At 40.2% G+C, this 144179-nt stretch overlaps 1 protein-coding gene and 1 pseudogene across 4 annotated transcripts; both read left to right on the top strand.

The window, feature by feature from the left end:
- Nucleotides 1-26192: 26192 nt before the first annotated feature.
- LOC307095289 (transcription factor E2F6-like) lies at nt 26193-26993 on the top strand (annotated as a pseudogene). The gene is made up of 2 exons: nt 26193-26254; nt 26340-26993. The product of its transcript is annotated as a transcription factor E2F6-like (transcript).
- A 6043-nt stretch (nt 26994-33036) lies between these two features.
- On the top strand, nt 33037-102869 carry VSIG4 (V-set and immunoglobulin domain containing 4). 3 transcript variants are annotated; one of them, XM_079764773.1, is made up of 8 exons: nt 33037-33204; nt 38972-39241; nt 39943-40224; nt 94272-94334; nt 94874-94951; nt 97364-97468; nt 100803-100824; nt 101141-102869. In XM_079764773.1, exons 1-8 carry the CDS (start codon nt 33150-33152, stop codon nt 101376-101378), a joined length of 1113 nt encoding a protein of 370 aa, XP_079620899.1. In that variant the 5' UTR covers nt 33037-33149; the 3' UTR covers nt 101379-102869. The 3 variants fall into 3 exon arrangements, with proteins under 3 accessions (XP_079620899.1, XP_079620898.1, XP_079620900.1); XM_079764772.1 differs by having other exon boundaries at nt 38885-39241; XM_079764774.1 differs by lacking the exon at nt 100803-100824 and having other exon boundaries at nt 38885-39241; nt 101141-101330.
- Nucleotides 102870-144179: the final 41310 nt, after the last annotated feature.

Genomic DNA, 144179 nt, shown 5'->3' with positions numbered 1-144179 from the left:
TCCCCTGCCAGCTTGATTGATGCCTAACTGCTCCCCTGCCAACCTGTTTGCCCCTAACTTCCCTCCCCTACAGGCCTGGTCACCCCTAACTGCCCTCCCCTGCAGGCCTGGTCACCCCTAACTGCCCTCCCCTGCAGGCCTGGTCCCCCCCAACTGCTCTCCCATGCAGGCCTGGGTCCCCCCCAACTGTCCTTCCCTGCAGTCCCGGTCGCCCCCAACTTCCCTTCTCTGCTGGCCTGGTCACCCCTAACTGCCTTCCCCTGCAGACTTGATCACCCCCAACTGCCCTCCCTTGCAGGCTTGGTCCCTCCCAACTGCCCTCCCCTGCTGGCCATCTTGTGGTGGCCATCTTGTGTCCACATGGGGGCAGTCATCTCTGACCACATGGGGGCAGCCATCTTGTGTGTTGGAGTGATGGTCAATTTGCATATTACTCTTTTATTTAATAGGATAGAGGCCTGGTGAATGGGTGGGGGCTGGCTGATTTGCCCTGAAGGGTGTCCTAGATCAGGGTGGGGGTTCCCTTGGGGCATGGGGCAGCCTGGGCGAGGGTCCTGTGGTGGTTTTCAGGCTGGCCACGCCCCCCCAGCGACCCAAGCGGAGGCCCTGGTCTGGGATTTATTTATCTTCTATAATTGAAACTTTGTAGCCTTGAGTGGAGTCCTAGGCTGGCCAGGGTGTGCAGAAAGCTTGGCTTCCTCCATTACCTGGGAAACCCAAGCCTCCTGCTTGCTCCTTGGCCGCAGCCATCTTGGTTGGGTTAATTTGCATACTCGTTCCTGATTGGCTGGTTGGCGTGGCTTGTTGTTGTGGCGGAGGTATGGTCAATTTGCATATTACTCTTTTATTAGATAGGATGATGAAGTAAGCATCCTTGTTTGTATTTCATTGTACACTTGTCTAAATGCTTCTGTAGAAAGAATGATATTCTAAAACTTTAATAGCATAGAAAATCTGTTTATCTTTATAGATATTGTGAAATTCCCTTCTAAAATATTGGCACTGGTCTTATACTCTGGCCATCCTCATGAGAGAGTGACTCTCCTGCACTAACAATGGACAGTATCCATTGTTTTCATCTTTCTTCTATTATAAGCAAGGATTTGCTTATTCCCATGTATTTACTAATCAAATATATTATTTCTTGTACAGGTTATCACGTATTTATTGCTCATTTTTATTGATTATTTTAAATTATTTTATTTATTTGTAGATGCTATAATATACAATGAATATTTTATGGCATTTTTAATGCATTAATTTTTTTCTGAATATTAAAATAACCAAACCAGTTTTATATGAAATGTTAAAGGGTATTCTTTAAGAATATGAAAAAATATGAACAATATAATATCAATAAATACATGCCTATCAATAAGTGAATCTAAAACAAAATAAATGAACAAGCAGAACAGAAACAGACTCATAGATACAGAGAATATTTTTGTAATTACCAGATGGGAGGGTGTTGGGGGACTGGGTGAAAAAGGTGAAGGGATTAAGAAGTACAAATTGGTATTAATAGAATAGTCATGAGGATGTAAAGCACAGCATAGGGACTATAGTCAATAATCTATATAGATATAAAAGCCTAAGCAACCGGCTGACCAGCCAACTGGCTGGTAACTATGATGCACATAACCACCAGGGGGCAGATGCTCAATGCAGGAGCTTCTGAGCAACAGCAATTTTGAAGAGTGCTCTCTCGCATTCCGGGACCCCTTGGGGGATGTCGGACTGTTGGTTTTGGCCCAATCCCTGCAGGCCAGGCCAAAGGACCCCACCTGCCAGAAGGACCCTGCTCACTCTGCAGACACCCTTCAAGCTCTAGTGCTGCCCCAGGTGCAGCTAGCTGGGGAGGGACCGCGGGAGGTTGGCTCCAGGGCATTTCTGGCCCATCTCACCCAGTACCACCCCACCGGCCACCTTCTAATTAATTTACTTTCAATGTGCATGAATCCATGCATTGGGCCTCTAGTATAATAATATTTGCCAACTGTAATTGAAAATAAAAATTATTTAAAAATAAAAATTTACTCTTCAGAAAAGATAAAATAATGAATTTTAATCATAGAAAAACTGACGTGAAATTTATGAAAAATAATAAGTACAAAAGAGAAAATTTAAATTGTTTTGAACCAATTAAAAACAAGTATTAACATTTATGCTTATTTTTCACACATATAATTATAAAAAGAAAACATATGGTAGTTGAGATAAAGGGAAAATACAGAAAACTTAAAAGAAAAATATTAAACACAAGTCCATCATGTTTTTAATCTAATTGGGATTATGCATGTACAGTATATTTATTTATTTATTTATTTATTTATTTTTAATTTCTTTATTGATTAAGGTATCACATATTTGTCCTCGTCCCCCCATTCCCATCCCACACCCCTCCCCACACATGCCCTCACCCCCCTGTTGTCCTTTACCGCTGGTCAGGCTCATATGCCTGCACGCAAGTCCTTTGGTTGATTTCCACCTTTACCCCCACCCTTCCCTACCCTCCCCCTGAGGCCCGACAGTCTGATCCATGCCTCCTTGTCTCTGGGTATGTTCTTGTTCATCAGTCTATGTTGTTCATTATTTCCCCTAGATGAGTGAGATCATGTGCTATTAGAAATACACTTATAAGAACCGAAAATGAGACAAGCAATAATGGTTATGGTGACAGGCAAATGAATCAGTGTGTAGTGAGTTTCTTTCTGGGCCAACAGTTCTTTTGAGACCCAATTTCAATGTCCAACAGTTCCTTATGTGTACATGTCAGCACTGACATTTCAGTTCTGGATGGTGGACAAATGGTGGTAATGCAGGTCCGACTCTGTCCGGTTTGGTCCTGGGCAATCTGCAGTGATGCACAGCTGCTAACTGCTTTTATGGGAAGGCCACATCCGCGTCTTCCATCTCTGGACTGCTTCTCTTCTGTCTTCATGGCTGGAGTAGGTCTGTCGATTCCTCTCTTGCTGGAATCCACATGGTCTCGGAGTTGTTTTCTGAAAATATACAAACATATTCTCGACCAAAGGTTAATAAAGGAATATTTTCTATAAATGTGACTGGGGATCCTTTTTCAATTTTTGCCCAAATGATTTTCCTCTGGCTTGTTTTGTCACCTTGTGTGTTTTTCATGAGTGTCTTGCTTTTAGCCTTACAATTAATTTTCTAAAGTATTAATTTTCTAGATGTAATTTACTTACAGGATATTTTTCCTTACATGATATTCCTCTACTATCCCCTCCTTTTTTGATTTAAATTTTAGGAGGCTTTTGAAAATTTTATAATGTATTCTTGATGGCTTTTAAATTTTAATTTTTTGCACTATAATATTACTGTTTTAGGTTCATTATATGGTGCACACTTTTATCATGAGATGAAGTACCAATAAAAATTTTATTGACTCTTTAGGAACACCTTTTTGTCTGGTACAATTAATTTTTCTAGAATATTCACTTGTTTCAACTAGCCAATGTAAATTTGCCTGAAAACTTGACTACTATTTTACTGTCAAATTTATTACTCTAACAATAATCTTGTTTTACCCTGTAAATATTGGTGGAAGGGATTATTTGCCTTCTTGAGTAGGTCCTGAGCATTCCTGGTGGTAGGCTGGATTTAGATATCGTAAACCCCCTTCCCCACACCATGGGTGCAAGGCAACTCAAACAATTCTTGTTGGAGTGAGAGGGCATCTGCTGTCGGCCAAGTCTCTGTCGGTCACCTGGGTCCTGATCTGAGCTGGGCATGGGAAGCACAAAGCAGCCATGGGGGCAGGAGACCTCCTTCAGAAGGGGCTAGGATTCAGGCCCCTGCAATGCTGGGGGGGGCGGTGAGGGTCTGTGCCCCACCTCTGTTGATCCCCAAATTCTCTCCTGATGGCCCCTCTGCGACTGTGCCTGTCTTAGGTTGTTCCTTCCTTGAGGAATCTTACCCGTCTCTGGCTAACCAGCTATCCTCCGGGGCCAAGCAGGGTGACGTGAGGTTCAGTTTTGTCTCCTTGGTAGCCTATGCCCCCGTGGCCTCCATGCCCAGCACCTGCCTTGGGATACCCTCGCCTGCTGGCGGGGCCCCAGCACTGATCACATATCTTTGGAACCCGGGTTTCTTCTCCAGGGAGGGCTCAGTTCGCCCTACTGGGTGATAGACAGATCCATGGCACCAGTCATCACGAGACTTCAACCTCAACATGAACAGAGAGCTCATGTAACAGCTGTGAGCAATTGAATTGTGAGAAGAGGGTCTCTCTTGGCCTAAAGGGTAAGAGGGACCCATATAGAATGCTCAGGTGCCCTCCCAGGAGGCCCTCTACCCAATGAAAAGGTTTAAATCCTTACATGTCCTTTTTAAATTGCTGCCAGACATTCAAAGAATTAGTTTGTATGTTTGCTTGGGATAATTGTATATTATGCTGTAGTAATTCTAAAGTATCAAGGGATGTGTTAAGTTTGTCTCCAAGCACCAAACAGATGACTTTTTTTATTTTATTTATTTTTTATCCCCAAGAGTGCGAGGAACTATTATAAGTACTGGGGGTGATCCAAATCTGGGAATAATTTTTAATGACAGTGTAGGATAATATCATGTAAGGATATTCTTTGTTCTAGTCATGGGAATTCCCTTTCAGACTGGCTGTCCATTTCTTTTTATATAGACAAGGTCTTAGTTACATTTTCTGCACCTCCACTGGGGGCACGTAGTGATAGTAGTGACACCCTTTCTTTGGTATCCACACAAGCCAGAAACCTCTCTTTAATTGTACACACAAAGGGGCATTGTTTTGATTTCGTATCATACAAAAGGGAAGCTGGGTGGAGACACCTATGTATTTATACTTTCTTGCGCCACCCATGGACCTCCTAGATGTCCAGGGTGTTTGGTATTATTGGTAACTACATTAGTCAGAGGATCAGCCCACGTAATAGGTCTTACCCTTGAAGGGTCAGGAGCATAAGATCAAAATACTTACCCTCTTGTCCCTGGTAAAATTACCATACAACTGATGATTGCTAGCATCGCTAGAAAGGTGTTCTCAGGCATTCTTGGGTTTCTGGTTACCTCACAATTTCTTCCCTGCGGTTGGACGTTCTGATTGATGTTTCTCTGTTTCTGGATCTATTTTTCCCCCCATCAGTTTATGTTGTTCATTATATTCCACAAATGAGTGAGATCATGTGATATTTATCTTTCTCTGCCTGGCTTATTTCACTAAGCATAATGTTCTCCATCTCCATCCATATTGTTGCAAATGGTAACAGCTCCTTCTTTTTTACCGCAGCGTAGTATTCCATTGTGTAGATGTACCACAGTTTTTTAATCCACTCATCTGCTGATGGGCACTTAGGCTGTTTCCAAATCTTAGTTATGGTGAATTGTGCTGCTATGAACATACGGGTGCATATATCCTTTCTGATTGATGTTTCCAGTTTCTTGGGATATATTCCTAGAAGTGGGATCACTGGGTCAAATGGGAGTTCTATTTTTAGTTTTTTAAGGAAACTCCATACTGTTCTCCACAGTGGTAGCACCAGTCTGCATTCCCACCAGCAGTGCACGAGGGTTCCTTTTTCTCCACATCCTCTCCAGCACTTGTCATTTGTTGACTTGTTGATAATGGCCATTCTGACAGGTGTGAGATGGTACCGCATTGTTGTTTTGATTTGCATCTCTCTAATAATTAGTGATTTAGAGCAGGTTTTCATATGTCTCTTGGCCTTCCTTCTGTCTTCTTTCGAAAAGTGTCTATTTAGATCAGTTGCCCATTTTTTGATTGGGTTGTTTATCTTCTTTTTGTTAAGCTGCATGAGTTTCCTGTAAATGTTGGAGATTAAACCCTTATCGTTGATATCATTGGCAAATATGTTCTCCCATGTAGTGGGCTTTCTTGTTGTTTTATTGATGGTTTCCTTTGCTGTGCAAAAGCTTTTTATTTTGATGTAGTCCCATTTGTTTATTTTCTTTTTAGCTTCCATTGCCCTAGGAGCAGTATCAGCGAAGAAGTTCTTTTGGCATATGTCAGAGATTTTTCTGCCTGTAGATTCCTCTAGTATTTTTATGGTTTCCTGTCTTATGTTTAAGTCCTTGATCCATTTTGAGTTTATTTTTGTGTATGGTGTAAGATGGTGGTCTAGTTTCATTTTTTTGCATGTATCTGTCCAATTTTCCCAACACCATTTGTTGAAGAGACTGTCTTGACTCCATTGTATGTTCATGCCTCCTTTGTCAAATATTAATTGAGCATAGTGATTTGGATCGATTTCTGGGTTCTCTATTCTATTCCATTGATCTATGTGTCTGTTCTTGTGCCAATACCAGGTAGTTTTGAGAACAGTGGCTTTGTAATACAGCTTGAAATCTGGTATGGAGATCCCACCTACTTTGTTCTTCTTTCTCACGATTGCTGTGGCTATTCGGGGTCTTTTTTTATTCCAGATGAATTTTTGGAAAGTTCGTTCTAGGTCTGTGAAGTATGCCGTTGGTATTTTAATGGGAAGTGCATTGAAATTATAGATTGCTTTGGGTAAGATGGACATTTTGATTATGTTGATTCTACCAATCCATGAACATGGTATGTTCTTCCATCTGTTTATGTCTTCCTCTATCTCTTTTTTCAGTGTTGTGTAGTTTTCCGCATATAGGTCTTTTACCTCCTTAGTTAAGTTTATTCCTAGGTATCTTAATTTTTTTGGTGCAATGGTAAATGGGATTGCTTTTTTAGTCTCTCTTTCTGTAAGTTCATTATTGGTGTATAGAAATGCCATAGATTTCTTAGCATTTATTTTGTATCCTGCTACTCTGCCAAATTCATTTATTAAGTCTAGTAGTTTTTTGATGGAGTCTTTAGGGTTTTCTATGTACAGTATCATGTCATCTGCAAATAAGGACAGTTTTACTTCTTCTTTTCCAATTTGGATGCCTTTTATTTCTTCTTCTTGTCTGATTGCAATGGCTAGTATTTCCAACACTATGTTGAACAGGAGTGGTGAGAGTGGGCATCCCTGTCTTGTTCCTGTTCCTAGGGGAAATGGTTTTAGTTTTTGCCCATTGAGTATGATGTTGGCTGTGGGTTTGTCATATATGGCTTTTATTATGTTGAGGTATGATCCTTCTATTCCCAGCTTGCTGAGAGTTTTTATCAAGAAAGGGTGTTGGATTTTGTCAAATGCTTTTTCTGCATCAATTGATATGACTATATGGTTTTTATCTCTCAATTTGTTTATGTGATGTATCACGTTTACTGATTTGCGAATATTGTACCATCCTTGCATCCCAGGGATAAATCCTACTTGGTCGTGGTGTATGATCTTTCTGATGTATTGCTGGATTCGATTTGCTAGAATTTTGTTGAGGATTTTGGCATCTATGTTCATGAGGGATATTGGCCTGTAATTTTCCTTCATTGTGTTATCTTTGCCTGGTTTTGGTATTAGGGTGATGCTGGCTTCATAGAAGGAGCTTGGAAGTGTTCCTTCTTCTTGAATTTTCTGGAATAGTCTGAGGAGGATAGGTTTTAGCTCTTCCTTGAATGTTTTATAAAACTCCCATGTGAAGCCGTCTGGCCCCGGGCTTTTGTTTGCTGGAAGCTTTTTGATAACTTCTTCAATTTCTTCCATAGTTATCAACCTATTGAGATTTTTAGTCTCTTCCTGAGTAAGTTTTGGAAGGTTGTGTTTTTCTAAGAATGAGTCCACTTCCTCCAGGTTGTCTAGTTTGTTGGAGTAGAGTTGTTCATAGTATTTTTTGACAATCCTTTGTATTTCTGTGGGGTCTGTTGTTATTTCACCTCTTTCATTTCTGATTTTGTTTATTTGGGTCCTCTCTCTTTGTTTCTTGGTGAGCCTGGCTAGAGGTTCATCAATCTTGTTTATCCTTTCAAAGAACCAGCTCTTGGTTTTGTTGATCTTGTGTATTGTTTTTTTTGGTCTCTATGTCATTTATTTCTGCTCTGATCTTTATTATTTCCTTTCTTCTGCTCACTGTGGGCTTTTCTTGTTGCTCCCTTTCTAATTCTTTGAGTTGGTGAGATAGATGATCTATTACCATTTTTTCTTGTTTTTTGAGGTAGGCCTGTAGAGCTATACATTTGCCTCTCAGGACTGCTTTCATTGTGTCCCATAGGATTTGCAATGTTGTGTTTTTATTGTCATTAGTCTCCATGATGTTTTTAATTTCTTCTTTGATCTCATTGATAACCCAATCATTGTTTAGTAGCATGCTATTCAGTTTCCAAGTGTTTGAGTTTTTTGGAATGTTTTTATTGTAGTTTATTTCTAATATTATGCCATTGTGGTCTGAGAAAATGCTTGATATGATTTCAATCTTTTTTAATTTGGGGAGACTTTACTTGTTACCCAATACGTGGTCTATTTTTGAGAATGTCCCATGTGCACTTGAGAAGAACGTATATTCCATGGCTTTGGGGTGAAATACTCTGAAGATGTCAATTAGGTCCATCTGATCTAGTGTGTCATTTAGAATTGCTGTTTCTTTGCTGATTTTTTGTCCAGAGGATTTATCCATTGATGTCAGTGGTGTATTAAAGTCCCCTACTATGATTGTATTGATGTCGATCTCTCCCTTGATATCTTCCAGCAGATTTTTTATGTATTTGGGTGCTCCTGCGTTGGGTGCATATATACGTTTACCAGAGTTATATCTTCTTGCTGGATTGCTCCCTTTAGTATTATGTAGTGGCCTTCCTTATCTCTTATTAAAGCCTTTACTTTGAGGTCTATTTTATCTGATATAAGTATTGCAACCCCAGCTTTTTTCTCATTTCCATTTGCCTGAAAAATGTTTTTCCATCCCTTCACTCTCAGTCTGTGTGAGTCTTTTCCTCTAAGGTGGGTCTCTTGTAGACAGAAAATATATGGGTCATGTTTTCTTATCCATTCAGCTACCCTATGTCTTTTGATTGGTGCATTTAATCCTTTTACGTTTACTGTTATTATTGATAAGTATCTGTTTGTTGACATATTTTTCCTTAGTGTTTGTGTTTCTTCTTGCCTTTCTCTTTCTTCTTTTTACAGCAGCCCCTTTAGCATTTCTTGCATTGCTGGTTTGGTAGTGATGAACTCTCTTAGAACTTTTTTGTCTGTGAAGCTTCTGATTCCACCTTCAATTTTGAATGATAGCCTTGCTGCGTATAGTATTCTTTGATTCAGTCCCTTGTTTTGCATCACTTTGTATATTTCATTCCATTCCCTTCTGGCCTGGTGTGTTTCTTTTGAGAAATCAGTTGATATTCTGATAGGAGATCCCTTGTAGGTAACTTTCTGTTTCTCTCTGACAGTCTTTAAGATTCTTGCTTTGTCGTTGGTGTTCGTCAATTTAATTATGATGTGTCTTGGTGTCCGTCTTTTGGGGTTCAACTTGTTTGGGACTCTGTGTACTTCCTGGACTTGGATAGTTTTTTTCTTGCCAATATCAGGGAAGTTTTCTGTCATTATTTCTTCTAACAGGTTTTCTATTCCTTGCTTCTCTTCCTCTCCTTCTTTTATCCCTATTATTCGAAGGTTGTTTCGTTTTGCGTTGTCCCGAAGCTCCCTTAGGCTCTCCTCTTGCTTTTTAAGTCTTCTTTCCAGTTGCTGCTGTGTTTGTGTGTTTTTTCCAACCTTGTCTTCTAATTCGCTGATGCAGTCCTCAGCCTCTTCTACTCTACTCTTTAAGCCTTCCATTGTGTTCTTTATTTCAGCTATGTCGTTCTTCATCTCCTCTTGGTTTCTTTTCATGTTGGTGACATTTTCATTCAGCTCCTTATAGCTCTCATTGAGTTGTGTGTATTTCTCATCCATCCGTTTGAACATCCTTATAACGAATACTCTGAATTCTTTCTCTGTTAAGCTGCTAGCATCAAGTTCATTTAACTCCCTTTCTGGTGATTCTTCCTGTTCCTTCCTTTGAGAATTTCCTTTCTGTCTTCCCATGTTTTTCTGTAATGTTCTAATTGTAGTTCCAATTGCTTTGCTACCCAGGATCTTTTGGTGATGGTGCTACTGGTATAATCTCTCAGTTCTCCTGGGCTTGGCAATCTAGTGTAGCTCCCTACTTGAGCTACTTGGGTTCTCTTGATGTAGGCCTGGAAGCTTGAGAGGCACAACTATGGTGTCTAAAAGTCAGCAGCTATGGAGTGGGGTGTCCCAGTTTTTGCTGTCTTGCACCCTTAGTTGAAATCGCGCGTGTCCAGTGGGAACTCACAGTGGCACCCAGGAACCGTCTGTTGGGAGAGCTACCAGTGGCTCCCACTAGCACCCTGTGTGTAGATGGGCTCAGGGTGCCTGCCTGTTGTAAATTCCCTTCTGTGAAGGTGTGTTTGCAGGTGCACAGCTCTGACGCACTTTGGGGGACTCTGGCACTGAAGTTAAACAGCTAGGGTGTATGTGGGAAGTTATTCAAGAGAAAGGAGTTCAGAGTTTTTGCTGTGGGGTAGCACGTCCTTGGCTGTACAGAATCACTCCCAGCAGGGGCTCAAAGCAGCTCCCCAGAGAACACTATGGATATATGGGCTTGGGGCACCTTCCCTTGCTGTGGCTGTGAGTTTGCCAGCTCTGGAGTGTGCGCGAACTGGTGGCGCACCCGCCCGCGCACACCTCTGACGCAATTTGAGAGACTCTGGCACTGAAGTTAAACAGCTAGGGTGTATGTGGGAAGTTATTCAGGAGAAAGGAGTTCAGAGTTTTTGCTGTGGGGCAGCGCGTCCTTGGCTGTACAGAATCACTCCTAGCAGAGGCTCACAGCAGCTTCCCAGAGAACACTGTGGATATATGGGCTTGGGGTGCCTTCCCTTGCTGAGGCTGTGAGTTTGCCAGCTCTGGAGTGTGCGCGAACTGGTGGCGCACCCGCCCGCGCACACCTCTGACGCAATTTGAGAGACTCTGGCACTGAAGTTAAACAGCTAGGGTGTATGTGGGAAGTTATTCAGGAGAAAGGAGTTCAGAGTTTTTGATGTGGGGCAGCGCGTCCTTGGCTGTACAGAATCACTCCCAGCAGGGGCTCACAGCAGCTCCCCAGAGAACACTGTGGATATATGGGTCTGGGGTGCCTTCCCTTGCTGTGGCTGTGAGTTTGCCAGCTCTGGAGTGTGCGCGAACTGGTGGCGCACCCGCCGGCGCACACCTCTGACGCAATTTGAGAGACTCTGGCACTGAAGTTAAACAGCTAGGGTGTATGTGGGAAGGTATTCGGGAGAAAGGAGTTCAGATTTTCTGCTGTGGGGCAGCACGCCCTTGCCCGTACAGAATCACACCCAGCAGGGGCTCAGAGCAGCTTTCCAGAGAACCCTGTGGATATATGGGCTCAGGGTGCCTTCCCTTGCTGTGGCCGTGAGTTTGCCAGCCCTTGAGTGTGCGCGAACTGGTGGCACGCCCGTCGGCGCAAAGCTCTGAAGCCTCCTGGCACTGTAGTTGCACCGCAGGGGTGTCCCTGGGAAGTTATTTAGGAAGAGGCAGTTCAGAGATTCTACTGTATGGCCGTGCACCCTTGACTGTGCAGAATAACCCCCTCAGGGGCTCTCAGTGGTTCCCAAGCACTGCCTGGGTAGTGGAGTGCCCGGGTGCCTATGGGCTGGGGACCTGGCGAGTCCTGAGTTCCGGCGCTGGGGAAGGGAAGGTTTTACTTATTGCTTTCAGCGGCGCTCTTTTGGAGATGGAGGTCTCAGGGTTCGAGCTTCTGTAGCTGGGGTGGCAGGTCTTCTACCAGAGTGGCTGTAGTGACCAGGTTTGCTTCCGAGACCAGACTAGGTGGTGGTAAGGTTAGGATTCTAGTCTCTAGCAGTTCCGTTCTTAAAGCTGGCAGGGTCTCTGTGCCACTGGTGTCCTCCCTGGAGTGTTTGCAGCGGCTGCGGGGTTTTGCCAACCATGACTGCCTGGATTGGATGCCCCCTGGAAGAACTGCAGGGTCTAACTGTCCCTATTTCATTCACACACACACACCCACACAGGTCCACACACACCTCTGTCACTCCTTCACTCGATCACACGCTCACCCTCCCTACCTATCTGCCGGTCGCCATCTTTTTCTGCATGTACAGTTTTATATTCTTCTTTATTGCTTAACATTATATTGTAAACTTTTCCCAGGCCATTGAAGAAAAGGCCTGGGAAAACTGTAATGAACTTTTTAACAGCTTTATTGAGATGTAATTTGCATGCAGACCAAAAAAAATACACCTATTTAAAGTTTACCATACAAATATTTTAGTGAAACCATCACCACAATCAATTTTAGAATACTTTAATAACTCCAAAAGAAACCTTGTACCTATCAGCAGTCACTCCTCATTCCCCTTGTCTCCCCAGCCTATGCAACAGCTACTCTATTTCCTGATTCTATTAATTTACTTATTTTAAAATTAAACTTTAATGCTGGCTTATTTGTTTCTACCTACCAAGATTATTACAGACACCTTTTTTAAATCCTCCAGATGGTATGTGCTCAGAAAATGTAAACTTATGCTTAATACAGTAATCATTTTACTGGTATTACATGGTGTGCTGTTACATAGCTTACGTATACCATAGGTCAAATCCTATCCTGAGGCAAAACATCTGCTTATGTCTTGGGGTTGAAGTCTGGAATATGAGGCTATAAGTGCTGAAGAGAAAGCCATCCATCCACACACAAGTGGTCCCACTTCACCCTCAACTTTAGCTTGAAGTAACCCCCTAAATTGTACCAAATTATTCCTATATAAGACCTACCAAGTCTTTTCAAAGTCTATTTTAAATGCAGTCACCTCCTCTTCAATATCTTTCCTGACCCTTTGGGGATTTAATCCTTCATTCTTCAATTGTTTTATAGTACTTTAAACTCCTAGTTACATTGCCTTTCACATTCATTTTGTGGAAGGCAATATAACAAATACTACACACATACCAGGCCCTGACCTGGGTACAGAATTACAGAGATGGACCTCATAGTACAAGATGCAGTCTTGGATAGTAGTAGCCAGAACAGGGGCTCATAGATTCCATTCTCACCTCCATGTCAAACTATCTATGGAGCCTAAGGAAAGTTATCTACATTCCCTGAGCCTTACCCTTGTCATATGCAAAATGTGAGTAAAATTAGTGCCTTTCTCAGATCCTTGTTATAAGGGTTAAGTAAGGGAGACAGTTCCTATAAGTAACACTAACCTGACACAAGTCACTAATAAAACCTTTTGATGAAATGAATTGGAATTAAATTGAAGGTCCATTCAGGAGGTGGCATGGGGAGAGGTTGGCATCTCCAACCTGCAAGAGATCTTCTTAGGCATTGGGATATCAGTGTCTCTCCAAGTTAGTGGGGAGAGTGGGTGGGAGTAGGAAACTCATGAAATTTGGACAGTGTGTATATATCACACCCACCCACTCACAGTCACCACAACTGTCTAATTTCCTTTTCTTCAGTCACCTTGAGAACCAGAGCCCAATAAAGTTTTAGTAAAAAAGCTGATGGCATACTCTTGTTTCATTTTTTTGTTTGTTTCCCATTCTTTGTGCATGCGTACAACCAGTGGATAGTCTTGATTTTCAAGTGCATGCTTTGCTGTTAAAATAGACTGACCAATTATATTGGCTTTATATTTTAGAGAGAGTAATCATGGCTCAGTAAAGACAAAACAGCTCTAAAATGCCCAGGGGTTTCTTTCAAATACACTCCTTAGGGTGATTAAGCAGAATCTATAGAATTAGGGGATGTACTACATAAGTCGCAGTGTTATATATTTAAAATTAGTATGAGTTCTAGCCCTTCCTCTGAAATTGTGTAACCTTGAATAAATTCCATTTTCTTTCAAGGATTCAGTTTTTCACACCTTCACAATTGAGGCAAAGTGGGACCCATCATAACCTCAAAGGGTCCTCTAGACTTCAACTTTCTGTGATTATAAGTCTGGGTCTGGAATTGGTGGCAAAGGAGGGATTATGGTTTCCTATAGGATCACACACTTCTACATTCTTGACTCTGCTTTTTCACCACTCTTCTCTCCTCACTGGTATGACAACCTTCTATGGCTTGATTGTCAAATATCTCCCTCTTGCAATGATCTCTTTACTGTGCTCTGGTCCCTACCATATTTCTCCTAGGAAGCCATCTCAATGTGGAAGTCCCATCACTTCTATTCTTAATTGGCTGGTCCCAAAGTATTATGTGCTAAAAATACCCTCTTCTGCCTGGACGGTGTGGCTAAGTGGTTGAGCATGGACCGATGAACCAAGAGGTAACTGGTTTGATTCCTGGTCAGGTCACATGTCCAGGTTGCAGGCTTGATCCTCAGTAGCAGGAGGCAGCCGATTGATGCTTCTTTCTTTCTCATCATTGATGTTTCTATCTCTCTCCCTCTCCCTCTCCCTTCATCTCTCTGAAATCAATAAAAGCATATTTTTTTAAAATTGCCTCATCCATTCAGTGTTTCTTGAGTCTTATTTGTGGCCTTATTGTTGCCCAGGCCATCCAACTCTACCACTTGAACAGTATCTATGCTTTTCATTTAGCCATGTTTCACACTAACACATAGCCAAGTTCTACTCACTTTTCTTTCCCCAATCTCTGGTAATTACTTCTTCTACTATGATTTAACTGCCACGATCCTATATTTCTTCATTTGTTGCTCCTCTAGAGTTGACCATAGATAAGCCAGAAAAATTATTTTAAAACACAAATCAAATCATGCCATTCCTATGCTCAAATTCCTCTAATCATTATTTATCTCAGAGTAAAAGCTAAAAATCCTTTAAATAATTCTACATGATATATTCCTCCTCAACCATACCCTTTCCCATCACATCTTCTACCAACCATTCTCCCTCCTCAGGACTTTACCACTTACAGACTTTCATTCCTGGAATTATCTTTCCCCAGATATCTCCCAAGCTTGCTCCTTCACTTCATTCAAGTCTCTATTCAAATATCACTTCCCCAGAGAGTGTATGCCACCTTAGTATTAGTTTTATATCATTGCCATAACAGATTATCACAAATTTAGTGGCTTAAAACAACACAAGCTTATTATCTCACAATTCTAGAGTTCAGAAGTCTGCCACAGATCTTACTGAGCTAAAATCAAGATTTCAGCAGGGTTAAATTTCTTCCTGGGGGCTCTAGGGGATAATCCAATTTTTTGCCCTTCTCAACTCCTAGAGCCCTCCATCTTCAAAGCCAGCAATGTTCTTCCTCTCCATATTTTTTCCATAGTTAGCATTTTCTTCTTACTCTGACTCTTCTGCCTCCCTCTTCCACTTTTTAAGAATATTTGTTATTACAGTGACACCATCTAAATAATATACATTAATATCTATGTTAAGGCCAATTGATTAGCAACTTTAATCCCATCTGTGAATTTAATTATCCTTTGCCATGTAAACTAGCATATTCATAAGGAATTGGCATGTGAACATTTGGGGGAATCCAGTATTCTGCTGACTACACTTTCTGTCCTATAGCTCTGCTTTATTTTACTTCATGGTACTCATCACCACCTAACACATTATATGCTACTCACATTTTTCTAGTTAAACACTCATATAATCAAATCAATAAAATAGTTTTCTGATTCTTGTTAAAACACTTGCCCTTCTTCAAAGACAATCATTTCAAACCTTTCAACTTTTAGGGGTGAGGGGACTTCATTACATTAAATTATATGCTTATATTGTTAATCCTTCTACTTTCTATAGCAGATGAGAATCTATCTATCATTTGCTCCCACATCTCCATTCATCTCAACCCTGCACATGCACACCCATGAATATTTTCTGTCTTACCATTATCTCAATAAGTTCATAGATAATTTTGTTGGGGAGAACAAGATTCAGTGTTCTTATTGCTGGGACTTCGTGGATAAGTTTTATTATATATATATATATATATATACTTTTCCATGTGTATCTGTTTGGCATTTTGTTTAATAACTATCACTTTTCATTAGAAAGTAATCTACATGTCTGTTTAGCTCACTATTCTATCCTCAGTACCTGGAACAATATCAGAAACATTGAAGGTAAGTAATATGCATTTGTTCAGTACCTAGTATGTGCCTAGACTCATGCTGCACTCTTGTACCAGAACCTTGTGAAGTCAGACTTATCAAGGCCTTTAAGAATGAGCTAAGTTGGGAAAGGAACCAAGATGGTGACATAGGTAAATGAGGTACTCGCATCCTCCTACAACCACATCAAAATGACAACTAAAATACAGAAAAACCATCATTCAGAACTGCATAAAATCTGGCTAAATGGATGTCCTACAATTAGATAATTAAAGAAGAAACTACATTGAGACTGGTGGGAGGGGCAGAGATGCAGAATAAGCTGGTCCAACCACCACAAGTGGCATGTTTTTAGTTGGGAGGGATATCTTGGCTGAGAAGGCCTCCTATGAAGATCAAGGAGTCCAAGCACAACACCAGAACCACCATCCCAGTGTTCCAGGGCTTGGAAGTGAAGTTCCTGTAATTTTGGGCTGTAAAATCCATTGGGAATTGTGGCTGAGTCACATGGAAGCACCTGGAGACCCAGGCAGTCCCTCATAAAGGGCCCATGCACGGACTCCCTCTGAGCTCCAGTGCTGGGGCAGCAGCTTGAAGGGATCCTTGGACATATGGGGAGGAACTAAATTGTCTATCATCAGGACAAGAACTGGGGGGCAGCTTTCTTCCAGACAAAAATGCTCACAGAGGTCATTGTACTGCTTCTGAGACCTCCCACCCTACAGAGCTGACTGGCAGGTGCCTGATCTGAGTCTCCATCAACTTGGTCCACAATATTCACCCTGCCCTGTTGATTCCCTGAAATACTGCCCTCCCGCCCTAATTTGCAGCCCCACCCAAGCTGTTTGCAGTGTCTTTTCCATATGAATGGACTGTCCTGGTTCAGGCTTCAGACTTTCCTAAAATCTCTCAAACAAGTAGCAGCTGGACTCAGCATGCCCCATACCACTTGATATGTGACCCCAGGCCCAGCACTAGTTGCAGCTTGCCAAGGTTCACAGTTTGGACTCTCCCAGGCACCTCCAATCCAACACAAATAGCAGCCATCTGCAAATCAGCGCAGACAGTGGCTGATTGATTTTATACCTCTATTGAGGCTCCAGGGTCATTGCATCCAGTGGACAGCTTCAGACCATGCCAGATTACAATGATACCATATCCACAAATAACACACTCAAGGGGCAGACTCCAATGAAGCAGATCCTGATCCATAAGGGTGTCCCCTGAAAAGCAGCTCTTCCACTGGAGTCACAGCTGGTCCTTACAGCCAGTTAGCCTAGGGGATCATTTCCTCCTATTGATGCCAACAGAAATCAAGGTTCAACTACAACAAGATTGTGCACATAGCCCACACGGGAAGACCTAGAGTGCCTAGCTCAGGTGACTGGGGAGGCTAAGCCAGTGGGCCCTACAGAACACCTACTACACAAGGCCACTCTACCAATTCCAGGAGATATAGCAGCTTTACCTAATATATAGAAACAAACACAGGAAAGCAGCTCAAATGCAGACACAAAGAAACATGCCACAGTTGAAAGAACAGAAGAAAGCTCCAGAAAAAGAACTAAGTGAAATGGAAGCAAACCAACTACTAGATTCAGAGTTCAAAACAATGGTTATAAGTTCAGAATAATGGAAGCTCTCAAGGATCCTAATGAAGGCTTCAAGGGCTTAGGGAAAACATCGAAGACATGAAATAGGACCAGTCAGAAATTAAGTATACACTAACTGTAATAAAGAATAATTTACAGGGACTCAACTGTAGAGTAGAAGATGCCAAGAATCATATCAGTGATTTGGAATATGAAGAAGCAAAAAACTCCCAATCATAAGAGCAAAAAGAAAAAGGAATCCAAACATAAAAGGTATAAGGCCTCTAGGACAACTTCAGGTGTACCAACATTCGCTAATGGGCTTATGAAAACCTATTTGAAGAAATAATGACAGAAAACTTACTACCTGGTGAAATAAATATACTTACAAGTCCAGGAAGCACAGAGAGTACTAAACAAGAAGACCTCGAAGAGGCCCACACAAGACATATAATAATTAAAATGCCAAGGGTTAAAGACAAAGAGCCAATCTTAAAAGCAGCAAGATAAATGCAGTTAAGCTACCTACAAGGTTGCACCCATATGAATGTCAGCTGATTTCTGAACAGAAACTTTGCAGGCCAGAAGGGAGTGGCAAGAAATATTCTAAGTGATGAAAATCAAGAACCTACAACCATGATTATTCTACTCAGAAAAGCTATCACCTAGAATTGAAGGTCATATAAAGAGTTTCATAGACAAGAAAAAGCTAAAGGAGTTCACCACCATATCAGTATTACATGAAATGTTGAAGGGTTTTCTTTAAGAAGAAGAAAGAAAAAGAAAAAAATATGAACAATAAAATGGCAATAAATACATATCTATCAATAATTGAATTTAAAAATCAAAATAAATGGACAAGGAATCTAATAAACAAAACAAACTGATGAATAAAACAGAACCAGAGGCATAGAAACATGTAACAAACTGATGAATCTCAGTGGGAAGATGGGCGGGGTTGGTGGAAAGAGATTAACCAAAGAACTTTTATGCATATATGCATTACCCATGGACACAGAAAATAGGTTGGTGAATACCTGGGGCAGAGCAGGATCCAGGTGTAGGAGGACAGTGGGGTGGGGGGAGAATGGAGGAAGACATCTGTAATACTCTCAACAATAAATTTTTTAAAAAAAATTTAGCCAAGTCTATGGTTTTCAAATTGTTCAAGTCATAGACCCCTTTCAGGAAAATTACATTTTAGAATCCCGATAGGTCTAGGAGATAAATTCAGAGTTGTTCTGATTAATGTGAGTTTGGAGAGTTGAAACTAGTAGTATGTGGGTGAATATTTAAAAATAGAATAGTGTCGGGTAAGGAAAAAATGGCAGCCAAATAGGCAGATGTGTCATGCACCTTGTCCCTGGGGCCAGACTGGAAATACAACTAAATCAGAGAACATCCACCCAGAATTAACATATTAGACACAGCTCATGAGACAATTTATAACAAGGAAGGGCAAAGGACAGCTGGAGATCCGTAGGATCAGGAACGTAGGCTTGAGAGGGGTGGCTGGCCAGCAGGCCAAGAGGATGAGGAAGAAGCTGAGTTGCACCAAAGCCGCATCCCTTGGTAACAGGAGTAACACCCAATTGTGAAAAGGAAAAACCGCAGGGATACTGGCTGTCAGGGAATCTGGACCCAAGACCACAGCCCAAAAGGCTGCACTGCAAAAGACGGCCAGAGCAGCATAGTGCTGTGGGGAGAGAAACCAGCAGTTTCCTTGTTGCTTTGGTTTTGATTTTTCTTTGCTTTTGTTCACTAAACCCAGAGCACAGGACTTTTCAATTGCAAACACTCACCTGAGGCTTTGGTGCAGGGAGAAAATCAGAGACTTGAGGTGCCTGAGTAGAGGCTGGGGAGGGAAGAAGGGCAGGGAGACATGGCCAGGAGTCCTGCATTGGGACATTCTTAAGCTTCCAAACCTAAGTGGCCATTTCTCCCTAGAAGAGCTAGCCCTTTCTAGTAGGCTCAAGGCAGGTGATACAGCCTGCCACACCCTGAATTTTGAGCTTAACAGAGGAAACAAAGGCAGAGGCCAAGATTACAGTTCTGAATAGTCCCAAGGAGCCCTTAGGGACTGAATTGGAAGAGGGGCCAGTCCATGCCACTATTCTGGGAACCAGACTGATAAAAACTCCAGATTTCCAGTCAACCCCATTGGTCCCCATACAAGGATCTCTAACCAACCAAGGCCAGAGTAATATAATGGGCCACTCACAGAGGAGTAGCTCTGGGTAAGGAAAAAAAACACCCATCTTATTTCCTGAAGAAACAGCACCAACCTCGGTCAGAAACAGACGTTTGAGTAATTAAGACTGACAGCTGGCAGACAGGCAAAGAGGGCAGATTGGCCCCACCTGCATGCAGCCAAGGCCTGTGGAGACAGACAAAAGCAGAGGACCTGTGGATTGCTTGGAGCTTCAAGCAGGGTGCTAAAAGCCAAAAGACAGTGCCTGACAGTGGCCAGCACCAAAGTACCTAACAGGAAGCCTAGAATTAGCAGATAACAGAAGAGTGGGGTACTAAACCAGTTCCCATGGGGCATCAAACTCGGCTGAAGTGAACTACACTTCACTTTTTTATTTTTTATTGTTTATTATTTTAAATTTTTAATTATTTTTTATTTTTATTTTCTTATTTTTACTTTCTTGCACCCTTTTCTTCCTCACTTCTCTTTTATTCCTCCCATTTTCCTCCTTTCCCAGTTTTAGTTTTTCTCTTTCCTTTCTTTTCTCCCCTTTTCAAAAATGATTCTTCTTTATCTGCTTCTTTAATATGTTATTATTCTAGTCTCTGTTGGTTTATTCATATATCTAATTTCCTCTTCCCTGCTCCTACTCCATTTCCCCTTCTTTTTCTTCACTATTCGATAGTTTTCTTTCTTCTTTTTCTCTTTTCTTCTCCTAATTTTTAACTTGTTCCACTTCCTAAATTTAGGCCTATCTGCTCTCTCCTCTATTCTCCTTTTTTAAAATATGTTTTTTTATTTTTAAATTTTTTCTTCTTGTCTTCCCATTTCTTTTCTCCCTCCTCTATTCTAAAGCATGGTCCTTCCCTATTCATCCAAGTCCTTAACAAAAATTTCTCTATTTCAGCTCTGCATCTACAGATTCTGCCATGCCTTTTTTTCTGTGTGTTTGTTTTGTTTTGGTTTGGTTTTGTTTGGTTTTTTGTTTTTAAGGGTTTTTTTTTTTTTGGTGCATTTTGGTTTATTTGTTTGTTTTGTTGTGTTTTCTCCCCATATTCTTTCTTTCTTTTTCTTGCTATAATTCTTGCTGTTTTCTCTTTCCTAATTCTCTTTTCTCTGTTGGGCACTTTTATTGGGGTTATAGGTATCTTGTGTACATTTGTGTTCTATTCCTTCTGTGTCGTGTCTTGCCATGTTTTATTTTGTGCTGTTCAGTCAGCGCCTCCACAACAGTTGGCACAACATGGTAGGGAGTGATCCACATAATCAATCACCCTGAGAAGAGACTCCATCCACAAATGAGACAATAATATTCAAGATCCAACAACATCAGAACCCAAATATCTCAAGTAGGGTGCCTCCCTAGAACACCCAGGCCTGGATATGTGAGAGACTGCACCACAGGGTCCTATAAAACATCTACTACATAAGACCAATTAAAAAAATGAGTCACATAAAAGTTCAATCTAATACATAGAAACAATTACAAAAGAACAGCAAAAATGGGGAGACAAAGAAAAAAAAATGAAAGAAAAGGAGGAATCACCAGAAGAGGAACTAAATTAAATGGAGGAAAGCAATTTGTCATGGAAAGAATTCAGAGTAATGGATATAAGGATGCACAAATGTTTGGATGAGAATTTCACCAACATGTGAAAGAATCAAGAGGAAATGAGGAATGACATAGCTATAATAAAGAACACAGTTGTAATAAAGAATACTGTTGAAGGTTTCAACAGTATATTAGAAGGAACTGAAGATTGAATCAGTGAGTTAGAAGACAAGGTAGAAAAAAACATCCAAGTCGAGCAGCAACTGGAAAAAAATTAAAAAGCAGAAGGAGAGTTTAAGGGATATTTAGGACATGAAATGAAACAGCATTCGCATAATAGGGGTGCCAGAAGTAGAGGAAGCTGAGCAAGGAATAACATATCTTTTTGAAGGAATAATGACAGAAAACTTCCCTGACTTTGGGGAGAAAAAGTCACACAAGTCCAAGAAGCACAGAGAGTCCCAAACAAGATGAACCACAAAAGACCCACACCAAGACCATTCATAAATTGGAAAGTGTCAACGACAAAGTAAGAATCTTTTTTTATGTTCATTTTATTTTATTTTATTTTATTTTTAATTACTTTATTGATTAAGGTATCACATATTTGTCATCAACCCCCTCCCCCCGTTCCCTTCCTAATCCCCCCCACATGCAAGCCCCCCTCCCCCTGTTGTCCGTGATCACTGGTTAGGCTCATATGCAAGCACACAAGTCCCAAAGTAAGAATCTTAAAGGCTGCCACAGAGAGAGAGAAAGTTACCTTCAAAAGATCTCCCATTAGACTATCAACTGATTTCTCAACAGAAACACATAAGGCCAGATGGGAATGGAATGAAGTATAAAAAGTGATACAAAGCAAGGGACTGAATTAAATAATACCCTATCCACAAGGCTATCATTAAAAATAGAAGGTGAAATCAGGAGCTTTGCACACACACAAAAAAAGGCTAAGGGAGTTTATTACCACCAGGATAGCAATGCAAGAAATGCTAAAGGTACTGTTGTAAAAAGAAGAAATAGAAAGAGAAGAAGGAACACAAACATAAAGATTAAAAATGGCATCAAACAAGTACCTATCAATAATAACCTTAAACATAAATAGATTAAGTGCTCCAATCAAAAGACATAAGGTAGCTGAATGTATTAGAAAACCTGACCTATATATATGCTGTCTACAAGAGACACGTCTTAGAACAAAGGACTCACACAGACTGAAAGTGAAGGGATGGAACCAATTTTCAGGCAAATGGGAAATGGAAAAAAAAAGCTAGGGGTAGCAATACTTACATCTGACAAAATAGACCTCAAAGTGAAGGCCATAACAAGAGATAAAGAAAGCCACTTCATAATACTACAGGGATTGATACAACAAGAGGCTATAACTCTGATAAACATATATGGCCACAATCCAGGCATGTGCCTTTGACCAGGAATGGAAATGGTAACCTCCTGGTAATAAGGGATGATGCCCAACCAACTTAGCCACACTAGCCAGGGAAAATTCTATAATCTTTTATTATAAAATTTTATTGTACTAAAAAAAGAGAATAAGAAACAGAGTAACAACAACTTGAACAATGAGAGCACATCAGAAAAACATATCCACAAAAATATATAAAACCCTATTTCAAGATGAGCTTAAATTCATTAAGAAAATATGACTCCCGAAAGAACACGGAATTGTAAACATTGAGAAATGAGGTGCCAATAAAGGAAAGAATTAGAAATATTTTAAAAACTAGGAGGAACACAAAAGTAAACAAACAAGAAATCATGCCTTAAAGGAAATACAAGATAAAAAATGGAAAAGTTTAAAAATAAATGAAGAGATAAAAAGGAATTTGAGGAAATTAACATTAAACTAGGCAGAGTCTATTTCAATACAGGAGCATCTAAATATAGAAAAAACCTTCTGCAGAATATCAAGGGAGAGTTCAACAGCAATACATTCATAACAGGAGACTTTAATACCCAACTAAAATCACTGGATAAATATTCTAGACAAAAACTCAATATGGAAAGAGCAATCCTAAATGAGACTCTAGAACAGATGGAACTAATTGACATCTTCAGAACAGTACACCACAAAGCTGCAGAATATACATTCTTCTCAAGTGCACATGGATCATTTTCAAAGATAGACCACATGTTAGGATACAAGCTTAAGTCTCTACAAATTCAAGAAGATTGAAATCATATCAAGCATCTTCTCAGATCACAATCACATGAAATTAGAAATCAGCTATACTACAAAAGCTAAAAAATAATTAAATATATGGAGGCTAAATAGCATGCTATTAAGCAGTTAATGGGTTACCAAAGAGATCAAAGAAGATATAAAAAACATCCTGGAAACAAATGAAAATGAACACACAACAATCCAAAATGTTTGTTTTTGTGTGTCTATGTGCATGTCTATGTGTATTTGTTTGTCTCTGTACTCTTTTGTATGTCTCTATGTTGTGTTCTCTATCTCTGCATGCATATTTTGTGTTTTGTGTGTCAGTGTGTTAATACTAGTATTTTATGCCTATGGCCATTTTATGCACATATATATATATATCTATATGTATATTTATATGGGCCTATATGTACCTATGCATCTTTATATGTGGTGTTTCTGGGTTTGTTTGTATGAATGTTCTAGAACAGGACCTGTGTGGATTTTCTCTGTACTATTGCTTTTCTCTAGCTTAGTCAAGCACAAGGTACACATGCAAAAAGGAGGGTCTCAGCTAATATTTGCACACTAATGCATTGCTCCAATATGCCTTTTTTCTAGGAAGGTGGGTTATGGGGGTGTAAGTAGGCATAGAGTCCGTAACCTCTGAATACTACCAGACCTCAAAACATATGGTTCGTTTTCTCTGCTGTTCATCCACAATTAGTAAGCTTTTATTACATGCATACCGTCATCCCAGGAAGCATTGAGTTTGAAGATAAACAAAAGGTGAACTCTCTGGATTAGAGCAGCTATTCATCTTCCTTTCCTCTACTCTTCAGCCACCTCATCATTCTTGGTGTAGCTTATGTGTAGCCCTAAGGAGTGGAGGAGAAAGGTTCAGGCTTTGGAAACAAACCAACTTGAATCGGAAATCTCCCTTCTGATACTTATCAGCTGTATGACTGTGAACAGGTCCCTTGGTGTCTCTAGACCTCAATTTTCCTCAACCAAAATAAAGAGAAGAAGGATTCATGATGTCTTCTGTGCAAGGTAAGGACTAAGGATAATGTGTCCAGCCCAAAGCAGGAGTTCTATAAATGTTAGTTTTCATTTACTTCCTCTAGGACAAGCATGTCAAACTCGTGGCCTGTAACGAATATTCTTGTGGCCCAGCCAATATGACGGTATGTAAGAAACGTTTTAATACAAATTCGTAACTTAATTTTTATAATATTCTGTTATATATAATTATGAATAACAAACTACAACATTCACTGATGACTGATTACCACAATCATGTTGCATTCATTTCCCTTACCCACCTTACACACATGCGCACCATTTCTATCCACTAATACTAGCAGCGAATATTTTAGCAGCTGATTGCCACGCCATTACTCTTGTACTGACTTGTTTGGTGTGTGCAACAGGAAATATTTCGCTTTCAGAGAACAAGAAAAATAGGTTTATTTGCATTATGTTTATTAATTTGTGCAGTTATTCAGTGTCTGGTAAGTTAATTTTCAAGAAAATATTAATTGTTATTAAAATGTTCTATTATTTTATGTTAACGATTACTCATTTATTTTAGCCCTTTGTATTCAGCATGTATCTATCAAAATAAACCTACATTTCTATGAAAATTGAAGCTTTTGTTTTTTTTCAGCCCACATAAACTTAAACCTTGTTTATTTGGCCCATGTTAGCCTTTGAGTTTGACATGCTTGTTCTAGGAAGTCTTTTCACATCGCAATGTTTAAAGTTCAATAATCCTCCTTGTATAAGTATGTATATATGTGTGTGTGTCCATTGGTGTGCCTATATATGTACATCTTAACTCTATATATATTAAAATATCACTAAGCCAGGGATCATATTTAACATTTCTTCTCTCTCCCTTACAACATCCAGAGAAGGTTTGGAAATGCTTTGTAAGTGGTCATTAAAGATCTACAGGAAGCAAAATAGTGTGGTGCTTAACAGTATCATTTGTAGAAAACACATGAATATGGGTTTAGATCTTGTCTAAACATCTTCTATATAGGTAAGTGATTTCACCATTCTGATATTTACCAGCCTCATTGGGCCTCATTCTCACTTGCAAAATGGTTATTTATTCAATTAATTCATTTTACAAATTATTGAGTGCCTATTATATGTCAGACACTGTTTTAGGCATGGAGGATATAGCGATTAACATGAAATGCAAAGTTTTCTGCTTGCATGGGCTTACATTCTAGAGTCGAAGACAAACAACAAACAAGTAAACAAGTAAATATACTCTATATCAAGTAGTGGTGAATTCTACAAAGAAAAAGTAAATCAGTGTAAGGGAGTAAAGAGTGACAGAAAAGACACAACAGTAAATAAATAATAGCCACCTGATGGGTCATAAATATCAAATGAAATAATCTACACAAAGTGCTCAGAACGGTGCCTGGAAGACTAAAGGATTAAGGAATATTAAAGCACTGCACATGCAGGAAGATCATGGGAATGGTGTCTCCTGGAGGCTGTGTTATAACTCTCTGGGCTATGGTGCAATGGTGTGTTGGACCATTGCCCTGCCCAGCCAGGTGCACCTCTGAGCAGGCATTAGAGCCTAGTTATAGTTCATGTTTGGCTCCGGGAACCTGAGTGTTGGGGGTAGCATCTGACTCAACCAAGAGAAGGTGGGAGAGCTCATGGGTGTGAGGCCCAAGGGCTGCCAGTTGGGTAGCATGAGTCAGCAGCAGCCAGCTAGAAAACTGACCAGCCTGCTGATGGACCAGCAGAGGAGATGGTACACCACCAGTGCTGAGACTCCATCAGTGTGGAGTACCTACTGCCATAAAAAATAAGGATTAATTTTTATGTGTTTTTTAAAGGATTAATTTAGGAGATACTGTACAATATGTCACCATGAATAAAGCTCTAAAAGTGAAGAGACCTTGTTTTGATTTGTCACTGGTTTATTTAACTCCAAAATTTATGGATCTTGTCAGAAATGTTCCTGGGGGTATTTTTGATGTAAATAAGTTTGCAACAAAACTGGGAGTATGAAAATGAAGAGTGTATGAAATCACCAATGTCTTAAGTGGAATTGACCTGTTTTTTTTGTGTTTTTTTTTTTAAATCTAAGAATCATATTTGATGGGATGGATGGGGTCTGATCTCAGCGATTCTGGAGCAGTGCTCCAACAGAAAAAATACTGCTGGAGGAACTTTCCAACTTATCAGCAATGGAAGATGCTCTGGATAAGTTAATTAAATATTGTGCTCCACAGTTTTGTGTTAACAGATGATAAATAAAATAAAATAAAATACTAACATATATGACATATCAAGATATTCATAGCATTAAAGCCTTCCATGAACAGATTGTTATTGCAGATAAAGTTCCAGCAGAAATCAGACTGGACATTCCCATTGCCAGAGAACACTCTATCACAGTATGTATAGGGAGCACCAAGGGGTCCATCGCTGCCTATCTGTGTGAAGTAGATCCAGATTGCTCAAGTAATAAGTGTATGAAGGTGTAGGAACCTCTTCATCTAAAAAAAAAAAAAACACACCCAGAATACCCTGATAAAAAAGAAAATACTGGCTTTGGCTGGTTTTCATCAGTGCTTAGAGCCTCTGCACATACTGTAGGGTTGCAGGTTCTATTTCTGGTCAAGGGCACAAAAAAACTGGTTTGCAGGTTTAATCCCGTTCCTGATCAGAGTGCAAGTGGGAAGCAATCAATTAATGTGTCTCTCTCACATCAATGTCTCTCTCTCTCTCTCTCTCTCAAAAAATCAATGGAAAAAATATCCTTGGGTGAGGATTAGCATAAAGAAAAAAGAAAATCTTCCACAGCAAAGTGAAGAAGTGCTTGAAGTGAGCAACTGATAGGACTTGAGAATTTGTTTAATCAGTATTTTTGGATCTTGTCAGAAATCCTTATCAATGACCTATACACAAAATTTGATTCTCAGAGCAATAAATGACCCATGAATTTCCCTGATTCTCAATAGCAGCATTAAGGTCAGTAGTTTTTTGAGCAATTCACTAATTACATTCCTGGAGAGTTATGGTTTTCACATTAGAAAACAACTCTTTTTATAATTATTCACTGCTTTTTGTCAGTGAAATAGACATCATGCCTACTTAAATAACCTCATCACAAAGGGTATCATTAAAACAGATGGCCAATCAGTAGATGAATGGATAAAAAAGATGTGGGACATTTGCACAATGGAATACTAGGAGCTGAAAAAAAGAGGGATATCTTACCCTTTGGGACAGCATGGATGGACCTGGAGAATATCATGCTAAGTGAAATAAGCCAATCTGAGAAAGACAAATATCACATGATCTCCCTTATTTGTGGAATCTAATGAACATAATAAATTGACTAACAAAATAAGACCCGAAGCATGGAAGCATGGAACAGACTGACATACCTTGATGTGGAGATGGGGGAATGAGAATAGATAAACCAAAGAACTTGTGTACTTATATACATAGTCCATGGACATGGGCAATAGGGTGGTGAAGACCTGGGGGTGGGTGCTGGGAATAGTGGGTTCAAGGAGGGGGAATGGGAGATATCTGTAATACGGTCATATCCTATATAATAAAAGCCTAGGTGGCGTCGCATGATGTTGTCACAAGATGACCACCACAAGATGGCCGCTACAAGATGGCCACCACAAGATGGTCACCACAAGATAGCCAGCAGGGGAGAGCAGTTGGGGGTGAACAGGCCAGCAGGGGAGGGCAGTTGGGTGCCATCAGGCTGGCAGGGGAGGGCCTGAACTGGCAGTTGGACATCCCCCAAGGGGTTCCAGATTGGAGAGGGTGCAGGTCAGGCTGAGGGACAATCCCCACTCCCAAACAGTCTGGGAGGCCTCAGGGGATGTCTGACTGATGGCTTAGGCATGCTCCCTGTGGGCCTAAGCTGTCAGTTGGACATCCTTAGCACTGCCACGGGGGCGGGAGAGCCTTTCACCACCGCTGCTGCTGCGCTCACCAGCCGTGAGATTGGCTCAGGGCTTCTGGCATTGAGCACCTGCTCCCTGGTGGTCAGTGCACGTCATAGCAACCAGTCATTCCAACGTTGGGTCGATTTGCATATTACCCTTTTGTTATATAGGATATATATCAGGAACTAAAAAACCAACCAACCAACCAAACAAACAAACAAACAAACAAAACAACAGATGGTCAGAGCTGAAATGGACAGTTCTTCATAGTCTCTGCCCCTTCCTTTAATGATCACAAAATAAATTGCCTTATTACAAAGTTCATGTCTGTAATTAGCTATTGTACATGGGATGGGAGTACACACGAATCTAAATGTGATGTATTTGTATATATATGCATAACATTTAGATTACTTACAAAATATTTCTAAGGAAAATCTTCCCCATTGCATAATCCAAATAATGTATATATGAAAAGTAACAAATTCTCTAGTTTCTGTGATAACTATAACTTATTAGATTCCTCTAAATGAGGGTTAGAGGAGAATTATTTTCCAAACTTCTACATGTAGAAGTATCATAAATATGCTATACAATTAAAATTAATGGATTTAATTAAAGAATTTCAGTATGATTCTGAATGCTAGACCTGAATTTCAAACTACTTTCAGTTATTGTGTCTCAGAAGAAATGCCATCAAGTAGTGACTTAATTGATTGCAAGACAGGAATTTAATCATGGTAAAAAATAGAAACTATTTAAACCTTTTTTAAATTTCTTTATTGATTAAGGTATTACATATGTGTCCTCATCCCCCTATTTTAACCTTTTTGCCAGCAGATATTATAATATGTTTCTGTATGTAACCTTGCTCTTAAATCAAAGAAGTTTACTTATGATGAGTTAGTTGTACCCTGCCCCCTCTCCAGCTCTAGTCCCCAATTTCCAAGTACCTAACTAATCCTATATCACTAGGAAAGTCATTTACCACTCTGAGCCTTGGTTTAATCAATATTTTAGTATTAGACAGTGAGCTCCTTGAAGGAGTTTGTCTTAATCATTGTTGTGCTCAGTGTCTTTGCCCCATGCCTGGCACATAAAAAGTGTTCAATATATGTTTAAATAAATAATAAAAAAGTAGCTATCATTGCTATAGTTGTTATATGTATAGATTGATTTTTAAAAATCTGAAGAGATACAAACATCAAGTCTAATAGTGCTCATGTTAAAATTAGGGAAGCTGAGGTTCAGGGAGACTTAACTTGGCCAACGTCTCAGATGAAGTAAATGCAGAACCAGGTCTGTCTCTGTGCTTCCTGACTTCCCCTTCAGTGCTCTTCTTACTCAACAGGGAGCACACTGCAGGACTGGATGTCTTTGCCAGAAGAATGCTATATATGTTTCCCTGTATACTTATTTATCTTCTGATCTAAGAGGTTCTAAGAAGAGGCAAGAGGGTAGTTTTAAACATACAAATCCACCAGGCCAGTGGGAAACTGAGATCAATCTAATGGGGCATGGGCCTTCAGATCTTCATGATGTAGAGCAGGGATGTGGAACTTTTTTTATGCCAAGGGCCATTTAGGTATTTATAACATCATTCATAGGCCATACAAAATTATCAACTTAAAAATTAGCCTGCTATATTTGGTCAAACATTTAATTAATTCACCCGTAATGCCTTTGCAGGGCCAGACCAAATAATTTTCTGGGCCTTATATGGCCAATGGGCCAGATGTTCCTTATCCCTGATGTAGAGGGAAAAGTGTGTGTGTGTGTGTGTGTGTGTGTAGATATATGGTCGTAGTGGTGCAGGGTATTGGTTGGAAATTACAAAGTTCAGAGTTCCCTGAGTGAGGACTCAAGAAGAAAGAATGACTGGAAGATCCAGAGAGGTGGACTGAAAGATGTAACCAAAAAGCAAGGGACAACTAGGCAAGGGTGATTGAATCTGGGAATCAGAGTGGTTTGACAGAATTCCATGTGATAATGTCAAGGCTTAAAATTCTGGAGCCTCCTCTTAGCCCTTGCAGATCCCTCAATCATCCTACCTAATAATAGACAAATATGCAAATTGACCGTACCTTCGCCATGCCAAGCCACACCCACCAGCCAATCAGGACGAGTATGCAAATTACCCCAACAAAGATGGCGGCTAATTTGCATATCAAGACAGTGTAGAAAGAAGCCAAGAGCTGAAGAAGGGAGCAAAGCTGCAGAGAAGCAAGCAAGCCGAGGGGAGGGGAAGGGAGAAGCAGAGGCGGGGCGGGGGGTGAAGGAAGGAGAGTGGGGCGGGGTGGCGGAGAAGGCGGGCTGGGGGAGGAGAAGGGAGGAGCGGAGGCGGGGCCGGGGCAGAAGGGAAAAGCAGGCGGGATGGCGGAGAAGGTGGGCCGGGGGACAAGGGAGGAGAGCAGGCAGGGCGGGGTAGAGTGCAGCAGGAAACCCTATTGCAGGATTTTTCCTGCAACGGGAACGCTAGTGTGTATATAATCACCTCTTGGCAAGCATATGGAGGAGATAATGTTTCCTTGTGGAGTCTTACTCCACCATGTTGCAAAGCTCATCCATCCTCCAATCAAGATGTCTGTTATTCCTCTAATTAAAAAGAAAGGTAAGATTATATGTTACTTAGAAGTCAATATGAATTTGTTGAATGAATTTCTCCTTTGGAAATGTTTTATTTCCGAAGCTTAGTAGACTGTGGGCAGTGCCAAAACTAGATGTAGAGTGCTGGTGGACTTACAGTAACTCTGGAGCCTATAGAGAAGCAATTAAGCTTCCTGTGAGGCTTAATGTCATTCTCTTGCAGTCAGGGATCTGTATCAATGGAAAGTCATTGAAAAATTCAACCTAATAGACTTAATTTTTCCTTAAAAATAAATAAAAGATCCCTTATGAGCACTAATAGGAACCCTTCCCGCCAAAGAGATGGAGCTGTAAGAGAAAGTGGTTCATAAAGGTTATTGTGCTAAGTGAAATAATTTAGTCAGGGAAAGACAAATATGATTTCACTTATTTGTGGAATCTAAAGAACAAAATAATCAAACAAAATAGACTCACAGTTATAGAGAACAAACTGATGGTTTCCAGAAGAGAGGAAGGTTGAGGGATTGGGTGAAAAAAGGGATTTAAAAGCATAAATTGGAGTTACAAAATAGTCACAGAGATGAAAAGTACACCAGCGGGAATATGGTCAATAATCCTATCTAATAAAGAGGGAATATGCTAATTAATCCTCATGCCATCTCAAATATGGCAGCACCCACAGCCAATAAGGAGAGAATATGCTAATTGACTTCCCCGTCCTCAAAGATGGCGGCAGCCAATAAGAAGGGAATATGCTAATTGATTGCCCCACCCTCAAAGATGGTGGCACCCACAGCCACAAGATGGTGGCGCCCAGTCCCTTCAGCCCCACTGGGGCAGCAGAAGCTCAGCAAGGCCAGGCCCGCCCCAGGCAGGCCTGGCCGCTCCACACACCTGCCTCCGGAGTCCCCAGTCCCCTCAGCAACCCAGGGCTGGCCTGAGGCACAGGCAAGCCTCGATGGTGACTGCCCAACTGCCTAGGGCCACCCGAGGCTCAGGTAACCAGGGCCAGCCGAGGCTTGTGCTGCCAGCAGTGGCAGCAGCAGAGGTGTGATGGGGCATTGCCTTCCCCTGATCGCGGGTTGCCTCCCACCCTTGAAGGCTCCCGGACTGTGAGAGGGGGCAGACCGGGCTGAGGAACCCTCCTTCCAGTGCATGAATTTTCATGCACTGGGCCTCTACTAATGTAATAACTACATATGGTGTGAAGTGGGTACTGGGAATATCAGGGGAGCACTTTTAAAACATATGACTGTCTAACCATTATGCTGTACACCTGAAAATAATACAAAATAATATTGAATGTAAATTGTACACTGAGTGGCCAGATTATTATGATCTCTGAACATGTAATAATCTGGCCACTCAGTGTATATTCTATATAATAAAAGGCTAATATGCAAATTGTCCCCTTGACCAGGAGTTCGACCAGCATGCAGGCCGGTCAACTGCCCATGTCCCCTCCCCCTGGCCAAGCTGGCCGGACCCCACCCATGCACAAATTCATGCACTGGGCCTCTAATACACACACACACACACACACACACACACACACACACACACTGAGTGGCCAGATTATTATGCGTTCAGAGATCATAATAATCTGGCCACTCAGTGTATTAGGTATGGGGGGTATATTTCTCCATAATATTCTTATCTAGCTGAGCAAGCAGGAGTTAACAGCATGATGCTGAATATTACACCAGCCAGCAAAGTTGATCTCTTTTCCTTAGGCCCTCCAGAAAGGTAAATACCCCCATGCTAGAGGAAGCAGACTCATCCCAAAGGTCACCCCCAATATCTAAGTTTTGTGGAGGAAACCCAGAATAAACACATCATGTGAGCTTTAAGATCAGAGAGCCCTATTGGCTCCAGAGAAGTCAAGTCACTAACCTAGCAGGGAGAGAAATTGCTTCACTCACCATCAAACCTCCAACCCCAGGCAAGGAAGGGAGGGGAATGCTCATGTGACTTGTGCTGAAATAGGGAAGGAAGGGAAATGTGAGATGGGACTGGGAGTCAAGTGAGAGATATGAGGAAGGAAGGGAAGTGAGCAGGCACAGACACTGGCAGCCATCAGGAGTTCGAGCCTCTTTGACAGCAAGGAGGCAGGAAGAAAGGCCAGAAGTGGCTCTGGCTGTGATGGGGCTCTTGCTGGGCCTGTTGTTCCTGGGCCACCTAATGATGGTCACCTACGGTAAGGCAGAAAATTGTGGCCTGGATGCCACTACTGGTACGGGCAAAAGACTGGGGTATGGAGGGTGGGGTTGAATGCCTACTGAGGAAAGCCTATTTCTGCTGAGCAGGAGATTCTCAGCCAGTACTGCAGACTCTCTCAGCTTTGGTCAGAAGAGAGGGAGGTAGTTGAAGGCTGGTGAAGGATCCAGGAGGTAAGTTTTCATAGAAATGGAAAAGGATCCTCTCTTGGAAAGTATCCAAATACTTTTATGGTTCTTGTTTTTATCTCTGGGGCATTCAAAAGGTACCCAATGCTTCTTCCCAAATCCCTCCACCATCTGCTGTCTTTCAACTGAAATTCTACCATTATAACTTCAGGCTTTGATCCCTGTTAATACACATACCTCCCAAAGAAGGAATGTTGTTGAAGAGCTAGATAGGACCTTAAAAGTAACCTCGAATCATCCTTCACTGTTATCTGATTACATACTTCCAGTGACTGCTAGTTCACTGCTCTTCCAGGCCATCTAGTTTATTCAGAGGAATCTCCAACTGTTTGAAAGTTATTCCTGATATTGAACTAAATCCACTTTCCAGTTACTTCTCTCCAATGTCCTAGCACTGTTTCTTGGATACACACAGGTCATATCTGCTTCCTCTATACTGTGACAGACCTTAACATTTCTGAGAACAGACATCATGTTCCCTTGCCCCATCTCTTATTCAAGCTAAACAGCCCCACATCCTTCAACTTGTCTTCACATAACTTACTTTCTTACCACCTTCTTGGGTAACTCACTTCCATGTCAACATGGCCGAGATTGTCTGGGGTAATAGTGGGAAATTAATGTTGGACACATATTCCAAAAGAGGTCTGACCATAGCATAGTAACATTATTTCCTTGGGTCTTCTTCCATCTTTATATCCATGAGAATTGAGATAGTCTGTTAAGAAAATAAGACTGAGTAATAACTAAATGCAACCTATGGTAGGTCAAAGGGGTTCTTGCTGCACCCCTGCTTCTTTCATATTATTAGATATAGAGGTTGGATGGTATTAGCTTTGTGTCCTTTGTACGGTCAGAAAGAATCCAGCTTACCATAGCTGACTCAATTAAGGCTATCCTATCCTGGGTCTCTATGATCCATCAAATTCTAGAACTTCAAGCTAGAATTAAGTCACCTAAAAGGGTAAAGCATTGGTAGCAGAATTAATGCTCCTAAAAATAGTGTTCTTTCTAGAGCTACAGTATTTTAATTTTCTAACACCTTTTACAGTGCACTTCCCTACCTTTCTTCAAATGTGTTGGTTTGAGGTGGGACTTATAAAGGCAGGGCTGGGGCTCATAGAAACATTTTGTAAATGTTAAATTTAAATCATGTGTGGGCATGCATGTGAGAGCTCATATGTTTATTGTATCATCCCCAGACTCTGAGGTCCTCCAAACCTGAAAGCAGGGCTTTCGTTTGAGTGTAGGGTTTTACACTATAAGACCTGAGATTCAGGACATACTGAATGACCAATAATGCCTTCCTCTCCCTGGATCTTAGTGTATGTACCCAGCTCATTTGTACAGTGAGGGGATCATATTAGCTGGCTTCAAAGGGCCCTGCCAACTGGACAGCTCTTTAAGACTATTTGGCTTCACTTCTGAAAAGCCTCTAGGGGCCCAAATCAGCTATTAAGTTTAAGGCACATATTGAAATAAACATAATAAAAATAAATAATAATATTTGCATTTTATGGACATTATGAAATTTTATAAACATCCTCTCTAATAAAATGGTAATATGCAAATTAACCATCACTCCGCTACATAAGCCATGCCCACCAGCCAAGCCACACCCACCAGTCAATCTGGGCGAGTATGCAAATTAACCCCAATCCAAGATGGCTACAGCCACAGAGAGCAAGGTTTCCCAGGTAACAGAGTAAGCCAAGCTTTCCATAGCCGTTGCAGGCCTAAGCCTCCACTCAAGCTACAAAGTTTCAGTTATAGAAGGTAAACAAATTGAAACAAATGGCGGCAGAATGGAGCTTGAAAGAGCAGGCCAGGGTTGCCGGCGGCAACAGGGGAAGCAAAGCTTTCCGCACATCCTGGCCGGGCCCACCCGCTTAAGGCTACAAAGTTGCAATTGTAGAAGGTGAATTAACTGCCACAGAAATGGCTGCCGGAGCCCCAGGCTTGGCTCCGCTCCAGGATACAAAGTTTCAATTGTAGAAGGAAAATAAATTCCAGATACCAGGGCCTCCCCTTGGGTTGCCAGGGGGCGTGGCCAGCCTGCAAACCACCACAGGCCCCTTGCTCAGGCCGCCCCACACCCCAAGGGAACCCCCACCCTTATCTGTGACACCCTTCAGGGCAAACCAGCTGGCCCCCACCCGTGCACCAGGCCTCTATCCTATCTAATAAAAGAATAATATACAGATTGATCATCACTGCAACACACAATATAGCTGCCCCCATGTGGTCAAAGATCCTGCCCCCATGTGGACACAAGATGGCCACCACAAGATGGCCAGCAGGAGAGGGCAGTTGGGAGGCACCCGGCCTGCAAGGGAGGGCAGTTGTGAGGGACCAGGCCTGCAAGGGAGGGCAGTTGAGAGGGACCAGGCTTGCAAGGGAGGGCAGTTGGAGGTGATCAACCCTGCAGGATAGGGCAGTTAGGGGTGACCAGGCTGGCAGAGAAGGGAAGTTAGGGGCAAACAGGCTGGCAGGGGAGCAGTTAGGCATCAATCAGGCTGGAAGCGGAGTGGTTAGGCGGTGATCAGGCTGGCAGGCAGAAGCAGTTAGGGGCAATCAGGAAGGCAGGCAGGCAAGCAGTTGGGAGCCAGCAGTCCTGGATTGTGAGAGGGATGTCCGACTGCCCGTTTAGGCCCGATCCCACCAGGAGTCCCAGATTGGAGAGGGTACAGGCTGGGCTGAGGGACAACCCCCTGCCGTGCACGAATTTCGTGCACCAGGCTTCTAGTCTATTATATAAGTTAATACTCTATCTAGGAGGCAGCACAAAAGAGGAAGAGTGGCCAGACACAGGAATGTGGGGTCATGGGAAGATCTCACCCTCTGTGTAATGGTAGGAGGAAAAAGATTCAAAAAGGGATCTAGACCTAGTTCTGTAAAGGGGTCCACACCCAGAAAACTAGGTCTTTTCTTTATTTAGTACCATTACACAGGCCCCAGACTTTTTGTTCCTAAGTCCAAGTTCTGAACTAGAATGGGCCCCCATATTCTTCCCTCTTTCTAAAGTTAAACCCTTTTCCAACAAAGCCTTTTGAGTCAATGCTCATCCCTGGTATTTCTCTTGAAGGGAGCTAATATTTGAATAAAATTAAATTCTTTCCTGAGGGAAAAGAGCAAGGCTCTAAAGTTCTTGGAAAAGATTTTTAGAAAGTAGCCAACAGATGGGAGAATTCTTTTCCAGGCAGTCAGGGAATATTATCCAACCATAGGATAACATCCCTTTAAGCCATGCCAAGTAGGCTCAGATAAGGGGGTTGCTGGCTTTAGCCACAACTGAAGCCAGAAAACCCTTAATAAGTTTAATAAGTTAGTAAGAAGGTAAGAAGGCAGTAGCTTTTGAAAGCCTTTATTCTACGTCTAGAGGCCAAGATCTGTTCCTGCTATGTGTGTCTCTTTGGATAATGATATTTCTCTCTCTGAGCCTCAGCCTTGCCCATATGTACCATGAGGGAATGTGACTAAGTGGTTTCTAAAAGCCTGTAAATCTATGCAATTCTAGAAATCTCCAAAATACTATCTTGCCTGGTCCTCCAATGCTGCAGTCTTTTTGCTGCAAGGGTTCAGGAAACTGGAGAAGGGCTGCACATAAATGAATAGAGACTAGACAAGAAATATAAATTTGGAAGGCATTTTGGGGGAGCCAGATGGAAACTTAGCTCTATTGACTAAGATCCCCAAATCTCTGGACCCACAGCTTTTTATTTACTGGAAAACACATTGGCCCTTTAGGAAAGCAGATATAAAGGTAAGGTTTGATAAACAGGAAAAGATTATCAGGTTAGGGGAAATGCCTACAGCTGTTCAGCAGCAGGTAATAATATGCAGATTTTCAGCCCTGCTGAAGCCTCAAGGTCCATCAGCCTTCTGATGAACTTCTTGCATAATTATGACCTGATGGAATTTGCCTTCAGCACCCAAGACCTGTTGTACTAAGTACCTAACCATTTGGTGGTTTTCATGGCTCCATAATGTGTAGAGCATCCACTCAAGTGTTGATGCTTTCATGAAATAGATTTTCCCTAACCAATCTTCCAGGAAAGTGAGGAGTATTGCTTAACCCTACCAGACCGCTGTACCGATTTTTCGGTAATTTCCAAATCTGCCGCTATACCGCTGTACCTAATTTTCGGTACTTTGTGGTCTGGTAGGGTTAATTTGGCCAACATTTCACATTGACTTCCATGACAGCCTTGTTTTTGGAGGCAGTGGCTACTGTGTACTTTTTGGCTACCCTACAAACTAGGGATGGCCTATTACCTACCCATAATTTGGTGGGTTTCATCAGGCTGTGAAGGGTGACTTCCTTGCCTGCTCATGCCTTAACTTCTCTTTTAGGTCATTATTTAAAGCTTACTCTGATCCAATCTAATTGATCTATCCACCTTAGGGAAAACATAGTGAAGACTTCTATAGGATAAGAAGAATAAGACAAATATGAGAAGTTTCCCTTGAAGCATGGGACAGGACTGGCATTTATCCAACACCTACTGAATGCCAACCACTATGCTAGGTGATTTAACACCTATGAGCTAATTTTATCTTCACAGTAACCCTCTGTTTATTATCACCTCCATTTTATTGATAAAGCTCAGACAGGTTTAGCAATTTACCCATGGTCACACAGAGAAATATATGGTAGAGCAGACCTTGGATTTATATTGGTATTATTATTCTTACTCACCATGCAGCCTTTCACTCCCCTCCTGAATTTACTAGGTACTCCTACTCAATGTTTTTTAGTTTTTTTGAGTATTACAGGGATTGTTGGAATGTATAAGTCAATGCTATTGAGGTTACCTTCACTCTATAAATAAAAGAACAAGAGGAATAGTATAATGTTACTTTTCCTGTGATGCCCTGTGCTTACCATATACTTTCTCTTTATTCTACTACTGAACAAGTAGGAAGAAAAGGAGAAAAGAACACGAAAAAGAAGGAGGACAAAGAGGAGAAAGATGAAAGGATGGGTAGAAGAAAGGAGAGGGGAAGAAAAATAGTAAAATTGGAATAACGTGAGATTATTAGAAGTCTAGTTACTAACTCTGTCCCATAACCCTATTCTGAGATGGAAAAGTCATGTTTGACCCAATACTAAAAATGACTTCCAGGATTGGGAAATTGGGACTGGCTGTCCGTGTTCTTGACAGAACAGAGTGATCTATGTGAGAATTCCCAGCAAGTTTCCAAAGAGGATAACATGAGCCAGGCCTTGCAGTTCCCCCAAGGTTAGAAGGAAAACATACATACATGTAGACAAAGGCATTTTCCGCTGCTCCAGATGTCCTCAGAGCAGAATTATGCTCTGTTCCACAGGAGGGGAGTATGAGAATGATTTTAGGAAAAGGGGAGGGAAATTTGGGAGAGCTGGAGGAAGACTAGTGGAGAAGAGCCACCCTAGCTCCCATGTGGGTGTGCCATCTATGTCTGTATTCTTCCTCTGTTGCCCATCTTCAGGCCATCCCATCCTTGAAGCGCCTGAGAGTGTGACAGGGACTTGGAAAGGGGATGTGAATATTCCTTGCACCTTTGCTCCTCTGAAAGGCTACACCCAAGTCTTGGTAAAGTGGCTGGTACGACGTGACTCAGACCCAATCACCATCTTCCTACGTGACTCCTCTGGAGATCATATCCAGCAAGCAAAGTACCGGGGCCGCCTGCACATTAACCGTGAGGTTCTAGGAGATGTGTCCCTCCAACTGAAGACCCTGGAGATGGATGACCGGAGCCACTACACTTGTGAAGTCACTTGGCAGACTCCTAATGGCAACCAAGTGGTGAGAGATAAGATCATTGAGCTTCGCGTCCAGAAAGGTGAGTCACTGTGGGGGTAGAAAAGTACTGATTGGCAAAGACTCAATAAATGACTATAATCCTAGAAAACCTTGAGAAACCCAGAGACATTTGTGCTCATCAGAGTAAGTGCATAGGCAAAGTATCCTCAGGGACACTATCATGGCATAATTTTAAAAATCTTGGGAAGGGTCCTTGGCCTTCAAATCTCTACCCCTTGAGTGTCATAGAAATTCTTGCATCCACAGTTTTGTTGTCCTCTTTGGGCTCTGGGTCTTAAAACTCATAAAAATGAGGATATCTTATCAGGATATTGGATATTGAATTGATGCTGACATAGAAGCTCTGGGGACAGGGATGCAAGCGTCAGCTAAGATGAGTTTTGTTGACTTGACAATTATACAGATATCTCCTGTAATTCAAAAGTTAAATAATCCCCAAACTACTCGAGCTTAAAAAAGCTATATTATCTTTTTTACAGTCAGTTGATTTTTAACTCCAGGTAGTCCAAAACCCAGATAATACAAAACAGTACCTAATCTTCTAAAGGAAGGTATTTTTATTTACATTGTCCTCTTTGCTTTTTCTTCCAAAGTCAGGAGCCCCTTTTAGTTCCCTTTGTAGATATGTGCATATCCCTATACCCAGAAAATATGCTTCAGCTTTGTGTTCCCATATTCTTGTAACTTACTATAGCCTCTTCTCTTGTCTTCCCTTTGCAGTCCCTGTTTCCAAGCCCACAGTGACAACTGGCAATGGCTATGGCTTCACAGTGCTCCAGGGAATGAGGATTAGCCTTCAATGCCAGGCTCAGGGTTCTCCTCCCATCAGTTATGTTTGGTACAAGGAACAGACTAACAACTCAGAACCTATCAAAGTAGCAACCTTGAGTACCTTACTTTTCAAGCCTGCAGTGTTGGTTAATTCAGGATCCTATTTCTGTACTGCTAAGGGCCGGGTAGGCTCTGAGCAACGCAGCAACATTGTGAAGTTTGTGGTCAAAGGTGAGCAACCCTCTCTCCTGGTGAGCATATCCATGGACAACCTGATTCTAGATATACCTCAGTAGAATGTCTTTATTCCAGAGAAGAGAGATTGATGTGTGTGAGGGGGGAGGGGTATTGGGTTGTAAAATCACAAAGAAAGAAAAATTTTGGACTTGGGAAAATAGGGCAGGAGATAATACTTGTCCTGCTGTAGGTTAAGTAGATCAAGATGGTAAAGGGAAAAGTGACATTTGCTAGATATGTAGTTTCTTTCAATTTTCCTCCCTTTTTCCTAAAGCCAACTATAAGTTCTAGTTCAGGTGTCAATGAAGACTAACTCTGGTTAATCAAGGTTATTTCTTACAGCATTATCCTGGGAGTACTACAAACTGTGTACATAAAGACTATAGGGCCCTAGTTGGTTTGGCTTTTAGGGAATTTTCCTCAGAACCTCCTAAAAATCACTATCCTCTGAGGATATCTCTATATAAGGAATGTCATCAAACTGGATCTCACCAATTGTGTTAGCAGACTGATGTTAGTTTGAGACTCCTGCATTTGACTGAAAGGATTTGTTTTCCAAGTTGAGTTGTAATGACAATGTGCATGCTGTAGCTTTTGGTCTGTTAATTTTGGGGGATACAAGGTTTGTCTCACTCTGAGATTATTGTATGAATACTGGCCCAGTTCTCTGAGAGTTTACAATCTGGTCAAGCAGAGAGAGAGAGCAAGGAATGTCCAGAAAGTCCAAGAATGTGTACTTTAAAGAGAAACAAGTTGTAATTTTCACCTTTCTGTAAGTTAGTTCCTAGCCCATCTGGTCAGGAACTTGATCACAACCAATCAATCTGTATATTTATTACAGGCAATAAAGCAATGCTCATGATTTCCCCTACTTACAGATAAGGAAACTGAGGCTCAGAGAAATTACTCTGAACCTTCCACCTTTTCTGCTCGCTGAACCAAGCTTCTTTCACTTCAATTTTTTTTAGCTGCTTCCTTCTCTACTTAAACCTGGTCCCATGAATCTGGTCCCCTGTTTTATATCTGCCTAATATAGTTCTCAGCCCACGCATCCCTCTCCCTCAACCACCATGCTGTTTCTTAGTTCTGGGATAGCCCTACAGACCGTGTCTTTGCTCATGCTCTCGGACTGTTGAGCTCTACTCACAAAAAAATACAGATATGCATTAGCCCATGTTAGTTTTTTTTTCTTTTTTTTTGTTTTCTTTTAGCCCATGTTAGTTTTATGCTCTGTGACATCCACTTCTTGTACCCATGCTGTCTGCCAATAAATGTGCTCATTTTTGTCCTATTCTTAATATCAGTTATTCATCTCCTTATCTAAGAAGATCAAGGTGAATTCTATCAACCACCTTCTCTGCCTTAACTTTTCTCTACCCATTACCTCTTGGATTAAAGTAAGATGTGTCATTCTTCTCTCCACAGCAAACCCTCTACTTGAGGTCTTCACCACAGCTACTCCAACCCCCTGTTCCATCCATTATCCTCTACCAAAACCTAGTATGTGTGTATATATATGTCTAACATATGTATGTAAGCCCAGTATATATATGTAAATAACATATATGATTTTTACGTTCAATATTATTTTGTATTAATTAAAATAGCATAGTGGTTAAATAATCATATACTTTAAAAAGTGATCCCACAAATGTTTCAAGTGCCCATCTAGCACCATACATAGTTATTATAATATAACTAGTGGCCCAGTGCACAAAATCCGTGCACGGGCAGTGTGGTGGTCCCTCAGCCTGGCCTGCATCCTCTCCAATCTGGGACCCCTATGGGATCAGGCCTAAACCTGCAATTGGACAAACCCCTCGCAATGTGGGACTACTGGCTCCTAACCGCTCACCTGCCTGCCTGCTTCATCCCCCCTAACCACTCTGCCTGCTGGCCTGCTTGCCTCCAACTACACACCCCCCGCCAGCCTGATCACCCCCAACTGCCCTCCCCTCCTGGCCTGATCACCCATAACCGCTTTTGCCTCAGCCCCTCCACCATGGCTTTGTCCAGAAGGACATCTGGAAGGTCTCATGGTCTAATTAACATATTACCCTTTTATTAATATAGATAGGCTATGACATACTGCCATAACCATAACATATCTACCAGTATTACTCTATGACAATACATACTTCATCCAATAGGAAGGCATCTAATACATTACATTGTATATGTTGTAAGTAGTAGGAAATGCTGTATTTGTAGCAATAATATATACCCTGTGACTTACCTTCCTGATCTGGGAATGGTTCCCCAGTTCTTTTGACGTTTCCTGGCCCCTAATGTATTTTTTTGTCATTCAGTGTAACTTTATTTACTGTTTATTGCACATGATTTGAGGTCTTTAATTTCTAACCACCAAAGATTCAAAGGACTATTTTTTCCATGAAGTTTAACATTAACATTAGTGAATTCGTGTATTCATGTGTTTTTATTGTAAATATCTGAATTATTCACAATGTCATAGATCTTGAACTCATAAGCGTGGACCATGCACAGGCTGGCAGCAAGCCAGGAAGCCACTCTGCAAGCAAACAGATACTCTGCATAAGGAGAAAAGTCATAGCATAACATTTAATGTCCAACCTGAGTCACCTCAGAATGTTAAATACATTGACTTCTTAATTCTTATAGTATTGGGAACTCAACTGCTTGGTTGGTGGCAGGGTTGACCTGGTTTTTGGAGGATTATTCCTGAAACAATTAAGGAAAGGAGGGCTCAATCTTTCTTCTTGGTTGCTTGCTCCTCCCCAGCACCTTCATCTTTCTTCTCGTCCTCAGCTTCTTGGGCATCTTCTCCTTCACCTTCACCTCCTTCTTCCTGTTTGCATCCTCAAATTCTTCCTTGGCACCTTCTTCCTCTTCCTCTCCTTCCTCTTCCTCAGCCTTTTCCTTCTCCTTTTCCTCCTCCTCAGCTTCTCCTTCAGAAGGGGGTTCATCCTTAGCTTCCTCGGCTTTTGCAGCCTCAATGGTCTCCTCCACCTCGATCTGCTCCTCCTGGATGGGGCTGGTGTATTAAGAAGGGAAGGAGTGAGCAGACATCAAGTAGGAGCTATTCTGTAAACCACCGTAGGCAGATCACCAAAGACCTGGGAACTCTGGTAGTAGAGCTGGCTATGCTTCCCACGCTGGTAAAACTGAGCCAGGTCTCCTCACCTTCCAAGAGTTTCCTGTAAGCTGCAATGTCAATATCCAAAACTATCTTCACATTAAAGAGGTCCTGGTATTCTTTTATTTTATTTTTTTTTCAATTTTTTTATTAAGGTATTATATGTGTCCATATCTTACCATTGCCCTCCCCACACCCCACTCCCATATATGCCCCCACCCCCCAGAGTTTTGCATCCATTGGTTATGCTTATATGCATGCATGCAAGTCCTTTGATTGATCTCTTATCTCCCCCACCTCTCCCTAACCTTCCCCTTGTAATTTGACAGTCTGTTTGATGCTTTACTGTCTCTGTATCTATCTTTTTGTTCAAGTTTATAATGTTCTTTATTATCCATAAATGAGTGAGATCATGTGGTATTTTTCTTTCATTGACTGACTTATTTCACTTGTATTCTTTTAAATATCCTGCCATTTCACTCTTTGTGGTTCTCAACTCATTTTCTAATTTGTTGATTGTGTCCTGCATAGCACTAACGTCGGAGTTCTGCTTATCCTCCAGCTCTTGCAGCTGCTTTCCCAGCACTTTGTTCTTGCCCCAGCTTGTTTCAATCTCCAGGGTCTTGGCCTTGAGCAGTCGCTGGCCCGCACCACGTAGGTGCTCTTGGCAGCGCTCTCTGTCAGCATGGTGAAGTAGCTCTTGTAATTCTTTGGCATTCTGCATGTTCTTGGCAGCCAGCTTCTCATACTGGGTGCGGATGTCCTTGAGCATAGCGGAGAGGTCTGACTTGGAGAACACGTCCATCTCTACGGAGATCTGAGCATACTGGACATGCACCTTCTTCAGAAAGGCGATTTTGTCCATCAGGCTTTCGATGCACTTTTCCAGCTCAGTGCTGGCAAGAGCTGCCTCATCTGCACCTTTGCTCACCTCCATTAGCCAGCCCTCTACATCCTCATGGTTCAGCACCTCTTCCTGGTAGCTTGCCTGCAGGTTGTTCCCAGCCACTTCAGAGCCCCGGTGCCTCCTAACTGCCCACTTCCCTCTCCTCTCCAGGGACAGGGCGCGGTGGGGCAGGGCACAGGCATCGCATTTTCATTAAAATGTTCAACCCTGGCCTGCTCCACCGGTGTCCTCAGGTGGCCCAGGGGCAGACAGTGATCCCAGAGACCCTGGCCACCCTAGCCTACAGAGCCTGCAGGCAAAGTCAGGCACTGACCACACTACCTTCCCAGTCCTGATTGCACCCTGGATCCCACGGGTGACATCAGGTGCTATCCAGGCCGCCTGCCCGGTCCCGATGGCTGCCTGGACCCCACGGGCAGTGTCAGGCGCTGTCCATGCCACCTGCCCGGTCCTGATGGCTGCCTGGACCCCGCGGGCAGTGTCAGGCGCTGTCCATGCCACTTGCCCGGTCCCAATAGCTCCCTGGATCCCACAGACAGCATCAGGCGCTGCCTGCTAGAACTGCCCAGTACCGATCTCCCCCTGGACCCCGCGGGTAGCATCAGGTGCTGTCCATGCTGCCTGCCTGGTCCCGATAGCACCTTGGACCCCACGGGCATTGCCAGGTGCTGTCCATGCCACTTGCCAGGTCCTGATCTCCCCCTGGACACTGCGAGCAGCGTCAGGCGCTGCCTGCTGGAACTGCCCGGTCCCGATGGAAGCCTGGACTCCACCGGGCAATGTCAGGCGCTATCTACCAGGCCAGCCCAGTCCCGATGGCCACCTGGACCCTGCAGGTGACATCAGGCGCTGTCCATGCCACCTGCCCGGTCCCGATCGCCTCCTGGACCCTGCGGGTGATATAAGACGTTGCCTGCTGGGCCTGCCCAGTCCTGATTGCCGCCTGAACCCTGCGGGTGACATCAGGCGCTGTCCATGCCACCTGCCCAGTCCCGATTGCCCCCTGGACCCCACGGGGAGTGTCAGGCGCTGTCTATGCCACTTGCCAGGTCCCGATCGCCCCCTAGACCCCCTGAGCAGCATCAGGCGATGCCTGCTGGAACTGCCCAGTCCCGATCGCCACCTGGACTCCGCCGGATGACGTCAGGCACTATTTGCCAGGCCAACCCAGTCCCAATTGCCACCTGGACACCACGGGTGACGTCAGACGCTGTCCATGCCGCCTGCCCATCCCAATCGCCCCCTGGACCCCGCCGGCAGCGTCAGGTGCTGTCCATGCAGCTATGCTTGGTACCGATGGCTTCCCGGTCCAGCGGGTGACGTCAGGCACTGTCCGCTGGGCCTGCCCGGTCCCGATTACCGCCTGGACCCCACGGACAGCGTCAGGTGCTGCCTGCCGAGCCTGCCCGGTCACTATCATGGCCTGGACCTTGTGGGTGACATCAGGCACTGCCCACCAGGCCTGCCGGGTCCATGGTGGCCTGGACCATGCGGGCTAAGTCAGGCAGTGCCAGCTTGCCTCCCTTCTCCGAAGGTCCCACCTGCTTGCTTCTCCACAGCTTCGCTCCCTTCTGCAGCCCTTGGCTTCTTTCTACGCTGTCTTGATATGCAAATTAACCACCATCTTGGTTGGGTTAATTTGCATACTCGCCCTGATTGGCTGGTGGGTGTGGCTTGGGCGTAGCGAAGGTGAGGTCAATCTGCATATTACTATTTTATTAGGTAGGATTGATTATATTCCCCATTCTGTACTTCACATCCCCATGACTATTTTGTATCTACAATTAGTACTTCTTAATCTATTACTGAGCCCACCAAACTTCCCCCTCCTCTGACAACTATCAGTCTGTTCTCTGTACCTATAAGACTATTTCTATATTATTTGTTCATTTATTTAGTTATTTAAATTCCACATATAAGTGAAATCATATGGTATTTGTCTTTGTCTGACTGGTTTACATTGGCTATTTCAAATAATGCTGCAGTGAATATAGGGGTGCATGTATACTTTCAAATTAGTGTTTTGGGTTTCTTTGGCTATATAGCCAGAGATGGAATTTCTGGGTCATAAGCCAGTTCTATTTTTAATTTTTTGAGGAATCTCCATATTCTCCATAGCCGCTAAACAAATCTGCATTCCCACCAACAGTGCATGAGGGTTCCCATTTCTCCACATCCTCAACAACACTTGCTGGAAGCCAATTCCAGCATGTCAGCAGGGCTGAATCATCTGGAAATGGCTGAGGGCATTTCCCCAAATCTGAAAAGGATGCATAAATTATTGCTTGCTGCCAAACATCTGAGGGCATTTCAACCTACATGTTATTGCCTCCTACTGGCCAAACACCTGAACAGCTTTAGGCAGTTCCTCCAATCTGACAACGGATTCTGTATACCAAACCTTAACCTTTGATGTGTTTATCTACCTTGCCTTAGGACAATTTGTGTTAATAAAAAGCAAGGAGTCCGGAGAGACAGGAGAACTTGGTTTCTTTAGCCAAGCTCTTCTGGCCCCCCAAATGCCTTCCCAAATTATGTTTCATCTCTGGACTCTTGATTAATTTACACACAGTGCCTTCTCCAGATTCCTGAACCCCTTGCAGATGCCAAGAAAGACCACAGGCAAACACTTCTTGTTTGTTGATTTATGGATGATTGCCATTCTGACAGGAGAGAGGTGATATCTCATTGAATATTTTTAAATTTTATTTTTGTAAAAAGAGAGGATGAGAGAGAAACATTGATTTGTTGTCCCACTTATTTATGCATTCATTGGTGATTCTTGTATGTTTCCTGACCAGGTTCATAGGTTGATGACCTCTAGCTTCATAGGTTGATGCTCAACCACTGAGCAACACTGGCTGGTCAAGGGCCTTCATTTTAATTTGCATTCTCAGGTGATTATTGATGTCAAGCATCTTTTTATTTATCTACTCGCCATCTGTATATGTCTATTCAGATCCTTTGCCCATTTCTTAATTGGATTACTGTGGACTTTTTGGCATTGAGTTGTATATATTTTTAATAAATTTAGTTATTAACCAGTTATCAGATGCATCATGGTGCATATGTTCTCCTATTCAGTAGGTTGTCTTTTCCTTTTCCTTCTTTTGCTGTAAAACTTTTTACTTTGATATAGTCCCATTTGTTTATTTGTCCTTTGTTTCTTTGACCAAGGAGATATATAAGAAAAAAAAAATTGCTACTTATGTTTTTTTCTAGAAGTTTTATGGTTTCAAGTCTTACATTTTAACTAATACATTTTGAGTTTATTTTTGTATATGGTGTCAGATGGTGGATATGTTTTATTTTTTTTTTTTGCATTTATTTGTTCAATTTTCCCAACACCACTTATTGAATAGACTATTTACCCCCATTGTATGTTCTTGCTTCTTTTTTGTTGTTGTTGTTGTTTTTGTTTGTTTTTTTTCATTTTTATTAAGGTATTATATGTGTACATATCTTACCAATGCCACCCCCCACCCCACACCCATATATGCCCTCACCCCCAGAGTTTTGCGTCCATTGTTTATGCTTATATGCATGCATACAAGTCCTTCAGTTGATCTCTTATCTCCCCCACCTTTCCCTAAACTTCCCGCTGTAATTTGACAGTCTGTTTGATGCTTTACTGTCTCTGTATCTATCTTTTTGTTCATCAGTTTACAATGTTCTTTATTATCCAAAAATGAGTGAGATCATGTGGTATTTTTCTTTCATTGACTGACTTATTTCACTTAGCATAATGTTCTCCAGTTCCATCCAGGTTGCTGCAAATGGTAAGAATTCCTTCTTTTTTATGGCAGCATAGTATTCCATTGTGAAGATGTACCATAGTTTTCTGATCCAGTCATCTGCTGATGGGCACCTAGGCTGTTTCCAAATCTTAGCTATTGTAAATTGTGCTGCTATGAACATAGGGGTGCATATATCCTTTCTGATTGGTGTTTCCAGTTTCTTAGGATATATTCCTAGGAGTGGGATTACTGGGTCAAATGGGAGTTCCATTTTTAGTTTTTTGAGGAAACTCCATACTGTTCTCCACAGTGGCGGCACCAGTCTGCATTCCCACCAGCAGTGCACAAGGGTTCCTTTTTCTCTGCATCCTCACCAACACTTGTCATTTGTTGATTTGTTGATAATAGCCATTCTGATAGGTATGAGATGATATTGCATCGTCGTTTTGATTTGCATCTCTCAGATAATTAGTGACTTTGAGCATGTTTTCATATGTCTCTTGGCCTTCCTTCTGTCTTCTTTTGAAAAGATTCTATTTAGGTCCATTGCCCATTTCTTTATCGGATCATTTATCTTCTTTTTATTAAGTTCTATAAGTTGCCTGTAGATGTTGGAGATTAAACCTTTATCAGTGATAACATTTGCAAATATGTTCTCACATACAGTGGGGTTTCTTGTTGTTTTGTTGATGGTTTCTTTTGCTGTGCAAAAGCTTTTTATTTTTATGTAGTCCCATTTGTTTATTTTCTCTTTAGCTTTCATTGCCCTAGGGGCAGTGTCAGTGAAGAAGTTCTTTCGGCATATGTCTGAGATTTTGCTGCCTGTGGATTCCTCTAGTATTTTTATGGTTTCTTGTCTTATGTTTAAGTCCTGTATCCATTTTGAGTTTATTTTTGTGTATGGTGTAAATTGGTGATCTAGTTTCATTTTTTTCATGTGTCTGATCAATGTTCTTGCTTCTTTTGTCATATATTAATTGACCAGATAGGCATGGGTCAATTAATATGTACTTCAGGGCTCTCTGTTCTGTTTCATTGATGTATGTGTCTATTTTTCATACCAGCACTATGATGTTTTCTTGATGGACATAAAGGGAGAAATCAACAGTAATTGAATCACAGTAGGGAACTTTAACACAACATTGAAATCAATGGATATATCTTCCAGAGAGAAAAACAACAAGGAAATGGTGGCCTTAAATGATACAATAGAGCAGCTGAATTTCAATGTTATTTCAAGAGAATTTAATCTTAAAATAGCAGAAATACATTCTTTTCTAGTGCACATTGAACATTTTCTAGAATAGAGCACATGTAGTTTAGCTTGTAGTGTAGCTTGATATTAGGTATTGTGATACTTCCAACTTTGCCATCCTTTCTCAAGGTTGCTGTGGCCATTCAGGGAATATTGTAATTCCATGTAAATTTTTGGATTATTTGTGTTATTTCTGTGAAAAATGCCATTGGTGTTTTGATAGGAATTGTGTTGAATCTATGGGTTTCCTTGAATAGTATGGACATTTTAATTGTGCTGTATGTGGCTTCTTAAATTTTTTTCTTCAATGTTTTATAACTTTCCGAGTATGGGGTTTTTTTAAAGCCTTGTTTATATTTTTTTCTACGTCTTTTTTATGCAATTGTAAATGAGATTGTTTTTAGTTTCTCTTTCTTTTAATTCATTACTGGTTTACAAAAATGCAACTGATTTCTATATATTTATTTTGTACCTTGCTACTTTATGAATTTATTTATAAGTTCTAGTACTTTGTTGGTGAAATCTTTAGAATTCTTTATATCTATTATCATGTTATCTATAAATAATGGCAATTTAACTACTTTTTTCCAATTTAGATGGCTTTTATTTATTTTTCTTGTATGATAGCTATATGTAGAACTTCCAGTACTATGCTGAGTAAAATTGATGAAAGTGGACATCCTTGTCTTGTTCCTGATCTTAAGGGAAACACTTTTAGTTTTTCTCCATTGAGTATGGTGTTACCTGTGGGTTTGTCATAAATAGGCTTTATTATGTTGATGTATGATCCTTTATTCACACTTTGCTGGAGTTTTATCACAAATAGATGCTGTATTTTATCCAATGCTTTTCTTGCATCTATTGATATGACCATATAATTTTAATCCTTTATTTCTTTTATGTTGTGTTTCATGTTAATTGATTTGTGTATATTGAACCATTTTTGCAGACCAGGAATAATTCTCAATTGATCATGGCATATGATCTTTTTAATGTATTGTTGAATTTGGTTTGTGAATATTTTGTTGAAGATTTTTGAATCTATGTTCATCAAGAACATTGGCCTATAATTTTCTTTCTTTGTAGTGTCTTTATCTGGTTTTGGAAGCACAATAATACTGGCCTTGTAAAATAAGTTAGGAGGTACTTCTTCCTCTTAAAATTTTTGGAATACATTGAGAAAAATAGGTGTTAATTCTTTGAATCTTTGATAAAATTCACCTGGGAAACCATCTGGTCCATGACTTTTGTTTACTGATATATATTTTTTTCATTACTGCTTAAATTTTGTTTGTTGTAATTAGTCTGTTCAGGTTTTCTGTTTATTCTTGATTCAGTCTTGGAAGATTACATTTCTTCCAGGTTGTCCAATTTGTTTGCATATAATTGTTCATAGTATTTTCTTATAATTCTATGTACTTATGTAGTGTCATTCATTTCTTCTCTTTCATTTCCAGTTCTATTTATTTGGGTCCCCTCTGTTCTTTTTCTTGATGAGTTTCATTAAAGGTTTATCAATCTTGTTCATCTTTTCAAAGAACCACGTCTTGTTTTCTTTTCTTTAAAAAAAAATTTTTTTTAAATATATTTTCTTGATTTTTTACAGAAAGGAAGGGAGAGGGATAGAGAGCTAGAAACATCGAACAGCCCCCTCCTGCACAACCCCCACAGGGGATGTGCCCACAACCAAGGTACATGCCCTTGACCGGAATTGAACCTGGGACCCTTCAGTCTGCAGGCCGACACTCTATCCACTGAGCCAAACCTGTTTCAGTGAAACAGGTCTAGTTTTCATTGATCATTTGCACTGTTTTTTTGTTTTGTTTTTTTTTTAGACTCTATTTTATTTGTTTCTGCTATGGTCTTTATTATTTCCTTCCTTATAGTAACTGGACTTGGTTTGTTCTTTTTATAGTTCCTTTAGGTGTAAGGTTAGATTGTTTATTTGAAATATTTCTTGTTTCTTGAGGTGGCTTATGTTGCTGTGAATTTCCCTCTTAGAATTGCATTGCTGTATCCCATCGATTTTGAGTTTTCATCTTCATTTGTCTCAAAATATCTTTTTACTTTTTTATTGATCTCACTGTAATCCATTCATTGTTTAGTAACATGTTATTTAGCCTTCAGGGGTTAGAGTGTTTTTCAGTTTTTTTCTTTTAATTGATTTCAAGTTTCATACCATTGTGGCCAGAGAATATGCTTGATATGATTTCAATTTTCTTATATTTATTGAGACTTATTTTGTGTCCTAACATGTGCTCTATCCTAGAAAATGTTCAATGTGCACTAGAAAAGAATGTATATTCTGCTATTTTAAGATTAAATTGTCTTGAAATAGCATTTAAATTCAACTGCTCTACTGTATCAATTAAAGCCACCATTTCCTTGTTGTTTATCTCTCTGGAAGATATATCCATTGATTTCAATGTTGTGTTAAGTCCTCTACTGTGATTGAATTACTGTCGATTTCTCCCTTTATGTCCATCAAGTTTTGCTTTATACATTTAGATGTTCCTGTGCTGGGTGCATAAATTATAAAAGGGGTTATACCCCTTGTTGGATTGAATCTTTATTATTATGTAATCTTGTTCTGTGTCTCATATATAGCTTTTGTTTAAAGACTATTTTGTGTGACATAAATATGGCTATCCTGGCTTTTATTTTTGTTTTCATAAAATATATTTTGCATAACATATCTTTTCATCTCTTTGTTTTCAGTTTGGTATATATTTTGATCTGAAATGAGACTTTGTAGCTAGAATATTTGTGAGTCTTCTTTTCTTATCCATTTAGCTATCCATTGTCTTTTGACTGGAGCATTTATTCCATTTACTTTTAAAATGATTAAGATACATATGTATTTGCATTTTATCCACACTAATAAAAGAGAAATATGCAGCCGAAACCGGTTTGGCTCAGTGGATAGAGCATCGGCCTGCAGACTCAAGGGTCCCAGGTTTGATTCCGGTCAAGGGCATGTACCTTGGTTGCAGGCACATCCCCAGTAGGGGGTGTGCAAGAGGCAGGTGATCGATGTTTCTCTCTCATCGATGTTTCTAACTCTCTATCCCTCTCTCTTCCTCTCTGTAAAAAATCAATAAAATATATTTAAAAAAAAGAGAAATATGCAAATTGACTGTACCTCCATGACACAGATCAGCCAATTAGGAGTGAGTATGCAAATTAACCCAACAAAGATGGCAGGTTGATTTGCATACACAGGTGCAAAGCGGCCAGCAGGCAGGGATGCCTGCTATGAGGGGGAGAGCAGGGGGCAGAGGGAGCTACAGGAGCAGTGCTCCAGCCAGGAGTGAAGACTTGTGCAGGCTCCTGGGCAGTGGCTAGGAGCGAAGACTTGCAAAGGCTCCCAGGAGTCCAGGAGCGAAGCCAGGGGGAAGGAAGGCCTATTCTTGCATGAATCTTCATGCAACGGGCCTCCAGTTATTTATATTTATGTTCCTACTTTATTTCTTTTCCTTTCTTAACAAAGTCTCTCTAACATTTTTTATAATACTTTTTTTTCTTAGATGGGAAGTTCTTTATACCTCATTCAATTCTAAATGATAGCCCTACACAGTAATGCAATTTTAGTTGTAGTGCCTCACTTTTCATAAGTTTCAATATTTTTTGCCAGTCTGTTCTGGCATGAAAACTTTCTGTTGAGAAATTAGCTGACAGTCTTCCTGGAGCTTTCTTATAGGTAACTGGCTGTCTTTCTCTTGCTGCTTTTAAGATTCTCTCTTCGTTTTAAAATTTTGCTGTTTTAATTATGATGTGTTTTGGTGTGGGCCTCTTTGTGTTCAACTTGTTTAGGGATCTCTGCACTTCATGAACTTGTATGTCTTTTCTTCACCAGGTTAGGAAAGTTTTCAGTCATTATTTCTTCAAATAGGTTCTCAATATTTTGCTCTATCTGTTCTTCTTCAAGTACCTCTATAATTTAGATGTTGCTATGTTAGATGTTTTCCCAGAAGTCATTTAAACTATTTTATTTTGACATACTGATTGTTTTCTGCTACATTGCCTTCCAAATCAGTGATTCAATCCTCTGACTCATTTCACCTGCTCTTGATTTCTTTCAGTGTATTCTTCATTTAGAATATTATATTCTTCATTTCTGACTTGTTCTTTTATGGTTTCTATGTGTGTTTTTTTTAATGCTGTTGAAGTTATAAGTAAATACCACGTATTGGGTCACACACAAAGTCTCCCCAAATTCAAGAAAATTGAAACCATATCAAGCATCTTCCCAGACCACAATGGCATAATATTAGAAATAAATTACAATAAAAGCAATAAAAAATTCAAACATTTGGAAGCTGAATAGCATGCTATTAAACAATGATTGGGTTACCAAAAAGACCAAAGAAGAAATTAAAAACATCCTGGAAACAAATGACAATGAAAACACAACAATCCAAAATTTATGGGACACAGTGAAAGCAGTCCTGAGAGGAAAGTTTATAGCTCTACAGACCTACCTCAAAAACAAACAAACAAAAATGATAATAAATCATCTAACTCTACAACTTAAAAAATTAGAAACAGAGCAACAAGAAAATCCCAGAGTGAGCAGAAGGAAGGAAATAATAAAGATCAGAGCAGAAATAAATGACATAGAGACAAAAAAAAAAAAAAAACCCAAAACACACACACACACAACAATACAAAAGATCAATGAAACAAAAAAGAGATGGTTCTTTGAAAGGATAAACAATCTTTAGATTCTTTATAACCATTATTTTAAATTCTATCTGGTAGACTACTTGCCTCTATTTCATACAGGTGTTTTTGTTTGTTTGTTGTGGGTTTGTGTGTGTGTGTGTGTGTGTGTGTGTGTGTGTGTGTGTGTGTTTAGATTTCTCCTATTCTCTTGTTTGGGATATGTTTCTTTATCTCCTTATTTTGGATTCTTCTGTGTTTCTTTCTATACATTAGATATATCTATGTGTCCCAGTCTTAGTAAAGTGGCCTTAAGCAGTAGGTGTCCTGTGGGGATAAGTGGTACAGTTTTACTGATCACCTGAGCTGAGTGCTCCAGAAGTGTTTTTTTTGTGTGTGGGTTATGTATATCCTCCTGTTGTAGTTGTAGACAGTATTACGTCTCCCATTTTACCCCACTTTACTCCCCTCCACCAAGCCCCTAATATACCCAATCCCAGGTCTTCACCACCATATTTCCCTCATCCATGGGCTATCTGTATAAGTATATAAGTTATTTGGTTTATCTCTCCTTGTCCCTCCACCCCCACATAGAGGTATATCAGTCTGCTCCATGCCTTCATGCTTCAGGACTTATTATGTTGGTCAATTCATTTTGTTCATTAGACTCCACAAATTAGTGAGATTATGTGATATTCGTCTTTCTCAGACTGGCTTATTTCATTTAGCATAATATTCTCCAGGTTCTTCCATGCTGTCCCAAAGGGTAAGAGGTCCCTCATTTTTACAACTGAATACTATTCCATTCTATAAATGTGCCACAGATTTTTTTTTATCCATTCATCTACTGGTGGGCGCTTGGGCTATTTCCAAATTTTAACTATTGTAGATAACACTGTTATGAACATAGGGGTGCATGTATCCTTTCTGATTGGTGTTCCAGGATTCTTAGGATATATTCCAAGAAGTGGGAATGCAGGGTCAAAAGGAAGTTCCATTTTTAATTTTTGAGGAAATGCCATACTGTTTTCCATAGTGGCTACACCAATCTGCATTCACCAGCAGTGAACTAGTTTTCTCTTTTTCCCACATCCTCGCCAGCACTTGTTATTTATTGATTTATTGATGATAACCATTCTGAGCGGTGTGAGGGGATATCTCATTGTGATTTTACTATGCATATCTCTGATGTTAAGTGACTTTGATTATTTTTTCATATATCTCTAGGCCATTTGTATGTCCCCCTTGAAGATGTATCCATTCAATTCCTCTGTCCATTTTTTAATATGATTGCTTGTCTTCCTTTTGTGGAGTTGTATGAGTACTCTACATATTTTGGATATTAACCCCTTATCAGATGTATCATTGGAAAATATGTGAAATCTGCAACCAACATGGCTAGGGTTCAGGATCTGGAGAAGGGTCATGCACAAATGAAGACACTAGACAAGAAATATAAATTTAGAAATAATCGGGGGAGGGGAGTGCAGGTAGAGAACCCTTCTCTAGTGGAAAGGATTTACTGGGGCCCAGGCCCTGTTAGCTTTTATTCAATTTTAGAATACATATCTTGCCCTTAGTCAGGCAGGCAATCCGGTAGCAGACAGACTATCCTAAAGGTCAGTAAATATTCATAAAGATTTACTTTGAGACTATTAGGTCAGGAAATTGCTTGAGCCACCATTGTCTCAACAGAACAATCAGTGTATAGCTTTTAGCCCTTGCTAAAGCTCAAGGTCCATCAGCCTTCCAAGTTTCCTGTTTCACTTTCATGATAGTGTAGACAATAGATAGTATCCAGCATCTCCCCCTTTTCCTTTTCTTAATAAATCTTGAAAAGTGTATGCCGCCTGAAGGGTTTGAGTCCTTTTAAGACTCTTCATTCTGCATCTGCAGACTAGAAATAAACATATAAGAACAAGAATGAGACAGGCAATAGTGGTTATGTTAAGAGGCAAATGTAAGGAGATCTATTGGAAGGGATTAAATTCTTTCATGTCCTTTTTAAATTGCTGCCAGTCATCTATGGAATTAGTTTGTGAATTTGCCTGGGATAATTGTACACTATGCTGTTGTAATTCTAAAATATCAAGAGTTGTGTTACCTTTACCCAAGCACCAAGAATTGATTTTTTATTGATTCTCAAGGGTATAAGGTGCTATTATAGGAAAAGGGGGTAACACAAATCTGGGAAAAATTATAATGTCACTGCAAGGATATTCTCTGCTCTAGGCTGTGGATTTTATCACCCATCCACAAGACTTTAGACTTTATTGCTGATGACTTATCTCAAACTGGCTGTCAATTCTTTTTTGTATAGACAAGGTCTTAGTTACATTTTCCTTAACGTGTTGTATAAACTGAGAAGTATGAACAGTTTGTACCATGGATGAAGCAGCAATTCCCACAGAAGTGAGTAATATTACAAGGGCAAAGAGTCCTGCAATTAACATTCCAAGAAATCTTTTTTGTCTTTTTAAGATTTTTACCACATCATGTAACAGTTGGTAGATTTGATGAGATTCCCAAGGCTCAGTTAGGTTAGTAAGAACCCAAGCGAAAGCAGGGTGTTTTAAAATGAGGGAATCTTTTTGAAATGTAGAATTAATACAATGGGATAGTGTGCAGCCTGTGCATTACACCTCATACAGATGGCTTGTTGCATTAAGGCACTTCTGGATGGAGCCTGAGAGGAATAAAAAAGGATCAAATACACAAGCGGTGGCCAAGACTGTCTTATTGGGAGTTCCCCAGAAGGTATGAATGGAATCATTTGAGCTATAGTTAAAACTATACCATTTTATAGGTGCAAGTGCAGCAGCTAATTTCCATTGCCTATTTTATCATGTTGTAATTGAGATCCAACAAATTCTCCTCCATACCATGAGATGGAGTGATTAGCTTCAACATATAGGTAGGATGTGGTCCCCTTCCATTTTAGGGTGTGATTGTTACTATATGCAGACCTGCAGGGGCAAATGGGGAAGTATATTGGACTTATGTTCCTGACCCTCCATGGGTAAGAACTCTTACGTGGGTTGATCCACCGTCTAATGTAGTCACTAATAATAACAAGCACCTGTGGTCATCCAGGAGGACCACAGGCGGGACAAGGAAGTATATGGGCAAAGTATAATTACACGGGTGTCACCACCAGCTTCCCTTTGGTATGACACAGAATCCAACTACTGCTCCTTTGTGTTTAGAATTAAAGAGAGGTTTCTGGCTGGTATGGACACCAAATCAGGGGGAAGCAAAAGCCCAAATGCATCTACTATCACTACTTGCTCTGGGGAGAGATACAGAACATGTAACATTACTAAGACAAACCCCCCACTAAGCCATTATGTAAAAGTTTTATGAATGGCACCCCACTGAGGAAGAAATTAATTGACAAGACTGTTATAGTGACCACCCCACCAGCAGCAAACTTAATAACAGTTTTTCCTTTGTGGATTGGAGCCCCTGAAATTTGTGCACGGGGGGAGGGGGGGTCACCTCAGCCCATCCTGTGCCCTCTCCAATTGGGGACCCCTCAGGGGATGTCCGACTGTCAATTTAGGCCCAATCCTAGGAATCAGGCCTAAACCGGCAGTCGGACATCCCTCTCACAATCCAGGACCACTGGCTCCTAACTGCTCACCTGCCAGCCTGCCTGATCACCCCTAACTCCCCGCCCGCCCCCCTGCCAGCCTGATCACCACTAACCGTCTCTGTCTGCCAGCCTGGTAGCCCCCAACTGACCCCTGCCAGCTTGGTCGCCCCCAACTGCCCCCCCATGCACCCTGCTGTTCAGTCATTTGGTAGTCTCTCACTAACCCCCTTGCCAGCCTGGTCACCCCATGCAGCCTGCTGTTTAGTCATTTGGTCATCCCTCACTAACCCCGCTGCCGGCCTGTTCGCACCACACAGTCTGCTGTTCAGTCATTTGTTTGTTCCTCACTAACCCCTCTGCAGGCCTTGTTGCCCCATGCAGCCTACTGTTTGGTTGTCCATCTGGTTGTTTTGGTCATCACAGCCCCTGGCTTTTTATATATTAAGATTCTTGTAATTCTGAATTTTCCACTTTTTACAAAATTGGTGGGAATGACAGCTTGTGTAAGCAGGTCCATTATCTGTTTTAATAATTTTTGGAATTCCCATGAGAGCAAAAGCAGCTAGGCAATGATTAATGACCTGTTTTGCCATTTCCCCTGTAGATGCAGTAGCCCAGTGGTCAGCAAACTCATTAGTCAACAGAGCCAAATATCAACAGTACAACGATTGAAATTTCTTTTGAGAGCCAAATTTTTTAAACTTAAACTTCTTCTAACGCCACTTCTGAAAAATAGACTCACCCAGGCCGTGGTATTTTGTGGAAGAGCCACACTCAAGGGGCCAAAGAGCCACATGTGGCTCGCAAGCTGCAGTTTGCAGACCACGGCAGTAGCCCATAGGACCTTTGAAAAAGTGTCTACAGAGACATGCAATGCCCCAAGGCATCCAAAAGGAGTATAGTGTGTTACATCCATTTGCCAAATATGGTCCCTTATCAATCCTTGAGGGTTAATTCCTGTATTAGGCCCTTGAGGTAGATGTAACATGCAAGTGGGACATTCCTTGACAATCTGTTTTGCCTCCTGTCAAGTGATTGAGAATTGTTTAAACAACATTTTGGCAGGCTGATGTAAAAGCTGATGAGATTCTGTGGCATATTTTAATAAAGCAACCAATTGATCAGCAGGTGCATTTCCTTTTGTTGAAGGGCCAGTTAATATGCTATAAGCCCTAATATGAGTAATATAAAAAGGATATTGTCTTTGTTGTACAATCTGCTGAACTTGTTTAAATAGTATAAATAGACTTTGGTCACTGAGCCATTTTAAACAAGCAGGGCTGCATGAGCCAGAGAGTACCAATCATAAGGGGATAGGAATGCTTCAGAAATGTTAGTCATACTTTCTCCGGTAAAAGGAGCAGTAGGACCATTTTGTACTATGCTCTCATGCAAGGCGTTTATCATTTTAAAGTCAAATTTTTCATGCTGTCTTATTATTTTATTTTGGAAATGTGCATCAGCTACCTATATAATAGGAAAAGCAAGTCTCTCCTCCACCATCATGTCCTTTAATCCTTCTCGGATAGCTCTTTGCACAGGTGATTCTTATTGACGAATTAAGTGTCTCAGGATCAGGACATGGAGGTGGAGAGGGGCATGAAGGCCACTCCTCCAATTTTTTTTTCTGCTCCTCTTTAGGATCAGAGGGTGAAAGGTGAAGAGGTTTATCCTCTTTTGACTCTCTAAAAGGTTCTAGCAAATGCAATACCATGTTCCATAAGGAAAAACAATTTGGAGGCAAGTTTTTCCCCTGCTGATGAGTTTTTTTTCAAGTTCTGACTACTCTTTCCCAACATTCAACATCTAAAAAGTTTTTCCCCTTTACTCAACTTCTGCCCCATTATAGCCTGGCTAAAATAAAAGATGTTCCCACCCACTTATGGTTTCGTGACTTCCGAAGCTGGCATGGGCTTTGTACACAGCGAATTTCCCATTTTCAGTGATCTTCCCACCTTTCCAGTGAACTTCATTTTTCACTCCAGCAAATCTTCTTCTCCAGGTGTCCCTCGTTGGGGAACCAGATGTGAAAGCCACAACCAGCATGGCTAGCATTCAGGATCTGGAGAAGAGCCATGCACAAATGAAGACACTAGACAAGAAATATGAATTTAGAAATCACAATGGACCAGATGGAGAACCCTTCTCTAGTGGAAAGGCTTCACCCGGACCCAGGCCCTATTAGCTTTTATTCAGTTTTAGAATACACATCTTGCCCTTAGTCGGGCAGGCAATCCGGTAGCAGACAGACTATCTTAAAGGTCAGTAAATATTAGTAAAGGTTTACTTTGAGACTATTAGGTCAGGAAATTGCTGGAGCCACCATTGTCTCGACAGAACAATCGGTGCATAGCTTTTAGCCCTTGCTAAAACTCAAGATCCATCAGCTTTCCAAGTTCCCTGTTGCACCTTCATGATAGTGTAGACAATGGATAGCTTCCAGCAAAAATATGTTCTTCCATACAATGAGTTCCCTTTTCATTTTGCTGTGCAGAATCTTTTTAGTTTCTTGTACTCCCATTTGTTTATTTTTTCTTTTGTTTCTGTTGCCCTAGGAGATGTATTGGAAAAAATTCTGCTGCATGAGATGTCTGATATTTTACTGCCCATATTTTCTTTTAGGATTTTTATAATTACATGGCTTAAATTTGAGTCTTTTGTGCATCTTTAGTTTATTCTTGTGTATGGTATAAGTTGGTGGTCTAGTTTCTTCTTTCTCCATGTGTCTGTCCAGTTTTCCCAGCATCATCTGTTGAAGAGAGTGTCTTTACTCCATTGTATATTCTTGCCTCCTTTGTTAAATATTAATTGACTGTAATGGTTTGGGTCAATTTCTGGGGTTTCTGTTCTGTTTCATTGGTTTATATGCCTGTTCTTATGCCAGTACCAGGCTCTTTTGATTATAATGGTTTTGTAGTATAATTTGATGTCTGGTATTGTGATCCCTCCAACTTTATTCTTCTTTTTAAGGTTGCTGCAGCTATTCAGGGTTCCTTTTTGTCTCCATATACATTTTTGGAGTGTTCTAGGTCTGTGAAAAATTCCATTGTAATTTAATTGGGATTGCATTGAATCTATAGATTGCTTTTGGTAGTATGGACAACTTAATAATGTTAATTCTCCCAATCCATGAACACGGTATATTCTTCTACTTGTTTATATTTCCTTCTATGTCTTTTTTCAACTTTCTGTAGTTTTTCAAGTACAGGCTTTTTATCTCCTTATGTTTATCCCTAAGTATCTTAATCATTTTGTTCCAATGGTAAATAGGACTGTTCTTTTAGTTTCTCTTTCTTATAGCTCATTATTGGTGTATAAAAATGTCATCAATTTCTGGATGTTGATTTTGTATCTTGCTACCTTGCTGAATTCATTCATTAAGTCTAGTAGTTTCCTGGTAGAATGTTTAGGGTTTTCTATGTACAATATCATGTCATCTGTGAATAGTGGCAGTTTTACATCCTCCTTTCCAATTTGGATGCTTTTTATCTCTTCTTTTTGTCTGATTGTTGTGGATAGAACTTCCAGTACTATATTGAATAAGAGTGGTGAAAGCAAACGTCATTGTCTTCTTCCTGTTCTTAAGAGGAACGCTTTTATTTATTGCCCATTGAGTCTGATGTTGGCTGTAGGTTTGTCATATATGGCCTTTATTATGATGAGGTATGATTCCTCTATTCCCACTTTACTGAGAGTTTTTATTAAAAAAATAAAAGAAAGGGTGCTGGATTTTGTACAATGTTTTTTTCTTCATCTATTGATATGGTCATGTGATTTTTGTCTTTCATTTTGTTTATGTGATGTATCACATTTACTGATTTGTGAATATTATAGCAGGTTTGCATCCCCAGAATAAATCCCACTTGTTCATGATATATGATCTTTTTAATATATTGCTGGACCTGATTTACTAATATTTTGTTGAGGATTTTAGCATGTGTTCATCAGAGATATTGTACTGTAACTTTCTCTGTAGTGTCTATCTGGTTTTGGAATTAGGATAATGCTGGCTTCATAAAAATAGTTTAAAAGTGTACCTTGCTCTTAAAGTTTTTGGAATACTTTGAGGATGATAGGTATTAGCTCTTCTTTGAATGTTTGGTAAAATTCACCTGTAAATCCATCTGGTCCAGGACTTTTGTTTGCTGGGAGTTTTTAATTACTGCTTCAATTTCATCAGATGATATTGGACAATTCAGGCTTTCTGATTCTTCCTGATTGAGTTTTGGAATCACCTAGGTTGTCCAGTTTGTTGGCATGTAGTTTTTCATAGTATTATCTTACAATCCTTTGTATCTCTGTAGTGTACATTGTATTTTGCCTCTTTCATTTATGACTTTATTTATTGGGATACTCTGTTTCTTGATGGGTCTGGCTAGGGGTTCATCAATCTTTTTATCTTTTCAAAGAACCAACTCTTGGATTCATTGATCTTTTATACTGATATTTTAGTCTCTATGTCATTTATTTCCACTCTGATCTTTATTATTTCCTTCCTTCTACTTCCTCTGAGCTTTTATTGCTCTCCTCTTTATAATTCAACTAGAGGCCCAATGCACGAAGATTCCTGCAAGAATGGGCCTTCCTCCCCCTGGCAGCTGGCACCACCTTTGCTCTGGCCCGGAGCTGCCTTTCCACCTTCCCACACTGCCTAGAGGCCCAGAGAGGCTGGGGCGGTGTGGAACACCCCTGGTTGCTTGACACCTGTGTATGCAAATTAACCCGCCATCTTTGTTGGGTTAATTTGCATACTCACTCCTGATTGGCTGGTGGTCATCACGAAGGTACAGTCAATTTACATCTTTCTCTTTTATTAGTGTAGATTAATTGTAGGTTTAGATTGTTTATTAGTGCTGGTTCTTGTTTCTTGAGGTAGGCCTGCTTTCATGACTGCTTTCACCATGTCCTATAGGTTTTGAGTGGTTGTGTGTTCATTTTCATTTGTTTCCAGGAAGTTTTTAATTTCTTGCTTGATCTCATCGGTAACCCACTCATCTATAATAATAAAAGCGTAATATGCTAATTAGACCGGACAGCCGAATGACCTTCTGGAGGTCATTCCGGATGTCTTTCCAGACAAAGCCACCATGGTGGGGGCCAAGGTAGAGGTGATTAGGGCTGATCAGGCAGGCAGGCGAGCAGTTAGGGGTGATCAGGCAGGCGGGTGAGTGGTTAGGGGCAATCAGCCAGGCAGGCAGAGGTGGTTAGGGACGATCAGGCAGGCAGGGAGGCAGAGAGGTTAGGGGCGATCAGGCAGGCATTCAAGTAATTAGGAGTGATCAGGCAGGCAGGTAGAGGGGTTGGGGTGATCAGGCAGGTAGGCAGGTGAGCAGTTAGGAGCCAGCGGTACCAGATTTCAAGAGGGATGTCCGACTGGCAGTTTAGGTCCGATTGCAGGGGTCCCAGATTGTGAGAGGGTGCAAGCCAGGCTGAGGGACCTCCCTCCCCCTGTCCCCCATGCACAAATTTTGTGCAACAGGCCTCTAGTTGTTTAATAACATGCTATGTAACCCTGTATTTTTTAATTTTTTCATTGTAGTTGTTTTCAAACTTCATGTCATTGTGATCCAAGAAGATTCTTGGTATTATATCAATCTCCTTGAATTTGTATAGACGTGTTTTGTGCTCTAACATGTGGTTTATCTTTGAGAATGTTCCATGTGCACTTAAGAAGAATGTAGATTCTGTTGCTTTGGGGTGAAATGTTCTGCAGATATCAGTTAGATCCATCTGATCGAGGGTGTCATTTAAGGCCTCTGTTTCCTTGTTAATTTTTTATCTGGAAGATTTATCCAATGATGTCAGTGGGGTATTAAAGTCCACCACTCTGACTGTATTGCTATCAATCTCACCCTTAAAATCCATCAAGAGTTTTTTAATGTACTCAGGTGCTCCTATATTGGGTGCATATATGTTTACAAGGGTTATATTTTCTTGTTGAATCATTTCCTTTACTATTATAAAGTGGCCTTTGTCTTAAAGTCTATTTTGTCTGATATGGGTATTGATACACCAGGTTTTTTTTCTTTTCCATTTTTTCATTTCCACTTCCAATGAGAGTGATGGAATATATATTTACATCCTTCACTATCAGTCTGAGTGTATCTTTTGTTATCAGGTGGGTCTCTTGTAGATATCATATATATGGGTCATGTTTTCTTTTCCATTCAGTCACCCTATGTCTTTTGACTGGAGCATTTAATCCATTCACTTCTAATGTTATTATTCATAGGTATTTATTTATTGCTATTGTTATTTTCTTTATGCCTATGATCCTCTCTCTTTCCTTTTATTCTTTTTGAAGCAGTCTCTTTAACATCTCTTGCATTGCTGGTTTGGTGGTAATATACTCCTAAAACCTTTTTTTTCTGGAAAGCTTTTTATTTCACTTTCAATTTTAAATGATAGCCTCACTGGATACAGTAGTCTTGGATTTAGGCCCTTGCTTTTCATTACTTTGAGTTCTTCATGCCACTCCCTTCTAGCCCAAAGTATTTCTATTGAGAAGTCAGTTGACATTCTAATGGCAACTCCTTTGTATGTAATTTCCTCTCTCTCTCTCTCTTGCTGCCTTTAAGATTCTTTCTTTGTCTTTAGCATTTGTCATTTTAATAATTATGTGTCTAGGTGTGGGTCTCTGCATTCATGTTGATTGCATTGTTGAACTTCTGTGGCATTTTCCTTCACCTGGTTGGGGAAGTTTTCTGTCACTATTTCTTCAGACAGGTTCTCTGTTCCACATTCACATTCTTCTATGATATTCCTATGATGTGGATGTTGCTACATTTTATGTTGTCATAGAGCTCCCTTAAGCAATTTTCCAGATTTTTAATTCTTTTTTATATTTGCTAACCTAATTGGGTATTTATTTCTACCTTGTCTTCCAAATCGCTGATTAGATCCTCTGTTTCATCCAAGCTACTTTTAATCCCTTCCAGTGTGTCCCTCATGTCAGATATATCATTCTTCATTTCTGTCTGGTTCTTGTTATTAGCCTCTATTTCCCTTTTCATGCTGTTTTAATTTCCACTAAGTTCCTTAAGCATCTTTATAACCATTGCTTTCAACTCTATTTCTGATAGGTTGCTTGCCTCCATCTCAGTTGGTTCTTTTTCTGGAGAGTCCTTCTTTTCTCTCATTTGGTAGTTGTTTCTTTGTCTTCCCATTTTAGCTCTTTGTATTTGCTTCTATGTATTAGATAGAACTGCTATGCCTCTCAATCTTTGTGGGATGGCCTTATGTACAAAGTGTCTTAAAGGGTCCAGTGGTGTAGTCTCTTTTTTCACCTGAGCTGGATGCTCTAGGAATGCCCTTAGTGTACATTGTTTAGGTTCTCCTGTTGTAATTGGGACTTGATTGTTGATGTCCCATGTGTGGGAGGGATCTCCCCTCCAACTTGCTGCCAGTGAGGTTCAACCCCAATGTCATTGTGCCATCTGTTGAGTGCTTGGGTACTCTTTAGCCCAGAGGCTGGGTCTGCCTTATGTCTCCCAACTTGATGGACCCTGTTCTGAACTGTACAGCTTTCCTCCCATGGAGCTATTCCTGCAGGTGTCAGCTGCAGAGGCTTGGGGTCCCACTGGCTGTTGCCTCGCTGAGCAGTCCTGGATGGTGTCTGTGGCTGGGACCCAAACTGCTGCTTCTGACTTATTATATCAGGCAAAGACTCAAAGCCTCCAGAAACTGCCTCTGCCTGCAGTCTGATTGGATTCAGCCTGGAGTAGCCTTAAGCAATCATCCATAGGTGGGCTGAGAGGTTTTCCAACAGGGTGGGGCAATTATTTCCACCTGGAGGCTAATTGTTATTCTCAATCTCTTAATGGGCCTCAGAAACTCCATAGGGTGGGGCAAGAGATTTTCCAATAGAGTGAGTCAACTGTCTTCCCTCCAGGCAAAAATGGCAGGATAGCAAAAGTTTGCCTGAGAAAGATGACCTCCCCAGCATGAGGGAATGACTCAGCACAAGAAACCAGGGTGACTGCTTTTCAAACTCTAACCCCAGATCCCCCAAGCCTGACTTATGTTTATACAGCTACAGTCTACTCTGCCCTCCCTCTGCCAGAGTGCAAAATGTGTGGATGCACACAATATGTTGTGTATTGGCTCTTTAAGAGGGTGCCTGCAATGCCATCCATCTCTCCTTGGCCGATAGCAACCCTGCAGTTTTCCACAGCCAGATGTTATGTGGGCACCTTTCTAAGTTGCGGTGCTCTCTTCTGGGGAGCCCAGCTTGGGGATTAGACTCAAGAGTTCTCAGTGGCGACCCCCCACAGATGAAATATCTCTCAGGAATTTTAGCTGCTGTCTGTGGGAGCCTTGCCAGTCCTTTTGGCCTCTGCCTTTACTACCAGTCTCTACACAGTCTCCACTTTCCATCCTTTGTCCTCAGTTGATTTTTCCAGAGTGGTTCTTCTGTATTTTTATTTTAGCTGTAATTCCAGTTTGGTCCTGAGAGCATGTCTGTGAGCTTCCACTTATTCTGACGCCATTTTTAATCCTCCCGGTAGTCTTTTTTTTTTTTTTTTCATCTTATCTCCATAGACCTGTGCAAGTTCAGTTCTTTACTTCCCTTTCCCATATATGTTTTTTTAATTATCACTTTTTATTTGCAAATTGCAGGAGCTATTGACTTCTTTTTTAAAATGCTTTTACCTTCTTCAATTTTCATGTTATATTTAAGTGTATAATACCCTATTCTGAAGAAAGGTTGCAATTCCTGTGTCTGTCTCTCTGTTAGTCATCTTACTCATAGTTTTGTGTCATTTCTGTCTTTTTGTTCCAGGTAGGAGAGAACCTTTCAGCATTTTTTTTTTAAATGCAGATCTTGTGGTAGTAAAGTCAATCAGTTTTTGTATGTCTGGAAAAGTATTTATTCTTTTTGTCTAATGGTTAACTTTGCTGGATACATTATTATTGGCTGGTGATTTCCCTCTTTTAATAATTTGAATATTTGGTTCCACTTTATCTTAGCTCGTATGGTTTCTACTGTAAAACCAGATGATAATGTAATGGTTTTTTTTTTAAATAGTTCACCATCTTATTTTTTCCTGGCTGCCTTGAGAATTCTTTATTTGTCGTTACTTTTTGACAGTTATAATAATGTGTATTGGAGAAGGCCTTTTTTGATTGAGATAATAGGTGTTTTGTTAACTTCTTGGATTTGAGGATCCAGTTCTTTCCATAGATTTGGAAAGTTCTCATCAATTACTTGTTTGAATAGGTTCTCTGTTTCATTCTTCCACTCTTCTTCTTTTGGTATACCCATTGTCCTTATATTACCCTTTCTAGTGGAGTCAGATAGTTTTCATAGAGTTTTTTTTATTTTTTTTTACCCTTCATTCTCTCTCTTTCTACCTGAGTCATTTCTAGATTTCAATATTCTATATCACTTATTATTTCCACCATCTGGCCTGCTCTATCTCCTAAGCCTTCTAATTCATTCTTCATCTCATTTATTGAGTTCTTCAGTTCCAGAATTTCTGAGTTTTTTTAAATACTTTCAATCTCCTGTATTAACTACTCCTTTTGTTCATTGATTTTATTTCTTAGCTCATTTACTTGCTTTTCTGAATTTTCATGATCTCAAAGAATTTTGCATAACTGCAATCCTGAATTCTTTGTCATTTGAATCACAGCCTTCCATATCTATTTTTTATTTATTAAGGTATTACATAAGTGTCCTTATCCCCCATTGACCCCCCACCTCCCACTTGTGCCCTCATGCCCCTAATGTCTGTGTCCATTGGATATGCTTATATGCATGCATACAAATCCTTTGGTTGACCTCTAGCCCTTCCCCCCAAACCCCCCTGCATTCCCTCTGAGGTTTGGCGGTCTGAACCATGCTTCTCTGTCTCTTGTTCTGTTTTTGTACACCAGTTTATGTTGCTCATTATATTCCACAAATGAGTGAGATCATGTGATATTTATCTCTCTCTGACTGACTTATTTTACTTAGCATAATGCTCTCCAGGCCCATCCATGCTGTTGCAAATGGTAGGAGTTCCTTCCTTTTTACAGCAGCATAGTATTCCATTGTGTAGATGTACTATAGTTTTCTAATCCACTCATCTGCTGATGGGCATTTAGGCTGTTTCCAAATCTTAGTTATTGTAAATTATGTTGCTATGAACATACAGGTACATATCTCCTTTCTGACTGGTGTTTGTGTTGAGAAATCATTTGATAATCTAATGGGAGATCCCTTGTATATAACTTTCTGTCTCTCTCTTGCAGCCTTTAAGATTCTCTCTGTGTCCTGAATATTTGCCATCGTAATTACGATTTGTTTTCATTTGAATCTTTTTGGGTTCATCTTGTTGGGGACTTGCTGTGCTTGTATAACTTTTATCTTGGGATATATTTCTAGAAGTGGGATCACTGGGTCAAATGGGAGTTCCATTTTGACTTTTTGAGGAAACTCCATAGTGTTCTCCACAGTGACTGCACCAGTGTGCATTCCCACCAGCAGTGAATGAGGGTTCCTTTTTCTCTGCATCCTGGCCAGCACTTGACATTTGTTGATTTGTTGTTGATAACCATTCTGAAAGGTGTGAGATGGTACCTCATTGTCATTTTGATTTGCATCTTTCAGATGATTAGTGACTTTGAGCATGTTTTCATATGTCTCTTGGCCTTCTGTATGTCCTCTTTCAAAAAGTGTCTATTTAGGTCCTTTGTCCATTTTTTATTGGATTGTTTATCTTCCTTTTGTTAAGTTGTATGAGTTCCCTGTAAATGTTGGAAATTAAACCCTTATCAGAGATAACATTGCTCTCTTTCTAATTCAATAAGTTGTAGAGTTAGATAATTTATTACCATTTTTTCTTATTTTTTTGAGGTAGGCCTGTAGAGCTATAAATTTCCCTCTCAGGACTGCTTTCAGTGTGTTCGATAGATTTTGGATTGTTGTGTTTTCATTGTCATTCATTTACAGGATGTTTTAAATTTCTTCTTTGTTTTCTTTGGTAACCCAATCATTGTTTAATAGCATGCTATTCAGCTTCCAAATGTTTGAATTTTTTAATTGTTTTTATTGTAATTTATTTCTAATATTATGCCATTGTGGCCTGAGATGATTCTTGAAATGACTTTCATCTTCTTGAATTTGGAGAGACTTTGCCTGTGATCCAATATGTGTTCAATCTTTGAAAATGTCCCTTGTGTGCTTGAGAAGAATGTATATTCTGTAGCTTTGGGATGAAATGTTCTGAAGATGACAATTAAGTCCATCTGATCTAGTTATTCATTTAGGATTTCTGTTTCTTTACTGATTTTTTGTCTAGATGATTTATCCAGTGATGTCAGTGAGGTATTAAAGTCCCCTGCTATGACTGTGTTGTTGTTGATCTCTCCATTGATATCTTCCAGGAGGTTTTTTGTTTTTTTAATGTATTTGGGTGCTCCTGCATTGGATGCATATATGTTTACCAGGGTTATATTTCCTTTAGTATTATGAAGTGGCCTTCATTATCTCTTGTTATGGCCTTCAGTTTGAGGTCAATTTTGTCAAATATAAAGTATTGCTACCCCAGCTTTTTTCTCATTTCCATTTGTATGAAAGATATTTTTTCAACCCTTCACTTTCTGTCTGTGTGAGTCCCTTGTTCTGAGGTGGGTCTCTTGTAGACAGCATATATATATAGGTCATGTTTTCTTATCCATTCAGCCACTCAGTGTCTTTTGATTGGATCATTTAGTCTGTTTACATTTAAAGTTATTATTGATAGGTACTTTTTTTATTTTTTGTGCTTGTTTTCCTTCTTCCTTTTTTATTTCTTCTTTTTATACCAGTCCCTTTAGCATTTCTTGAATTGCTGACTTGGTATTGATAAACTCCCTTGGCCTTGTGAAGCTCCTTATTTCCTCTTCAATTTTGAATTATAGCTTTTCTGGATAGAGTATTCTTGGATTCAGTCCCTTGCTTTGCATCACTTTGTAAACTTTCTTCCATTCCTTTCTGGCCTGATGTGTTACTGTTGAGAAATCATCTGATAATCTAATGGGAAATCCCACGTATGTAACTGTCTCTCTCTTGCAGCCTTTAAGATTCTCTCTGTGTCCTGAACTTTTGCCATCCTAATTACAATGTGTTTTCATTTGGATCTTTTTGGATTCATCTTGTTTGGGACTTTCTGTGCTTGTGTGACTTTTTTCTTCCCCAAGTCAGGGAAGTTTTCTGACATTTTTTCTTCAAATAGGTTTTCCAACCCTTGTTCCACTTCTTTTCTTCTGGCACCCCTATTATTCGTATGTTGCTTCATTTTATGTTGTTTCAAATCTCCCTTAGTCTCTCCTGTCTTTTAAATTTTTTCTCCAATTGCAGTTCAGTTTGGGTGTGTTTTGCTGCCCTGTCTTTTAATTCACTAATTCGGTCCTCCACTTCTCCTATCCTACTGTTGAAACTGCCCATAGTGTTTTTTAATGTACCATATGTTCTGGCATATAAGATGACCTTTTAACCCAGGAAAATATTCTCAAAAGTCGGGGGTCTTATACACTGGAAAATATGATATTTACAATTTAGAATTAAAGTGAGTTATTGCCAAATGATGGGTAGGTTACCGTATTTTCCGGCGTATAACACCCCCGACTTTTCAGAAGATTTTCCTGGGTTAAAAGGTCGTCTTATACACCAGAAAATACGGTAGCTATATCACTCTTTATTTCCTCTTGATTTTTACATAAGTTGTTGATTTTTTTCATCCATCCAGTTTATGAACTGTATGACCCTTTTCTGAATTCTTTTTCTGACATATTGAGTGGCTCTATTTCACTTAGCTTCTTTTCTTTCCTTTGGGGGTTTCTTTGTCTCCCTATTTGTGCTCTCACCAAAGGATCTAGGTGTTGAGTCATGCTGGGGCTGCTCCTTGGAGAGCAGCAGCTATTTGGGTGGCAGTTGGTGCTCGGGTGGGCACTCCTGGTGAAGCTGCTTGCAGCAGTGTTGGCTCCTCTGGCTGGCAGGGGTGGGATGCTCACACAGCTGTTGCTTCTTTGACAGAGATGGTCTGCATGTAACTGCTCCTCAGACAGGGGCTGACTGCTCTCACAGCTGTTGCTCCTCGGTCAGGGGTGGGCCATTCACAGGGCTGCTGCTCCTTGGACAGGGGGGCAGGCTGCTCACAGCTGCTGCTCCTCAGATGGGTGAGGGCTGTTTCCTTGGATGCTGCTCCTTGGACATGGGCAGGATGCTTGCACAGCTGCTGCTCCTTGGACAGGTAAGGGCTGCTTGCTTGGCTGCTGCTCATGTGGTCACGGTGTACTGGACTAAAGCATCAGGCAGCTGGAGGGAAGCATAATTTGGAACTCACAGGAGCCCATGGCCGGGGTGACTGGAATCTCTTTGTCCATGGGACCACACCCAAGGCAGCAGGTCCCTGTCAGGGATGGCTGTAGAGTCCCAGGTGGTGTCTGAGGGCACTCTGGGTGGATGTGAGGCTTGGCTCCCAGTCACAGCAGCTCTCCCCTTCAAGGTGGTGTGGCCTCTGTGGTAGAGCCAGCTTCCCTGGGACTGTTCGCAAAGGTAGCAGAGGCTGCCCAGCTAGACGAGCTTGATCCACAAGCCCTTGAAAGTCATGTGGGATCTAACTGTCTCACACACACACACACACACACACACACACACACACACACTCCCCTTTCGCTCCCTCCCTCACTCATGCTCTCTCCCTCTCTGTCATCCTCCTGGCCGCCACCTTCCTGCCTCTGTAGTTGGGTCTGGAGTGTTATTGACCCATTTGTGGATGGAGTCTCCTCTCCGGGTGTCTGGTTATGTGACTCGCTCTCTACCATGTTGACCAAACAGGACAAAATGCAACTCAACAAGACATGACACAAAGGGAGTAAAACATGAATGTACTCATGGCACTGATAACCCCAATATAAGTGACCACTAAGGAAAAGAGAATTAGGTGAGAGAAAAGAGAGCACAAATTATATCGAGGAGAGAAAAAGTGGTAAGAGAGAAAAGAAAAGAAAAGAAAAGAAGAGAAAAGAAAAGAAAAGAAAAAGAAGAACAGGGAAAACTATACACACACACACACACACACACATGTATGTATATATGTGTGTATATATACACACATATATACATATATACACATATATGGAGAAAACACCACAGAACAGATAAACCAAAAAATGCAAACAAGAAACACCCAGAAAAGAGGGTGGGGGAAGAGTCTGTAGAGGCCTAGCTTATATACAGAAGTAAGGTTAAGGAATTGGATCAATATGGGGAGGACCTCAGTTCAGTATAGAGGAGGTAGAAAGAAGATGAGTGGATAAGAAGAAAAAGAAAGAGAAAGAAAAAATTAAGAAAATTAAAAAAGAAAAAAAATAGGATGAAATTAAAAAAATAAAAATTGAATGATGAAATAATGTGAAAAGAAATAAAAAATAAAGAAACAAATGAAAAAAAAACAAAGAAAATAAAGAAAAAAAGAGATAGCAAAATAATAATTAAAAAATTTAATGAAGTGTCGTTCATATCCACCAAGTTTTAATGCCCCATGGGGGCTGGTTTAAGATCCCACCCTTCAGTATTTTCTGCCATTTCTCAGTTTCCTTTTATGTAGTCAGCACCATGTTGGAGTTCCAAGTGATCCACCACTCCTCTGTTTGTGTCTATCTCCACCACCTTGACAGCCAGCAGGAGGAACCAATCTGCCCACTTAGCCTGTCTGCCTGCTTTCAATCTTAATCTCTCAAGTGGCTGTTTCTGACAGGGCTATAGTTGGGGAGGTTGCCAAATCACTTTCCGGGACTGAATGGCCTCTCTTCAACCCAGTACCTGAGGTCTCTCAGGGACTATTCAGATTTTGTTGGTTTTTTTTTTTTTTTTTGTATTCTTTGTACTACTCGGGGTGTAGTCTGGGTGAGGCTGTATTGGTTGTCTGGAAACTACAGGGTGAGGCTATCTCTTTGGGAGAAAATTGATGCTTAGGTCCGAAGTGTCAGGTATGTCCCAGTGCCAGACTCCTGGCCACTTGTCCTCGACCTGCTCTTCTCCCTAGCCTCTCCCCAGACTCCACAAGTCCGCACCTCCACCTCCACCTCAGCCACGGGTATTTGTATTTGTAAGGTCCTATGAACTGGGTTTAGCGAATAAAAGCAAAGATCAGAAAGAGGGGAAAGAGCTGCGCCACTGCAAGTTTCTCTTCCAAAGCACCACACGGCTTGGGCAGTTGTTCAGGGTGCCCCTTCCGTGTTCAGCCTCTCATGGCTGTGGGCTTAGGTCTAGAATCCCCTGCCGTCAGCAGCCCTGTGGACTTCCTTTCCACAGTCAGATGTTATGCCTGTACCCAAGGGGCATGGCCTTGGTGCCGTGCGGCTTCCTTCTGACACTCTGTGTTCAGAGGTTTCACACTCTCACCAGCCCAGATTCCATTTTTACTGTTCTCCAGGCATCCTCTGCCCTTCCTGGCTGCGAATTGTCTCACCAGCTGTGTCTATTTTGCCAATTCCGGGTGGATGTTATTCGATTTAGTTGCTCCTTCTATCTGCTCCAGGATAAGGCTCAGGACACATCTGCCTATTCAACCACCATTTTGTCTCTCCTCAGTCTTCCATATCTTTATTTTCTGGATATGTTTTCTTTTCCTGAATTCCCTTGTTATCTTATTTATTCACTGTTCTTGATGGATTATTTCTCTTTCTGGACATTTATGGGAATAAAAGCTTTTTTTAAATAACTATTTGACACTAGGTTAAAATGTATAGGCCTGTCTTTTGATAACCAGTAGGTGGTGCTAAAGGACAAATGTTTATTTTCTCTTACCTGTACTGCTAAGGCTTCTGGGATATCTGTGGGATGGTGTCTCCTCTGCTCTGGAAACCACTCCATATTACCCGAGGAGGTGGGGATCCGTTTTATAACCCAGTTACCTAGGTCTTAAGGCACCACTTAGTGAATTAGTTTGCCTCCTGTATGTTCCTGGTGCAACCTTTTTGTAGCCAGAAGTTGCTAGTGACCTGCTCTGTCAGAATTCACACAGCTGCTTCTACCAGGTTGCTCTGCAATGGTGGGGGATGGGAAGAAAAGCAAGGGAGCATTGTGCATCCTGTGTCTTTTTTCTCTCCAGTGTGTTTAATTGCAATAAGTACAGAACACTTAGGCTGAAAAGTTTGTTTTGTTTTGTTTTCCCCAGTGTTTTCATGAGTATTTTACTGTCGGGTGGGCCACAGGGGAATGATGTTCAGGTACCTGTATCTGGAAAATGTTTTCTCTGCTGCTGATGAGCTATGGAATGCTGGAACCTTTTGCACTGCCTCATGCTCCTGACTCTGTACCAAGCCTCAATATATGGCATCCACTATGGCCTGATTGCTCTCTCTGCTCCTTTGGTTTTCTCAGTAGTAATGGTTTTCACCATGTGACCACCACCCAAAGTCAAATCTTCTCCTGTCACCTTATATTAGGACCCTCTTCTTCCCCCACTTCCTTCTCTCTGGCAACCACCACACTGCTGTTTTTGTTCACGAATTTCAGTTTTATATCCCACATATGAGCTTTTTCTGACTGACTTATTTCACTTAGCATAATATTCTCAAGGCCCATCCATGTTGTTGCAAATGGCGCTATTTCATTCTTTCTTATGGATGAGTAGTAATCCATTGTGTATATGTACTACATCTTCTTTATCCAATCCTCTATTATGGGATGTAAATATTTCTCTCTTTTCCACATCCAGCGCGGCTAGAGAGCGATCCAGCTTCTGAGTAAGGGCTGCTGAGGATTGAGAAAAATGAAAGAGACAGACACAGAGATAGAAGGAAAAAGCTGGGGCCGGGTGGGACAGCTGTCCTCTGATGGAGAGACAGTGACCCAGAGCCAATACAGTGCATTTATTTTATACAGCAAAATGCCAGGAAGTTTTACTAAAGCCCAAGACAGAGGAGATTATGTGCATTCTTGTGGCTTCTTTGTAATCGTCACTTCTGGGTGGGCCCAGACAATCGTGTTTGTTCCTAGTGCTTGGCTGGATTTAGATAATGAAACCCACCCCCTGGCGCCTGAGCTGAAGATCAGGCTGACAACACACCTGCCTCTGGCAAGGTGTATTTACAGGATGTGGCTCTGCCAATGCCACTGGATTCAGCTGGCAATAATTAAAGAAATGCTCATGTGCCTTCCCAGGTGTTCTCTATATCTCCCCCTTCTTTATTTTTTAAATGTAGCTTATGGATATCTAGTTGGGGCCTTCAGATTTGAGATCACAGGAGCTTCATGCTGACTGAAAGAAAGCAGGATAAAATTAATAGTGCACAAAAAAATCCTATTCAGTACCAGATGGTGTATTTCAACATATTCCATGGATTAACTTCATTTAAATCATCCAGCAATTCTTTTGCCAATTTCACAGGAGATATAATTTCATCATGACTATTCTGAATGGCTTGCACATGTTTGTGTAGCTTCACTAGGTCTATACTGGTATTATTATGATGCCATATTCCCTGTAGGTGCATCTTGATTTTATTCCAATCCCATAGAGAACTGTTATAGTGGGCTGAAGTCACAAAATATATGTAAAGGCAGCATGGCATTGCAGCTGCTGTCTAATCTTGACACTTTCGAATTGGTCACCTAGTCCTATTACTACAGCTTCCAAAGCATTTAGCTTTGTTTCTAGCCTTTTGTCTATATCTTCTTGATCATGAAATGTAATTGAGGTGTTCTGAGCCAATTCATTGACAAACTTTGCATTCTGGATGCTTTGGGTCAATGCAAGAGGAGCAGTTACAGCAAATGCGATAATAGTAACTAGGGTAAGAATACCAAAAATAATAAGTCCCCAAGCACACTTTTCCTGGGACAGCTGATTGTGCAGTTCCTGCAATGCCTGGAGGCCCACATCTTGATACCATTTTCCTGTTATGTTAGTAGGAAGCATAATAAAAGAAGGCTGCTTTAAAATTAATATATCTTCATTCAGGTTATGCCTGGAAACACAGCTGGTAAGGTTACAGTGATGGCATTGGACAACATAATGTGTGTCCAATCTGGTGATGTTCACATTTCTGGTCACCAATACATATAGGGGCTGGACACAGACTCGTAAGCCATAGCAAGGGCTCAATGAACATGCTCCTTTAATATTAGCTAAGAAAGAGCCAGTAAAATTAAGAAAGTCAAGGGCAGCGGCTAAAGGCCAAAGATCTTTCTGTAAATTTCCTGTTTTCGTGGTCAGGGCATTACCTACAAACCCTCCTGGTGACATAGGCTTGTGATGGGGATATTTAGCATCAAGCCTGTGAGACCAATTTAATAAATACAAGTCAGAGCCAGAAATATTATGTCTCAATGGTACAGGGTTGGCACAATCTTGCCATTGAGGAAATGCTCCCAACTCAGTAGTGGTGCTATTACGGCAGTAGGGAAATGGGGGATGCTTATCAGCCAGCCATCGGGTGGCCTTAGAAAATCCTAGTTTAGTAACTGTCTGACTATATTTTCCCATATCCCAAGGGTCTGCAACGTTAGCAATGTCTGTATCCCATAGGACGTCTTATTTTCTTGGCCAAGCTGCAAACATCCTGAAGTACCCTTTTTAGATAAACAAATAGGGAGCTCCCCACTAAAACCATTATAACGTATTTTCCGGTGTATAAGACGACTGGGCGTGTAAGATTTTCCTGGGTTAAAAAGTCGTTTTATACGGTAGTCCAATATATCTAATCCATTATATCTAATCCCATCAATATAGTCCAATATACCATATTTTCCGGCATATAAAATGACTTTTTAACTCAGGAAAATCTTATACTCCCAGTCATCTTATACGCTGGAAAGTACGGTAAGTATAATCACCATGAGAAGAAGAAGTTATATGCTTGTTGGAGTTTACCCCGACCATTTTGGTGTTGTTAGTAAACACTGGCACTGAGTCCTCAGTCCAGGTGGCTGGATTGACTACAGGGGGCGGGAGGGGTGTCTGGAATATATGTCCAGTAAGTTTCTGCTGCAACCATACTTATCTGGCAGCTGACAAGTGCCAGCATAGCAACAAAAAGGGTGGAAGGGGTTACCTAAACCCCCTGTTCTTTCACCACTTGCTGAGCATCAGTGGTCAGCTTTTTCAGTTGACCCCATGTGGGGACACTAACTTCTCAGGAGGCCTTGGTCACCTGTCTTCTGGTTTTCTCCTTCTTCGGGGTTGGCTGATGAGCTGACATCATCACAGGAGGTGTGAGCTGTTCTCCCAGGTCCATGGTCGTGACGCAGTGCTTGCTCTGGCACCCAGATGGGGTTAGAAACGCCTTCTGGAAAGATACAAATGTGCCCTCTTCCCCCTATCATTACTGGATCTGGCCCTTTCCTCTGCCCTGTTTGTAAATTCTTCCATCGTGTCATACCGGCAGATGCTATGGCACAAGGAGCTTGATGCCTCTCTGCTGCTGTGCGACCCTCATTGTCACAATTTTAAAAATATAAAGTGTAAAGGGCATGATTTAACTGATTCTGTGGAGTAGGATAATACCCCTCTCCTCCTTTCTGTTTTTGTAACTGAATCTTTAAGGTTCAATTAGCTCTTTCTACAATTGTCTGTCCCTAGGGGATTATATGGAATTCCAGTTTTATGTATTATTTGGTATTGCTTGCAAAACTGCTAAAAGGAGGAGCTAGTATAGGCAGGTCCATTATCTGTTTTTATCTCTAAGGGCCATCCCATGACTGGAAAAGCCACTAGGCAGTGGTTAGTTACATGTTTTGCACTTTTTGTGACATCCATTTGCCAGATTTGATTAGGTTTAAGTTCTTGGGGATTTACCCCTAATGCTGGCACAGGGAGGTGGATAACACACTGAAGGCATTGCTTGACAACTTGGCTAGCCTGCTCTCAGGAAATATGGAATTCCTTGTGCAAGGCAGAGGCATTTTGATGATGTAGGGCCTGCGAGGCCTGTGCCATGGAAAATGGAGTGACCTCCTCTACTGAGGCAATGAGGCGATCTACTTCCTCATTACCTGCAGCCAAGGGACCAGGAAGGCCAGAATGGGATCTAATATGGCCAATTAAACATGGAAATTGTCGTTCTCAAATAATCTTTTGAAGGCTGAAAAATAAATGAAAGAGTTCCTCTGAAATAGTGTGCCTTATAGTAGCTGTTTCAATAATTTTGGCCATACTTAACACATAAGCACTATCACTATATAGGTTAATGGGCTGTGTAGCAAAATCTGTCAAGACATAAATAAGAGCTTGTATTTCAAGACATAAATAAAAGCTTGTGCTGAAATATAAGGGGTTTAAAGGACCTTTGCTACCCTGCTGCAGTAGATCCATTCTTTCCAGAACTGGATCCATCTGTAAAAATGGTTAATGCCTGAGGTATAACATCTCCTTTAATGCGGCAATTAATACCATTCCCTGAACATAGGCTGGTCCAATATCAGCATAAACATGGATAAAATGCTTCCATAATAAGTAATCTCCAGGTGAGAGACAAGCCTCTGTGACAATATTAAGCCTCTGGTAACCTTCCACTATTAGTTCCCTGAATTTTATTTGACCTAGGGTGTGGACAGTAGATGACACTAATTAGATTTCTGCTATCAATCTTTTTGAGTATATAGACATAAGCTTTGGTTAGGGAGGCAAAATACAAATTATTTACATTTAAGTGTCCTTGGTTTAGGGAAGATAGGATTTACCAGATGGCCCCAAACCACTTGGCATTTATATTTTTTAGATGGTTGCAAACTGCTATTACATTCGAGTCACAAAATCAGAAAATTGACTCTGTAGGTCTTTGCATAGACTTAATAAAAACTTTCTTAGGATTCCTAAGTGTATTGAATAAAATTGTCATTTCTCCCATAGAGATTTTTAGATAATGTCTTAACTAATTAATGTCCTCTAATAAACTTTACAAGTCATTTAACGTCTTGAGGCAATCTTTTCATATTTCTACCTTATGAGGCCTAATACACTGATTTTTAAGTACAGTTCTTAGGTATTTGAAGGGCATTTCCCACTGTATTTTTTCCTAGAGCAATCTCTAAGCCATATTTAGGGACTTTCTTTTAAACAGAACAACCAACTTGGTTGCTTTTCAGAAAAACTAGGAGAGAAACATGCTGGCCAATACTGCAATGTATATATCTCAAGTAAAAGTAACTTTATTTTCCTTTGTGGTGTCTCATTAATGGTGAGTTTTAACCTTTTGCACTCGGATGTCGAGTGTGACTCGACATGGTTAGCATCGGTAGCAGGAATCGAGAAAAAAGCAAGCGAGTGCCTGAATAATAACTTTTAGTTTACTTTGTAAATAATAGTGGAAGAGATTTTAAAATTTCTCTTTTTTAAATTTACTTTTAAACAGTATTACTGTGGAATTTATTAGAACCAACTGCTTATATGTATTTAAATAGAACACAGTTATTAATTTTTATTTGACAAAGCTCCCCATGTGATTTTGAATATATTGGGTAGGCCTAATTTAGTTTAAAAATATTTCTTTCAAGAGGAGAGAATAAGTCCCTGAATCATTCTAGGGCCCTTGAAATGTCCCAAAGCTATTTCTCGGTTAAAGTCTTGAAATTTAACTTGGAAAGACTATCAAATATACATAACCCAAAGATTATATTATACACCTTTTATAATTATTTTTAAAAGACATCATTTAAATTAAAACTGGTTTACGCTGAAACCGGTTTGGCTTGGTGGATAGAGCGTCAGTCTGTGGACTGAAGGGTCCCGGGTTCGATTCCAGTCAAGGGCATGTACCTTGGTTGCGGGTACATCCCCAGTGGGAGGTGTGCAGGAGGAAGCTGGTCAATGTTTCTCTCTCATTGATGTTTCTAGCTCTCTATCCCTCTCCCTTCCTTTCTGTAAAAAATAAATAAAATAAAATAAATTAAAAAAAATAAAATAAACATAAAATAAAACTGGTTTAACATGTTAAGTGCCATGTCAGTGAGTGACACTATACTTTCCATTTGGAAGACAAAACAAGATGGGAGCTTAACATGTTAATATTAAAAATTTGGTTCAGACCACAGAATTAATCCCTATCCTCTAATTAGGCCAACAAAATACTATATCCTAGGTTGAAATTCCACCACACACAATACACATAAGGACCACAATACACTCTTAACCACCAATTTCTCCAGAGAAAACATAAGAACCATTCCTCTCAAAGATGAAACTCCACACTCCATGCACTCTGCCATCACAATCATACAATTTCTCCCAACCTAACCTGAACTCCAAACTCCCAGAAGCCTCAAATTCTAGCCAGCAAGCCAAACACCTAACATTTCTCAGACTAGCAACATATCCACATCTCTAAGGATATATTTCAAACAAAACACAAGGCACATTCAATTAATAGATTCAATTCTATCCTCTAGATTTTTCATATGAGGCAACTCAGACTGACATTTCAGTACCTTGCCATTTTAAAATACCTAGATATTTAACAATGTTCCAAAGTCCTTAAGTTACCAAGGACTTTGGAAAACTATGTTTAGTCATATATAATTACCACTGAAAAAGATTGAGCATATACCTTTCATTTTAGTTGTGTATATTTTGCCTTAACAACTTTGAGATTTTAAAGTCAATTATTATTACCCAAGGCATTTTCTTTGGCAAATTCTGTAACAGAGATAACTTACTGACTTTCAGTGGCTTTAATGTTAAAGTATTATTTAATTTTATTTTCCTTTATAAAAACAGGAGTGCCCCGGGACCTGTGAGGCAACCTTGAAATGTGGTCCATTATTATTCAAAAGCTACCATTATTATGGAAACACTAATCTTGTTGCCTAAGTCCAGCCAGTATATTTTCCTTGTGTCATTTTTGCCATCCTTTAAAGAAAAACTGTCTTGGGTTTATTTTATAGCATCCATGAAGAGATATGGGGCTCAGTTCAAGAACCACCCAAAATTGGGTGGGGTGCGCCATTTCTCTTAATCTAGCCTTTATCTCTTCACGGGTACAGAAATCCCAGACGTATCCCTAAATTGTGAGAAATGTCTCATTTATCCAAATTTCAAATGATGGACTGGGAAATAAAAACATGGCAAAAATGAGACTTTTAATAACACTTCCGGGAGTGGGCATCCATTTTACAGGATCACCAAAAAACTAGTCAATGGGCTGGGGCCTTTTTTAGTTACTTCCTTCTGTCTAGGGAATTTTCTTAGTGCCTGTGTTATTGGCCAAGTGTACCACTCATCCATTTACATGCTTCATGTCCCCAGGGCTGGCCTGCACAGGTTTATGCATCACAGGCATGCTTGGAATTAACTGGCCTTTGTTTAAACTTCCCTGGGTTGCAATTTTTACAGATTTTACACTTTCAAATTAATCTTAGAATCTTAATATTTTAACACAGCACAATAAAATCATAAATCAGAGAAAATGAAATTAAAGTTACAATACAGCCACATAGTAAGAAATTTAACTAGCTAAGAGTTTCTGGTGGCCTGGGAGGGAAAGAAAAAGATTTTTTAAGATAAAGAATTATTGGCAGTTGCTGAGAAATTCCTTTAATCCTTTCTACTTGGTTCAGCCCAGTACAAGTAGTTTGAGCCTCCAGCAAAATGAAATATGAAGTCGCTTTTACTTTCGGCCAAGCGCCTGCATCCCGCCTTAAAGGCTGGGCAGCTGCGAGCAAAACCTTTCTTATCATCTGAGTCATCCCGATCACAGTGATGCTTGTCCCACTCTGCCTCAAACTCTAGCTCCTGCTCATAATTATGAGTTAAATCTTTATCAGGTGGGCTCTTGACTGTGGTTGCAGAAGTGACAGGGAGAGGCAGAGGAGACACAGAGGGGGGAAGTGGTATTTTTAGAGATTCGCACCCCTCCACTCTAGGCTGTAAAGCCATGGCTACACCCTGCTTAGACATTCATAAATTCTCCTGTGCTGGATCAAGGCAATCGTGAATTAAAGACCATAGTGTAGGAATAGGAATCTTCTCTGGACCTTCTGCTGTGTATCCGTCACACAACTGCTTTCCGACCTTTTCCCACATTAGAAAGTTGACGGTTCCCTCTTCAGGAAACCAAGGGCAAGTTTCATTAACAAAACTTAAGAAATCAAGAATCTGACTACGCTTAACAGAGCATCTTCAAACTTTGAGCATAGTTTTAAGCATTTGAGAGTAGAGGTCTCTTTCCAGAGACCCTGAATTACCCATGTTTTACACCCAGATAATACAACTTACAACAATCCACTCCTTACCTTACTTCTTTAATTTGTTGTGCTGCGCACTTCTTGGAGCGACCCCCTCATCTAATTTTTGTGAGTTCCCCTGTACTCCAGTCCCTGAATCTGGGCCCCAAATGTAAATATTTCTCTCTTTTCTGTGTCCAGAGTGGCAAGAGAGCAGTCTGGTTCCTGAGTAGGGGCTGCTGAGGATTGAGAAAATGAAAGAAAGAGACAGACACAGAGATAGAAGGAAAAAGCTGGGTCTGGGTGGAGAGACAGTGACCCAGAGCCAATACAGTGCATTTATTTTATACAGCAAAATGCCAGGAAGTTTTACTAAAGCCCAAGACAGAGGAGATTATGTGCATTCTTGTGGCTTCTTTGTAATAGTCACTTCTGGGTGGGCCCAGATAATCATGTTTGTTCCTAGTGCTTGGCTGGATTTAGATAATGAAACACACCCCCTGGCACCTGAGCTGAAGGTCAGGCTGACAACACACCTGCCTCTGGCAAGGTGTGTTTCCAGGACGTGTCTCTGCCAACACCACTGGATTCAGCTGACAATAATTAAAGAAATGCTCATGTGCCTTCCCAGGTGCTCTCTACAATGGGGCCCTGGTTATTTCTAGTCTTGGCCACTGTAAACAATTCTGCAATGAACATAGGAGTGCATATGTCTTTGCAAATACATGATTTCTAGTTTTTTGGGTATACACCCAGTAGTTGGATTGCTGGGTCATATGGTAGCTCTATTATTAATTTTTTGAGGAATTGACAGACTGCTTTCCATAGTTATTGTACCAGTCTATATTCCCAACAGTAGTGAATAAGGGTTCCCTTTTTCCCACAACCTCTACAACACTTGTTATTGCCATCCTTTATTTTCAATCCATTTGCATTTTTAAATCCTAAGTATACATGGCATGTAATTTATGTTCTTTTATTTATTTTCCCAATCTCTGCTTTTAAATTTAATAATTTAATCTGTTTACATTTAATGTAATTGCTAATAAAGTAAGATTTGTTTGAAAATAGTTAATTTTTATATCTTGTCTTTATTATTCCTCTATTTTTTCTTTATTGCTGTCTTTGGTGTTAAATAGATATTTTCTAGTGTACCTTGTAATTTCTTTTTTGTTTCTCATACCATATATTTTTAGTTATTTTCTTGGTGGCTATCCTAAAGATTACTATTAATTATTAATTTTCTATAATCTAGTTTGGATTATACCAATTTAATTTCAATAGTTTATAACATTTGTGTTTCTATATAGCTATAGTCTTCCTCTTCTTATGCTGTTATTGTAACAAATTACATTTTATACATTATAATCACATCAGCATAGATTTATAATTATTGCTTTCTGTAGTTGTGTTTTAAAGCAGGTAGAAAAAAATGCTACAAACAAAAATACATTTACAATTTTTTTGTGCTGAAAATTTACCTTTACTACTGCTTTATTTCTTCACTTTGATTCAAGTAACTATCTAGTACCCTTTCATCTCAGTCTGAATAATTTCCTTTAAAATTTTTCATAAAGCAGATCTGGTGGCAATAAACTCTCCCAATTATTGTTCATCTTAATATGTTTTATTTTCTTCTTTAGTTTTGAAGGTAGTTTTGCTAAATATAAAATTATTTTTTAAAATATATTTTTATTGATTTCAGAAAGGAAAGGAAAGGAAAGGAAAGGGAGAGAGATAGAAACATCAATGATGACAGAAAATCATTTAACGGCTGCTTTCTGTATGCCTCCTACTAGGGATCAAGCATGCAACCCAGGCATATGCCCTAGCCGGAAATTGAACTATGACCACCTGGTTCATAGGTCAATGTTCAACCACTGAGCAACACCAGCCAAGCTAAATATAAAATTCTTGATTGATAATTTTTTTTGTTTCAGTACTTTGAATATGTCATCCCATGAGCAATTAATATTATTGAGAATCCCTTAATAAAATGACTTGTTTCTCTTTTGCTGCTTTCAATATTTTTTCTTTGGTTTGTCTTTTGATTATGTGTCTAGGTGTGTATTTTTTTTCCTGCCTATAGTTCATTGAGCTTTTTTATTTGCAAATTAAATGTTTTTATAAATTTTTATTATTAACATTTAAAAAATATTATGTCTAGCCTTTTTTATCTCCTATTTCTAGAACTCCCATTATTGTATTTTGGTATACTTGATGATTTTCCACAGATTTCTGAGGTGTTGCTCATTTTTCTTTTATTTTTTAAAATACATTTTTTAATTGTTGACAATATTACAAATGTCCCCCATTCCTCCCCTTATGTCCCCCTCCACCCAACCCCTGCCCCAACTCAGGCCTTCACCACACTACTGTCTGTGTCCATGAGCTATGCATATATGTATATAAGTTCTTCGGTTAACTCTTCTCGTCCCCTCACACCCCTCCCCTCTGAGATCTGTCAGTCTATTCCATGCATCCATGCCTCTGGACCTATTTTATTCGCCAGTTTCTTTTGTTCATTTCTCTTCATTCATTTTTTTTCTATTCCTTGAAGTGGCTCATTTCAATTGTCATATCTTCAAGTTACTGATTTTTTCTTCTGATTGTTAAGATTTGCTCTAGTACATTTTTCTCCCTGCTAGTAATTTTTTTCTCCTTTCTAATATTGTGCTTTTCAACTCCAGTATTTCTAGGTGGTTCTTATTTTATAATTTCTGTCTCTTTATTGATATTCTCTATTTGGTTTGAACTGTTCTCATTCTCTAAGTTCCTTAGACATAGTTCTCTTTAGTTTTTTAAAACATATTTAGAATAATTTAAAAATATTTTCCTAGTACATCCAATATCTGTTTTTCCTCAGGGACAGTTTATATTCTTTTTTATCTGTTAATGAGCTATAGTATCCAATTTCTTTACATATCTCATATTTTGTTTGAAAACTAGACTTTCTAAAGTGGAGACTCTGGAAATCTGATTTTTTTTCTCTCTCTTTATTACCAAGGCTCACTGTTGGCACTGCTTGTTGTACTAGTTGTTGTTTGTTTCATGACTTTTTGAATTTATTTTGTATAGTCTTTTATATTCATTATATCATGAATGTCTACCAAAGTATTTACTAGGTTACCCTAGTAGTCAGCTGATTATTGAATAGAGATTGCCTTAAATACCTAAAATCAATAAATATCCAATTCTTCATTAAAGGGCTCTATTGCCTGCTAAAATGTCTTAAACATTATCCTAGGGAGTTTATAACATACCATAGCCTTAATTTTCTGCTTTTCAGATCCTCAAGGCTAGACAGAGAGAGCTAAAAAAAAAAAAAAAAAAAAAAAAAAAAAAAAAAAAAAAAAAAAAACCTATGGCCCTCTCACGTCTTTTCTGAGTATGTACACAGCTCTATGTATGTGTGTAGCCTTCTACACTCCTAGAAAAGAGTCAGAGCTTTTCAAGTCCCTATGGACATCTCATTCCTTTTAGTTTTTTTTTTTTTGTTGTTGTTAAGTTCTTATTTCTGTGAACTGTTATTCATTGCATTAAGCAGCTGTGTGACAAATTCTTCTCCTCCCTGGGGAGCGTTTCTACACTGAATGACCAATAAAGGTAAGCCTTTTTTTAAATTTCTTTATTGATTAAGGTATTACATATGTATCCTTATCCCCCCATTACCCTCCATCCCCCCTACTCATGCCCTCACCCCCCTGTTGTCTGTGTCCATTGGTTAGGCTTATATGCATGCATACAAGTCCTTTGGTGGATCTCTCCCCCTTCCCCCACACTTCCCAACCTTCTCTCTGAGGTATGACAGTCTAATCGATGTTTCTCTGCCTCTGGATCAGTGTAAGTTGTTCATTATATTCCACAATTGAGTGAGATCATATGATATTTATCTTTCTCTGACTGACTTATTTCACTAGCATAATGCTCTCCATTTGCTGTTGCAAATGGTAAGAACTCCTTCTTTTTTACCGCAGCGTAGTATTCCATTGTGTAGATGGACCACAGTTTTTTAACACACTCATCTGCTGATGGGCACTTAGGCTGTTTCCAAATCTTAGCTATAGTGAATTGTGCTGCTATGAACGTAGGGGTGCATATAGCCTTTCTAATTGGTGTTTATAGTTTCTTGGGATATATTCCTAGAAGTGGGATCACTGGGTCAAATGGGAGTTCCAGTTTTAGTTTTTTGAGGAAACTCCATACTGTTCTTCACAGTGGCTGCACCAGTCTTCGTTCCCACCAGCAGTGCACGAGGGTTCTTTTTTCACCAACACTTGTCATTTGTTGATTTGTTGATGATAGCCATTCTGACAGGTTTGAGATGGTACCTCATTGTCGTTTTGATTTGCATCTCTCTGATGATAAGTGACTTTGTGCATGTTTTCATATGTCTCTTGGCCTTCCTTCTGTCTTCTTTAGAAAATTATCTATTTAGGTCCGCTGACCATTTGTTGATTGGGTTGTTTATCTTCCCTTTGTTAAGTTGTCTGAGTTCCCTGTAAATGTTGGAGATTAAACCCTTATCAGTGAAAACATTGGCAAATATGTTCTCCCATGCAGTGGGCTTTCTTGTTGTTTTGTTGATGGTTTCTTTTGCTGTGCAAAAGCTTTATATTTTGTTGTAATCCCGTTTGTTTATTTTCTCTTTAGTTTCCATTGCCCTAGGAGCAATATCAGTGAAGAAATTGCTTTGGCATATGTCTGAGATTTTGCTGCCTGTGGATTCCTCTAGTATTTTTATGGTTTCCCATCATATGTTTAAGTCCTTTATCCATTTTGAGTTTATTTTTGTGTATGGTGTAAGATAGTGGTCTAGTTTCTTTTTTCTTTTCTTTTCTTTCTTTTTTTTTTTTGCATGTATCTGCCCAATTTTCCCAATACCATTTATTGAAGAGACTGTTTTGACTCCATTGTATGTTCATACCTCTTTTTTTTCAATTTTTTTATTAAGGTATTATATGTGTACATATCTTACCATTGCCCTCCCCACACCCCACTCCCATATATGCCCCCACCCCCCAGAGTTTTGCATCCATTGGTTATGCTTATATGCATGCATACAAGTCCTTTGATTGATCTCTTATCTCCCCCACCTCTCCCTAACCTTCCCCTTGTAATTTGACAGTCTGTTTGATGCTTTACTGTCTCTGTATCTATCTTTTTGTTCAAGTTTATAATGTTCTTTATTATCCATAAATGAGTGAGATCATGTGGTATTTTTCTTTCATTGACTGACTTATTTCACTTAACATAATGTTCTCCAATTCCTCCCAGGTTGCTGCAAATGATGAGAATTCCTTCTTTTTTATGGCAGCATAGTATTCCATTGTGTACATGTACCACAGTTTTCTGATCCAGTCATCTGCTGACGGGCACCTAGGCTGTTTCCAAATCTTAGCTATGGTGAATTGTGCTGCTATGAACATAGGGGTGCATATATCCTTTCTAATTGGTGTTTCTAGTTTCTTCGGATATATTCCCAGGAGTGGGATTACTGGGTCAAATGGCAGTTCCATTTTCAGTTTTTTGAGGAAACTCCATACTGTTCTCCACAGTGGCTGCACCAGTCTGCAATCCCACCAGTAGTGCACGAGGGTTCCTTTTTCTCCGCATCCTCACCAACACTTGTCGTTTGTTGATTTGTTGATGATAGCCATTCTGACAGGTGTGAGATGGTACCGCATTGTTGTTTTGATTTGCATCTCTCGGATAATTAGTGACGTTGAGCATGTTTTCATGTGTCTCTTGGCCTTCCTTCTGTCTTCTTTTGAAAAGATTCTATTTAGATCTGTTGCCCATTTTTTTATTGGATCATTTATCTTCCTTTTATTAAGTTGTATAAGCTGCCTGTAGATGTTGGAGATTAAACCTTTATCAGTGATGCCATTTGCAAATATGTTCTCCCATGCAGTGGGCCTTCTTGTTGTTTTGTTGATGGTTTCTTTTGCTGTGAAAAAGCTTTTTATTTTGATGTAGTCCCATTTGTTAATTTTCTCTTTGGCTTCCATTGCCCTAGGGGCAGTGTCAGTGAAGAATTTCTTTTGGCATATGTCTGACATTTTGCTGCCTGTGGATTGCTCTAGTATTTTTATGGTTTCCCGTCTTATGTTTAAGTCCTGTATCCATTTTGAGTTTATTTTTGTGTATGGCGTAAGTTGGTGATCAAGCTTCATTTTTTTGCATGTATCTGTCCAATTTTCCCAACACCATTTATTGAAGAGACTGTCTTTATTCCATTGTATGTTCATGCCTCCTTTGTCAAATATTAATTGAGCATAGTGGTTTGGGTCAATATCTGGATTCTCTATTCTGTTCCATTGATCTATATGTCTGTTCTTGTGCCAGTACCAGGCTGTTTTGAGAACAGTGGCTTTGTAATACAGCTTGAAATCTGGTATTGAGATCCCTCCTACTTTACTCTTCTTTCTCAGGATTGCTGTGGCTATTCGGGGTCTTTTTTTATTCCAGATGAATTTTTGGAGAGTTCTTTCAAGGTCTGTGAAATATGCCGTTGGTATTTTAATGGGGAGTGCATTGAATCTATAGATTGCTTTGGGTAGTATGGACATTTTAATGATGTTGATTCTACCAATCCATGAACATGGTATGTTCTTCCATCTGTTTACGTCTTCCTCTATCTCTTTTTTCAGTGTCCTGTAGTTTTCCGTGTATAGGTCTTTTACCTCCTTAGTTAAGTTTATTCCTAGGTATCTTAATTTTTTTGGCGTGATGGTAAAAGGGATGGCCTTTTTAGTCTCTCTGTCTGTAAGTTCACTATTGGTGTATAGAAAGGCCATAGATTTCTTGGCGTTAATTTTGTATCCTGCTACATTGCCGAATTCCTTTATTAAGTCTATTAGTTTTTTGACGGAGTCTTTTGGATTTTTTATGTACAATATCATGTCGTCTGCAAATAAAGACAGCTTTACTTGTTCTTTTCCAATCTGAATGCCTTTTATTTCTTCTTCTTGTCTAATTGCAATGGCTAATACTTCCAGTACTATGTCAAACAGGAGTGGTGCGAGTGGGCATCCCTGTCTTGTTCCTGTTCTTAGGGGAAATGTCTTTAGTTTTTGTCCATTGAGTATGATGTTTGCTGTGGGTTTATCATATATAGCTTTTATTATGTTGAGGTATGAGCCATCTATTCCCACCTTGTTGAGAGCTTTTATCAAGAAAGGGTGTTGGATTTTGTCAAATGCTTTTTCTGTATCAATTGATATGACTATGTGATTTTTATCTTTCAATTTGTTTATGTGATGTATCACGTTTATTGATTTGTGGATATTGTACCATCCTTGCATTCCTGGGATAAATCCTACTTGGTCATGGTGTATGATCTTTCTGATGTACTGCTGGAGCCAATTTGCTAGAATTTTGTTGAGGATTTTGGCATCTATGTTCATGAGGGATATTGGTCTGTAATTCTCTTTCATTGTGTTGTCTTTATCTGGTTTTGGTATTAGGGTGATGCTGGCTTCATAGAAGGAGCTTGGAAGTGTTTCTTCCACTTGAATTTTTTGGAATAGTCTGAGGAGGATAGGTTTTAGTTCTTCCTTGAATGTTTGGTAAAACTCTCCTGTGAAGCCATCAGGCCCCGGGCTTTTGTTTGCCGGAAGCTTTTTGATGACTGCTTCAATTTCGTCCATAGTTATTGGCCTATTGAGCTGTTTAGATTCTTCTTGATTGATTTTTGGAAGGTTATATTTTTCTAGGAATATGTCCATTTCCTCCAGATTGTCCAGTTTGTTGGAATAGAGTTGTTCGTAGTATTTTGTAACAATCCTTTGTATTTCGTCAGGGTCTGTTGTTATTTCACCTCTTTCATTTCTGATTTTGTTTATTTGGGTCCTCTCTCTTTGCTTCTTGGTGAGCCTGGCTAGAGTTCCATCAATCTTGTTTATCCTTTCAAAGAACCAGCTCTTGGTTTTGTTGATCTTATGTATTGTTTCTTTGGTCTCTATGTCTTTTATCTCCGCTCTGATCTTTGTTATTTCCTTCCTTCTGGTTACACTGGGCTTTTCTTGCTGCTCTTTTTCTAGCTCTTTGAGTTGTAGGGTTAAGTAATTTATTACCATTGTTTCTTGTTTTTTGCAATAGGCCTGTAGAGCTATGAACTTCCCTCTCAAGACTGCTTTCGCTGTGTCCCATAGATTTTGGATTGTTGTGTTTTCATTGTCATTTGTTGCCATGATGTTTTTTATTTCTTCCTTGATCTCTCTGGTGACCCAGTCCTTGTTTAATAGCATGCTGTTTAGTCTCCATGTGTTTGATTTCTTTGGATTGTATTTATTGTAGTTGATTTCCAGTTTTATGCCACTGTGATCTGAGAAGATGCTTGATATAATTTCTATCTTCTTGAATTTGAAGAGACTTTGCCTGTGACCCAGCATATGGTCTATCTTTGAAAATGACCCATGTGCACTTGAGAAGAATGTATATTCTGTGGCTTTGGGGTGAAATGTTCTGAAGATGTCAATTAATTCCATCTGGTCTAGTGAGTCATTTAGGATTGCTGTTTCTTTGCTGATTTTTTGTTTAGAGGATTTGTCCAGTGGTGATAGTGGGGTATTAAAGTCTCCTACTATGATTGTGTTGCTATTAATCTCTCCCTTGATATCCTCCAGGAGTTTTTTTATGTATTTGGGTGCTCCTATATTGGGAGCGTATATGTTTACCAGAATTATTTCTTCTTGTTGGATTTCTCCCTTTAGTATTATGAAGTGGCCTTCCTTATCTCTTGTTATGGCATTTACTTTGAGGTCTATTTTGTCAGATATAAGTATTGCTACCCCAGCTTTTTTTTCATTTCCATTTGCCTGAAAGATATTTTTCCATCCCTTCACTTTCAATCTGTGTGAGTCTCTTGTTCTGAGGTGGGTCTCTTGTAGACAGCATATATATGGGTCGTGTTTTTTTATCCATTCAGCTACTCGATGTCTTTTGATTGGAGCATTTAGTCCGTTTACATTTAAAGTTATTACTGAAAGGTATTTGTTTGCAGTCATATCTATTTTTGTGTCTGTATTCCTTCTTACCTGTTTATTTCTTCTTTTTACAGTATTCCCTTTAGCAATTCTTGCATTGCTGGTTTGGTGGTGATAAACTCCCTGAGGCTTTTTTTGTCTGCAAAGCTCCTGATTTCCCCTTCAATTTTGATTGATAGTCTTGCTGGATATAGTATTCTTGGATTCAGTCCTTTGCTTTGCAACACTTTGTATACCTCCTTCCATTCACTTCTAGCTTGTTGTGTTTCTGATGAGTAATCATTTGACAATCTGATGGGTGTTCCTTTGTAGGTAACTCTCTGTCTCTCTCTTGCCGCCTTTAGGATTCTCTCTTTATCATTTATATTTGCCATTGAAATTATGACATGTCTTGGTGTGGGTCTTTTGGGGTTGATCCTGCTTGGGACTCTCTTTACTTGCGTAACTTTTATCTTTCCCATATCCGGGAAGTTTTCTGTCATTATTTCTTCAAATAGATTTTCTAATCCCTGCTGCTCTTCTTGTCCTTCTGGCAGCCCTATTATACGCATGTTACTTCGTTTCATGTTGTCCCGAAGCTCCCTTAGGCTTTCCTCCTGCTTTTTAATTTTTTTCTCCAATTGCTGTTCAGCTTGAGCTTGTTTCTGTACCTGATCTTCTAACTCACTAATTCGGTCCTCTGCTTCTTGTAATCTACTGTTGAAACTTTCCATGGTGTTTTTGATTGTAGCTATATCACTTTTCATTTCTTCCTGATTCTTGCATAAGTTGTTGATTTTCTCATCCATCCGATGTATAAATTCCATGACCATTACTCTGAACTCCTTTTCGGTCATGTTGCAAGCTTCATTTTCACTAATTTCCTTTCTTGGCGACTCCACATTTTCTTTCCTCTGTGAGTTATTTCGTTTCCCCATTCTGGCTATTACCAGAAAGCTCAAGCTTCTGTTTGCGTGGACCTGGGCCGTGTGCTGTGGGGACTTCGCTCCACCCTAGTTTCACTGAAGTGCTCTGACACTAGGACGTGTGACTGTCTTTGGTTGGTGGGAACCAAACTTGCCCAGGATCAGTGTCCCCAGTGTTCCGTGTGGTCTCGTGTGCACATTTAGAATCAGGGGCCCTGTCTGCACCACACTGTTGGTATGTGCCGAGAATGAGATCCTTAGCATGTGCCAGGAGTCAGAGTTTCCCTGTGTCTGCACCAAGACTCGAGTGTCAAAGTCTCTGTTGCCTTGTGCGGTTTCTCGTTGAGAATCAGGGTCCCTGTGTGTGTACGCACCAACAATTGGGGTCGCTGGCTCTTAGTGTGAATGCGCTGTGAGTCAGGGATTCCAGGCAGCTGTGTCCGGTGTGCCAAATTCCCTGAAGTGGGGCTGCGTCCTGTGTGTGCTCTCTCTACTGAGCCAAACCGGCTAGAGCGCACATTCTTAAAAACCTGAAGGTGAGCCGGCTCAGTGCACTCTCCCAAAGTCCCAGAAGGGGGGCGGAGTCCGTCCTGCGCGCCAAATTCCCCAAAGGGAAGCCCCTCTGTGCACGCTTTTAAGTATCTCCGAAGGGGGAGCTGTGACCCGCGAGCCAAATTCCCCCAAATTCCCCGAAGGGGAGCCCTCTGTGCGCACTGACAGATTTCCCCGACGGGGAGCTGCTTCTGTCCCGTGCTGGAGCGCGCGCCAAATTCCCTAAGAGGGAGCGTGTCCCTGCGCAAAGCTCGGCAGCTTGGGCCAGGGGCGGGTCTATCAGTTACTATGGCGCTTTCCGCACGCCTGTGGGCGCTCAGCAGCTTGGGGGAGTGGCGGGTCTATCAGTTACTATGGCGCTATCAGCGCCTGCGAGGAGGGGGATAGGCTCTTTGACTCACAGAAATCTGCCGGGAAGTCTGGATTCTTGTTGTCTGTTGGTCTGAAGCTGTGATAGCAGTTCTCTGTCCCCAGTGGCTGCAGGGTCCTGGTTTGTGTCAGAAGCCAGGATCCGAGTCTCAGGCAGCTCTGTTTCCCAAGATGGCGTGGTCTCTGTGTCCTGTTCATACCTCTTTTGTTGAATATTGAGCATAGTGGTTTGGGTCAATTTCTGGTTTCTCTATTCTATTCCACTGATCTATATGTCTGTTCTTGTGCCAGTACCAGGCAGTTTTGAGAACAGTGGCTTTGTAATAGAGCTTGATATCTGGTATTGAGATCCCACCTACTTTGTTCTTCTTTCTCAGGATTGCTGTAGCTATTCAGTGTCTTTATTTATTCCAGATGAATTTTTGGAAAGTTCGTTCTAGGTCTGTGAAGTATGCCATTGGTATTTTAATAGGGAGTGCATTGAATCTATAGATTGCTTTGGGTAGTATGGACATTTTGATGATGTTGATTCTACCAATCCATGAACACGGTATGTTCTTCCATCTGTTAGTGTCTTCCTCTATCTCTTTTTTCAGTGTCCTGTAGTTTTCCACGTACAGGTCTTTCACTTCCTTAGTTAAGTTTATTCCTAGGTATCTTAATTTTTTTGGTATGATGATAAATGGGATTGCTTTTTTATTCTCTCTTTCTGTAAGTTCATTATAGGTGTATAGAAATGCCATAGATTTCTTGGCATTAATTTTGTATCCTGCTACATTGCCGAGTTCATTTTATTAAGTCTAATAATTTTTGATGGAGTCTTTAGGGTTTTCTATGTATAGTATCATGTCATTTGCGAATAAGGACAGTTTTACTTTTTCTTTTCCAATTTGGATGCCTTTTATTTCTTCTTCTTGTCTGATTGCAATGGCTAGTACTTCCAGTACTATGTCAAACAGGAGTGGTGAGAGTGTGCATCCCTGTCTTGTTCCTATTCTTAGGGGAAATGGTTTTAATTTTTGCCCATTGAATATGATGTTGGCTGTGGGTTTGTCATATATGGCTTTTATTATGTTGAGTTATGATCAAGGTTAACCTTTTGAATCAGGTCTTTCAGGAAAGTGAAACACAAGTCAAATAATGACAATTTTATTTGGAATTAAATGTTATGCTTACTTCAGCACCTGAAATTGGGTTTAGTTTCAAGGCTAGTACTGGATTGTTGTGAGGTAATGTGGCTGGAGTAAGTTAGAATACCAGGAACTGTGCAAGTTTTTATAAAGACTGGGGTATTTTTCTTCCATAAATGCTCCCTAGGTTGATGCAAACCATTGGTTAATTTCTCAAATTCTGAAAAATAAGATGATTATAAAAATGTGTGTTATTTTATTGTTTTTGTGAATAGGTGAATAGTCCAAGGTCATCACTCTACTATTTCCACTGATATCACCCAGAGCTACCTTCTTTGTGATACTTCCTAAATTTCTCTCAAGAGAATGAACAGCAAAATGTTTGTTCAAAGTTAGTAAAAATTGTTTTTCCCATACAAGTTGAAAGACACTATGGACTCTAGCTATACATTTCTTGTGTGTCTATGAACTTGGGGTTAATAATTCTGCCTTAGAATGATTTTAAGTGTAAACAGGTAACATACAACTTTCCATCATCAGGAGAGAAGTATTGAGACAGGTCCAAGTATAAACATAACTGACCTTTACTTAATTCCCAATTTTCCTAGGTCATTAATCTGTTAACTCAAGGGTATCAGGAACGTTGACTGAGCTCCTTTTTTTTTTTTTTTTTTTTTTTTTTTTTTTGCAGACTCCTCAAAGCCACACAAAACCAAGACTGAGGCACCTACAACCATGCAATTCTCTTTAGAAAGTAAGTTTGAATAGGGTTATTTTTCACTAATAGAGATCTGAAATGGTGTCATGATAGCCAAGGGAGAAGGCTCCGTGCCATTAGATGGGCTAATAAGAGGTCACAGGGTTCCTTAGAGAGAACAAGGTAATAATGTAATTGAAATAAAAGAAAGATAGGAAGAATTTAAGGATTATAAAGAAGTGGAACCATGGATATATATATATATATTTCTCTTTGTGAAAACTTTTGAAGCAAAAAGAAGAGTTAGAATAATCTCACGGGAAAAGAGAAAACTGATTACTTCTATTCTGCTCCTAATATCACTTGCTGTGGGACTTTGAATAAGTTGCCTTCCCTCTTTGGGCCTTCTTCCCACTACCAACAGTAATAAACTAAGGTAATTCACCTCATAGTACTAGTGGTCAATGATATGGCCAGAAATTCTGGGAAGTTCAGCACTGATGTCCAGAGAAGGATCCCAAACTTGGCAGTTGGTCTCTACATCCAAGCTCCTGGCCAGAAGAAGGCCCTCTTATCCTAATGCTCTGTTGTCATAGTAATGCCCACAGTGAACTCATCCTGGAGCTGGACCACTGAAGTGCATCACCACCTTGGGGAGAGCAATGCTAGACCAGGTAAGAGCAATGTCACAACTTTTATCCTTCCTTTTTGGCTTTAAACTTTGAAACTAACATTTTTCACAATATACATTATTCTATGTCATTCAACTCTGCTACCAATGCTTTGGTCCAGATAATGATCGAAGACCCTAAAGATGAGGAAGGTAGGTTGGATGAAGAGGATGAGAGTTATATCCAGGGATGAACAGTCAGATGGGGTTAAGGAAATTGGTAGATGAGTTATTAGCTGATTCATTGTTACTATACTTTACAAACATTTTAAGCAAGAATAGAAATGGGTCCATAACCTCAGCCAGCTCTCCTAGAGATGAGCATTGAGCCGGATAAAGGTAATGGGAGCTCTTCACCAGGGTTCATTAAGCAGCTTGCAACTGACTTGTGATTCCTCCAAAGTTTCAAGAATCTCTGAATCATGATTTCAGAGATCCAAATCCCAATGAGAAGCTCTTTTATGTTTCACCAGGAGCTTATAGTGAGTTATTGTGCACTAGTATGACTTAATTGATTGTTAAAATAATAAAATAATTTTATACTAGTTGATAATTTGTTCCTTCCCTTAATACTGAGCTCCCCATTATCACCTGGGCTGCCCTACTCTGTTTCTCAGAACTCTCCAGACCACCTCAGAGTCCTTCAACAAAAATGTCAATGCCTAGTATTGCAGGGGACTTCTAAGATTCCAGTTCTATAATAAGCCTCTGTTTTGATTGATTGGTGCTAAATAGTTTGATGATTATTACTCCTGATATCATCCTCTGGCTGCCTATAATTGATGGTGGACTTTTTAATACTCCTGTACTTCTTCACTCCTGGTTGCAGAGCTTCTTGTATGTCTCTGGACATAGCCCAAACCTGTTTGGTTTGCCAACTTTGCATTGCCACCACTAACTTGAAGTCTTTTATAACTTCATGCCTCTCCCAGGGCATCATGCAATTGGGAAAAGGAGGTTAGAAGACACATCTTAGAGAGTTACTTTGGGAAAATGAGACAATAGCCCTGGGAAGAAGACACATTCTCAGATGTTGGGTCTGTGCCTTATATCCTTTATCAAATTTTTCATTGCTTAAATCCTTCCAAGGGGGAATCCTCCTTTTATATGTATCAGTTTATAGCTTGGGGTCTCTCAGCTCCAACAAGAGTTGTGAGGCCAACAAATACACAGTTTCTAAGACAGAATATTTTGAGGTTTTGTAAAAAAACAAAGTCTGTTTCAGCATCAAATTCTAAGGACACTGAGATTCCTTTACCTATTCTTCTTAACCCTTTGATCATGCCCCTAGATTCAGTATATTGTAGATGCAGTATATTAGACATCATCCAATCTTTTCATTGAAATTATAGGGAAATTAAGACCTAGTCAATAATTTTACTAAACTCACTATATTTACTTTTCTATGACTGCTATAAAAATTACCCCAAAATTGGTGCTTTAAAATAATACAAATATATTATCCTACAATTATTGAGATCAGAAGTTTGATACAGTTAGCTAAACTCAAGGTGTCAGCAGGGCTGTGTTCATTCTGGAGACTTTGGGGGAGAATCAGTTTCTTTGCCTTGTCCAGCTTCTAAAGGCTACCCATATTCCTTGGCTTTTGGTTCCCTCACACCATTTTCAAAACCAGCAATGTTGCATCCTTAAATCTCTCTGACTCTTATTTTACTTTCACTTTTACAAAACCCTTGTGATTACATTTAGCCCACACAGATAATTCAAGATTATATTTTCATCTTAATAACAACTAATTAGCAACCTTAAATCAATCTGCAACCTTAACTACCCCTTACAACGTAAACTAACATTTGATTCTGGTGATTTGGATGTGAACATCTTTGGGGGATCAATATTCTTACTACCACATCAATACAGCAAATAAATAACAGATCCAGAACCTGAAGCCCAATCTATTTGTTTCCTTCAGCTAGTAGACATGATTGGAATAGGTAACCCAGGAGACTCAATGGAAATATGTGTGAGGAAAAAGAAACCTGAATTCTTGGCCAGAGAATGTGAAGAAAATATTTTTGTGGTCAGAAGTAATTGATAAGAATCTCAATAAGGTAGCATTTTTGTGAAGCTGGTAAGTCAGGGTACTACTTTCTCCTCTTTAAGAGAAGGTGAAAACCTCATGTCTTGACCCCATGGAAAGCATGGAGGATGAGTTAAATGCTCAGGCCTATCAAACCATCAACCAGTGGGTTTTGAAGAACTTGTTTATACCTGGGTTATCTAGCCTCTCTCAAGTCTTTGTCATGGCCTGAGATTTTGTTTATCTTTATGACTAGCTAAGAAATTTAGAAGATGGAAAATAAATAGGTGTGCGCTAGTTTTGGCTGATTATTTTGGTCTCTGTTTCTGTATAAATTTTTAACCAGATATCACTTGTTCTTATTTTGCCTTCTAGGAGAGGGCCTGCCTATCTTTGCCATAATTCTCATCATTGTCCTGTGCTGTATGGTGGTCTTCATCATGACTTATATCATGCTCTCCCGGAAGACATCCCAGCAAGGTGAGTGATGAGTATGACTGGGTGACTCTTCGTCATTCATTCATTTTGGCAGTATAGTTGAGTTTAAATTCTGGCACTATGTTAGGCACCTCAAAGAGTTCCCAGCCCAGTTTAAGAGTGAGGGTAGAAGTAAATAAAGTTAGACATGCAAGCTAACAATAATAATACAACTTACAAAAATTAATTTACAAATCTTTGATATCCCGGCTAATATAGCCATCTCTGAAATGGGTTGTCTAATGATGATACAAGAGAAGGAGAAGTCACAATCTTTGGCCTCAGCTTGCTTACAATTTATCAAGGGGATTTAATATAGAAGCATGGAGTTTATCAATAATGATACATAGCAATAAAAGTCATGGAGTCAAAGCCTGGAGTTCAATACAATAAAAGAGCTTACTTAGAAGTGACAAGGAATTATTTTATCCCTTTTGTCTTTATTTCATTAAAGTTCTTTGTTTTAGAACATAAATTCAAGGTTACAATTACCTTGAGAAATCATCAAATTACAGTTAAGTTGAGTTTTACACAGTACCATAACAACCAATTGAAATGTAAAGAGATGAAGTCTAATCATTTGGCAAAATATTTCACTGGATTTACTATATTAATTTGGTCTGGAAGATTGCATAAAATATTTTATATTATCACTTTAATAGCATCAAGGCAGCATGTTTTTAAAAGATCCAAGTCAACACAAAGTGCACAAATAAAGAAAAAAGCTAAAGATTATAATTAATTGATAATCATGTCACCCCTTTGCTTTCAAATATTTGGTGTCTTTTAGTGCATTTGCAAGGCCTAGAGAAGAAAGTCCAAATTCCTTAACCTGTCATTAACATTCCCTTTTCCCTGTATTTTCCCATTGCTTAGCTACATACATTTTCTTTATTGATAACCTCACTAAGTTATTTTTTAAGCCTTTATACCTTTACTCATATAGTTCCTTCTTCCTGAAACACTACCCCTTTCCAAATTGTTTACATTCTGCAAGGCCTTGTTCCTTCTTCTGAAAGTCCCTGCTAATTAGCCATAACTGGTCACAAATCCCAGGTGGCATGATTAAGGTGCAGTTGTCAGGGGAATTTTACAACTGTGAGCCAACAGAGAAGGAAAAAGATTATTTAGATGTTAATTTATAAGTATAATCTAGCTACACCTCAATACCTGCTGCACTAGTGGTTTTACCTACCATTAGTGTGTCTATTCCACTGTAGCAGTTCCAAATCCCAAATAGCCTGGTTTCCACCTGGGTCTCTCCAATCAAAGAAGGGAAGGGAGCTTTGAATATCTCCATTTTCTGAATCTTAAGTATCAGCTTTGGTCTTGGCCAGTTAGCACGGCTATGAACCATGAGACTAAATTTGGAAGTGGAGATATCTCAAGTGGCCACAAATCCCAGGAGTACTAAAAGTAAAATATTCATTCATAGTCTCAATGAGACTGGTTAAAAATTGTAACCATATCAGATAGTTTCCCTTACAAAAACCTTCCAGGTCTCCTTGTGGCCCAGGGAATAGAAGTCAAAATGTAGCATTTCATTAAAAGGCCCTCCGTAATGTAACTCTAGCTCACCTTCTCTATTCCCACCACTCCCTTACACCAAGGTTAATTTCCAGTCATTGAATTCAAACAGCAAATAGGCTGTACACTTTACACCTTTATGCATTTTCCCTTCCTGGATTGCCTTCCCCCAATTCCTGATTTTTACCTCTTTATAAGGGAGATGATCTTGGGGTATCCATTAGATTCAACATGTAGTTACTGGGTACCTAATATGTGCCAGGTGCTGAGCATATAAAAATGCAATAGACACAATTCCTGAAGTAAGGGAAGCTATCTGGCCAATGGAGGAGGTAAGGCATGGAAATACAAGGCTCTATGACATGATAAAAGGTCGGCTTCGGCATGCCACTTTAAATTTGTTGTGATGTAATACATGCATTCCAGGTTGCATCCCTGAAAGATTATAAGCCCCTAGAGGACAGTACCAAGAGACATTCATCTTTGTACCAGGCTATAGCCTTTAAACCGGCATGGAATATAGATGTTCCTCCTTGGGGGCAATAGTGACCTATCTCAGGACCCTTCCTGGGTGCAGGGTAAGGGTGAATGCCTTTGGGAATGACTTAAGCCATGGTTCTTGACAACAGACTAATTCAGCCCCTTTTGTCTAGGCTCTGGTCAGGCTGACAAGTTTCCCACAAGGACTCCCTAGGGATCTTCAGCAAGATTCCTGAGTGTGAAGTGAATTCAGTTCCAGTGTCCTTCTCCCCATCACACTAAATAACTGATCCAGCCCAATGTCCTGTGTCAGAGTATGCCAAAGAGGACAGTTACCAACTGTGTTTCCTCTTCCTTTCCCTAAGAATTCTACATTCTTGTGGGGTTTTTTTAATTAAATTTATTAAGATGACATTGGTCAATATGAACACATAGGTTTCAGATGTGGGTTTCTTTGTTACAAGATCTGTATATCACACCATGTGCCCACCACCCAAAGTCAAATCTTCTCCTGTCACCGTATATTAGGACGCCCTTCTCTTTGGCAACCACCACACTGCTGTTTGTATTCACAAGTTTAAGTTTTATATACCACATATGAGTGAAATAATATGGTTCTTAGCTTTTTCTGACTTATTTAACTTAACATAATGTTCTCAAGGTCCATCCATGTTGCTGCAAATGGTGCTATTTCATCCTTTCTTATGGCTGAGTAGTATTCCATTGTGTATATGTACCACATCTTCTTTATCCACTCCTCTATTGTAGGACACTGGTTGTTTCCATATGAACAGCCAATAGATATATGAAAAGATGTTCAACCTCACTGGCAATTAGGGAAATGGAAATCAAAACTACAATGAGATACCACTTCACAACTGCTAGAGTGGCCATTTTCAACCAGATAAGCAATAACAAGTATTGGAGAGGTTGTGGTTAAAAGGAAACCCTCATCCACTGCTGGTGGGAATTAAACTGGTATAACCACTATGGAAACCAGTCTGGTGATGCCTCAAAAAATTGAGAATAGAGCTACCATACAACCCAGCAATTCCTCTCCTGGGTATATTCCCTAAAAACTCAAAATCATGTATTCACAAAGATATATGCACCCCTATGTTCATTGCAGCATTATCATAGTGGCCAAGACATACATCCCTGTGTTACAACTCACCTTCCCCATACCTCCCAGTTATTGGAAAGCTGAACTTATTGAGATCCTCCTCTATGTCTCCTCTTCCTTCACCTTTTAACTGGTACTCAAGGTCCATACTTGGCCCTTGTTTATATCCCCTGGAGAATTCTGACCTGATTTATCCTTCTTTTCTAGAGCACGTCTATGAAGTGGCCAGGTAAGATAGCCTCTCCTCTTCTATCTTCTAACTCTTTCCTTGTCCTCAATTATGTAGGTCACTGGTATAGCAGAAAGGGGGTTTGTCAAAGACACAATCCTAAGCCCAAAAGTCTTCAGAGTCAAGGCACAGAGTTTTCCCTTTCTGAAGCACCTCCTGATGCTCTGCTGTGACCCACCAAACACACAGGATAATTCAGGTCCACCAGCACTCTGTTCCCAGAATCTCTTGATGACAAGGATTAGGGCAGAAGGGTTGGAAACCAGGGTCCCAGCCTCAAGTCCTTTCTTATGGGTTGTGGGCTCTTGGGCCACAGGGTGCATGCCAGGGAGACCAGCAACTCTGGCGAAACCATGAGGTTGGCCATCTGCGAAAGTGGCTGCTCCAGAGAAGAGCCAGCTACCCGGACTCCAGGCAATGACTACTCTGATGAACCCTGTCTGGACCAGGAGTACCAGATCATCGCCCAGATAAATGATGACTACACTCAGCTGCTGCACACAGTTCCCCGGGATTATGAGCTCCTGACCATCGAGGGCAAAAGTGTCTGCTAAAACTGCCCTACTAGTTTGCTGACATGATTATCTTTTAGCTTCTGCCTTCTGCATGGTCCGCTTATCTTCCTGGCTATTCCAACATGTCTTATCTGCCAACATTCAGATTCCTAAGTATGACTGGCTTTGCCTAAGCCCTAAGAAGTTGTCATGTGCACACATGCAATCCTGTTTCTGGGTTGGGCTCTGAGCCCTTCCAGTATCTCTGCCTGGGGCTTTTGTTGCTTCTCTCCAAGCAGCAGAGGGAAGTTCCCATAGCACTAAGACACCAATTAACTTTGGCCTCTTGTCACTGTAAGACCAGAGGGAGGCTCAGCTCTGCCAGCTCGGGAGATCAGTTATGTCCATAATCACTTATTTTTTTCCAAGGCCAGATTGTTTTTAATTGAGATTGTCATATAACAGGCCAGGGCTCTGTTTTGCTCTTATGCTGTGAGTCTATTACTCTGATATTCTGTTGGTGCTTAATAAATATATAATCATAATAGCAACCTTAGTTGTATTGGTCTTTTCTCAAGGACCTACTGAGAATGATTAAAATGAGACCAGTTGAGATGGTTGGGGCTCTGGGAGCATAAATAGCACCTTTGGTTTTTGTTTTCCTCCTTCCCACCCATGCCACCCTTACCTCACTTCAGAGGTGGGCCCAGCTAGAACACAATGATTCTTTGGTAAAATAGTACTCATCTGCCTTCCATTATTTCCTTCCCAATTGTCCTGCCAGTTTCATCTGGATGACTCTTCCTAGGGCAATTAAAAACCTGAAAAAAGGAGTCTCCCCCCTTTTTTTGCATACAGCAGACTTTTTTTAATGCTACATGGAAAATGTAGATAGGTTGAGGGAGGGATATTTCAGTCCTATTTGAGTAACCCAGTTAGTTAAAAGAGAAGATTAGATACTCCTGCTTTTAAATCACTCAGCCAGGTTGGTTTTTGGAAAAATCCCATTGGCCACAATTCTCCATAGTCTCCAAGCTTCTCACCATGTTGCATAGTCTTGTCTATCTTCTCCCTCCCCATCTCTTCAGTTCTCATTCAGAGAACAGGCTAGCCTGCAGTTTTGGGTTTTGTGCTGCCTCCTCAAAGATGGTGTTCTCAAAGCAATTCTTAACTCACCCTTCCCTTACTCCTTGATCTAACAAGTAACATGTTCTGCCAAGATGTTTCAAAAGGAACTTTATTCTGTGAACATAGAGATAAAGGTTTATCCTTCTTTCCAAAGTTTGGATGCACCGCCCTCAAGGTTTCTCATCTCCTATAATCCTAAATATTTTGGAATAGTTGTGTTCTTCAACCCTAGCTCCTGGTCCCTTCTTACAATGTGGAGTGGGGCTCAGCAAAGAAGTATTTCTCCTCAAATAGGAATAGGGAATAAGAATGTGTGTGTAGTGTGTACTTGTGCACACATGCATACCTTTAAATCAGTCTCCTCTGGACAGCATGGGGGGATCTGGAGAATATTATGCTAAGCAAAATAAGCCAATCAGAGAAGACAAGTATCACATGATCTCACTTATATGTGGAATCTAATGAACAAAATAAACTGATGAACAAAATAGATTCTGAGACATGGAAGCCTGCAATAATCTGAGGATCCTCAGAGGGAAAGGGTGGGGGAGGGGGAGATCAATGAAAGAACTTATATGCATATATGCATAACCAATGGACACAGACAATAGTGGGGTGAAGGCCTGGAAGGGGCTGGAGTAGGGTGGGAGGGGCCAAAATGTGGAAAAGAGGGGACATCTGTAAAACTTTCAACAATAAAGATAATTTAAAAAAAAAAATCAGTCTCCTCTGTGAGGACCTGCTCTGGGACAAGTCAATACTGCTTTCCCTCCCTCATGTAATTCATGTTAAATCAACTTATTCATTCTTCATGGAACCTGACATGTTGCCACTTGTTTCCAATGCAACGTCAAGGTCAGGTCAGGTTTCAACAGGAGTTCTTCTCCTTTGGGATGAGTATAGAAGTCAAAATAGTACACAAAAGTGAACAAGGAGAAGTCCTCCACTTCACCACCACTAACCTGCCAAGTCCATGGTAAAAACTTGAGTGTTTTCCTCATCTCCAGATGCTCATGAAAGGAGCAACATTTTCTTCCCCATCTTGTTTACAATCCTCTGAAACAGCCCCCCCAGTGGAAACCTCAGCTTCCTTCATTAAACATCTCTGTGTCTAGACCCCCACAGCCTTTGAAAACAGCCATTATTTATTCCTACTATCTTTAGAGAAAGGAATTACTGAGGTTGAGAAGAGAATCCTTGTTGCATGTGCCTTGGTAAAAGGAGCCCCAGATCCAGGCACTACTCCCTCCATGGACCCCCAAGGATATCTCAGAGTCTCTTGTCTTGGAGAGCTTAGAGATTATTGATTCTAAGTTTCCCATAATACAGAGAAGAAAATGAAGTCCCAAAAGAAAGAGTGACTTGTCTAAAGTCAAACACATCAAGTCAGTGGTAGAACAGAGACCAGATTCAGGTTATTCATTGTAGTAGAGAAACTTCTGGAGATCATCTGTGTTCCCAAACTGAACATTCTTCCCCACACATGATAAGCCAGTAAAAGAGTCCTTGGTATAGGGCTACCCCAAAGCTGCAAGATAAGGCTAAACAAAAATGGGATGATAACATAAGATCTATCTTAGGTAGATGGCTGGTCATGGGGAAGCAGAGGAGTAAAAAGAGGAGATCTACAGAAGAGAGGGAAAGTACAAAGTTCCTCTAGGGCAGCTTCCCAGGTTTTGTTCCATGGAATAGTAGACCCAGGAGATGGTCCACAGGCAAAAAAATAAAATAAAATAAATCACAATCAGATAGGTATGGGAAATGATTCATTCTATAGCTCCCTCTTGGAAATTTTCAGTGCAATATTAGAATATTAAAGGCTTTATAATATCCTGAAACAAGTCACCTGTATAACTTTGTGTTACCAAGTAATTCCAAGACATGTTTGCCCTCTAAACCTATTTTTAAAAAATATCCTCCTGTAGCCCTTGACCCAATATATCAGGAAGAAAACCCATTCATGTTAGCTATACCTTGCATGCCCTATAGCATTGTGGTGACAACACTTGAATTTTTATCTTCACAAAATGCCTAGGTGGCATGTGTTCCAAAGGCCAAAAGATAACAAACTAGTAGAAAGTCAATCAATCAGTAAAACTTTATTGAGTATTTTCTGTAACCAGAGTCCTGTGGGGTAGAAATGGAATGGAGATACAACAATCAAGGAAACACAGTCTTGTCATAAACCAAGTAGGGGATTAAAAATATATTCTAAAAAAGATCATTAATGATTTAAGCAGTGTTATTGGGCAGTAGGAGATAAAGGGGTACATAGAAGGACTCAGGCAAGAAGTGATTTGAGAATGAAGGAAAAAAGTATAGGTTTATTTTTCAAAAGTCCCTGCAGAAACTTGATTTTGCCTGGGCAAGGAAATATGGGAAGAAATTAAATAGCCAGAAAGAAATGGGGATCGTGTTCTCAGAAGGAGAAAAGCCATGAGGAAAAGGAGAGAGATAGGTAAGGTCAAAGTGCATTTAGAGCTAAGACTGAGTATCAGAAAAATGGGCTTCTAAGCCCTGCCATGATGATTGTGTGAGACTTCTGGTGTTCTTGCTGGGATGTGAAGGAAAAAAATAATGAATCAAGTAGTACTTTCATCCTTATGCCCTGGATACCTTTTCAAGGCTACCCTGCCCCCCTCAGGCTCCCACAATGTATGTAGACACCACCCAGGGCTGTGGCTCTCAGAGCTGTCTGACCTTTCCACTGGTAACCTCACATACAATGCTTACATTCTCTCAAAGTTACCTAAAATAACTTGTGAGAGCTTAGTTGGTATTTGTTGTTTTTCTTTATCCTACTGATGATCTATTTGTTGTACCCCAACTTCCCTGGCTTGGAGCTGCTAGGCACATGCCGCACTTGGGGTATTTGACAAACTGACACTCTACCACATGGAGTGTCCAACTCAGCTTGTCAAATACACGGAGCGTGGCACTGCAGGAAGCCGGGCCAGGGACTTCAGTGGGGAGGCGAGATCTTCTTTGGAGATGTAGCCCTAGAGGGAAAGAGAGAGAGAAGAGTCACACCCTGGCCTCCAGGGAAACTGCACAGGCTCTATGGACTAGCCAAAGCACCAGAATAAGGGAAGTGAACAAAATAGTCATAAGGCTCCTAATCAAAAGAGGGTTCCTGAGGGTAGGTAGGCAACTCCCAATTGAGACTGCAGGTGAGGCCCCAGTGCTCAGCTGGGGATTCCTCAGGCCTGAGTCTTATAACTACGGCATTTTAAGGGTCCCAAGCTTTAGTGGGATCCTCTATGTAGCATAGAGAGAACAATTTCATTATCATCCTGCCTTCCTAACCTCAAAAAGGGACCAGGACCCTTTCCTTCCCAAACCTCCCAGATAATGTTTTACAGTATTATGGATATAAACTTAAGCATTAGGGCTGAACATGGGCTTAAATCCTGGCTCTGCCATTAATTAGCTGGAAAACTTTGGTAAATCATTTCATCTCTTTTTGATCCATTTTTTTCACATCCCAAAAATATATAAATATATTATGTACCTAATAAATTATAGTGAGAATGAAATGAGATAATGTACATAAAGTTCTTAGCTCATTATTTGATACACAATAAATGCTCGAAGACAGTGGTGGTTGTGCTGCCAGAAGGAAATCAAGGGCTAGTGACAATTGATTTAATAGGGTCAAGACAAATGAAACAGACATTTCTGATAACCTCAGCCTTACCTAACAATGTGCCCTTGTACCATTGGGACTCAAGAATGGCAGCTATAAAAGAACTAGCATCTAGTCTCAGCTACTCATGTTATAAATGAGGAAATGAAGGCTCATGTTGGGGAAGAAAGTTGCTAAAGGTCATACAAGTTGCTCACAGTTTGGAGTTGTGTCATATATTAACCCATTGTGCCTTCCAACATTCCTCATCAATCCTCTTACTTCTTTGCTATACTTATCTCTCTGGGAAAAGGGAGACACATCATCAAGGAAGCCAAATGACAGGCAGTGGTCTTGGCAGTAAGGCATTGGAATCTTTCAACCCAAAGCCATCAGGGGAACAAGGAAGCTGCCAGGAGCATTGTCAGGCCTGAAATTTCTGAGAGAATTCCCTTGGCAACACTTAATCCTGTTGTTAAATATTCCAAGGTGTTTGTGTCAAATTTGTCCCCTTCCCAGCAGTGGCAGTTTATCTGTTAGAAAGTAGTTGGCCTATATTGAATACTGACATGAAAAATGGCACAATAGAAAACTGCCCCATGAGGCCGAGGCAGAAGACTTGTCTTTCGGGGCGGGGGCGGGGGGAATTAATGTTTTTATTATTGTAACTCTTAATTGAATGTATGTTGGTAAGGGGATGACATGCCCCTCTAATTTAAGATCTTGGAGTGATTTCCAACCTCAAAATTTAAAATATATTTCTCACTCCTTCATTTTTCTCTCTACCAACCCAATCCATCCCAAGCCACCCAGAAATGTGGCTCTTTTAGCCAAAGCAAAAATCATTGTCAACAGATATGGCAGAGTGAAAAGAGTCAGGCAATCTTGGATTCTAATGCTGCTTTGGGCACCAACTAGCCAGTTATGGTATTGAGAAAGTCTTTCTTTGGGCCTCAGATTTCTTCTCAGGAAATGGGGATAAGAAGACTTACCTGGTAGAGTTGTTAGGAAAATGTTCAGTGAGCTTTCCAGAGTCTCCCAAAAATTAGTCCACTTGGCTCAGTCCTTAGACCTGTGAGTGGAGGCCAGCCAAGGAAGCTGATTAATAAAATTTGCATTCAGGGTGGCAAAGGAGACACAGCTGGTGATTACATCTATCATCACCCTCATTGGCTACAGCCCCAGTGAGAAGACCTGGATAAACTGGAGGTATCCACAGCCTCCTGAACAGCTTTTCTGACTTCATCAAAAAGGTAAAGAGATATAAGGGTGGTAAAGATTCCTTCTTAGTACACTAGAAGTTGAAGAGCCTTAAAAACCATATTGCCCCCATATTAATGGAAGGGGTTGGTGGCTGAGCTGAAATTAGTATTATTTCTACTCTTGATGTTCTAGTGCATGCCTTTCCAATAGAGTGTATATAAGAAAAGCAGGTTCAGTTGAGAAAGGCTGGCCAGACTCATAGGGAGAAGAGGTGGAGATTTACATGAAGCAATATTGAGGAATTTCAAAGGTCTTCTCTTGATCCGTCATGCTACATAAAATGTCATCATTTGTCCACTGCTCTACTCTGGAAGGGCTAACACACCAAGCAACAGGATCTTCTATGAAACTGACTGATATGGGCCTTCTCACACTAGGAGCAGTCTGGATTTCTTTCAGACACAGTTCAGCCTCACCCAGAGATATTTACTCAGCATCACTTTCATGACCTTTCTCAACAGAGGGCATCAAAATAAGAGATATAAAAACTAAAAATGTCTCTAGACAAAATCCATCTCATCCTTCCCTCTCCTCTTCTTTGCAGAAGAAGCAAAAAAAAAAAAATGAATCTTATAATGGAGAAAGGACTTGCTTAAAACTACACAATGGGTAAATGGCACAACCAGAACTGTTACTCAAATATATTGACTCCTGATTCCAGAGAACATTCCACTTCCATGTGTTTATCTCCTAAATAGCATATATGGGGAGGACATATTATTCTCCCTTCTCAAATTAGAAGCTCCAGGATAGAAGGCCAATGGTAACCTTCTTCTCCCCCACCCTTAACCCAAGATCCCTGAGGAAGGTTTAAGGAGAATGTGATGGGCAGGTCTAAGCAATATTTGGTAGCCTTGGACACTGCTCTAGCTTGGGAATCCAAACAAAGAGAAAAAATGAATACTATACCTGTTACTGGAGTGGTGCTTTAGTCTCAGAGGAGGCACAGGTTCCCTGGTGATGAACCAACCTGCAACGGCCAAAGAGAACTGGGCTTTATGCTGTGAGCAGGAACATCATGTGTTTTGAAGGGCCCTTGGTGTCTTCAAGAGGAAACAGAAATGAGGAAGATAAGGCTGAGGTTAGCCAACGGAAATCTGGGTGCAAAATGACAAAACAGTGCTGTTGTGAAAGGGTCCGCTAGTGCAGCAACAATCCCCACTACCATGCCCCCACCCACTCCCAGACAACCTCCAAAAGATACTAGCTCTCTGAGCTGCAGAGAGTCAGAACAAAAAGCCCCTGGTTGCCCTACCTCTGCCTATGGGCCAAAGACATTCCCCAGAGCTACTGAGGGAATCCTGAAATTGAGAAATTGAGCCTCTGAAGGATGAGAGAAAATGTCTGATAACAAAAAGAAAATTAGTGGCATAACTAGAATTTGAATCCACTTTTATCAACTCCAAATTGTGTGTTCTTTCACTCTCAGAATGCCTCCTAAACCCAAAATACCCTTTTTACTTCCCCTGGCATAGCCACTCCCCTGGCACAGCTGCATAATTGACAAAGTTCAGTCCAAAATGAAAATGAGGGCTCCTTATTTTTTAAAAAAAGAATTTCAAAATGGCAACAGCAGAACATTAATCCAAATGTGGGGTCTTTCTAAGCATGGGGCTCTATGACAAAGCTCCAATGCTTATGAAAGTGGCCCTACTGGCACAGCTCTGACCACAGGTCACATTCTGGCATCCAAGAGCTTTACAAAAGGAAATAAAAAAGGAAATTTATATGTATTAAAGAACTTTGTATGTGCTTTACATGTGTTATCCCATTTAATCAACAATTCTGTAGTATGATATTTTCATTATCCTTATTTATAGGTGAGAAAGCTGAGGCACATAGAAGTAAAGAGACTTCCCTAAGGATAAAAAACTAGGAAATAATGTAGAAAAAAAGATCCACATGCAGGTCTTTCTGGCTCCAAATGTTTGGCTTTTTCTACTCTCCCACATTGGCTACAAGGTGAGGGGAGAAAAGTAGTTGACCTTAAGAAGAAAGAGATGGTGCCAAACCCTTAATTGTCAGACTTTATAAGAGACATGAAAGATATGATAAGGAAACAAATTGCTTCCTAGCATCTTATTTTGCAATATTTTAGCAGTACCCATTCATGGTAAGGAAGGTGCTTGATTCCCATTATGCAGTGCTCTATGTCATGAATCCTGATGGCATGGCAGATTGGAAAGGCAATTACTGAAATGCTTTCAGGATATACTTGGGATCACCTTCAATGATTGCAGTGCCCAAGTCCCAGTCATTAGTTTATATAACCAAAGTAGGATCCAGAGAAGTACTTAAGCCCCAATGAATAATCTATCCAAGCTACATATAGTCTTATAAATCCAGGTTCAAGAGAAAAGACCATATTCCATGAACCAGGAGTTCTGTGCCCCAGCTGCAGATCTGCTAACTGTGTTCCCTCTCTTAGCCATGGTTTTCCAGTTAACCATCAGAAGTTGGACTAGATGATCTTGCTGAACTCTTCAACTCAAACATTCCCTGGTTTCTTTATAAAGTGCTCCATCCTTACCCGCACCCCCCCTCCCCCCGCTCACAGTGAGCTTTCCTGTGAGGGCCTAGGGACTCTAAGGACAGCCTGGGATATGCATTTACTTGCACTCACACTACTTGGCAGTAACTTCCTTCTTTCAGAATAATGTAGTGGCTTAGTCCTCATGACCTGTTTCCACAGATCTTGCATCTAGAAAGATTCAGTTCCTTTTCCTTTTTGGTTTCTGACTAAAGCTTGGGGTGGAAGCAGGATTGCCCTGTGGGCACTTTCTTACAGAGGGACCCCTACTCCTTACACATAACATAGTGATTAAGTTTATCTACACACTTTTTCTTATTTTCTCATCTATTAATTAAGGTACTTTACTGTGTGTGTTTTTAATAGGAGCCTCTGGAGACATTGTCTTCACCTAAAATAGTAATTAACAGTGGCCACTTTGGACCCCACAGTAGGACAATAAAAAAGAGCATTAGGAGCAAGGAGGACCTACAAATCATGCCACCTATGCAGAAAACCTGAATTAGTGAAAAGGGCATTGAGTTTCTTGGAGTTCTTCTTTACCTTACAACACAAAGCATGCTAGGAAGGGACATGTGTACAGCAATAACAAAAAGGATTTTCTTTTAGGTCTGTTGTCCATCCAAATTACAAAAAGTCGTCCCATTTTGGATGTTCTCTGAATTGGCTATGCTTATAATGGGGGATGAGTGAGAAAAAATTGGATGGGGGGCTCAGGAAAGCAGTGCTGAGATCCCATACTGTAGATACATTCATTTATTAACTCATTGCTAGAATGGAAAGAATGCTAAATTTTGAGTCAGAGACCCTATGTCTTAAGACCTAGGTTATAGTCTGTGGTTTTTAGACCCAGTTCTGTAACTCACTAAATTCTCTTTAAAAATCATGCACAGCCTGTCTGAACCTTAGCCATCACATCATATTGAGAGATCCTTGGGCTGGAGGGAAGGAGAGACACAAGTATGCACCCAAGGAACTATGACTGTCTACAGTATGAGGCAAGTTATCTGACACAGGTATGAAGTGTTATAAAAAAAATGTTGGTAAGGAAGGTGTGACTCTTCCAGGGTAGAGGGCAGAAAGGTAGTGGTATTTAGAAAAGTTCTTAGAGAAGTGGATTTTAGCTAGATCTTTAAAAATGGAGAGAGAAAATAACAATGCTCACTATCTCTGGAAAGCCTTCTCTGACCATCCCTTTCTCAGCAAAATTAGTTACTCCCTGCTTTGCCCACCTCAAGTACTAAAAATATTTCAACTCTGCAAACTTATGTGTCTGTTTCTCACAGGAGACCAAAAACTTCCCAAAGTAGGGACTGTGTCTGATCCCTTTCTTTTTTCACAGAGCCAGGAAAAAATAGTTGCCCCAGACTCTGAATTGAATAAATGAATGTGTCAGTGCATAATCAAATGAAGGAGAACTCCTTAGCCCAAGGTCTCCATATTCCTTAGCTTACCTCACCTCTGTGAAGGAACTTAGAAGGCCTCCCTTCAACTCATGGTTCATCTTCCTGCTCACCTATCCCTACCTCCTATCAGAAGTTGGTAAAGAAAAGGCCCCAGGGACAATTGCAAAGCTGAGACCACTTCCTGTGCAAGAGGCTGGTGTCCACATAGTCCACCTCAACTCTGGTTATTGCTGTTCATATGATTGCACTGGGGCTTCCTTTGAAATGAAACCCAAAGGCTGATGCAATGTATAGGGCACTCCCAGGCTCAGGTTGAAGAACTTCATGTACATCTGGGCCTGGGTACAAAGGGTTCACTGTGAGGTTCCCCACAAACCCAGTGATATCGCCAAAGTAGTTAGCAGCAATTAACCTACCAGCTACAGCTAAACTTTATTCAACAAGAGATTTAACAAGAGTGTGTTGAGTACCTACTGTCTATAAAACTTTATGCTTGGTACCAATGGGAAAAATAAGTATACAACAGAATAGTAATATACATCTAATAGAAATGTAATGTGAGCAACATTAAATTTTTGAAAAACAAATAGATGAAAGTAATTTTGAGAACATATTTTGTTTAACACAATGCATCTAAAATGTTATCTTAACCTCTTAGCAATGTAAACATTTTTAATAAGATATTTTACATGCTTTGAAGTGTGGTGTGTATTTTATACTTACAGTAAATCAAAATTTGGACTAGCCATGTTTCCAGTGTTCAATTGCTACATGTAGCTAATAGCTACGATATTGGACAGCACAGGTATAAGATGTGATCTCTACCCTGGCCAGGTGACTCAGTTGGTTGGAGCATCATCCCATACATCAAAAGGTTTCAGGTTCAATTCCTGGTCAGAGTACATACCTAGGTTGCAGGTTCGATCCCAAGTCAGAGTGTGTATGGGAAGCAACTGATCAATGTTTCTCTCTCTCTCTCTCTCTCTCTCTCTCTCTCTCTCTCTCTCTCTCTCTCTTTTCCTGTCTCTCTAAAATCAGTAAACACATATCCTCAGGTGAGGATAAAAAAAAATGTGATCTCTGCCCTCAAAGAATTTACAGCCTAGTCCAGAAGGCAGACTAATACAAATGTATGTACAAGAAATAAGTACTATAGTGGAACAGCATGTATGGAAAAGAGCACTGTATCACAATCAGGAGACCTGGGCTACAGTCTTTTCTCTTCCACTGATTCTCTGTGTGACCTTGAATAAATCCCTTTATCTCTATGGGACTCCATATTTCTTTTTTTTAAATTTATCTTTACTTTTGAAAGTATTACAGATGTCTCCCCTTATTTCCCCCCATTGACTCCCTCTACCCTGCACCTGCCCCCCTCCCCAGGCCTTCACCGCACCATTGTCTATGTCCATGTGTTATGCATATATATATACAAATAAGTTCTTTGGTTGATCTCTTCATGCCCCCTACCTTCCCTCTGAGGTCTGTCAGTCTATTCTATGCTTCCATGTCTCTGCATCTATTTTGTTCATCAATTTATTTTGTTCACTAGATTCCATGTGAGTGAGATTATGTGATACTTGCTAAATTAAATAAGCCAGTCAGGGACTCCATATTTCTATCTCTACAGTGAGGTTGGACTAGATTTATTTGCTCAAAAATACATAAATACATGTTAAATGTTTTCTAAGTATTAAGCATGGTAGGAAGCATTCAGAATACTGAGATGAACAAGACACATAAGATGCCTGCCTTCTTGACACTTACAGTATGGTGACAAATAGGTATTAATTCCAGGTAAATATGACAAAAAAATAGAGAAGCATGTAGACCTGGGAGAACACATAACAAGGAAACCTAATCTACCAGGCCTGAATATGGGCAAGAAAACCTCTCAGAAGAAGTAATATTTGAAGTAAGATTAAAGAATGAGAAGGAGTGAACCAAGCAAATAATTGGTGAAAAGCCATTCCAGTCAGAAGAAACAGCAGGTGTCAGGCTCCAAGATGAGAAGGAATGAGGCCTAGTTCAGGAAGATAAGGAGGTTAGTGTGGCTTTTAACAGACTGAGCTAAGGAAAGAATAGCTCAAAGCAAAGTTGGAGAGGTAAACATTGGGGCTTAACTGAGGGAGGCCTTGTATGATATATTGAGGTTTGATACTTATCTAATGAGACATGAGAAGCCAGAGAAGGTATAATTATCCAGTGCCCTTTCATCTCTAAGACAAAGTATTTTGGAGTCTATGCCATGGAAAGAAAAGTTAATTCCAACTGTTTGGACTAGAAACATCACAGAAGTGGTAACATTTTAAAAGATCCTTGAAGGATAATAAGATCAGATAATGGCATTCCAGGCAGAGGGATGAATATTAATAAAAGTACAGAGGTAGGAAAGGACATATGAATTCGTGTGAATGGAGAGACCACTGATGCAACAGGGTAAATATAAGCTTAAGAATATCTTTGATATCTATAGATATTCAAGCACACCAAATGTGTTATTAGAGAAACCAGACAAAGACCTTGGACCTACCAAAAGATTAATTTTGTACTATAATGATAATAATAAACACATACTGTGAACTTACTAAGTGCCAGGCATTGTCTCAAGCCCTTTACGTGTACTAGTTTATATAATATCTTCATGACAACCTTATGAGGGAGATATTATAATTAGCCCCATTTGACAAATGGGGAACTGATGTTCAAGGAAGTCATGTCATTTGCCTGAAGTTAAACAGATAGTAAATGGCAGAGGCAGGAGTCAAATGTCATGGAACAATTTATGAAAGGTAGGGCTTATGAAGCAATCTACAAAAATATATAATATGGCTCTAGCTAAAAAATACCAAATTCAAGTCAGTTATCATCTCAGTCTATAAGGGCAGTTGTATCCAGAAAAACCTCAATTAATTTCCAGTTTATTGCCATTAGAGAGGCTAAGCTGAAGTGAACTTTTGCTTAGCTTCTTCTAGTAAACAATGTAAATAAGGTAGGAGTTCCAGAGAGTTATTAAAGACTAAGAAAAACAAACTGGTTCCACTCTTCACTCCCTATACCTTATTCCCAGTCAGAGTCTTTCAGAAGCTTTCATCTATGACAAAAATAACTGGAGTCACCCTAACCAATCATTCTTATCTATTTCCTACAATGGTCCACCTAATCCCCTAGGCAACAGTTTTGAATGTAAAGGGAAGGCAGGAAGAAGGAACCAACTTATGATAGTTCATTGCCTATATTTGGAAGAAACAAAACTGCATTTCTTTAAAATATATATTCTCTAATTCAGGAGGGAGAGGGTGTCCCTGGAATCATTGATTTGTCATAGCAGACCATTTTCATCTTCCTAGTATTTTCTCTGACTAAAGCAAGGACAAGGATGGTGCATATTGTGGGGACAAACTATAAGTTAGGCCAAACCCTTGAGCTTGCACCACAACTAAACATCTAGAACTAGGATGCTAAAACTTTATTTAGCATTGAATTAGGAGGCAATTGATTCCTACATACTTCTCTCTAGGGTTAGTCACCAGGACACCTCCTTAATATTTCTGTCCTATATTTGCATGTGTCAGTTTCCACAAGCTCATATAAAAATTGTCAACCATCACAATTTGTGTGGCAATAGGTAGTTCAGAATTTCTAACCTCAACTTTTCTAACCCCCAAACAGATGCTATGATGTAGATGACCAAAGGTTTCTTACTGCTCAAGAGTGTTATGACTAGAATAAGTGGAAAATAGAAATATCAAAGATGCTTATAGTGGGTTCTTGACTGATGATAAGTATTGGTGGTTGTCACGTGAGGCCTGTGCTATAGTGACAAGAGCACTAGCATGAAATTTAAAAACCTGGATTTGAATTTCAGTTTGCCACTTTCTAGCCATGGGGCCTTGAGTAAATTACTAATATTTCTCACTATCCATTTCCCCATTTCAGAATTAAGCTAATAAATAAGTATCGTATGAGATTTCAGGAAAGTAGTATACTTGAGAGCTCCTGTATTTTACCTAATACAAGGCAAAAAGTTTTTAAAAAGCTACATATTGGCACAAGAAGGGTTTCTGCTCCTCTACTCCTCTGCTCCTCTACTCAGTTCTGGCAGAATGAGAAGTGGGAAATGGAATAAAAAAGCTTTGTTGAGTGCTTGTTATATACCACATACTCTCAGGTCTATTATATCACTTATTCCTCTCAACACCCTATAGAATAAGAATCAGTCTTATTTCACAAATGAGGACAGTGAAGCTCAAAGATATTAAACAATTCCCTTCAAAGTCATATATTTAGTAAGTAGCAGAGCTGAGATTCAGACATTTATTAGTTGTTCCCCTAATAAGGTATGAGAGCAAAGATATGTTTCAGAACCTGAGAGTGTCTCTAACTACATATTAGGCCCACTTATCTAACCCACTGATGTTATCACACATCCTGGAAGCTCCCTAGCTTGTCTCAATGCTTGGCAATGGAGGTAGTAGAAGGGGTACATTACAAGCCTCTCTGGTCAGCTTGACTTTCTCCAGAAGATGGTCAGCTCTTGGATACTGTGACATGAATTCCTAGAATCTACAGGTTTTCCCATCTTATTATCTATTAAGAATCAACAGGGGAAAGAAAGAGGTGAATCTGAGACCTCTGCACACTGTGTTGATAGGACTAACAAAAATTGAAGTGGGAAAAAGAGCCAAGAGTTGACTAATGGCTACTATGTCGCAGGCACTGTGCTGGATGCTTTAGGCACATCATCTCATGTAATCTTCACAACCATTCTAAGAGGTAGAAGTTGTTCTCTTCTTTCAAAAGATGAAAACAATGAAGTTCAGAAGGCTCAAATGACTTACTTCAAGTCACTCAGTAAGTAGCTGTGCTGAAGTACAAACCAACTTTCCTACTTTTTTTCTGTACTACATGCCACTAGGAAGAGTCATTTTAGTACCTTCCACTGCATCCAGGCTCGACCATACCAATTTTTATTCCAAAGCAGAGCTATACTTGTTTATAATTTTGAGGGAATTGCAAATATAGAGATTATCTCACTTTTCTCACCATGAGTTATGCTCCTCTGGCAGTAAGTTGATCCTTTCATCTAATCTGACCCATGCCTGTTGTGGTTTAAGTCAACTTCCTCTCCCCTTATCCTACAAGCATTCTTCCCTGAGTTGTAATCTGTAGCCTCCAAAATCTAGTACATATTTTTAACCTCCCACTTTGACCCCTAAGCCAAGCAAAGGGGTTTCAGAACTGAGGCTAAGGCCATTCCCATCTCACCTGCTTCTATTAATCCACTGGCTCTGCTCTCACAAAGTCCATTAATCCAAAGGCTTCTTCTCAGATGTCATCCTATTTATTCCTTCATCTGTTGATATCTCAGCTTGCAGGCATAGTCAAGTCACAACCAAATATCTTTCCAATGCCCACTCAATACAACCTATTGAAAAAGTAGTTTCTAAAGGTTACCTGACTGTTTCATCTCTTAATCCACTATAATTTAACTTTTTGTTTGTCCTCTATCTCAATTTCTTCATTGGCTCTGCTATCTGGTGCCACCAAATTACCATGAATTCCTAATCAACAAAACCAAAGCCTCTCTACTAGCTCTCATCTCCCTCAAAGTCTGCCAAAGATGACTGTCAGCAATTCTTTGTTTCTTAAAGCCCTGGTTTAGAGGATATCCTTCACTCTTCAGGCTGAATTCTATCATTAGAAGCCAAACAAACATGGTTCACATGAGATATAAAGATCAACTATCTGCCAGACCATCCTAGCTCATAGCAGGGACCATCTTTGTCATTTGTTTCCTTACTGTCGAAACAGCACCTAATCCAAAGTAGTGATCAGTGAAAATTGTTGAATTTGTTTGCCTACAGTCCTCTGATTCACCTATCTTCCTGATCACTCTCTTTGGTGTTCTCTATAAGCTTCTCTTTCTTTTTCTGCTTCTTATTACATGTTATTGTTTTCCAGAGCTCTCTATGTTTCTTTGTGGGTCTGTATATATATATCTGCATGCTTGTTCAGTCTCTTTATCTCCCACCACCAGATCAGTAGATTCAATTGAATACTGAACATATACCCCTGAATGTCTAAGTCTTCACATCCTTGACCCTACACCTCAAATAAACCTGCTCATCATCCTAGAGATAATCCATATTTCCATGGAGGGAGTAAGATTAGTCATCTTTGACCACATTATATGTTTATTAATATGATTATTACTATAGTAATTAATTCTACTAATAATAATATTGATTCAAACACTTACTACCTTATAACATGATATTTTATGTCCCTGCCTTTGCCTTATTATAGCCTGGAATTGCCTCAAAGACAAGGGTCCCTATCTAAATTAATTTCTGTATCTCCAGTTTTTGACACAGAGTAAGTTACTGTTTAGAAAATGTTAGCTAAATGAGTGAAGAGTAATAAGGTCAGTTCCCAGAATGCCTTTATTAAGGGAGTCAATAATGGTATTACTAATGATTAAAATAATTTTTGAATGAACACGATGTTTAATTTTCAGTCAATAATATCTTTCTTTTTAAACTTTGGTATTTATTGTCAGGAAGATCTTTTAACAACACAGCTCTGATGGTGTTACTCCACTGCTAAAAAAGGATCATTGGTTCTCCATTTCACAAAGCTAAAAGTCAAAGTTTCACAGCAAAATGGTCAGTACCCTTTATAACCTGTCCACAACCTACATCTTTATCCTTCACCCATATTATATTACAACTACAACATACGCTATATTCTAGTACACTTCTGATCTTTCCACATGCCTCTATGTGGACCTGAAAATTTTATTGGTCCCATCACATCTATCTTGCCAGAAGATCCTGTGTTTGTTCTTCAGGCCCAGCTCAGTTATCACCTCCTTGAGGAAACCTTTCCTGAACAAAGTGTCCCATACTTTGTGTGTACCTAAATTATGGCCTGATCACATTGAATTTAGGTTATATCTGTTTATATGGCTAGAAAGTGAGTTATTATCAGGCAGGGGCCTTGATTTACTTGCTTTTGGATTCCTAGAGCCTAATAAAAGTTCTAGCATGAAGCAGTCTTTCTGCGAATTCTTGCTAAATCAAATTAAAATACCTATTGAAAGATTATTTTCACACATGTTCAGTCATTAACTCCAATCTTACCCCAGTCCAAATCTTTTTACATGGCAGAGTCTCTATTTTCTTAGGCTTCATACCTAGCATGCTCTTAGTGAAAGAGCTAGAATCAGAATCTGGCTAGAGGTGAAGATAAAATGGCACAGCAACTGAGTTATTTTCAAAACCTCTACTTCCTTCCCATGGACATACACAGACAAAAGTAGAAAAGAAGCAAACACAGTTTCAATCAACTTTACCTTCCTGTCACTTTAGGTAAGGAAAAGGAGGCAATGAAAATCAGAGAGAAGGAGAAAAGGGTGAGGGTGCTGGAAGGAAGAAGTATGTCATCTTAAGTCAAAAGGCAAAGCTATGAATAAACCTCCATCCCTTGGGCAGTTACTGGACAAATAACTACGTTCAGTTGATCTAATAACTATGTTACTGAGAGTTTACAGAACTCCTCTTCATGAATTAGGAGGTAATAGGCAGATTGCAGAATGCAGACACAGAATGTTGTAGGATAAAAGATAAGGTCAGACAAGGCTATGACATAGTCCTAAATCCTGGCTTTGTCACTGACCCTCCTTGGGCTTCAGTGTCCCCTTCTGTAAAATAATGAGATTGGCGCTATAACTTCACAAAGTGAGACAGAAATACCTTTTAAGGATATGGGCTTACTTTTTAAGCAGAGATCTCTCACCCTGGGATACATTCCATTTTTGACAAGACACTTGAAGTCTACCTGATCATATTCCATGAATTCACAGGAAACAGATATAATTAGAGGGTTTGTTTTATTTCATTTGTTTTTGTTTAATCCCAGAGAAAATATAACCCCCAAACAGCTGGAAATGTTCATGTTGGCTGAACAACAAATTCTGTCTTACTCAGAAAAATCTACTCTGAGAGCCAAATTAATCAGAAAGTTGCTTGATGAGCACAGACAGAACAAAAGAGATTAGATGAGCTTAATTAGTTCTTCCCTTCCCCATACTTCCTCAACCAAGATGAAATTAAAAGGAGGTTCAGGGTCACCTATTTTTTGTCTGTGTCCCCTAGACACTACCATGGATACACTGACCACATTCAGCTTTTGATGCTCTTTTTTTTTTTCCCCATTGTTCATGCAGAACACCCACCCACCCTTCTGCATCATTTTTGCAGATAAATTAATCCTGTTGATGAGGCTTCTGTAACTTCTTTAACATTCAGTCAAACCGCTTGAGATTCCACCTTAATTAGATTTATGATTTCTGTGAGGACTTGTTCTTTCCAACTATGATTAGTGTGAGTTATTGTTCCTTTAAGGACTTTTCCAGGTGGCTAATCTGTTATATGCTATTTGGTGGGGGTGTGAAAATTTAGAGGAACCTATTACTTTAGGTGGAGAGAAAGGAGCAGGGAGGTCTCACTTTACTCCTACTACTATGTACAAAGAGCTCTGCCCTCTCTTCTGATAGAAATAATGAATAGGCTCGAGGAACTCTGGAAGATTCAGTGGATTTGCAGATACACTTTATTTCTGTTGACATTATTGATTTGAGGAACTTGGTAACTACAGTGCTTGGTTCTTATCAAGGTCAAATACTATTTCATGGGAAAAGACCGAAGTTGCTTCCATGGTGAGGCAGGAAAAGAAAGTTGTCTTTTCCTTTCCGCCCCTACTCTTCTCTCCTCACCTTCCCTTTCTCTACTCATCTCTCTCTTACCTGATCTTCTTTCTTTATCTTTTCTTTCTCCTCACCTCCTTTACCTTCTCTTATTCTCTAGTTCAAGTTGGGATAGATATTAGAACAAGTGTTGGAATAAGCCTGAGCCTGGGATTATAACTGGATGTAGCCACTATGAGCTCTTTGAGTTGCAGAGAAAAAGGAGGAAGAGGAGAAAAGAAGGTTATTGGAAGCAAATGGAAATGCATATGAAGCCCCAGGTTCCCTCCAAGGAAAGCACATAGACTTGGGGCCTTATAGCTAACCCCACTTCAAGGCCTCTGCCCCAACCAGGGTGAGTCTTATCCACCAAAGACACTGTACTGCAGTGTCTGCTCTTCCTGGAAATGTGTGCTGCTAAGAAAAGCTTTGCTAGCATCCAATGTCACAACCATACTGTCAAAGGTTCATAAGATTATTTCCCTTCCCCCATCCAAGATGTAGTACTCCATCCACAACTTCTTCCTAGGCAGTTTCAAGAGTCTGGTGCATCCATTTAGTTTTTAGTTCAGATGAGACTGTTTCAGTCCTACCCAAGTAGATTAGGCCTCAAGTTGATGAGAGATGTACTTATCTATAGGACAGCATGAGGCAAAATCACTTCATCTTCCAGAGCTTTAGCTTTGTAACTGAAAAAATGGGGTCATAGATTGAACTAGTTTATCTTTCCAAGCCATAAGAGCCCTCAGGGACGAAATAGTCTCAACTCTTGGTTTTACAAATAAAAATCCTGAGACTGAAGAAAATTTTTTAAAAAATGTGTGGGCAAGGGACAAGCTTGCTCCTGGCACATAGTATACACTTAGTAGACATTAGTTCCTTTCTGCTCCATTTAAAGAACTCTTAATAGGAATAGATATAAAAGGAAGGGGATTCCTAAGGTTTCATCCAGTGCTATTCTTGCATACTACACTGCTTCCAGATGGCTATCAACCCTCGTCAGCTAGACTATACAGGCAGTCCTCGGGTTACATCGGACTCGACATATGTCCTTTTGTGGTTACGTCACCATCTCCCATTTATTTATAAAAAAAAAGTTTCATCATTTTCACACATGTACATATGAGCCTTATGTTTTTTATTATTTACTGTATTTACCACAAGTAAAGGCCAGGAATTGTTATCTTTCTTTTAATTTTTTTTTTTACTGTTTCATTTCATTACTGCTGTGTATGTGCTCCATGTGAATGATGTAGGTGCTTATGTAGGTGGGTTCTGACTTATGGTGAAAAACACATTACATTGTGCCATAGGAATGGATCTCCGATGTAACCCAAGGACCTACTGTATACACATCTGACTCTTATCTCTGGCCTTTGGACTTACCTTGGCTGACTCCTTCTCATCCTTTAGTTCTTAGCTTAAAATATCCTCTTAATGGAATGACCTCTCTATGTTTGGAATCCTAGCTCAAGTAGTTCTCCTTACCCCTTTTCCCTCACATACTCAGCACCCTACTGATTTCTTTCATAGTACTTCCTATCACTTGGGATAATTTATTGTTTGCTCAATGTACATGTTTATTTCTAGCCATCTTACTGGTTTTAAACACTGCATTTTGTGATTGGAAACTTTGAAATAAATTGAAACTGTGTTCTATTCATTGATGTATGAGCTAGTGCTTAGCCTAGTATCTGGCACACGGTAGGATATTATTACATAACATTTAGTGGATAAATGACTAATGCCCCTGATACAACATAAATCAGGATGAAAGAAGTTTACAATGCTTGGGTCAATATTATGATTAGGTTGAAATGGAGAAGTTGAAGGCATGGAAAGATTAAAGAACTGTTAAGTTGGATGGACATGAGACTCCAGCAAGAGCAGAGCTCAGGCTCTGGCCATGGGGAGATCATTAGGTGAGGGGAGTTGAACAGTTGAGTATGGGAAAAGTTGCCTTATGGCCCACTTCTCTGGGGCTTGACACCTTTAAGTGTAAAACAGGTCATAACTGTTGCCCTACCTACCTTATAGGACTGCTGTGAGGTCTGTTGTAATAATAGATGTGAAGGAGAAAAGTTGGATGGGGATAGAACTCAAGAGTGAGTGGCTTATCTGTCACCCCTTCTAGCCCAGGCTTGTCCTGAGATGGCCTCTGTAACTGCCTCCCCAGCCTCTAGACTGCAGAGTCATTGTGAAAGAGAAGTCCCTGCAGCAACAGTCTGGACTTCTAGCCCTTACCTCCTCAGTTGCTTAAGAATGACAGTTAGCTTTTGCATCAGTCTGTCTTCTCATCCTGTCCCCCACCTCCCATACTATCTCCCTAAAGCCTATGTGTGGCAATTTCCAGGTTAGCATTTCACCACCACTATGGTAATGTTTTGGTCTCCCAGTCTCAGGGACCCCAGGGTGGTGATGGTAGGGGGAGAAACCAGGTTTCCTGGACCCCTTAACATGGCACCTGGTCTTTCTAAGAACATGTCTATCAGGTTATCCTGCCCTCCTTTCTGCTACTTATAACTTTGGGGGGGTAGGTTAATTTGACAACTTGGGCTGGTTTGCTTAGGGCCCAGCATTGGAAAGTCAGTTTAGATCAGGTCAGATCTAATAACTGGTAAACATGTTAGAAACCTAGACTGAGCTGTACCTAGTTCTACCTCATTCTCATATCATCAACTTAATCACAAAATCGTGTTGATCATGTTAAAAGGTAGGAAATGGGAAGATGCTCATCCTTGGGAATGTCCTTTTCCCATTATTTCATTTATTTGAAAAACACATGAGTATTTACCTTAAGTCAGGTCCCTGTGCAATGAGAAATATAGCCAAATAAACAGTGTTCCAATTAGCCCAATGTGCTCATCACTATGATATGTCTAAGTATAATATATAATATAGAATGTATAAGCTACAGTGGCAAAACAGAAGTGCTCAACTTTCTGGAGCAGGCAGGAAACAAAAATTCACACAGATCTGAACTGAGACTTTAAGGATAAATCAGATGACAGTGGTCAGTTTACAGGTATAGGCAGGAAGAAGAGCATCATAGACATTCTAGAAGAGTATCCTAAAATAATATGTGCAAATATGTGGATATATTAAGTATACAGGTAAGTCTAGGTGACTAAAATTCTGTGTAGTTTGAGTGCAAGATTTATGTCGAGGAGTAGCAGAAGGTGAAACTGAACAGATGTACAGGTCCACATCACTGAGGACCTTGAATGTCAGGCTGAATTTAGAATTTGTGCCCAAGACAACGAAAAGTTATTGAAAAGAATACTAAACTCCATTTAGCATCTCCCCAAAGTATTTTTTTAGATACACTTTGTATACAAAGTATATTTTCAAAGTATACTCAGATTTAAACTGTCTTACAAATATGCATGTAGTTATGAGAGCAACAGGACCAAATTTTTGGAACTGAAGCTATGCTAGGAAATATAAAATCTATGTCAACCATACTTATGATTACCAATGCCTAAAAATATAATTGTATATTTCTGGAACAAAATATATAAATATAGACCAGCTTTATTTTGCATATGTGTTTCTAAAAAGTCAAGAGCCCAAACTTTTTTCAAAGGATTGAATATCAAGGAAAAAGGAGAAAGAAGACAGTTCAGCAGGGAAAAAAAACAAAACAAGATTAAGCTAGTAAGGTTGCCAAGCAACCCTGAAATTCTAGGTTTGCTTGGTGTACAGGAACTGGAATGTGGGGAGAAGAGGTGCAGATACTAGATGGGAATTAATATCTTGATGCTTACCACCCTACATTCTTCACCTAAAAATATCTCCTTTATATGTCTCTTTATGCAGCTTTTCTCTAGTTATTTAAACCTAAAAAGTGGATTTGTTTCAGCCCAAGCCCTGAGGAAGAGAGGGCAATGTTCTGAGCTGAATTGTGCCCCCACCATTCATATATTGAAGACCCTTACAATGTGATTGTATTTGGAGACAGCCTTTAAAGACGTGATTGTGTTAAAATGTGACCAACAGAATTGGCCTGGTGTCCTTATAAAAAGAGGAAATTTGTACACAAAAACAGATACCAGGGATGTATGCACCTAGAGGAAAGGCCATGTGAGGACACAGTGGAAAGATGGCCATCTACAAGCCCGTAGAGAGACCTTAGGAGACCAAACCTTCAGATACCTTAATCTTGAAGTTCTAGTATCCAGGACTGTAAGAAAATAAATGTATTTTTAGAACCACTTAGTTTGTGATATTTTCTTATGATATCCCAAAATAACTAATATAGGCAGAGACCATTTTTCAGTCCACTGTTCACTGATCCCTCTCTCAAGATACCAAGAGTCCCTAGCAAAAGGAGGCCTTCTTAGTAGTCTGGAAAGGTCTCTCTCTTCTTCTTTAACCACTATGACCAGGTCACCTCGTGGGCAGCAGAGTCTAAAAAATAGGCCAGATTTCTGTGCCCTCTACTTTAGGTATGGACCAGGTGTCAAGTGATTTTTCACTGGCATATTTTGTCCCTTTTCTGAGGTCCCCAGAAATGGTTAAAGACAGAACAGCTCCTGGCAGGAGCACAATAGGTAGGAGTTCCCAGGAACTTTTAGGTAAAGCCGATGGAAAGGCAGAAAATTCCCGGATTTTGAGTCAAGAGACCTTCTGTGTTCTGTTCTGCTAGTAACTAGTTGTGTAACTTTTCAAAAATTGTTTAGTCACTCTAAACCTCAGCTTTCACATAAAGAGGTGACAATGTGTATCTCACTGGTCTATTATAATGACTTAATGGAATGATGTGCAAACCTGACTATTATAAATTCTGGAGGAGTTGAACCTGGGATAGTTATTATGAAGGTGTGCCAAATCACACAAGAGGCACACCCTTTATCCAATCCTAGGTCCTCTACTTGCTCATGAAGAGGCCAAGTTAGAACAAACTTGATTCTTTTTGGAAATTGACCCAAACAGAATCAACAAGAAACATATGAGCTTAGCCCTTTGCAGAAAAAAGTTGAGCCTGAAAAACGAATTTGGACACATATTACTGATGTGACAGGAATCAGATGTGTCCCAAGTCTCCATCAAGGAACGAGGTCATGTTCCAACTCCAATCCTTAGGAAGACATAGCAGGAATGGAATTTGGTATACAGGAAACAGTAACCCACTCAATTATGTCATAACTTGGCTGATGTTACTGTTATGTTGTCATAACAGAGAAGGTTTGAGATGGGGAGTGATGATCTCCATGGAGGCTAAAGAAAGAGGAGACAAAAACAAAAGAATGTGTCAGTATGGCACTGACACTGTCCAAGGAGAGGGGCCACTGAGTCTATGGTTCAAACTGTGCCACGGAGACAGAAATCTCCCCAAATCTGGAGAGATCAATTTATCCAGCTACCCTGGCTCTAGGGGTGTGTCCCAGAAGGGTGTCCAAGCCCATTTGTCTTAATCCTCTGTTCTTCAAAACCCTCTTTTGCACTCTAGTCTGCTGTCCTGATTAGATTCACCATAGATCAGAGCAACTCAGATAAATAGCATGTTAGGGCAATTCAGCTTTGTTTATGAATAATGGAAATTAATTCACCTGTGCTTGATCAACTCTGGATGAAGTTTCTAATTTTGCCAAGCTAAATTCAGACCCTGAACCCATGATGACCCCTCTCTGAGGCCCACTTTCTGCCAGGAGTCTCTATTGGTAGTAGCACTTGATTGGTGGGGCCTTCTTTGGGGATCAGTTCATATCCAGTTCTGAATTCTGTCTTCTCTTCCTCCCAAACTTGGTTAGGGCGCGTGCACACGTCCAGGATGGAGGACATGTGGGTTTAGAAACAGTATGTGTTGTATAGCTTAAGAATTTGGGTGGACAGTGAGTTCAGTGTGTTAGTTTGAGATGTGGCAGCCAAAAACTAATGCCATTTTTTACTGCATTGAAAAATATGCAGTGTCTACAACAAGCATGTCAAATTCAAAGGCTAACACAGGCCAAATAAACAAGGTTTAAGTTTATGTGGGCCGCAAAAAAAATAAAACAACCCACAAACGCTTCAATTTTTATAGAAACGTAGGTTTATTTTGATAGAGACATGCTGAATACAAAGGGCTGAAATAAATGAGTCATGGTTAACATAAAATAATAGAACATTTTAATAAAATTAAATTTTTATTGAACATTAACTTACCAGACACTGAATAACTGCACAAATTAATAAGCGTAATGCAAATAAACTTATTTTTCTTGTTCTCCAAAAGCAAAATATTTCCTGTTGCACACACCAAACAAGTAAGTCAAAGACTAATGATGTGGCAATTGGCTGCTAAAATATTCCCTGCTAGTATTAGTGGAGAGAAATGGTGCACCTGCACAGAAGGTGCGTAAAGAAAATGAATGCAACACAATTATAGTAATCAGTCATTAGCAAACATTGTAGTTAGTTATTAATAATTATGTACAACAGGATATTGTAAAAATTAAGTTACAAGATTTTTATTAAAATGTTTCTTACATACCGTTATATTGGCTGGGCCGCAAAAATATTCATTGTGGGCCCCATGCGGCCCACAGGCCATGAGTTTGACATGCTTGGTCTAAAACTAGGGAGGTGACAGTCTTGTTCTACTTAACACTGTTCAAACCAAGGTATGTTTCCCTTATGGGCACCACACTCTGAGAAGAATGTTGATAAACCAGGACAGAGTCAAACCCCACATTTCCCTAGAGATGGCTGTGGGGTCAAGTTTCCCCCTGGAGCAGCCCTAGCCTCCAAGCTCACCATAGCTCAGCCCTGCCCACAGCCTAGGCTCAAGTCATATTGGGATGCTCTCATTATCCAGAGAGCCATGAGTCTTGGAGAATTTGGAGTTTAATATTCTGCTTTAGGGTCTTAAAATCATTAATCAATTCAAGTGAAAGTCATTCTATTTTCTTATAAAGCATCATAAATAACAACCATTTAAGCCACTGACACATACCACAGACTAAACTGTCTTCTGTCTTTGGAAGACTTTTTTTTATATCAAAATATAGCAAGGTCTCTCACATTCACGCATATAAAGGATGGAAATGTGCATAACAGGGGTTATAGAGGTTCAAATGGATCATTTCCAAAATTCTTTGGAATCATCCTCATATAATTGTTTGGGGCAGTTCTTGCTTGGCATTATGATTTCCCTCATCGTTGTTGGTGTCTCTCCAGTGGATCATTGAAGTTTGATGGATCATTCTCTGGGCCACAGTTTACTTTCCTTTTCATGTCTGAGGTTGGAGGTGGCTTCTCACTGTAGAGCATGACAGAGATTTCAAGCATCCTAGAACATGATGTTATTGTCTTTGAAAGGTAGGTATGCCAGACCAGTGTGGCTCAGTGGTTGAGCATCGACCCATGAACCAGGAGGTCATGGTTCAATTCCTGGTCAGGGCACATGCCCGGGTTGCAGGCTTGATCCCCAGTGTGGGGCATGCAGAAGACAGCTGATCAATGATTCTCTCTCATCATTGATGTTTCTATCTCTCTCTCTCCCTCTACCTTCTTCTCTCTAAAATCAATAAAAAATAGAAAAATTTTTAAAAGAGTAAGTATAAAAACGTCTGAGGTGCTCCTGTCATTCCTGTCCTTATATTGCCTGTTGATGTGGTTGATGTTGTTCTTGCTCTTATTGATATTGTTGCTCTGTCATTATAGGTCTTTATATTCTTGCTATTGCTCTGAGTTTTGACTTGCTAATATTGTTGGTCTCACTGGTGTTGACAGTGCTATAATGGAGAGCAGAATAATACTGGAATTCCCCAATTTACAGTTTTTCTAGTTTCTTCAAAAGATACTTGGTCTATGTTTTTGTTGACTTCCCTAGGATTCTGGCAGTATATTTGTCCAGGGGATACAGAGGATAGTTTCTGCCTCATTGTTAGCTAAAGATTAAAATTGAAATGCCACATCACCCATTCAACCAGTGCTTTTATAGCCAACTATATTTCATAAAACAATAGCTTTCAAGCAGATTGTGACCCTAAAGCGAGGTGAATGTCTTCAGGTTATGAGAGATCCTCTCCTATTGGTTCTGACTCTTTGAATGGAAGCAACTGCTACTCACCCTTTTTCTATTTCAGCCTACCCAATGGTTCACCAGCCTGACTACCTCAAGCCTTTTGGTTAAGGTACTTTTATTTAATAACACATAATTATTTGTAACTATATATTTACATGTGTGATCATTTAATTGTCTCGCCAACTTAGATGAAAATAATTTTCATGAGGGCAGGGACTATCTCTCTTTAGTTCAACATAATATATTCTGGAGTCTGGAAGATGGCAGGCATTCAACAAATAGGTGAATAAAAGAATCAAATTATGCTAATAGAAGTCCACTTACCTCTTGACATTCAAAGCACTAATATAAGCTAATGCTGTGCATGTTTATTTAATGGAATTTCATTTATAAACATCTAATGTGATTAAAATAGACAAACCAAAATGGAAAAATTGGCAAGGGATTTGAAGAGGCATTTCACAAAAGGGAAAAAACCAATGGTTGTTAAACATACAAAAGGATGCCTAATTTCACTATTAATCAGGGAAATGAGAATTAAAGCAATAAAAATACTATTTCAGATTAGCAACATTTTAAAGTTAAATAATTTTAAGTTTGGCAAAGGGACTGGAAATAGGCAATCTCAAACACTGCTGGTGAAAATATAAATTAGTCTAGCATTTTGGAGGCAATTTTTCATCATATATTAAAATTTAAAAATATGCATCTAAATGATATGATTTGCTTTAAAATAATCCAATGTGTAGTGGAAGGGGTGGAGTATACATGAAACAAGGTTGGTCATGTTTTGATAATTATTGAAGCTAAGTGTTATGCATCCTATGACTTATTAATATCTCTGCTGATACCTATTCTAAAGGAACATTCCTACACAAGTGCACAAAGAGACCTTCCAAGCATATCTTTTAGTGCTGTTTGTAAGAGTGGAATTTGAAAACAACTTAAATCTACATCAATAGTGATATATTTGAATAAAAAATGGTGCATCAGTACTGCACAATACCATACATCATTTAAATAGAATGAGATAGCCCTAACGGGTTTGGCTCAGTAAATAGAGTGTCAGCCTGTGGACTGAAGGGTCCCAGGTTCGATTCCGGGCAAGGGCATGTACCTTGGTTGCAGGCACATCTCCAGTAGAAGGTGTGCAGGAGGTAGCTGATCGATGTTTCTCTCTCATCGATGTTTATATCTCTCTATCCCTCTCCCTTTCTCTCTGTAAAAAAACAATAAAATATATTTTTTTAAAAATAGAATAAGATATGTCCCATTCACCTAAGTAGAATGAGATATCTAACTCACGTTTTTGAATGTAAAAATCAAATTGCAGATTAATGTGTACAGTATGATACCACTTTTATAAAAAATAAGCATTATGTATAACATCCAAAACATATATATATATATATGAGAAACTCTTCAGAGAGCCACCTCCACCTGTAATGCAGACCAAACAATAATAGTGATAATTTTCTGAAGAATAGGGAAGAGGACTGAGACTAGGGTAAAGGTGGGTATAGAAGTTAAAGAAGACATTAATTTTATATGTACACTAAAGGCCTGACTTGCATGAAGATTCGTGTAAGAATAGGCCTTCCTTCCCCTGGCTGCCGGCACTGCCTTCGCTCTGGCCGGAGCCGCCTCTCTGCCTTCACTCCGGCCAGAGCCACCTTCCGCCTCTTGCCTTGTCGCATCAATTTGCATATTCCCTCCTTATTGGCTGTGGGTGCTGCCATCTTTGTCGTGGAGTTACGTTCAATTTGCATATTCTGTCTTTATTATATAGGATTTTATATATTTCAATTTTTACAAGGGGAATATATTAAAATATTTTTATACCTATCCCAAAATGGCAGCATAGGTAAACACCAGTACTTGCCACCTCTCACAACCACATTAAAATTACAACTAAAATACAGAAAAACCAACATTCAGAACCACCTGAAATCTAGCCAAATGGAGTTCTTACAACTAGAAAATAAAGAAGAAAGTACATCAAGACCAGCAAGAGGAGTGGAAGCCTAGATGAGGCTGGCCCAATACCCACACATGATGTTTTTATTAATTAGGAGAGATATATCCACTGCAGAAGCCTCCCATGGGACACAAGGGGTCCGAGCTCCACACCAGAACTCCAGGCCATGATTCCAGAGCAGGGAAGAGAAGTTCTTGTAACATTAGGTTGTAAAAACCAGCAGGGATTGTAGCTGAGTGACACAGAGGTTGCTGGAAACCCAGGCAGTTCCTCTTAAAGGGCCAGTGCATGAACTTACACTCAATCCCCCTGGGCTCCAGCGCTGGGGCAGAAACTTCAAAGGAACCTGGGACATTTGAGGAGAAACTGGATTGTCTGGCATCAGGGCAGGAACTCAGCGGCAGCTTTCTCCCAAACTGGGGTGCTTGCAGGGGTCAATGTTCATGTGCTGGGACTTCCTCCATTGCAGAGCTGACTGGCAGCAATACCTGAGTTTTGATCAACCTGGCTCACACTGTTTTCTCTGCCTTGGTGATTCCCTGAGACCCTGCCCCATCCACTTTGCAGCCCCACCCAAACTGTTTGCAGCAGCTTTTCCATATGAATTGCCTGTCCTTCCTCAGTCTTCAGACTTTCCTAAAATCTCTCAAAAAAGCAGCAGCTGGTGTCAGTGTGCCCTAAAACTCCCAATCAGAAGAGCAAAAAGAAAAAAAATATGAAAGTAGTGTAAGGAGTCTCTGCGACAACTTCAAGTGTGCAAACTTTCGCATTATGGGGGTTCCATAAGGAGTAGAGAGCAAGATCTTGAAAACCTAGTTGAAGAAATAATGACAGAAAATTTCCCCTACCTGGTGAAAGAGACTTACAAGTACAGGAAGCACAGAGTCCCAACTAAGAGGAACCCAAAGAGGCCCACACCAAGACACATCCGAGTTAAAATGCCAAAGGCTAAAGACAAAGAGAGAATCTGAAAAGCAGCAAGAGAAAACCAGTTAGTTACCTGCAAGGAAGTGCCCATATGACTGTCAGTTCATTTCTCAACACAAACTTTGCAGGCCAGAAGGGAGTGGCAAAAAATATTCAAAGTGATAAATAGCAAAGACCTACAGCCAAGATTACTCTACCCAACAAAGTTATTATTTAGAATTGAAGGTCAGATAAAGAGCTTCACAGACAAGGAAAAGCTAAAGGAGTTCATCACCACCAAACCAGTATTACATGAAATGTTTAAGAGTTTTCTTTAAAAAGAGGAAGAAGAAAAGAAGAAGAAGAAGAAGAAGAAGAAGAAGAAGAAGAAGAAGAAGAAGAAGAAGAAGAAGAAGAAGAAGAAGAAAATGGCAATAAAAATCAAAGTAAATGTACAAGGAATCTAATGAACAAAATAAACTGATGAACAAAATAGAACCAGAGGCATGAAAACATAGAACAGACTGATGAATCTCAGAGGGAAGGGAGAGAGGGGGAGAAAAGATTAACCAGAGATCTCATATGCATATATGCATTACCTATGGACACAGACAACAGGGTGGTGAAGGCTTGGGGAAGGGCAGGAACAGGGTGGAGGGTAGCATCTGTAATACTCTCAATAATAAAGATTTTTTTAAAAAAATATTTCATAACTTGGAAAGATTTTTGTACTAAACTAGAGGCCTGGTACACTGATTTGTGCACTGGTGGGGTCCCTTGGTGTGGCCTGTGGGGTTCAGGCCAAAACCAGCAGTCCAATGCCACCTGCCACTCCAGCCTGCCACTCCAGCTTATCCCAGCCCCACTGCGCCTGCCACGGGCTCACGCCCAGTCAGTCCCAATTGGGAGAGGCTCACAGCACCCCAGAGGTGCTCGCCAGCCATGAGCCTTGCATCTGGTGCCCGTCAGCTAGCTGAGCAGCACTCCTGCTGTTGGAGCACACTGACCACCAGGGGGCAGCTCTTGTATTGAGTGTCTGCCCCTTGGTGGTCAGTGCGCATCATAGCAACTGGTCTACTGGTCGTTCGGTCACTTAGGCTTTTATATATATCTTATCCTATCTAATAAAAGGGTAATATGCAAATTAACCGTCATTCCATCACAAAGATGGTGGTGCCCAGTCCTCTCAGCCCTGCCAGAGTCCTCCAGTTCTGGGGGGCAGCCACTGAGAGTGGGCAGTGTGAGCGGTCTGGCAGAATGCTTGCTTCATCATCGCTGTCCCAGAGACTCTGACAGCAGGAGGGAGGAAGTCCCACCCCCACAGAATCAACCAGAATCAGCCATTGGTAAGACAGCTCTCAATGGCCTCATAGCCAGGACTCTCATTCACCTGCATCTCAGACCGTGACAGCAGGGAGGTGGGACTATGTCTAAAGAGCAACTATTGATACAACGTAGCTCTGCAGCAGAAAGAAGCTGGCATTATAGACAGAAAATGTCTGCAGACCAACATGTGTCTGATCTTGAAAGAAAGCAGCGCCTGCGACAGGATGTATCTGAAAAGCTACTATTGGCAAAACGTAACTCTGAAGCCAAAAAAAGCTGGCATCATTGACAGAAAATATCCAAAGACCAACGTGCCTTTGAAGTTGAAAGAAGGCGGTGGTGATGACAAAATATGTCTAAAGAACAGTCATCAACAAGTACTACCAATACTGGTAGGAACTGCCTTCTCAGCGAAAATGGAGTACATGAGGATGCAATTCTCGAACATAGTTGTAGTGGAATGACTGTTAAATGTCAATTTTGCCTATCACTAAATTTCTCTGATGAAAAAACATCTGATGGGAAATTTACTTGATGTTGTAGCAAAGGTAAAGTCTGTCCAAATGATATACATTTTCCAGAATACCCAGCATATTTAAAAAGATTAATGACAAACAAAGATTCTGATAGTAAAAATTTCGTGGAAAATATTTGTTCTATAAATACTTCTTTTGCTTTTGCTTCCATCAGGATATAGGCCATACTGTTTTAGAATACACGGACAAGTTTATCACCGTACTGGAACTTTACATCCTTCGAATGTTGTTTCTCAGAAGCAGGGGAGGGAAGTTGGGGGGTACCAGGCCTGCAGGGGAGGGAAGTTGGGGATGACCAGGCCTACAGGGGAGGGCAGTCGGGGGCAATCTGGCCAGCAGGGGAGCAGTTAGGCGTCGATCAGGCTGGCAGGGGAGTGGTTAGGGGGTGATCAGGCTGGCAGACAGAAGCAATTAGGGGCATTCAGGCAGGCAGGTGAACGGTTGGGAGCCAGCAGTCCTGGATTGTGAGAGGCCACCCAGTCGGACATCCCTCGCGGGGTCCCAGATTGGAGAGGGTGCAGGCTGGGCTGAGGGACACAAATTTCTTGCACCAGGCCTCTAATATATATTTATAGCTTAGTGAAAAGAAATAGGTTACAGAGCAACATAATCACATTACAAGAATAAATATACACACAGAAAAATGTCTGCAGGGATGTACACCAAAATGTTTACATGGTTATCTTAAGATGGTGGTGGTAAAATTTTAGGTATTATTTTTTTGTTGTTGCTTATCTGTATTTTTGCATTTTCTGTAATAAATATGTAACCTTATATAATGAAAGCCTAATATGCAAATCAATTGAACAGTGAAACAACTGGTGGAACAATCTATTGCTATGACTCACACTGACCACCAGGGGGCAGACATCCAATGCAGGAGCTGCCCCCAGCCCACAGACCCCAGGCCAGCCAAGGCGGGTGCCAGCAGGGGACCCCCAGATCACCCCATGTTGGCGGCAGGGGGCAGGGCCGGTGAGCAGCCGGCGCCAGGCCAGCCTAGGTGGGTGCCATCAGAGGCTGCCCAATCGCCCCACCCATTGCCCCACAGATCGGCCCTGATTGCCAGCCAAGTCTAGGGACCCTACCCATGCACGAATTTCATTCATCAGGCCTCTAGTATTTGTATAATCACAAACAAATTTAAAAAAAGTATAAACATAACTGAATTTTCCTACATAAACAGCCTTCATTTAAATAAATCCACTGAGCCTTGGCCAGTGTGGCTCAGTTGGGAGAGCATCTTCCCATTCACCTAAGGGTTGCTAGTTCAATTCCTGATCAGGGCACATGCCCAAGTTGTGGGCTCAATACCTGGTTGGGGTGGGTATAGTAGGCAACAGATCAATGTTTCTCACATCCATTTTTCTCTTTGTCTCCATCTTTTCCATTTCTTTCTCTCTAAAATCAATAAAAACATATTTTTTAAAAAGAGACTAATGAAAATGCATTCTTATAATCCATGCTAACTGTATTCAAATTATTAGATATCCTGGAGTGGTTAATGAAAGTTTTGTGGAAAACATAGGACTTTGAATTAAACCTCTAAATATATGGTTAGATACAGAGAAATAGAAAAAGAATAGTGGGGGGAGAGCAGCATAAACCAAGACATAAAGGTTGGAATAAAACTTATACATTAGTGCATATAAGCATAACCAATGGATGCAAAACTCTGGGGGGTGGGGGCATATATGGGAAGGGGGTGTGGGGAGGGCAATGGTAAGATATGTACACATATAATACCTCAATAAAAAAATTGAAAAAAAAAACTTATGCATTAGGATAATTGAGTGGGAAAAGGGGTGAAATAAAGTGTTAGGGACCCTGATGCTAAAATCAAAAGCAAGACAAAATGGATGGTGCTTTAGGCTCCAGAATCAGACTACTTGGGTTAAAATCTTGCACTCTTCAGTTTTGTCAGTGGCAAAATGGCACCAAATTATTATTGGTGATTAGACCTCTGTCCAGCAACCTCGGTAGGTTCTGGATAAGATAGAATTCGAAACCAAGACTCAAATACAAAAATTTATTTAGAAAGTCCCAGAGGTAGAAGAAGGGAGCAGTGGAAGAAGTAAGCAGGCTTGGCTGCATGGTCTCAGGAAACAAGTTACAGAGTACAGAGGCAAACAAAAAGTTAGAAGAATGAAAAAAAGGATATATGCACCTAGGTGAAGGAGAAGGGGGAAGGCTTGGGTATGGAGAGAGAGAGAGAGAGAGAGAGAGAGAGAGAGAGAGAGAGAGAGAAGTGCTAGGCCCTCTGTCCTGAGGATTTTTATCTCTTCTCTGAAGATGGGGATTTTAAGGGTGGTCCCAAGGGAAATCTCAATAGAATATTCATCCGCTTTCCAGGTATGTCCTTTCAGGGTGATGGTGCTAGGGCAAAGGGTCATTAGTCACCGCAATAGGTCCTGATGTCAGCCATGGCTTCACCCCAACTGGCCTTGCTGTTTTCTAGGCCTTGAGCTGAAACACAACTGAGGCCTTAGATGGTATCTCTAGTTTGACCAAAATTCTGTCTCTGTGGTCAACAGACCTAAGGCTTTGTTCCTAAGATTATTTAATGCTGGTCAGAACCTCATTGTCTTAAGGGTTTAATGCTTAAGGGAGTGGTTGTGCAAGGGTTTGTATGAGAATCTCATTAGGCTTTTCTCTGGCCTCCTCATTCCTCCTCTAAGGGTCTCTACCACATGACTAGCATCATGGCAGGGGAGGACAGGTCAGGGGAGGGTCCGAACCACATGGCCAGCAATATGAAAGATCAGGGATTCTAAACTTCATGACCTGTGGTATGCTAAAAAGTCTAAACTGCATAACCAGTGATATACCAGGAAAGGAAAGATCACACTGGGGTCAAGGTCCCACCCTACAATTTTCCATTGCTAGGCACCTTGGTGACCTTCCATAGCTGGCCTATTATCCTTGCTTTGCTCATGCCTAACTGCCTACTACAGTTTGACTTTGGACAAATAATTTAAACTCTCTGGGCATCAGTTTCCTTATCTGATAAAAAAAAAAAGGTAGCCCTGGCCAGGTGGCTCAGTTGGTTGAAGCATCATCTAGTACACCAAAAGATTGCAGGTTCAATTCCCGCTTGGTACACATACCTAGGTTGTGGGTCCCATCCCCGGTCATGGTGCATACAGAATTGATGTTTCTCCCTTCCTCTCTCTCTAAAATCAATAAAAATCTATCCTCAGGTGAGGATTTAAAAAAAAAGTAATAATGTTAATGGTGTTTTGTAAAGATCTAAAGGAATTATAGATAGATTAGATAGATAGATAGATAGATAGATAGATAGATAGATAGATAGAGAGATAGATGATACAGGGTGTCCCAAAAAATGTATACAGACTTTAACAGCTGATAGCTCAATTGATGTTTCTCTCCTTTCAGATTTAAACCATTGGAATTAGTAATTATTCAAAGTGTGTATAGATTTTTGGGACAACCTGAATATATATATATATATATATATATATATATATATATATATATATACACACACACACACACACACACATACATATACATATATATATACATATACATATACATATACATATACATATACATATACATATACATATACATATACATATACATATACATATATGTATATATTTGCTTGTCACCACATAAGGTCATGAGGTAGTTTCAGCATAGAGGAGACAAGATCTCTTAGAGACAGTAATATACACAGAGATGACAGAAACACAAGACACACAGAGAAAGAGCATTTAGAGAACAGTTGCAGATCCTTGAAACTCATCTTCTGAGGTTGGGAGATACAAAGAAAGGCAGTTATTAAAGAGAAGCAGCTAAAGGCATATGAATGTCATTGAACAACTCAGGATGGCAAGGGCTGTTTTATCTGGTGGGGGGAAATAAATAAACTCTTTGGTAACATTTCCAGTTCCTGAAGCCCTAGGCATAAATGCTGCTAGGCTGGCCTTGTACTTCAGAGAGACTTCTCATCCCCTGAAGAGCCCTATTTTGCTGAGTAGAAATGACTTTGTTGGCATTTTGGCTCAGAATGTAAATGTGTCACACTTGTCTGAGCAATGGTTCAGTGTGACTCCTCCAGGTTTTAGGACCCTGAGTTGGGAGAAAATGTACCAGAAATGAAAATTAACTGTGAGGGGTTTTTAATGAAAGTGTTGTTAATGAGTCTTCAAAAAGCTTGAGTCTTAAGTGTTCCTTTGATTACATTTCCTCACAGGAACTGAAGGGATGGCAACATTACTAAATTTGGCGTCCTGCTCTGCATTCTTCCCTTAGCTGAGGTGGGGGGAGGTCCATCTCTGAAACGTTGTTTTCTCTTCTGAAAAGCAAAGAACTAAGTTCACCTCTTAACTTTCCCCCTAGGATTGTTGAAGATCGCAATGGTTGTGACAGGATTTTGTTTATGGGAAGCCACATACATGTGGAATTCGGAGGCTAATAATTATTAATACATTCACCCAGATAAAAGATGGAAATCAAATGAGTACTATTTGGAATAAATATTAGAATTCTTGTGTGGTTTGAGGCTAATGTGTTGTGGCATGCCTGTTCTCAATGGAACTACAACCATCTCTGAAAATATTCTGGAGGTCAGTGGATAAATATGCTTTGGTGAATAAACATTTTCTTCCCACCCAATCTCTAGGCCTAAAGGTAAAGTAAAAGCCAAAGCAAACAGGACATAGTCTGCATATTGATTTACCTGAGGCTGGTTCAAACGTCTGGATCTGTCTCATTTTTTAGTTACTTTCTCCACATCAAACCCATCCCCTCAAATTTAATCAACATCAGGAGACCTAGAAGGCAGGAAACCAGAGTTTGGACCCCATTCAGTCTGGGTTCATATTGTGCATCTGGCAAGCTTAAAAAATAATTTGTTTTGTTATTTTTGGCCTGCCTGACAGATAAACTAAATAGCTTAGTTAATTGAGGGTGGGGGAGTGAGAGAGAGGTAGTGATAGCCTAGATAAAGTATTTGCTTATAAACTTTAGGAATTATATAAATAGAGAGAGACGCTAAAGTCCAAATTACTCTTTGCTGGCACAATATCACAATCTGGATTTGGACCTCAGTCCCTCCTCCACCCCTTACCCTCTCTCTAAAAACGCCATATCCATTTTTTCAAACCTGTCTTAATACTTGCAGGTACCTTGGCTTGAAACCATCTCCCCTTTCCCCCTTCTCTGACAGGTAAATTATACAATATCCTTGGTGACCCAGCAATTTCTCCATGACTCTATCAGTTCTTTAATAACATTGGGTTATAATTATCATGTTTGTCTGTACTGGGAGAGAGATTGGGAGCACCTCCTAAAACCGGATCTGTTAATCTCTAGGTCTTAAAACCATCTTTGGCACAGAGTAGTCACGTGGCATTTGTGAAAAGAAACAAGGGGAGAGAGAGTGTGTAAAGAGAGAAGGGAGGAAGGAAAGCTGCCTGGAAAGAACCCAGAATTCTAAGTCAAGTGATAAGGTTTGAATTCTAATACAGTTACTTTGTAACTGAGTGATGTAGAACAAATTACTTCGCCTTTCTAAGCCTCAGTTTCCTTATCTGTAATATGGAGCTAATTACTTCTAGTTCTGTCTGCTTCACTCACTCCACCATGAAATAAGGAAGGGGGAGAAAAGAGGAGGTAGAGGTGAAAGAAAAAAAGAGAGACATAAAAATATAACTCTGCCATTTGTGAGGAAAAGGATCAGTTTAAGGTTGTGGTCATGTACCCCTGGTTGTAGGAAGAACAATGACCACTAGAGAGCAGTATTACATAAGGGAAAATGTTCGCAGTAGCATAGGAAACAGCCCACAGTTGGATGGGCCAAGTCACAAAAGAACCTGTACTGCTGGAGGCTCAGTCAGAACTTACAGTTCCCTGTTAAGTTTGGTACATCATATCCCAGGTGATTTACATTACATATATGGGTCACAATTGCCTAGTGTTCATAGCTGGAAAGAATGTTTGATTATTTATTTGTTAGAAATAAGGCCATCTTCATGAGACTGTTGGTGTCTGTAACTACTCAGAAAATACCAGTAACTCTTCATTGTCTACAGAAGAACGTTAAAAAATCTTAGCCTGGTACTCAAGGTTTACTATAATCTGCTCCCAAAGAACCTTTGCCTGTCTTCCTCCACATCTTTGCATCAACCTCCATGGAATGGCCAAGCTGAACTTTTCCCCAATCTCTGAACATACATACCCCTTCCCTGTATAATTCTATTGGCTTGACTTGGCTCCCTCCATTGGAATCTTCCACAAGATGAAACTCAATAATCTTTTTTTAAATTTTTTTGTGTGGTTTTTTTTCATTTTTTTAATTAAGGTATTATATGTGTACATATCTTACCATTGGAGCCCCCCACCCCACTCCCATACATGCCCTCACCCCCCAGTGTTTTGCATCCATTGGTTATGCTTATATGCATGCATACAAGTCCTTCGGTTGATCTATCTCCCCCACCTCTCCCTAACCTTCCTGCTGTAATTTGACAGTCTGTTTGATGCTTTACTGTCCCTGTATCTATCTTTTTGTTCATCAGTTTATAATGTTCTTTATTATCCATAAATGATTGAGATCATGTGGTATATTTCTTTCATTGACTGGCTTATTTCACTTAGCATAATGTCCTCCAGTTCCATCCAGGTTGCTGCAAATGGTAAGAATTCCTTCTTTTTTATGGCAGCATAGTATTCCATTGTGTAGATGTACCATAGTTTTCTGATCCAGTCATCTGCTGACGGGCACCTAGGCTGTTTCCAAATCTTAGCTATTGTAAATTGTGCTGCTATGAACATAGGTGTGCAAATATCCTTTCTGATTGGTGTTTCCAGTTTCTTAGGATATATTCCTAAGAGTGGGTCAAATGGGAGTTCCATTTTTAGTTTTTTGAGGAAACTCCATACTGTTCTTCACAGTGGCTGCACCAGTCTGCATTCCCACCAGCAGTGCATGAGGGTTCCTTTTTCTCTGCATCCTCTCCAGCACTTGTCGTTTGTTGATTTGTTGATGATAGCCATTCTGACAGGTGTGAGGTGGTATCTCACTGTGGCTTTGATTTGCATCTCTCAGATGATTAGTGACTTTGAGCATGTTTTCATATGCCTCTTGGCCTTCCTTCTGTCTTCTTTCAAAAAGTATCTATTTAGGTCCATTGATATTTTTTTATTGGGTTGTTTATCTTCCTTTTGTTAAGTTGTATGAGTTCCCTTTAAATGTTGGAGATTAAACCCTTATCAGTGATAACATTGGCAAATATGTTCTCCCATGCAGTGGGCTTTCTTGTTGTTTTGTTGATGGTTTCTTTTGCCATGCAAAAGCTTTTTATTTTGATATAGTCCCATTTGTTTATTTTCTCTTTAGTTTCCATTGCCCTAGGAGCAGTATCAGTGAATAAATTGCTTCAGCATATGTCTGAGATTTTCCTGCCTGTGGATTCCTCTAGTATTTTTATGATTTCCCATCTTATGTTTAAGTCCTTTATCCATTTTGGAAACTCAATAATCTTTAATGACACAGTTACATAACACTTTTTCCCATACAAGCTTCCCTAATTCAACTAGCCACAAGTTACCAGAAGCCAGAGACTTCTCTGTGATTTATATAAACTTAACACTTATATTATATTTGTTTCATTCATTTATTCTTTTGTTTATCATGTATTGATTGAATATTTATTATGTGCCAGGTACCATGTAAAGAGCTCAGAAATGGCCAAGGCTTTGCCATGCTCCTCCAGGAACTAAGTGTACACATGGAGAATGGCAGACATATCATACCCTATTAGTTGTGCACATGTTGTGTGATAATAGAGGTACAGGGGTACACAAAAGGACTGAGAAAATGAGGTTAGAGCCAGTCAGGAATGCCAGATAAAAGAGTTAGGATATGAAGACAGAGAATGTCTCTTTGGATTAATGTTCTTCAAATACTTAGCATGTCAATATGTATTTGGCGAATCACTAAATACAATATAAAATGGGTCATTTGAAGGAATTTTTGAATTGAAGAGAGGGCTGAGGATTTGTGACTTAGGCCAAGGATTCCAGATGAGGTGAGAAGGACAATGAAAGTACACATTAATTTCCTCTACTAGATGTGAAATTGTTTGGAAGCAATAATAATGTCATATTTAATTATACCTCATAGCACCTGCAATATTGTGTTTATTATTAGAAATTTATGCATTTGTAGAGTTTCAATGTTGGAAGGGACCATAGGGGTATCTAGCACTTGTTCCACAAATGAGGAAAAGGAAACTGTAAGAAATGAAGTGATTTGGCTAGAGTCATCCAGCTTATTTGTATAAAAGTTAAGACTTGGAACTCAAAGTTCAGTGCTCTTTTAACTCTTCTGCACCTCATATTTCAAAACATTCAATAGTCCTCATTGCAGCTGAGACACTGGAAGTAAAGATCTGAAATATATCTCCAGCATATTGGTTTCAGAAGGAGTGCTAAGGAAGATCCAGATCTCATTGTATACATGGGGACACTGAGACCCATAGAGGAGAAGTGACTGGATCAAGATCACAGGTCTGGAGCCAAATCTGGGGCCAGAACTCATTAGATATTTGTTCAGTTTAATTGAGCAAATTCCCTCTAATCAAGGCATCACGTCTTACATCAGTTAACAAGTGATTACTCTCCACTTTGGAGAATAAACAGTCCTCCAACTGATATCATTTGTCATTTAGTCATAATCTTGAACATGTATACTTTTGCAAAAATTTTTTCATAGCCTGGAACATTTGCCTTAGCCACAAGCATAATAACCAATGAGCTATTCCAAGGTATCTAAATAATTTGTAACTACCCAGAGAAAATTTTCCTCATTCCCTCTGCTTGGCTCTTCTCCTTCTTCCCTGCTATCACCAAAGTGAAAAAGAAAATAAAAGATATATAATAATTTCTAGACAGTGGTTTTCATTGTGGAAGTTAAAAGGCTGATTTTTACAAGTTATGGGAGCAGATAGCATTGAGGCTGAGTTGGTCAGAGGGAGAGCAGTTAGGTATCAGGACCTATCAGGCCTGGGTTTTCAGATATTGGGTTGGAGTAGAAATGGAACTGTTTGGAAGAACAGGATTTGGGGCACCAGGTGCTATACAAGGCCCTGGAACTAAAAATACATATTTTGTTTTTAATAAAATTTAAACCAAATTCTCATTACAGATTGACATAAGCACCAGAGGCTGAGTTATTCCAGCCAAGGTAATAAAATCTCTCCATGGTCTCTAAAAGTGATTAAAATGTGAGCAAGATTTATAAGCAGGGTCCTCCTTATATTGTAGATATGGTAGTTATAAAATCACACAAAGTTTGATGTATAAGTGACCTTGGAAATCCCATTTTATAGGCATAAAGCTGAGGGTCAGAGTGGTGACAAGATGTATCCAAGCTCTTACTATTGTGTTGCAGAGAAGATACTAAAAATCGGGTTCTGATTTCAAGCTGAGTGTCCTTCCATAACAACAAATGTTGTTCAACATTCTTGCCTTTACTCTAAACCTTCTGGGTAGAAAGACACTTGTGGATCTGGAAGTACCTTACTCTAACATGTCTTTCCTGTTTTCCTCCCTCCTCTTTCAGATTTCCATATTTGTCTGTCTGGTGCAGATGATTATCTTGGTGACTTTCTGGACTTCTCTCATATGCACAGGCATACACATGCACACAAATATATAAGTGGTGATATGAAGGATGGTTTCCAGGTTCATTTAATAAAATAAAATTAAAATGGAACTCCCATTTGACCCAGTAATCCCACTCCTGGGAATATATCCGAAGAAACTAGAAACACCAATTAGAAAGGATATATGCACCCCTATGTTCATAGCAGCACAATTCACCATAGCTAAGATTTGGAAACAGCCTAGGTGCCCGTCAGCAGATGACTGGATCAGAAAACTGTGGTACATCTACACAATGGAATACTATGCTGCCATAAAAAAGAAGGAATTCTCATCATTTGCAGCAACCTGGGAGGAATTGGAGAACATTATGTTAAGTGAAATAAGTCAGTCAATGAAAGAAAAATACCACATGATCTCACTCATTTATGGATAATAAAGAACATTATAATCTTGAACAAAAAGATAGATACAGAGACAGTAAAGCATCAAACAGACTGTCAAATTACAAGGGGAAGGTTAGGGAGAGGTGGGGGAGATAAGAGATCAATCAAAGGACTTGTATGCATGCATATAAGCATAACCAATGGATGCAAAACTCTGGGGGGTGGGGGCATATATGGGAAGGGGGTGTGGGGAGGGCAATGGTAAGATATGTACACATATAATAAAAATAAAATAAAATAAAATAAAATAAAATTATATCCTATGGTCTCCAGGTAAGATTTAGGCATTAAATCTATGATGTTCCCTTAGCTCTACAGATAAGACTTCTTGAGTCACAGGCTTCTTAGTTCGTGGTACAAGGGAGGCTGAGGAAATGAACTGAATGTGACAGCAAGTTGATGAAGTTTTGGGGGCTCTTACCAAGCTCTTATAGCCAGACAGATTATTCTTTTCCCACCAGAAGGCCAAAAGTTCAGGTAATTAGGTAGTTAAGTTCAGGGTATTAAATTCTTATTATTTATTCTGTGGTGTTAGGCAAATCATTTAGACTCTCTGAACTTCAGTTTCCATTTCTCACCTAATGTTGTACTGCATCTTCTCAATCATGCTTAAATGTCAGTGTGATGAAACTGAGGCTCAAAGTAACTCAATGATCTTTACACAGATTTGAGCTTCAGGCTAGCCCAAAGGTAAAGATTTACCAATTAGCTAGTTTATACAGCAAAAATGAACATGTGTGTATATTTGTGGCTAAGTACATGTGGCATTATGGTGACAGGCTTCTGCCCCTATATGTGACTAAGTGTGGGGACAGTTGTAGTGGATGGTTTTGAAGGTTGATGCAGTTGACTCCAGTGATCCAAGATTTTCCATATTTAGATCCTTCATTTTGCCAGGTTCAGGATATCCTTTAGACATTCACAGCCCAGAGTAAGAATAAAGAGAGTCCTCAGAACTGGAAAGGAAAGGCTGGGTAGTTGGGATGCCTCTAGAGGTCTGGAATTCCAGCCCCAAATAATGGGGCCTCTCCAGCCCACTGTTCCATAGGTTATTGCATCCATCCTATTTCCCCTGAAGCATTTGAGAAAGAGGCAGGAAACCCCCAGAAGTAGTGGAATAAGATTAGCATAGGGAGGGATCAGGGCACATATCAAAAGTCCACATTTTGCTAACCACTTTAAAGTATATCCTTATACTTTTATTTGAATTATAACCCCCAAAAGAGGGCATTTTGTTTTATTTTATTTTGTACTTAAGTAAAATACATATATAGTCAAGTGTGCCAATCAAGAGTACGTTTGATGAGTTTTGACCAAAAAT

Source organism: Cnephaeus nilssonii (genome assembly GCF_951640355.1).
Source record: "Cnephaeus nilssonii genome assembly, chromosome: X".
Lineage (NCBI taxonomy): Eukaryota > Metazoa > Chordata > Mammalia > Chiroptera > Vespertilionidae > Cnephaeus > Cnephaeus nilssonii.
The sequence above is the reverse complement of the archived record's forward strand: the minus strand, read 5'-3'. Positions and strand labels throughout refer to the sequence as shown.

What these genes read in the sequence shown, in the direction of transcription:
- VSIG4 (XM_079764772.1), top strand. Translation starts at nt 33,150, where the DNA reads ATGGGGCTCTTGCTGGGCCTGTTGTTCCTGGGCCACCTAATGATGGTC. An exon ending in GGAGAGCAATGCTAGACCAG is followed by an intron (nt 94,952 to 97,363) that starts GTAAGAGCAATG and finishes TTTGCCTTCTAG; the next exon opens with GAGAGGGCCTGCCTATCTTT. An exon ending in CACGTCTATGAAGTGGCCAG is followed by an intron (nt 100,825 to 101,140) that starts GTAAGATAGCCT and finishes CTTGGGCCACAG; the next exon opens with GGTGCATGCCAGGGAGACCA.